Here is a 144,179-nt window from a genome sequence, read left to right on the forward strand (position 1 = left end):
CATAAAATACCTTGATCAAGGTATTTGTAATACCTTGATATACCTTTATCGGGGTATAGTGCTGGACCTGTTAAACTAGAGATTGAGCTACATAGGGTAGAATTTTAAAGTAGAAGGTAAACTGCGGTAATCGTCGACTTATTCTTCTTTTTATAAAAAACACTTTATAAAAGAACAATGGACGAACGTGACCACCCATACTTTTAACAAAAGTAAGATTTGATACCAAAATTTACGAAGAAAATAACAACCACGTAATAAAATCATCCTTACCTTTGAGCAGACACTTGATAACGCGTGTTTAGAAGGGTCGTTCTTTGTTTCTGCTATCCCACAATACATGGATACTTCCGCGAACGGTCCTACTTGTTTTAAAGCAGAATAACGCTTGAGTAATATTTAGGGCGCGTTAGTTATACATAAAATAATGACATATTGTTGAGTACTTTGTGGATGTTTTACACCATAATTACCAATCTTACAATGAAACTTTTAATATTCATTTAAAAAAAAAAAGGTCAATTTATCGTTTACATCTTTTTCCGATCCCGATCTAATTTATTTGGATTTAAGGGGGGGGGGGGGGGGGGGTTATTAGACTTTTCCACTTTTTACTGTTGGAATTGACCTCTTGTATAATTAAAAAAGTTTTTTGTTTGTTTCAAAGTTCTTTATTTTTTTCGTGAATTTACGATTCATTCACTGGAAAGAAAAGATTCATGACCCCATGATCCCTTTTAAGAGTTAATGCCCCGGTAAAAGTTTCACTGTTTAAGTTAACTCCATAAATTTTAAAACTGGGACCACCTGCAATGGGACCAATCTTTAAATAATGTACTCCATAATGAATGGCAGATTTCAGAGAGGGATGGGAGGGGGGGGGTCCCCTTTTGTAACTAAAAATATACATGTGTATTAAGATTAAGTATTCAAAATGAATATTTTATTGTAATCAAATGTCCCCCAGACTCTAAACCTTCTGGATGATCCACCTGACTGCCAATAGATACAATGAACCTACTGACGGAATACCTTGAAATGGTGTTAAGGTCATAGGTCAAGGTCATTCTGAATTTAAGAATTCTTTTCCCTGTCTCAAACACCTTTTGCACATACATACATGTATGTATAGCTCCTGTGAAACCACAGAAACACAGAAACTTCACTGTCTATTATTCAACTGAAGGCAAACCTTTGATTTATTTATAGGATCTAATGACCCCTCATGGGATTAACTGACCCTTGCTTTATGTGCTCTTTTTGTTTTTGTTTTTATAAAATAAAAGAGTCTTTTACTGAGTACATTGTAATTGCTGGAATTTCAGCATCATGCAGACCTTTTCCATTAAATTGTGACCCTTTATTTCCAACCTTGAACATCTAGTCAACTAGTGGTCAAGTCATTTCAAAATTTGTAGCATTTAGTTTGTTTGTTTGTTTGTTTGTTTGTTTTTTTTTTTTTTTTTTTTTTTTTTTTTTTTTTTTTTTTTTTTTTAGCCCTGAATCTATCAACACATTCTAGCTGCTGAAAATCAAAGATATTGAAGCATAAAACTTAAAAGGTTGAAAGTGGATTTCTATATTGCAGTGTTGAATTAGTCTTTGTTTATTTAATTTAATTAAAATAACTTTAGTTGTACTTAATAACTTAAACTTAATAATCCCATTCCATTTTATGTGTCATCACTGTGCTACAAAAAGTATTATTTAAATGAAATTCTTTCTTAAACTGTACCAACTTAGATAAATTACAATAGAACTGTTCATTATCATTTTGATTAATAAACTAGCTAATCTGAATCATAATTGATGAAGCAGATATTCAACAGATAGTAAATAGGCACATTCTTATAAGATTCTTAACTTAAATTCTAAAACTAAGCATAATTATAATTATAGAGGCATTGTGAAGTTTGATTTTTGTCTCCATTCTGGCATAAACATTTACATCAGGAGATTCTCTACATCCTGAACTTGATCTATAGATGAATGCACAGGTCCCATGACTCCATATTTGGTACATTGTATGTCACACAGCTTTTTTTGCCCCCCGATCAAAAGATCCCGGGGGTACATGTGTATATTGTTTTTGTCCTGTCTGTCTGTCTGTCTGTTGTCAACTTTAACCTTAAGCCCATAACTATTGCACTGTCAAGGGTTAAGGCTTTAATATTTGACATGAGTGTTCATTATGACAAGACCTTTCCTTGGGTACCACCATATATGACCTTTTGACCTTCACCTTGGAGTTTTACCCAGTTTTGCAAAATTTTACCCAACTTTTAACCTTGACCATAACTTTTAAACAGTTGGTGCTAGGGCTTTCATACTTCACATGTGTAATCCTTGTGACAAGACCTTCCTTTGGATACCAACAGCTTTGACCCTTTGACCTTGACCTAGGAGTTTGACCTACTTTTGGAAAACTTTAACCTTGGCCATAACTTTTGAATGATTGGTGCTTCGGCTTTCATATTTCACCTGTTTATTTCTTGGGAGAAGGCCTTTCCTTTGGCACCATTAATTTTGACCATTTGACCTTGATGTTTGACATACTTGGAAAAAATCTTTAACCTTTTCCATATCTATTCAATGGTTGCTGCTAGGCCTTTCATATTTCACAGGTTTATTCCTTGAGACATGACCTTACTTTGGGTTTCAACATATTTGATTTGCATTTGAGAAAGTTTAACCTTTGCTATAAGTTGCCATATGGGGGCATCAGTGTTTCACAAACACATCTTGTTTGACACAGGTTTCTAAAAATACTTGTCTCTATGTATGGAAAATGACATATATATAGCAGCAGGCTTCTGACATGATCGAGTTTTCAGAATCCGTGAGTCCGCATAAGGAAATTTGCATAGATTTCTTGCACATTATAATGGGAAATTTTGTAAAACTGTAATCTCAGTTAAATAATTTGGCCAATATCATGTGCCTTGTCCCTGCCTCGATCATGTTTTGGCATGGTTTTCCATACATATCTTACACAGGAGCAGGAATGCTACAGTCAAGGGTTTCTAGAAGTGGAATCCGTGCTTGTGCCACTCTAGCTGCAGATCTGTAGCTACATAGCTGGTCTGAAAAAAACTGGATTTAAGGACGACCAGAGAGCTACAGTGCCACCTATTGAAAAAAGTGTATATTTATTGCGCACAAAAAAGTGTGCTGTTTTCTCGGTTTATTTCTCCATTTATTTATGCTGCCATCTCAAAATTTTCCTAACCATGTGTTCCTATTAGCATATTCTTTTACTACTTCCACAACTAAACATTTCCAAAAACCATTGTTTATAGCCCCAATGGACCTGAAATTAAGACCATCGAAAATTTCGCCTATTATACTGCCATAATCAGGTATGACACAATCTCTTGATTTAGCTATATAGCTTTATAAAGCTATTCAGAATAGCTTGATTTAGCTATTTTACCACACTTTTTTCTTAAATCTGTTATTTTCTCAGCTTGCAAAAAAAGTCGCACCTTGGTGCACTGATAATATTCAACCTTGAACTCTTCTGAAAATAATGCATGTAAAAATCACTCATCAATTTGTCTCCTTAAAAGACTTTGTACTCAAAGTTCCAAACGTTTTGGGGCTATATAAAGCAATTGATACAGTTACTTCTGCGACGAAATTATAAAGGAGGCTAATTATGGTCAACAAGATAATTGATCAGTAATAATTCAGTACAATGAGAAGCAATCATACTTATCCACTCCTCAACGCACACAATTAAGGTAGTGTACAGTTACTCAAACAATGGAAATACATCTTTTGCTTAAAAGTATTCAAATGCTGCAATGTTAGAACTATCTTTGATTTTGGTTTTTCTTTTGATAGCCCATAGTACATATATGAAAAGTCAAATACTTGCGACTTTCTGTCTATTTCTTACAAAAAAACCTTTTACTGAAAAACTGCATATAAATAGCTTTATCAAGCTATTTTGAATGGCTTAATAAAGCTATATAGCTATTTCAAGCTATATAGCTAAATCAAGAGATTGTGCTAGACCTGATAATAGGTGGCAAGATAATTCGGTCTAATGCGCTATGTGTATGACTTGTACATGCAGTTTTGTTGTGGAAGTAGTAAAAGAGTATGTTAGAGACACACAGTTAGTAATATTTTGAAATAAATGGTGAAAAAAAAATCGAGAAACAGCGCACTTTTTTGTGAGATTTGCAACTAGTGCCACTCAGACTCTTTCGTATGGGACGAATACATTAAATAAAGAATTACTAAATATAAGATTAATTGCAATATTTTATTTTTTCTGACATGTACAAATCAAGCAGCAACTCAAAAAATGTTTTAAACAGTAAAAGCCTAAAATTAACTCACGTCAGTGGTTATTTTTCATAAGAAAACGGCGTCCATCCAGTCCTCACTTCAGTTTGCGGATATATACATTGTGTAAAAACATTTCTCAAAATCTTGTGGGCGATGTATGTGGTAGACCTAATTATTATCTCTCTATTAAAAACGATAATTCCTCTAAAAATTGATATCTTCTACAACTTTTTAAAGAAAATACAGAAAAATGATGTTACAATTAGCATTTAGGAGGTCACATGCAAAAAACAATATGATTGATCTTCAATGATTTAAAAAAGCATGCCAGTTGTAATTTCCTATATAACTTTCATATTGTAGAAAAGATGGGGCTAGATTTGTGTTGAAACCGAACCCACATTTAATTGTTCTTTAATTAATTTCTATTTCTATACATCTGGAGGAAATCAAGTGAATATACTTTTACCCTAGCTATGCTTTAGTTATAACACTATATTCTTCATGATTTAAAAGCAAGATCTGTATACATAACAAGAGGACCATGGGGCACAAAACTCACCTGAGGAACTTTGGCCCTACTGTTCTGAATCAGACCCCCCCCCCTCCCACCCACCCAAATACATGCATTCTTCTGTATTTTTGTATGGGCTATGCTGTTGACAGTGAATAAAATTTTTATCTTATTGGAAGTAAGTTGAATGCAAAAACAATTTATTTTGCCTGCAGCCGCCCGTATCTAAAAAATATATTTGCACCATTACGGAGATGCTGTGGAATTGTAGCCCTCTCCATAAAATATCAGATTAAAAAATCGGAGAGGACTACATTATTGCAGCTATTTAAAAATAAGCTTATGTAAAGGACAACAACAACAGTTGGAACACAGAAAAAGCAGTAGTCTTTGGCTCAGGTTAGGTAATGAGATATATTGTCTAAATAACAATACCGTTCGGACACTCAAGGCCGTGGGTCCCCCAATTTGCAGGATAAAAGACTGACATCTTTTTTTGTGTTACTATGGAATCACCTTTGATGGTGAAGGGATATTGTTCATGGATTTTGTGTGTCACCCTTATGTTCATAAATTATTATTCTTATGGATGATAACTTGTCAAGTACATTAAATATTTCTTGAATAAATAAGTTACCCATGGAATTCCATATTCTACAAGAACCAGTATAATCCTTTGTTGCCTACAAACATTGACCCCCAGAAGTTGTAATGATTCCAAATTATCAGGAACAAAAAGGGCTAAATACTCACCTGAATTCATGCAGTCTCATTTCTAAATGTATTAATATTATCTTGAACAGTTTAATCCTTTTTGAAAAAAAAATCTCATCCCATGTAATGCTTCAACATTTCTTTTCCTTCAGCCTTGTTAATTACAAAGAAATCATTATAATAGATTTACTAAGGACAATGTATGGTAGCTGCCCAATCTGGCCCCTTATTTGATGTAAAAATCAGAACACATGCAGTTAAAATTGTGATAGTTTGTAGTTAAGAACTTAAAATGATGCTTGTTTTAAAACCAGCACTAATTTTGATTCAAAGCTTACACGGAGGCCACAAGAGGGTGCAAAAGTGGGACATTTTCCCGAATTTCCTCAATTCTGGTAAAATTTCGTCAAATTTGAGATACATTTCACTTCGGGAAACATAGAGCACAACGAAGCTTACCTATCTGAGACTTTTATACATAAGATGCATCTGATGCTAGTATATGAAATATATAAATTTGGTAGATAGGCAAGGTTGTGCTCTATGTTTTCTGAACCAAAATGTGCTGTAAAATCGATGAAAATTTGCATAAAAATGAGAAAATTCGGAAATTGACATATTTTCTGACCTTCCTGTGACCTCTATGTATCCCATAACTTAGAACCAGTACTCATTTTGTGGCAGGGGTGACAACAGGTTTTTAACTTTTAAACTGTTGCATCATTCTAAAAGACACCCGGAACCAGGGGCCAAAAAGGGGTCCTAGCCTATCTTGTCCTTTCTACTTAAATAAGAGGCCCAAGGGCCTTGAATTGCTCTTCTGATAAACTGTACAACCTATCACTTCTATTTGAAGCCTCTTAGTATTCTATATATTTAGATATAACCTTGAAATTCCAAAAGTACAGTACCAACCAGACCCAAACTGACACAAAGCAGTCCCAGAGCAGTCCCGAGGACTGCTTTCTGGGACTGCTAAAGCAGTCCCACAGCAGTCCCAGAAAGCAGTCCCAGCAGTCCCAGTGGGCGGGGTTAATTAATTTAATGGGCGGAGCTTAGTCAGAATGAGATTACAAAAAAACAAAGTAACTATAAAAGGCAGTTGAAATCGATGATCATTTCTTTTTGAGTAGTATCAACAAATATTTACAATTCTTATGCACAGTCATTTCTGAACTGTTAAGAAAATCACAGTATGCATGTAGAAACAAATAATAATTACTGAACGAAGAAGATCTTCACATCTATTAAAAACATGAATATTTAAAGACAATTATTCAGTATATTTATTTTTCACCAAAATAAATCAGTTTCTTTATTTTCTGTGATTGATATTGGTTTTCATATTTATTTTTTATATAGAAAATTAAATTTGAATTGTTTATTTTCTACCAGAATTAGCTTTAAATAGAAATAAGTCGCAATTCCCGATATTTTCAAATGTTTATTTTTTAAATATATATAAATGTACTCTTTTAATAACTTGTTTGTAAATTAAAAACTAATTCATAAAGAAATCCCCCAATAATTGTTCACATTGTTTATGTGACAGAAGAATGGTAGAATAATTTTATTTTATGGTCATTTAATAAATTATTAGGTTTTTTTGAGGGCAGTAAAAAAAATAGCATGGAGTGCTCTTTTTTAAGCATGGTATTAGCTTTTTCAATTAAGGAAAAAATCCAATACGTACGTCCCTCTTAATATCTTACTGAAATGACAAGTTTGTGTTTTTGTTTGTTTGTTTTAAATAGCACTAATGCAAACTTTGAATACATAATTTGACAGCATTAGTTTATTAAATTGGCCTACTAGATAATTTTTTTTTTCAAACACCTGTACTGAAGTTTAATTTAAGGGTTAAAAATCATCCCCTTACTTCCCTTTTTAACTATACTTTCATTTTCAAAAATTAATTCTAAACTACAATTGTGTAAATTTACAGCCCCTGAAGACATTTAGTAATTACATGTATAACTATCTCTACTTATTAAATTTTTGTAAGAAATACTTTTTTATCTTAAACACTAGGGATGTCAGTTTTGTCAATAATTCATATTCGAATATTCAATGCAAGTATTTGAATATATTCGAATATTCGATAAAATAAATAAAATCTGTTTAATTTATATAATGCATCATCCTACTCTCATGAAAGGTTTAGTGTAGGTATACTTATATTGGAAGTAAAATTGTATGAAGACTTTTGTAGGTGTACAATAAGGAATTCCATTTGATATTTGTCAATGTTTGAAATAAATGATTGATTTCAATGTAGAAAAGTATAATTTTAACAAAGGAAACATGTGTATTTATAGTGGCTCCAACTGAGGAACCAGTCGTCTTACCAAAGGCGAGATGTAGGCGTAACGGTGTACTTTTCAGATTTCAATACATGTAATGAATTACAATTATCTGCCTAATAAGAGATATTATTATAATCTTTGATACAATGTAAACAAATATTTCCATAGACAATTTTCCTAGGTAATTAACTAATTTCCCGATAATGAATATAAAATTTAGAATTATGTACAACCCGAGATAATCATTGACAAGTAATTTACACATTTATTCTGAAATTCAGCAATATTGAATACAGACTTGTCTAATTCTATCGGACATTCATTCAATGATCAATTAAATTTATTTTGAAAAGTATACTCCTCGCGTCTTTGAGACATTCTAAGAAGGTTTTCATTTTGTTGTCCTTGATTCTAGATCCGATAGTATCTAACTAATAAAAACTATGAAAGTACGTTTTGTATTATACATAAAGCATTATTGTACAATTCATTAACACCTTGCTCAAAACAAAATACATGTAATTTAGTAGATCTATAAGATAAGAAAGTAGTGAAAGAAATCAGGCGATCGAAATTGATCGTTAGTAAATTAAACAGGGATAATTCCAGCACTGCATGTTCTAATCAAAATTTATTAATCACAGTACTTCTTTTTACGAAATCTGAAAAACACCGAATATTCGAATCTTAAATTCATATTCGAATATCAACTCATTGAATGAATATTCGAATGTTCGAATATTCGTTGCCATCCCTATTAAACACCTCTCTGCAGAAAGTAAACAAAACAACAACAGGGAGCTGCAAATTCAGAATACACAAGGGGCGGAGCAATCATGTCACTCAGAACCTTTTTCATGCATGAATGAACAAAGCAGTCCTAGAAAGCAGTCCTAGGGACTGCTGGGTCTGCTTTCTAGAGCAGTCCCAGACCAGTTCCATAGCGGTCCCAGAGCAGTCCCACAGCGGTCCCAGAGCAGTCCCACAGCGGTCCCAAAGCAGTCCCGGGGACTGCTTTCTGGGACTGCTTAGATGTCAGGTTGGGTCTGGTTGGTACTCTAGGTCATTGTGACTTACATTTTGGTAAACACTCTGAGAACCCATGATACACCAACTGACAAAGTTTGATGATTCTTAGCCAATTGGTAACTGAAATATTAAATTATAGCCATGAAATTCAAAAAGTAAGTTACGGTGATCTACTCTTTACAATTGTAGTTGACACACTCTGAGAACCCAAGATACATAAAGTGATAAAATTTTATGATTCTAAGCCAGTTAGTATCTGATATATTAAAATATAGCCATAAAATTCCAAAAGTAGGTCCCTTTGAATAACCTTTTAGTTGATACACTCTGAGAACTCAAGATTAATCAAATGACAAAGTTTGAGGATTCTAAGCCAATTAGTATCTGAAATATCAAATATAGCCATAAAATTCAAAAAGTAGGTCATGGTGACCTACTTTCTGATTGAAATACTCTAAGGATCCAAAATGCATCAACTGACAAAGTTTGATGCTTCTATGCCAATTAGTATCTGCAATATATAAATATAGCCATAAAATTCAAAAAAGTAGTTCACTGTGACCTTCTTTTTGATAAATATGTTTGTCCTAAAGATGCATCAACTTACAAGGTTTGATGATTCTAAACCTCTCATTATCCGATTGATCGATTGATTGTATGTTGTTTTACATCCCATTGAGAATTTTTCACTCATATAGAGATGTCACATCCAAAATAATGACCTTAAATGTTTTGAAAATGATTAGCAAAAAAATTCACAAAGTAGGACATGGTGACCTACTTTTTGGTTGACACACTTCAAGGCGCCATGATGCATAAACTGACAAGTTGTGATGATCAAAGGCTTCAAAGTGTCCAAGATATGCATCAAAATCAAATTGAAAATGATTACCTGCAAAATTCAAAAAGTAGGTCACTATGACCTACTTTTGAGTCAATATGAGGTCCTTAGATGCATCAAATGACAACATTTGATGATCTTAGTCCTTATACATGTAGTAAGCACAATATCAAAGTTTTAAAAAAAACATAATTTTGGTCAATTTTGAAGTGACCTTGAGACCGCGCCCTTTGCCCCAGGGTAACGCCTTGAACATTTTTTAATCTACTCATCCTGTATGTAAGTTTGGTGATAATCTGCCCAGTGGTTCTTCAGAAGATTTTTTTAGCAACCACTACTTTTGTTTTTATTTCCCTAATTATCTCCCCTTGTTTAAGGGTCACATCCCTGTTTTTAGTATAAACAAGAGCACTTGGGCCAAAGATACTCTGTGACAAATTTGACAAAAGTTGGCCAAGCGGATCTTGAGATATGGTCCATATTCCAAAAAGTTTATGCACACCACACAAATGGCAAAAGCATTAGTTCTTTGAGTCCTCGGCCCAGAAGAGTTAAAAACTGGAAGCATATTTAGAACTTTAACTTGAATATCTGTTTGCTTGCCGTTTAACATCCCTTTGAGAAATTTTCACTCATATTGCGATGCCACCACTTGCCAGTGGAAGACTGCAAATTAAGACCTGTACTTGGCACTTCAGCAGCGAAGGATTTTTTTGTGCCAGCACCAGCTGTTATATGGAAATTCGGTTTATATGGTCTCAACCAAAGGACCGGTCTCCACATCCCGCATTGGTATTCAAACCCATGACGTAAAGATTAACTGGATCTTACTCTGTGACTCTAGAGCAAATGCTCTAACCACTGCATCATGCGGGTGACCTAACTTGAATATATTCCCTGCCTAAAGAGGCTGATGGATGATTGATTCATGAATTGTTACTGAAGTTTTTAGAACATTTTTTCATCCGATGCAAAAATTTATATATCCAAGTTTATTTTTCTCATCTTGTTCCTGATGAAAAACAAGACTAGCTGTTATATTACTATCACTAGTAATACCCCCACTTTGATGTGAACATACCCTCTGATGTGAATATACATGTCAAGTTCAATTACGACAGGCGCAAGGATAAACAGGAAGTTGACATCAGATTCGTACAAAAATGAACTACACCATATGGCATGCCTAAATAAAACATGTGCTAAAATTTCAAGCATCTGCGATGAGTAGTTGCTGAGAAAACTGCGCCGAAAATTTGTTATGAATGGTACGGAAACACGCACGGAGAAACAGGAAGTTGAAATCGGATTTGTACAAAAATGAATTACACCATATTGCATGCCTAAATAAAAAGTGTTCTAAAATTTCAAGCAAATGCGGTTAGACGGACAGACACATACACAAGACTAAAACAGTACACCCCCCTCTCCTTCGGAGCAGGGGCATAAAAATGAGTTTAGTTACACTATAGTTCTCATTATATCTCGATATAATGTGAAGAATGATAATTTTGATAATTCCTTTACTTCATGTGCTGTTCAAATTGTCTACTGAAGTATCCTAGTAAGTTTTTGTTTGTTTGTTGTTTAACGTCCCTCTCGAGAATTTTTCACTCATATGGAGACGCCACCACTTGCCGGTGGAGAGCTGCAAATTTTGTCCTATGCTCGGCCATTGAGCAGTGAGGGGTCTTTTTCATGCCAACACCTACTGCGACACGGGACCTCGGTTTATATGGTCTCATCTGAAGGACCGGACTCCACGTTCCACAGTGGGATTCGAACCCGCGACATAAGGATCAACTCCTTACCTCACGACTCTAGAGCAGATGCTCTAACCACTGCGCCACGTGGGCGACTCCTAGTAAGTTAAGTTGATCTTAAGAAAAAATGCTGTGCAATTGTTGCTTGTGGCTAGTGGAAATCGCCGTATTAGACTTGATAAAGTGTTCAAGAATGTTGAAAACAATCTTGATTGACCAAATATTATAGAATAATATGCACTAAAAATATTCAAATAAATTAGTTCATAAAATTTTATCTAAATCAATATATTTATGTTTCTTTATAACCCCCCCTCTCTCTCTAATGTAAAAAAAAACATAATTATTAAGTGGGCGACTTCTAAAAAGTAATATTTTATTTAAATGTACCCCGATCATTTGCTATCGTCATAATGCATGACGTTATGTTGCTCATTTAAAAATACAGAACATAATTTCTTTTCCACATCATATAGAGTTCTTTTATGGTCAATGTTAAATGTACTAATATTATTCACTTTTTCACATACTTGTATTGCCTATCATGCTTTTTTTTAAGAATTATATCATAGTAGTTTTTACATACTATGAATTTCAGATTCTTATACTTCATTTTTCTTAAGTTTTACAAGCATTTTCTAAAATATTAATAGGAAATATTGCCGCTATATATTCATATAGTATTACTATGATTTATTTCATTTACATCATTAGTATATTAAGGGTCTAACCCCCCATCCCCCCCCCCCTTTCACAAAAAGTTATATAAAGATTTATTGTAAATCATGTTATTAAAATATTTCCAACATTTAATTTCAATAAATTTCTGTTAGGGTAGTGTAAATAGTAATCCTGTGAAGTTTACCATTCACATTTTCGTTTAATTTTCTTTTAATGCAAGAATCAAATAGATATCAATTCAATAAACAATATTATCTAGACACATTGTACATAGAGTTTTCAGGTTTTATTCAGTGAAATAAAGTTTTTATTTTTCTGGGTGTCCATTTTTAAATTTATGTCGGACTATTTTGCACTCACTTAAGACGTCTTAGTTAAGGACGATTTACATGCCTAAGTTTGTCTTAGGATCATCTTAAAATTTTCTTAAGATTATTCTTAGGATCTTTCTTATGACAATTCTTGGGGAAGGTTTTAAACATGCCTGCTGATGTCTAACCATCACACTGCAAGTGAATTTTCTGAATTTTTTTTTTTCATTTTGTTGTTAAATGATACTTTTTATATACCAAGGGACTATGAATAACAAGTTAAATATGATCTATATTCTAATAATTACAAATATGATTTAACAAACTAAAAGAAATTATTGATGTACCTATTTTATAACGAAAATTATAAACTGAGTCTTGTGAGCCCAATATTAATTAAAAAGCAATGCCTACAGCACTCATCATCTTATCCTTTAATATATGGTATATATTGTTATCCTAAGGCAACCCAATAAATTTGTCAAATCTTACCTAAGTACACCTTTTTTCTTAAAGAAAGCTACATACAAAGATATCAGTTCAAGTTATCCATTAATTGTAATATCTGCTCAAAGGCAGGGGTATCGTTCAGTGCCACTGAACTCATTGTAGCCCACTTCACAGTGTCCATGTAATTCTAAATTTCCTTTTTACATGAATCCAAAAGAAATGAGTGTATTTGAACTGTACATAAAAACAAATTATAAATTGAGCTCATTTTCACAAAATCTTGTGTCACTTAATCTTAGTTTTGTAGTGAATTTTTTTTTTTGCTTTTAACTCAATAATGGTATATTTAATGAAGGCTATACAGACTAATGGATGTGTTTAGCTATCATAAAACTATGCAGACTCTTTCTTTTCCATTTTTTTATACAGTTGACATATAGTTATAATTCTATTCTACAAACAATAACTATACACTATCAATTTAAAACTAATTTTTTGATACATGGTTCTTAATTGATTAATAAATTAAACATGCAATGAATACCAACAATCTTCATTCAGTCTTCTCTTTTGAAATCTTTGTACAATTTTTGGTTCCTGTCTGTTTGTTGAATACTGCCAATGACAACAAATACGAGGGTTGATCCAAAAGTTCGTGGAATTCCTATATATTTGTTTTATTTCCTAATGGAGGTAATTGAAAATTACAGGTGAAAGTATAAATAGTAACTCTGGCAGTTACCATAGAAACGGATGATTGAAAACGCAAGGGAGACATTTATTTGTTCACTATCATTTCAGTTCTATTAAAATGCTCACCGAAAAAAATGTGCTAAATGTCATATGCAACGAAAAATTCATCATAATTGATATTGCTGGAACTCTTATAAACAGCTGTGTGAAAGCTTTATTGATTTTACTGGATATTTAGTTATTCTATTGATGATTTATTGTTTATCATAATGTCGTAAGCCTACGTCAGACTTGGGTCAGTTAAGAAGTTTGGGGAAAATCACGGGAATACTCCGACTAAGACGCATAAATAAATGATACAGACAGGACAAAAGTGCAGTATGCCACTGTTTTTTCATGTGGAATACAAGATTTATAATTTAAGCTGGGTAGAAATTCCATGAAAGATGACGAAAGGTTTGGCCACACAGTGAAAGGTTGTTCTCTCCTTGCGGAGAAAGTGAGAGCGTAAAGGGACATAGTCCGCCGACGCACTGTGTGAAGCTCGGCTCATCATATGAAATGACAGAGCACTTTTTTGAAATTTTTTTTTATCTTAATATGAACAAAGTGAGTGGAAGGCAGAAATGAGAGGACGGTGTAGTCTTCCATAGAATTTCTAAGAATTTGAACGTGAGTGAGAGATGCTCCTACATCAATTCATACGTGACGTAACATACCTAACTTGACGTTACATCAGTCTCTCCGAGTTTTACAACTCTCCATTTTAATAAAGCTTGTGTGACTTAAAAAATAATTGGAACAAGGTTAAGGTTAAATTTTCCAGTTTTATTGCATAATGTCTTTATTTTATAGATATGACTATTGTTTGTCTTTGTCACATCAGAATAAAATTTTAGAAAATTCCACGAACTTTTGGATCAACCCTCATAATTCAAAAGAAGTTAAAGAAAATTGCTTCACAGTCCCATATACAATGTTTACACTAAAATAATAAATATCAGTTCAAGTAACAAACAATTGTATTATCTTTTCAAAGGCAGGGGTATCCTTTCTCAAAATTGTGTATTTATCAATACCGTTTGTATCGTTTTTTTTTTAAACTTCAATGCCATTTTCTTTTTTTCTTTCTTAATGAAAGCCTAATGTTCCTTTTTACCATACAAGCAGTTTATTGTCAAGATGTACAGGAGAACTGAAATTTTTTAAGATAAAACATTTTTAAAATACAGCTATTTTGACCCCCATCCAACACGCGGAACATCTGCCTAAAGGAGTTATGAAAAACATTATTTTTGTATGTGAGAGCCTATGCTCTCCCAGATCATGCATTTAGTAAATGGTAAGATATGCAGGAATAGAGAACAAGAGGCCCATGGGCCACAACACTCACCTGAGTCACTTTGGCCCTGCTGTTTTTCATAAGATTTTTCCCTTTGTAATACTTTGATTCCTTAATGAGGCCCCATCAAACCCCAGAGGGTTATGATTTGAACAATTAAGAATCTACAATAGTTCAGGAAGATTCTATGTAAGTTTTAGCTTTTCCGGCTCTGGTTCTCGATAAGAAGATTTATACTAAAATCTGCATCCCTATTCTGGCCCAACCCTATCCCCAGGGGCCATGATTTTGTAATTTGAACAATTTAGAATCTACACTACCTCAGAAAGCTTCCACATACGTTTCAGCTTTTCTGTTCATGTGGTTCTTGAGAAAAAAAATTTGAAGGTTTTTCTTAAAGGTGCTTGGACACAGATTTGAAGTTAATATTTTCTCAAATTTTCTGTATAATTTCATACTAAAATATAATAAAAATCTTATTTCATCTCGAAGTTATTGAAACTTCAAATTTCTGGATGCGTTTGATTGACACATCCTTGCACTTTAACAAATTTTAATTTTGTTCTTAATACTTAAGAAAAGTGGCAATGTTGTTGTGTATTAATGAAAAATATTAAAACTATAATCCAGAAAATTCAGAGTAGAAATGTTCGAAAGCAAAACCCACTCACAGTATTGTCAGTCCGTGCTCAGTGGTGTGTGCAGACTTTAACAATTGAACACACCCGGTGAATTGAAAACATTAACAATAACAGAGCTCGTGCCCTGTTTACAAAAACAGTTTACGTTTCACGGGTGTATTCAATTTGTTAAACTCTGTACTCAACACTGAGCACGGGCTGACGATATGAGTGAGGGGGTTTGCTTTCGCACATTTCTACTCTGAATTTTCTGGATTATAGATGTAATGTTTTTCATTAATACACAATAAAATCGCTTCTTTTCTTAAATGTTAAGGATAAAGATAAAACTTGTGAAAGTGCAAGGATGTGTTAATCAAACGCGTCCAGGAATTCGTAGTTCAAATAATTTCCAGATAAAATAAGTTTTTAATTATATTTTCGTGTGAAATGCTATTGAAATATATAAGTCATGATATTATACAGAAAATTTGAGAAAATATTAACTTCAAATCTGTGTCCAAGCACCTTTAATACATTTTATGTTTCGATGTGAGACTTTGATTCCCTATAGTTGTCCCACTCTAGCCCCGGGGGCCATGATTTGAACAATTTAGAATCTACAGGAATAAAAAAAAGTTTACAGACAGACAACGGGTGATCAGAAAAGCTCGATTGAGCTTTCAGCTCAGATGAGCTAAAAAGTCTTTCCAAGATTCAGTACATTTTCACTATATAGCCATTTTGGCCCATCCTAGAGCCAGTAGTATTCAAAATATTCAATTGTTAATGGATGATACCTGAGTGACTCTAGTGACTTAATAATTCCTTACAGACAAACAGGCAGACAAACAAATGGATGGACAGACAAGGGACAATAAGATCCCTATATAGCTCTAGCACTTCATGCATGGTCCTAATAAAACAGAACTTAAATTGCCAAAGGGTACAACAAAAGAATTATAACAATGTAGATGAATAGACATTGTTCTATTAGAATCAGTCATAAGTCATTATAGACGTACTCTAATAAGCTTAATGTACTATTGCTTGTCAGTATTTACATGTAATAACTGAATGCATGTAGACATTGACACTCTTGGCAAGAGTCCCCCAGCAGCAGGAGACAAGAAACTGACACTATGGAAGGGGGGTATATAAAATTACAGCAATATCTGATGTACACATAAATGTTGTTTCTGTTTTGCTTTCTGACACAATCATAATGTCAAATTATTTAAATGAATATATTGCCTTGCACTGCAATCTTTGCTAAGTCCTTTCCTTCTTTTAAGGAAAATACAAAGCAAGTGTCAGTTCAAGTTTCCATCAACTGTATTATCTGCTCAAAGGCAGGGGTGTCATCTGGCGCCACCAGACTTATTGTCACTCCTTTCAGTGTCCATGTATCCCTAACAGATTTTTCATACATGAATACATTCAATGTGAGTGAAAATATCTGCACTGTACTAAAATGGAAATGTTTGCTTCCCTGAAATTTATTTTTTCTACCATGGAATTAAGAAAAAAATGCATTACATACTTGTAATCAAATTATTTAAAACATCTTAAGCAAGAGCCAAATATGTAAGTACAAATTCATGCTTATAACCCCCCCCCCCCCCCCCAACACAAAGCAACAACCTTAAAATATGTTTAACAAGAAGCATAAAAGAACATAATAAATGTTTGCTTGTTCTCTGTGGAATAAAGTGTTTTTTTTTCACATTTTAATACAGAGCAGACATCTTTAAACTACCAGACTGTACCTCTACTAGGTTCTACTAACAATAAAGGAAAAACTAGTACCAGGACTTGAACCACTTTAGTTTTATATTCATATAATTATGCTCATGAAATTTTATACACTTCTACAAAGTTATCTTTTTAATTTGACAGTTAATTAGACCGAGCTTAAAAAATTTTTTGTTTGCAGTTGCCAACCTGTAATTTATGATATTTATGCTTATTAAACACCAATGAATAAAATAATAAAAAACTCAAAATCAGGTATCGCTGTGTAGTCAATACGTCTAATTGAAAGCAAACCAAAACACTAGAAGTAAGGCCATTCCAAGTTTTTTCTATGTTTAGCGTCCACCCATCTTTCATAAACCTTCGCCAAATAATAAAACACAGACTACATGTAGATAGTCTTTAAAATGATGTCTTTCAAAGCATTTGATTTCATTACTCTATTTTCCTCATAGAAAGATCTATGCATTAGCAAAAACAAGATTTTTAATGCTTAAGATACACCTAATATAACATTTTGTAGACAAATACTCAGAGAAATTAACAGAATTCAAAGATTTTGACCAGAATAATCAATTTCAGGACTCCTGATTTTGTTTGTTTTTTCCGATATGGGGTGTCAAAAACCAAGGCGCCAGTGGACGCTAAACATAGAAAAAAAACTTGGAATGGCCTAACGTTTCAAAAAACATTATTTCTATCAACTTTTAAAAAACCATTCATTGAATTCAAAAGAGATAAGGCCAAAATAAAAATACCTTTGTTTCCCCTAACGCGACCGACCCACTTAAATCGTGCCAACTGAAAAGTTTTTATAATAAGATTATTCAAATATTTTTTTTATTGTTTATCAACTTTATAAAATACAATTTCATCCAAATCCGGTTTTTTTCCAAAACGGCGGCTTCTATTTTACTCTCATTTGCCGCCCACAATTAACATGTGGCCGCAGATGGTTAGTTCATGTTATAAAACAAAGGCGCGGAGTATCAATCTTAATATGTATCTTTAACTTATCAGAATCCCACACTCTTGAAACATTTCGTGAATTAAATATACTAAGACTAAGGTGTGTTAAGTTGGTATTTACAAATGTGTCTTCCAAAATTAACCTACGTGGTAAGCATGGCAAAGCCTGCCTCATGGGCAGAAGAGGGGCTCACCTTGTGTATGCATATCAATAAATTTCACTGCATTTCATTCGTTTCGAACTAATAAACACTTCATGTATGATTCGATTTTTACTATATAGGACCATAGGATTTGTAAATATGTCTTTGTATAATTATTTCATCTATACAAATATAATTCAGATGTCGTAATGGTTTCTTCCTTCCTCTTATTTATGAGGTAAACTTTGCGACTATAACATTAGATTTATGAAACTTAAATCATTTTAGATATGGTTTGCTTGAATTAAATAGTTTATACAAGTACACTCTTTTCAAATAGTGTTGAAATCTTTAAAATTGGCTTATGGTGTGGCTTCCTGAGACGTCCAGTATTTTTCTTTAGGTAGGTCCTTGAGAATAGGTTGTTTCTTTGCTTTAAAATACCTTTTTAAATTGTTAGGTCGACAACATTTGAACACCTACCTGGTGGAGGGTTCCTAATTTAGACTTTTTCTCGGCACTTATATCCATTGACCACAAAGCATCAGTAAGGGATTTTTTTCGTGCCGGCATCTACATGTATACTGCGAAACTGCATGGGCCGACGTTTTTTACGGTCTCATTCGACTGACCAGTCTCCACGTCCCACGTCGGGACCTGCGACTTACAATAAGCTCCTGAATTGCGTCGTTACTCCAAACGAAACACTAGAATTACTGTGCCACCTGAGGCCCTTGACATTTTGTCTGTGTAAGCACTCAAAGATGATAATAGGTTTGAAAAAAAATATACTCGGATGGCCAGTGGTTGAGTATTCGCGAATCTTGTCTTTTTGTAAACATTCGATAAATTTACACTGGCCTGAGATATTTCACAAGTTCAAATGAATAATATTTGTGAATTAATTAACCACACATGCTGCTTTTAAATTTCATTTGTATGATATTCGGTTTAAAAATCGGTTTCTTTTGTTCTTTCTTATTTATAAAGCTATTATTCAATTTTTTCAGAATGTATTTTCAAAACTGCCGTCAAAAAAAAATAATTTACCTACCTACTTACCCGATTTGAAATTTTAGAGTCAGGTTAGGGGAAACAAAGATATTTTTAATGATGGCCTAAAGAAAGGAATATTATTTTGTATATTAAACTGGTGTAAAGTCTAATTGAATTCGGGCAAAACTGTAAAAAAAAAAAAAGAGTAGCATTTTGAAAAATTATAGACAGACAACCCTTTGTGTGACAGACTTCTTACCAATGCATAAGTTTTTTTCTGATCTTTGACCAGTAAAACTAAAATGTTCTAGAAGCAGTAAGCAATTTTATATGCAAAAAAATTAACATACAAGAAAAGCTTTGAATACCGACAATTTTCAATTTCCTTCCTTTTATGTCCATGGATTTAGGAATGGAGACTATCTTCTGTTTTCACTTACAATAGGGCTGAAATGATACATTCATACATGTACAACAGGTCAAAGTATTTTATGACTTATCCAAATCCATTTCAGGAACTAAACTAAAGAACACAGGAGATCTAACCATATTGTATTTCGACAACTATGAAAAAGAAAAGACTGTCAGAAATGATGTGTACCTAAAATGACCTCAAAGCCTCCAGATTGTGGGTTGGCGAAAGTTCCACGCTCTGTTGCAAAGGGCCTTTCTTTCTCATGCAGTCAAGCAGGGCAGTTTAACAAGTCTCAATTGATAACAACAGCAGTACATCACTTCATGGGACTTAAATCAAGAATAACATACATTTTAATAACTTACAAAGACATTGATGTCTTTCAATTCTATGATCGAAACTACATGGTATTCCAACAACATCCAAAAAAAAAATCTTACGCAGCTCTGTTAAGGCTGCATAAAGGGGGCGGGGCCTAATTTATACGGGAAAAGTTTACTGTGACATCACACAAATATAGCAATTCTTCACAATATCAGAAAATGAAATAATTTGCGAATCTAAACTGCATAAGAGTAATGAACTACATCAAAACTTACCACTGCATTCATTTTTGTCACTAGTTAAATCCCACACAGCAAGATATAAACAAGTCACTGATTGCAATGCACTTGTCGACATGACGTCATCACAGTAAAGTTTGACACATTTTATGTGCAGTGAGAGGCGGATCAAGTCATTTTTTCACAGTGAAAAATGCATTTTATTATTAAACAGAATATTATTTGAAAATCTTAGGTAGACCATTAATACAAATCTGAAGTGTTTGTTTAGTGCCATTATTTAAAAAATATCGAGAGAATGTATTGAATTAATTCTAACGTGTTTTTGTCTACGGGATGTGCATGTTTCACGCCGAGGTGCCTCGTTAAATCGCCTTTTCGCAAGGGCATGCACTTAACAGATCTTGTCCATTTTTTGAATACACATAATGGACATATTCCTTAACTTGAAAAGTGCTGCTGCTTTCCCGAAATCGATAGCATAACTTAATAAATACATAAAATACTCGGTAAAGGTCACACATATTTCGACATTAGCAAGATAACTTGAAATTTAAACTAATAAAATGCGAATTCTATTTAAATCAGCAGCACTTTCCATAAACTACAAGTTATGTAGAAACAGTCTATTACTTTAATTTTTAATCTTAACTAGGGTATGCCCTTGCGATATTGAAATTTGTTTGTGACCTACATACAGTACACAATACATGCATTTATCACGTGACTATCAAATACCGTGACCAAACCAAATTCAGTACAGAGCGGGGTATACAATGTTATTTCAGAGAATGTTAAAGTCATAAGATAATATAGTACCTTTACAAAATTAAAATTCATTTTAAAAAGGTATGTATTTATGCACGTTTATATTCCGTTGATTTCTTCGAAGTACGCCTTAACAGTGCTGCGTACTGCGGGAAATGATGTCCTTCAAATGACCTCAAAGCCTCCAGATTGTGGGTTGGCGAAAGTTCCACACTCTGTTGCAAAGGGCCTCATCTCTCATCATCAAGTCAAGCAAGGCAGTTTAACAAGTCTCAATTGATAACTACAGCAGTACATCACTTCATGGGACTTAAATCAAGAATAACGTACATTTTTATAATTAACAAAAACATTGATGTCTTTGAATTCTTTGAACCAAACTAAATGGTATTCCAACAACAACACAAGAGGCCCATGGGCCACATCGCTCACCTGAGCACAATGGCAAGGCAAAAGCACAAATCAGTTCAGTATTGAAAAGATTATGGGGGGGGGGGGCTTGAATTTTAAACTACCTGATGATGCTTCCATGTCAAAATATAATTTGTTTTAACAAATGGCTTTGTTGTACTTGAGAAGATTTTTTTAAAAAAATTCCCATATATTCCTTTGTAAAAATTTGATCCCCCATTGTGGCTCCTCCCTATCCCAGGGGTCATCATTTGAACAAACTTGAATCTACACTACCTGAGGATGCTTCCATACCAATATGACTAAACATAGCTTTTCTGTTCTGGAGAAGAAATTTTTTTCTATATGTTCCTATGTAAAACTTTTGATCCCCTTATTGGGCCCCACCCTACCCTCGGGGGTCATTATTTGATCAAAATTGAATTTACACTACCTGAGGATGCTTCCATATCAAAATGACTAAACATAATTTTCAGTTCTTGAGAAGAAGATATTTTCCTATATGTTCCTATGTAAATTTTTCGATCCCCCATTATGGCCCATCCCTATCCCCTGGGGTCATCGTTTTAACAAACTTGAATCTACACTACCTGAGGATACTTCCACATAAATATGATCAATCAGGGCTTTGCTGTTCCTGAGAAGAAGATTTTTACAGATTTTTCCTATATATTTCTATGTAAAACTTTGATCCTCCATTGTGGCCCCGCCCTACCCCCGGGGGGTCAGGATTTGAACAAACTTGAATCTACACTACCTGAGGATGCTTTCATATAAATATGAACAATTAGGGCTTTGCTGTTATTGAGAAGAAGATTTTTAAAGATTTTTCCTATATATTTCTATATAAAACTTTGATCCTCCATTGTGGCCCCGCCCTACCCCCACGGGTCATGATTAGGACAAACTTGAATCTACACTACCTGAGGATGCTTCCATATAAATATGACCAATTAGGGCTTTGCTGTTATTGAGAAGAAGATTTTTCCTATATATTTCTATGTAAAACTTTGATCCTCCATTGTGGCCCCGCCCTACCCCCGGGGGCCATGATTTGAACAAACTTGAATCTACACTACCTGAGGATGCTTCCATATAAATATGACTCATCATGGCTTTGCTGTTATTGAGAAGAAGATTTTTAAAGATTTTTCCTATATATTTCTGTGTAAAACTTTGATCCTCCATGTGGCCCCGCCCTACCCCTGGGGGTCATGATTTGAACAAACTTGAATCTACACTACCTGAGGATGCTTCCATATAAATATGACTCATCATGGCTTTGCTGTTCTTGAGAAGAAGATTTTTTAAGATTTTTCCTATATATTTCTATGTAAAAATTTGATTCTCCACTGTGGCCCCGCCCTACCCCCGGGGGTCATGATTTGTACAAACTTGAATCTACACTACCTGAGGATGCTTCCACATGAGTTTCATCTTCCCTGGCTTTGCGGTTCTTGAGAAGAAGATTTTTAAAAGATGCTTCTAATTTTTCACTAATTCTTCATTATCTTCCCTTGAAAGAGGGCGTGGCCCTTCATTTGAAAAAACTTGAATCCCCTTCACCCAAGGATACTTTGTGGCAAGTTTGGTTGAAATTGGCCCAGTGGTTCTTGAGAAGAAGTCGAAAATGTGAAAAGTTTACAGATGGACGGACGGACAGCTAGACAGACAGACGGCCAGACGGACTACAGACAAAATGTGATCAGAAAAGCTCACTTGAGCCTTCGGCTCAGGTGAGCTAAAAAAAGAAATCCTACTGTGGGAAATGATGTGTCCTTCAAATGAACTCAAAGCCTCCAGATTGTGGGTTGGCGAAAGTTCCACGCTCTATTGCAAAGGGCCTTTCTCTCTCATGCAGTCGATCAAGCAAGGCAGTTTAACAAGTCTCAATTGATAACAACAGCAGTACATCACTTCATGGGTCTGAAATCAAACAGAACATACATTTTACTAAATAATAAAGACACTAATGTCTTTGAATTCTTTCATCAAAACTAAATGGTATTCCAAGAACAACAAAAAAGAAATCCTACTGTGGGAAATGATGTGTCCTTCAAATGACCTCAAAGCCTCCAGGTTGTGGGTTGGCGAAAGTTCCACGCTCTGTCGCAAAGGGCCTTTCTCTCTCATGCAGTCAAGCAAGGCAGTTTAACAAGTCTCAATTGATAACAACAGCAGTACATCACTTCATAGGTCTGAAATCAAACAGAACATACATTTTACTAAATAACAAAACATTTGTGCCTTTGAATTCTGTCATCAAAACTACATGGTAATACAACAACATCAGAAAAGAAATCTTACTGCGGGAAATGATGTGTCCTTCAAATGATCTCAAAGCCTCTAGATTGTGGGTTGGCGAAAGTTCCACGCTCTGTCGCAAAGGGCCTTTCTCTCTCAAGCAGTCAAGCAAGGCAGTTTAACAAGTCTCAATTGATAACAACAGCAGTACATCACTTCATGGGTCTGAAATCAAACAGAACATACATTTTACTAAATAACAAAACATTTGTGCCTTTGAATTCTGTCATCAAAACTACATGGTATTCCAACAACATCAGAAAAGAAATCTTACTGCGGGAAATGATGTGTCCTTCAAATGACCTCAAAGCCTCCAGATTGTGGGTTGGCGAAAGTTCCACGCTCTGTCGCAAAGGGCCTTTCTCTCTCATGCAGTCAAGCAGGGCAGTTGAACAAGTCTCAACTGATAACAACAGCAGTACATCACTTCATGGGTCTGAAATTAAGCATAACATACATTCAACTGTATAGCAAACTTATAACTGTTTTTTTATTTCAATATAAGATTTAAACTGTAGAATTTTCCAACAGCAGTTAAAAACAATAATCTTACTGCGGGAAATGATGCGTCCTTCAAATGACCTCAAAGCCTCCAGATTGTGGGTTGGCGAAAGTTCCACGCTCTGTCGCAAAGGGCCTTTCTCTCTCATGCAGTCAAGCAGGGCAGTTGAACAAGTCTCAACTGATAACAACAGCAGTACATCATTTCATGGGTCTGAAATTAAGCATAACATACATTCAACTGTCCAGCAAACTTATAACTGTTTTTTTTTTTTCAATATAAGATTAAAACTGTAAAATTTTCCAACAGCAGTTAAAAACAATAATCTTACTGGGGGAAATGATGTGTCCTTCAAATGACCTCAAAGCCTCCAGATTGTGGGTTGGCGAAAGTTCCACATTCTGTCGCAAAGGGCCTTTCTCTCTCATACAGTCAAGCAGGGCAGTTTAACAAGTCTCAATTGATAACAACAGCAGAACATCACTTCATGGGTCTGAAATAAAGCAAAACATACATTCAACTGTACAGCAAATATATAACTAGTTTATTTTCAATATGTCATCTAAACTGTAGGATTTTCCTATAACAGTTAAAAACAACAATCTTACTGCGGGAAATGATGTGTCCTTCAAATGACCTCAAAGCCTCCAGATTGTGGGTTGGCGAAAGTTCTACGCTCTGTCGCAAAGGGCCTTTCTCTCTCATGCAGTCAAGCAGGGCAGTTGAACAAGTCTCAACTGATAACAACAGCAGTACATCATTTCATGGGTCTGAAATTAAGCATAACATACATTCAACTGTCCAGCAAACTTATAACTGTTTTTTTTTTCAATATAAGATTAAAACTGTAAAATTTTCCAACAGCAGTTAAAAACAATAATCTTACTGCGGGAAATGATGTGTCCTTCAAATGACCTCAAAGCCTCCAGATTGTGGGTTGGCGAAAGTTCCACGCTCTGTCGCAAAGGGCCTTTCTCTCTCATGCAGTCAAGCAGGGCAGTTGAACAAGTCCCACCTGATAACAACAGCAGTACATCATTTCATGGGTCTGAAATTAAGCATAACATACATTCAACTGTATAGCAAACTTATAACTGTTTTTTTTTTTTTCAATATAAGATTTAAACTGTAGAATTTTCCAACAGCAGTTAAAAACAATAATCTTACTGCGGGAAATGATGCGTCCTTCAAATGACCTCAAAGCCTCCAGATTGTGGGTTGGCGAAAGTTCCACACTCTATTGCAAAGGGCCTTTCTCTCTCATACAGTCAAGCAGGGCAGTTTAACAAGTCTCAACTGATAACAACAGCAGTACATCATTTCTTGGGCCTGAAATTAAACATAACATGCATTCAACTGTATAGCAAATTTATAACTGTTTTCTTAATTTTAATATAAGATTTAAACTGTGGGATTTTCCGACATCATTTAAGAACAGAAATCTTACTTCGGGAAATGATGTGTCCTTCAAATGACCTTGAAGCCTCCAGATTATGGTTTGGCGAATGTTTCACACTCTGTCGCAAAGGGTCTTTCTCTCTCATACAGTCAAGCAGGGCAGTTTAACAAGTCTCAATTGATAACAACAGCAGTACATCACTTCATGGGTCTGAAATCAAACAAAACATACATTTTACTAAATAACAAAAACATTGATGTCTTTGAATTCTTTTATCAAAACTACATGGTAATACAACAACATCAGAAAAGAAATCTTACTGCGGGAAATGATGTGTCCTTCAAATGATCTCAAATCCTCCAGATTGTGGGTTGGCGAAAGTTCCACGCTCTGTCGCAAAGGGTCTTTCTCTCTCATGCAGTCAAGCAAGGCAGTTTAACAAGTCTCAATTGATAACAACAGCAGTACATCATTTCATGGGTCTGAAATCAATAAGAACATACATTTTACTTAATAACAAAAACATTGATGTCTTTGAATTCTTTCATCAAAACTACATGGTAATACAACAACATCAGAAAAGAAATCTTACTGCAGGAAATGATGCGTCCTTCAAATGATCTCAAAGCCTCTAGATTGTGGGTTGGCGAAAGTTCCACGCTCTGTCGCAAAGGGCCTTTCTCTCTCATGCAGTCGATCAAGCAAGGCAGTTTAACAAGTCTCAATTGATAACAACAGCAGTACATCACTTCATGGGTCTGAAATCAAGCAGAACATACATTTTAATAAATAACAAAGACATTGATGTCATTGAATTCTTTCATCAAAACTAAATGGTATTCCAACAACATCAGAAAGGAAATCTTACTGCGGGAAATGATGTGTTCTTCAAATGACCTCAAAGCCTCCAGATTGTGGGTTGGCGAAAATTCCACGCTCTGTCGCAAAGGGCCTTTCTCTCTCATACAGTCAAGCAGGGCAGTTTAGAAGTCTCAACTGATAACAACAGCAGTACATCATTTCATGGGTCTGAAATTAAGCAGAACATACATTCAACTGTACAGCAAATATATAACTGTTTTTTTTTTCAATATAAGATTTAAACTGTAGAATTTTCCAACAACATTTAAGAACAGAAATCTTACTTCGGGAAATGATGTTTTCTTCAAATGACCTCAAAGCCTCCAGATTGTGGGTTGGCGAAAGTTCCACGCTCTGTCGCAAAGGGCCTTTCTCTCTCATGCAGTCAAGCAGGGCAGTTGAACAAGTCTCACCTGATAACAACAGCAGTACATCATTTCATGGGTCTGAAATTAAGCATAACAAACATTCAACTGTATAGCAAACTTATAACTGTTTTTTTTTTCAATATAAGATTTAAACTGTAGAATTTTCCAACAGCAGTTAAAAACAATAATCTTACTGCGGGAAATGATGCGTCCTTCAAATGACCTCAAAGCCTCCAGATTGTGGGTTGGCGAAAGTTCCACGCTCTGTCGCAAAGGGCCTTTCTCTCTCATGCAGTCAAGCAGGGCAGTTGAACAAGTCTCACCTGATAACAACAGCAGTACATCATTTCATGGGTCTGAAATTAAGCATAACAAACATTCAACTGTATAGCAAACTTATAACTGTTTTTTTTTTTCAATATAAGATTTAAACTGTAGAATTTTCCAACAGCAGTTAAAAACAATAATCTTACTGCGGGAAATGATGCGTCCTTCAAATGACCTCAAAGCCTCCAGATTGTGGGTTGGCGAAAATTCCACGCTCTGTTGCAAAGGGCCTTTCTCTCTCATACACTCAAGCAGGGCAGTTTAGAAGTCTCAACTGATAACAACAGCAGTACATCATTTCATGGGTCTGAAATTAAGCATAACATACATTCAACTGTCCAGCAAACTTATAACTGTTTTTTTTTTTTTCAATATAAGATTAAAACTGTAAAATTTTCCAACAGCAGTTAAAAACAATAATCTTACTGCGGGAAATGATGTGTCCTTCAAATGACCTCAAAGCCTCCAGATTTTGGGTTGGCGAAAGTTCCACACTCTGTCGCAAAGGGCCTTTCTCTCTCATACAGTCAAGCAGGGCAGTTTAGAAGTCTCAACTGATAACAACAGCAGTACATCATTTCATGGGTCTGAAATTAAGCATAACATACATTCAACTGTACAGCAAATATATAACTGTTTTTTTTTTCAATATAAGATTTAAACTGTAGAATTTTCCAACAGCAGTTAAAAACAATAATCTTACTGCGGGAAATGATGCGTCCTTCAAATGACATCAAAGCCTCCAGATTGTGGGTTGGCGAAAGTTCCACGCTCGGTCGCTAAGGGCCTTTCTCTCTCATACAGTCAAGCAGGGCAGTTTAACAAGTCTCAACTGATAACAACAGCAGTACATCATTTCTTGGGCCTGAAATTAAGCATAACATACATTCAACTGTCCAGCAAACTTATAACTGTTTTTTTTTTCAATATAAGATTTAAACTGTAGAATTTTCCAACAGCAGTTAAAAACAATAATCTTACTGCGGGAAATGATGTGTCCTTCAAATGACCTCAAAGCCTCCAGATTGTGGGTTGGCGAAAGTTCCACGCTCTGTCGCAAAGGGCCTTTCTCTCTCATACAGTCAAGCAGGGCAGTTGAACAAGTCTCAACTGATAACAACAGCAATACATCATTTCATGGGTCTGAAATTAAGCATAACATACATTCAACTGTATAGCAAATTTATAACTGTTTTCTTAATTTTAATATAAGATTTAAACTGTGGGATTTTCCGACATCATTTAAGAACAGAAATCTTACTTCGGGAAATGATGTGTCCTTCAAATGACCTTGAAGCCTCCAGATTATGGTTTGGCGAATGTTTCACACTCTGTCGCAAAGGGCCTTTCTCTCTCATACAGTCAAGCAGGGCAGTTGAACAAGTCTCAACTGATAACAACAGCAATACATCATTTCATGGGTCTGAAATTAAGCATAACATACATTCAACTGTATAGCAAATTTATAACTGTTTTCTTAATTTTAATATAAGATTTAAACTGTGGGATTTTCCGACATCATTTAAGAACAGAAATCTTACTTCGGGAAATGATGTGTCCTTCAAATGACCTTGAAGCCTCCAGATTATGGTTTAGCGAATGTTTCACACTCTGTCGCAAAGGGCCTTTCTCTCTCATACAGTCAAGCAGTACAGTTTAACAAGTCTCAACTGATAACAACAGCAGTACATCATTTCATGGGTCTGAAATTAAGCATAACATACATTCAACTGTACAGTAAATTTATAACTGTTTTTTATTTTCAATAAAAGATTTAAACTGTAGAATTTTCAACAACATTTAAGAACAGAAATCTTACTGAGGGAAATGATATGTCCTTCAAATGACCTCAAATCCTCCAGATTGTGGGGTTGGCAAAAGTTCCACACTCTGTCGCAAAGGGTCTTTCTCTTATGCAGTCAAGCAGGGCAGATTAACAAGTCACAAGTGATAACAACAGCAATACATCACTTATTTGGTCTGAAATCAAGAATGATATACATTTTACTAAATTACAGATACACTGATTGCTTTTTATGGCATGTTCAAAACAAAATGATATTCCAATTATGTTAAAATAGAAATCTTACTTCTGGACATGATGTGTCCATCAAATGAACTGAAAGCTCAAAGAAATTTCTTCATGTGTTTTTGATACCGTTCCCTTGACTGCCTTCTGAGATTCATTATTTTTGTTCTGATCAAATGGATTTTTTTCTGTCTGGGAAAATCATTTAGGATTTCTGGATATTTCTGGATGAAGCTGCATATATCACTTGTAACTGTGACGAATGAACAAATAAGGGTATTATGTAAAGAAAAGCAAGTCATGTTAAATTTATTTACTGCACTTTTAAAGAGGCTATAGATCATGGATTTGACAATTTATATATTAAAAGATAGCAAATTAACTTTGAAAAGAAGGTATCTTTCTCAACTTTATACAGTTCTACAATTTAAAAACAGTTGTTGAGGCTCAATTTTTTATCAAAAACAAAGTACCATGTAATTTTCCTTTGTTTCCAGATTCAGACACATCATCAATATAAGTACGGAAAAATCTTTTAACAGCAGCATCCTCGTTTGATGACCAGATATGCTTTTTGCCTTTGGCTATTGTGTCCTCTACAAAAGCCAAAAAATCATATTGACTATTTTTTTACCCTTCATTTTTGAAAAGTGTTTTAAGAGTGACTCTCTTGAAATAATTTAAAAATTTATTTCATTCCGTATGAATTTAGATTTTTCTACACAGGTGAGTTAAGTCTAGGTATAGGCGTTTCTATGCAAATGAGCTAATAAAAAAAGCATAAGAGGTATATTTATTATTCAGAGAAAGTGTTGATTTATTTTCTTTTGCATACTTAGTACCCATGATATGTTATAGCCAATACACATTATGACGTCATATTATGACGTCACTGATCTTACCTACTGGAGGTAATAAAACACATCAACAAAACAGCTTCGGCGCAAGGAATTAGCCTATTTCTTTTTAAATAAAAATTGTATAATGCTAAGAAGAATATTCTATAGATTAATAAAACTGCTGCACAAATCCTAGGCATTTTTTCATTTGATCAGAATTTGAGGAAACTTATACCAGACTGTACATTTTTACCCTTATTCAACTTAAAACTTTTCAAATAGAAATTATACAACCAAGCTGTTGATATTTGTGCAGCAATGCCGGCAAACCTTTGAATATTTTGCTTCTAAATATACCTTGTTTCAGTTAAATAAAATAGAGCATGCCCTTGCACCGAAGCATTTTTGTTGATATCCATTATAATCTTGTGTTGTAAAGAACAATGACGTCATAATATGACATCATAATGTGTACTGGCTATGTCACGTCGTGGGTACCTAGTATGTATTAGACAATAAGTTTTAACTTTCTCTGTATAATAGATATAGTCCTTAGGCATTTTAATTAGATAATTTGGATAGAAACGCCTATACTTAGCCTTAACTCACCTGCGTAAGATTTATAAACCATGTGTTCTGAGTAAATGTAATAAATAGTAACTATGTACAGTTGAACTTCGGTATCTCGAACACGGATATCTCGAATACCATGGATATGTCGAAGTGATTTTGAAGTCCTAAGCACTTATTTCTTAAGTATTTTACCCTGGATATTTCGAATTCTTGGATATCTCAAAGTATTTCCTTGGTCCCTTGAAGTTCGAGATAACGAGGTTTGACTGTATATACACATTTACTTAAACATTTATCAAGTCTAACTATGTTTTTACCATCTGTGGATACTTTATCATCCTTGTCTGATGGTTCATCAGATGAGGAACTATCCTCACAAATGTAAGAAACGACATTCCTGGAACGTTTTATCACACTAGGGCCAGGAATCTAGAATATATTATAGTTGAAAACTTGCAGATTTGACGCAAAAATATATACTGTCAATCACCTTTATTCTCAAGACAGTGTGCTTGCAAAAATTTCATTTACACATATATTACTATTCCATTGAAATGATTATAGAGAGCAGTAACTCCAGTTTGTGAAAACTTTGTCTTGCTAATTAAGAATTAATGATTATCTTGTGAAAATAGGTGTCACAAACATTAAGTGATCTATGGTAGTTTTGTTTAGTACATTTATAATAAATACCTCATTTTCGGAAATGTCATCATCCTTTCTAGTTCTCTTCAACCCTGTAAACAATGATACCTATATTATTATTCATGTCATCTTCTACATAAAGATTCAACATTTTTAATTTCAAACTGTTGATTACTTCTACTCACCAGTATACAGTCAAACCGTATTACCTCTAACTCAGAAGTATCTATTATTTAATTATTGAAATATTGGTTTAAAAAAACCCATAAAGAATGGGTCGGTACTTCTGACTCACTTTGAAAAATTAAAATGTTTACCTGATGTATTTTCTCTGTTTTTTCCTTGCATTTTGTATTCTATAGAAAAAAAGGTTATGTAATACCAACACTAGTACATCTTGAAGAATTTTTTCTCTTTGCTACATAATTTAAATATAATACATGTATTCACATCATAGCTTTAAATCTTTCATAATAGATTTTAAATTTCTTGAAAATTTTGATTTTTTAAAAGAATTAATTGCTCAATCATCTTCAGGTTTTACATCGAAAGGAATAAAACAAGAGGCCCATGGGCCATAATGGTCACCTGACTCGGTTTGACCCTTTTGTTCTTAATCAAATTTTTTTTCTATTGCATACTGAAAGGAAAGAAACACAGGGTAAATTTTTGAAGTGAATTTATGCTTATTTTTTTAAACATATTTTCCAGTAATGTTATCTTTCATTTAAAGTCAACTTTAATCAATAAGATACCAAAATTTCATTTTATTTTGACTATTATTGAGTTACTGAAATTCATATGATGCAACTCCAAAAAGGTGGGCTAATATGCTTTAAAGAATTTTCAAATTTAATTTACCTTTTTTTCATGCTTTGTAAACATTTAGTACATAAAACTTTTCACAATATATCACATGCAAATTTATTCAGATAAAAAAAATTAAATATCATCAGGCTTACCATCATTTGCAGCAAGCACTGTCAATGTATTCATTACGCAAAGCCAGGCATCCTCTGTAAAGAATTTCTTTGCGTGACTTTGTACATTTTTATCTAAAACTAGACTGCTTCTGTTTCTCAACTCCTCCGGATTAATAGTCACATGTTCTTCATCAATTTTTGTATAGAAGTTAAGAATGTCAGACAAAGACATATCTGCTGCCATTAATTCAATGAATTCTGCAAAATACAAAAAAGACAAATATTATGTCATTAATCCTAATGAATTTTAAAGAAATTAAAATTTTTTTTGTAACAAAAGCATTTCATATTTCTTGAAAAAAAAAACCCATTGGTAATCAGAAATTACAGAGAACACCTCATTAAAAACAATATTGTTTTTAAAAAGACAAAGCCCTATATTAAAATAATAATCTAGTAGGGTACAGCCCAAGATGTAAAATTTTGGCAATTTTGATCCGATAGGGCTTGCAGTTACTTCGGAATAGACTTACTAGTATCCAAAAACTTCGAACTAGTCACTTATCCAGAAAATGTAATTCAAATGCGGAATCTGAAGCAAGTTTGAGAATGTTCATCCCTTGATGCATCATCCATGCAAATTTGATTCAAATAGACCTTATGGTTTTTAGTAAAATACCTGACCCAAAACTTTAACTTTAAAACTTTAGGGAACAGCAGTATTTAAAAATAGGCCCAAAGGCCTCATAGAGGCCACCTGAGTATCAAGCAACAACAAAATGAAATTCACAATTTTGAAATAGGCACAATTGCTAATCATAACTGCTTACTTTGATTACTTAATACCCGGAGGTAGATCAGAGGAGCAAAAAAAAAAAACAAAAACATTTCCATTATACAATCCATAGTGCTCCACCCAACAGGAGCCCCTGGCCCTGGGGCCACAAATTTCACAATTTTCAAAAAGGCACCTTGGTTCACCATAAATGGTTAATTAATACCAAAGAGCAGATTTCAATGCATTAATTCATTTTTCAGAATATGTACCCCCTCCCCACGGTACCCCTGACGAGGGTCCATGACATTCATCATAATTTTAGAAGAAGCACCTTTCTTCATCATAAAAATATACATAGATCATTGGTGTTATATCCAGGAGCAAAGGGGAAAAAAATCCAAGAATTCAAGCATTTTCACTATATAATCAATAGGGCCCACCCTAGAGTGAGTGACTCAGGTAACTTAAAAAGATAACTGCACCAAAAACTTAAACCTAGAATGCCGACACTGATGCTTAGAGTATCACATAAGCTCTCCCCAACTTTGTTAATGCGAGCTGAAAATACTAGGTAATCAAGGAGTACAAAGATCATCTCAACAAATGATGCATACATAAAGTACATATAATGATATGCTTATGCAATTAATTTTAGCTAGACACGAAACAGCATACAATCAATCAATACTGTAAACATATTATATTTAGCGGTGTATTCTATTTAGCGACTTTGGTGGAAAGCTTGAGTCCGTTAAATCAAGTACATTGCTAAATGTCTTCTAAATCATACATTTATATCTAGCACATTCAGATAGCGCTAAATCAAATCTATGCTAACTTGTTGGAAACTTAATTTCCGCCAAATATTGTACACGCCAAATATAATACTTTTACAGTTTTTCAACTTTGTTCCTTTTTTTCCATTCAAGATATTCCTCATACACATGGATTACTAAACTATCAAACATACCAGAGAGAGTTTCAACTTGAACTTCTTTGGCACTTGACTTCTTTGAGTTGGATAGGGCTGTAAGAATAACTCTTTACATTTATCATCATCTTACATGTATTATACCAGTATCATCATAATTTTCTTCATGATTATTGAAACAACTTTGGTAGAATTGTATTTCAGTGTAATAGTTTTAATAGGATATAAATTTGTTTGATTAAAGAATGCATGCATAAACTTACATGTATCAATGTTGCCTTCCAACTGATTTAAAAATTTTCCAACTTTTGTAATTGTTCTCATAGCTGGAGGGCATTGATAAACGTTTTCATTCATTTGCTTTGAATGCCCAAGGTGTTTGTAAAACATTTCTCTATCACTTGGTGACACATCTAGCAGAGCATAAGAAGTGGCAACATAATGTCTCATATCTGTTGCACTTATATTATGCTCCAACCCTGCTTTTTTGCATAAATTACTAACTGCATACCACCCTGAAGCATGATTCTTTGAATGCTTCATGTTTGGGAAAGCATATTTATTCTTCTCATTAATTTGAGCAGCTCTGCGTACCTCACAATCTGTTAAAATTTTCATAGGTTGCCAACAGTCCTTGGGTATAAGAAGTGGCACCAACTTGGATACCTTAGAGGCATGTATGTAGGCTATTTTATTTTCACACAGTAACTTTTTTTCTATGTCATCTTCAACATGCTCAACTTTTTCTTGGTCAATCCATACGTCTTGGAGGGCATCTTCCCAGTCTTTAATGGTCATTCTGCTGGGTTCTCCACCTCTCCTGGCATTAAAGAGTGTTAATCTGCATACTACAGCATCTCGTAGCTGGCTAAATTTTGTATAATCTAAAGTTTCAAACATATCTGCGGAAAGTCTCTCAATGATATCTTTTGTACAGTCCCTTAACTGCTCTATTTCTTTTTCACTTGGTAGTCTGACTGGCCTTCTTAAATCTGACTGTCTCTTTTTAACCACTGACTCCTCAGCACTGGCAAAAAAGGAAGGCCAAATCAGCTGTAAAACTGAAATGAATTTTGCCATTTCTTCTGCTTTTTCATCTTGTTTCAGCAAAAGGTAATTTGCCCTCATTACCTTGCAAACATCAGATATCAGATAACGCAGAGAAACTTTCAAGCCATTTTTTACTGCTTTTGTTTCTTTGTCTGTTGTCATTGAACAAATAGCATCTTGAATATAGAGAATGAAATCTCTATCGAACATCTGGCTGCATGAATTCAATTTTATACATGGGTTATCTTTTGAAACTATCTGTTTAAACTCCATGAAAAGATGAGCTAGGCGTCTAAGGTTTGACATTAAAGATGACCTTTTTTCTGTTCTTTTTTCAGTGCCCTCAAAATTTTGGAAGCAGAGATAACCATATCTTTTGATCCAGTCATCAGATCGAATCAAAGCTCCAACTTCATTATCATGAAAGCAATTCAGAATCTCTTGTATATATGAATCTGAAAAGATTGGCTGGGTACCTAACAGTTTAATGCTAAATGTTGTTGGGTAGTCAGTTGTACCTTCTGCAGAGGAACACCTTTTCTTGTGTCTGTTTATGATCTTTTTGTGATAGAACCCTTTACAAAGGGAACACATAGCCAAAGAATCATTCTCTTGTCTTCGCTGATTCATAAGCTTGCTGTAGTCTGGATTTTCTTTCATAAGAACATCAGTATTGGCTTTGAAAATCCCCTCTTTTTTCATTTTTTCAAACTCTTTGTCTCTCAGATCCTTAGGTAATGCTAATGCAGCTTTAACACTTTCTTCAAACTTGTGTCTTCTTTTTATGTGATCCGTGAGTCGAGAAGCCATTGTTCCGCAAAATGGGCATGGTCTTCTTGGTCTGGATGTTTTAGATTTGTCTTTGTTTCCTTTAAATAATTTATAGACTATATAGCTTATCAAAGAATTATAAACAGTAAGCATGCTTCTTTCTAAGATATACAATAAAATCTTTTATCTGAAATGTGAATATAATAGTACTGTGGAGTTAATGAAGTTCATGCACACATTAAACAGTATTCTTTTAATGTCGGGGTCACTCCTTGAATACAATGACGTCATTTTTTTTTTATCAATTAATTCATGTAATTCATGTATATATCCAAGATTTATCAATTTCCTTTCAGAAGATATAGCTTATATCTGTAAATAAACTGACTCTTATTAAGATCTTAATTCTTAATTAAAGAACAAGGTATGGATTCAATACAAATCTGGCCCTGTATTTTCTTAAGGACATATGCAACGTAGTTTGAATTTTATTGGCCTTTTTCCTGGAGTTGAAGAGTTCCACTACATGAAGGACCTGTGTGCAATGCTTTTAATGTCTATATATGGTGTTATACACCTCTTTTAAAACAAATTTGAAGAAAAAAATCTGGAATTTAAGTTAATATATTTTTTTTAATATATATATTTTTCCTTGCATATTGCAAGAATTTTCATTATTTGATATCTGTTCAAACCCCCTGGAAACGCATGCTGATTTTTTGTCTAAGAACATGTAATGGTACTATAATTTTAAATTTAAAATATCTTGAAAAATTAGCAGTAGGTAAGGTACATAGCGTATGTCCTTAAATTAAGAAAAGTAACGTAAGAAATTAAAATCATGAATGTGTGCATTTTCCCATATATACTTTTAAAATGCAGAAGACATCAATTTTCAGTAGAATTTTCTTTCAGAAAACATACAACGCATGCATCGCCTAGGAAGATTTGGGGAAATCTGATTTTTCAAAGCATTTTACACAATATATCCAACAAGAGGCCCATGGGCCTTATAGGCAACCTGAGCATCTTGCAACAACTTTCTAACCATTGAATTTGGTTCACGTTTTAAACCAGAGTCCATGACATTCACAATTGCCCATCTTAACTATACACTTAGCATGCTTAGTTTTGTTACTTAATCCCCATAGGCAGAGTAAGGAAACAAAAAAATGCATTTCAACTAATCAATTATATCAGCAATAATCAGCATTGCCCCGACCCCACAGGAATCCCTGACCCTGGAGCCAAACATTTCATAATTTTGGAAAAGGCACCCTTGCTTAACATGAATGTTAGATTAATACTAAGGAGCAGATTTTAAAGCATTAATGCATTTTCAATAAATAATCAATAGAGCCCTGCCCTTACACCAGAACCCCTGACCCTGGGGCAATGAAGTTCATAATTTTAAAAGAGGCACACCTCCTTACCATAACTTTACATTAGATTTGTTTGTTTAATAACAAGGAGCAGAGATGAAGATTTTCAAAGAAATAATGCATCTTCACTATATAATCAATAGAGTTCCGCCCTAACACCAGAACCCCTGACCCTGGGGCCATGAAATTCACAACTTCGGAAAAGGCATCCTTCCTTATCACTACAGTACTATACATTATATTTCTTTCTTATATACCAAGGAGCAGGGACGAAGATTTTCAAAGAAATAATGCATCTTAACTATATAATCTATATAATCCCACCTTATCACTAGAACCTCTGATACTGGGGCCATGAATTTCACAAATTTGATAGAGGACTTTATGCTTATTACATTCATGACTACAGTTTGACTGCTTGATGTCTAGGAGTAAAGTAAAGAAGAAGATATTTTAAAGATTGCATTAATTGAAGTGGTTTTTGTCCCACCCCTCAGGCCCCATGGGGACAGGGACCATGAAATTCACAATTTTTGTTCCCCATCACTCATAGATGGTATATGCCAAAATTGCCTGAAATTGGTTGAGCGGTTGCAGACAAGAAGCTGAAAATGTTCAAATGTTAAAACAGGACGCACCATGCACAACGTACAACAACAGACCGAAACGGATAGCAATAGGTCTTTACTTAGGTGATAGCAACAGGAGTTTATTTAGGTGACTTAAAAGAACAAGGTACGGTTTCAATACAAATCTTGCCCTGTGTTTTTCTTAAAAATGAAAATGATGTAAAAAAATTAAAACTCATGCTTTCTGAATTATTGAAATTCCATGCAGAAAGATCATACAAATTTTTTTTCTCACATGACCTTCTAAATGCTAATTGTGATGTCATAAACTTGTGCATTTTCCTGTAATTTCTTAAAAAGTTGCAGAAGACACCAATTTTCAATGGAATTTTCTTTCAGAAAATATTGTCCACAGGCATTGCCCACAAAGATTTTGAGATATGTGATTTTTCGAAGAATTTTACACAACATATCCGAAAACTAATCTGGGCGACGGCTGTGGACACTATTTTCTTAAGGAAAATAACCCTTAAAATGGGTCATTTTGAGGCTTTTTCTGTTTAAAATAGAGAAATGCATCAAATTAATGACATCATATATCCAGAATGGTACTCCATCATGCCATATTCTTTCCTGTTTTTTCACAGTCATATGCTCAACTAATATTTAAGCCAGTTTCAAAACTTTTTGAAAACATTAAATTTTTAGGGCACAATAAAGATAAAACCATACCTTCTTCTTTGAAATGGGCGACAACTGCAGACACTATTTTCTAAAGGAGAATAACTACAAAATTTAGTCATTTTGAGGCTTTTCTACATAAAACTTAGAAATATACCAAATTATATTAATGACATCATTTTTCCAGAATGGGCCTCCTTCATGCCACATTCTTTAACGAATTATCATAATCTTCTACTCAATTCATATTATAGCCTATTTCATAACTTTCTAAGAAATTTTTAGGGTACAGTAAAGCATAAACCGTACCTTCCTCTTTACACGCCAAAGAGTTAAACTAAATGGACCAGAAGTGAAAACAATTGCCATAGGTTTCTAATAACTTACTAAACTACCTGTCCATGTATATAAGCATTTGAATTTAATTTGTCAATTCGATAGAAATAATTCGTGTTTTCAAGATATACTGTACTTTTGTTAGCATACATGCCAACTTTCCTGATTTTTTAAAGGACCCTACTGCCTTTACCACCAACGCCCTCCCAACCCCCATTGCAATTCTTTTTTCTGAGGTAGGCAAACAACTTTACAATGAAATTTGGAGAGAAAAAAAATTCTTTTAATTTTTTTTACCACATTTCTTTTTTAATTGCAGATTTTCTGTTTTCATTCTTCTACAAAAAGACTTTTAACAAAAAAATATTTCCTATTCTTTTTAACCTTTAGTCATGATAATTGCATTGCATACCTGCTGAGTTGGGACAATCTGTATCTTGTTTTCCTTCAGTTGTACCATTCTCACCACTGTTTTGAGAATATGGATTAGATGTTGTAAAATTGCTGCTGAGATTTATCTGAAATTAAAAGTGTTCATAATGTTTAAATTATTGGTACATGTGTACTAGCAATCTGAAAATATTTTAGTCATATGTTAAGGACAAGTTTACTTAGCCTCTGACAAGTATATAAACAATATTCTCACACAGTAATAATATAAGTTGCAGTATTGTTCTCAAAAAGAAAATTTGAAAAGATTTTACACAATAAGAAAATGCAAAATAATTATTTTGTATTCCTCATGAAGTCTAGGGGTTATGGTGTGAACAAACTGGAAACTATTTCATGATGCTTGCATGGTTGTATCTCAAATTTTAGAATTTTCATATAAATTGTTAGGCCATGCTTTTATTTCGTGTTGACAGATTTTCATATAACATGATTATGACAATTAGTACATGGTGGGTGAAATTTTTTTTGCAATTTTTGCATATGCCCTGCATTGGCAAAATATCTTTAAAAAAATAAAAAGAAATGATGCACATTAAGTTATTTTACTCCTAAGTGAACCCTATTACTTTTACCTCATGCCCAATGCCCTCTTGCACCGAGTCTTGTCCAATCTCCTCTGGCACTAAGTCTTGTTCAATCTCTGGCATTGAGACTTGCCCAATATCTTGTGACACAGAGTCTTGTCCAATCTCCTCTGGCATTGAGTTGTGCCCAATCTCCTCTGGCACTAAGTCTTGTCCAATCTCCCCTGGCACTGAGTCTTGCCCAATCTCCTCTGGCATTGAGTTTTGCCCAATTTCCTCTTGCACTGAGTCTTGTCCAATATCCTCTGGCACTGAGTATTGCCCAATCTCCTCTGGTACTGAGTCATGCCCAATCTCCTCTGTTACTAAGTCTTGCCCAATTTCCTCTGGCACAGAGTTCTGTCCAATCTCCTCTGGCACCGAGCCTTGCCCAATCTCCTCTGGTACTGAGTTTTGCTCTATCTTCTTTTGCATTGAGTCTTGCTCAATATCCTCTGGCACTGGGTTTTGCCCAATTTCCTTTGGCACTGAGTTCTGTCCAATATCCTCTGGCACTGAGTCTTGCCCAATCTCCTCTGGGACTGAGTCATGCCAAATTTCCTCTGGCACTGAGTTTTGTCCAATATCCTCTGGCACTGAGTCTTGAACAATCTTCTCTTGCAGTGATTCTTTAACAATTACCCCCTGTAGTGGCTCTTGAACTATCACCTCCTGTAGTGGCTCTTGAACTATCACCTCTTGTAGTGGCTCTTGAACTATCACCTCTTGTAGTGGCTCTTGGACTATCACCTCCTGCAGTGGCTCTTGCACTATCACCTCCTGTAGTGGCTCTTGAACTATCACCTCCTGTAGTGGCTCTTCAACTATCACCTCCTGTAGTGTATCCAATGGTAATTTTTTAAGCAGCACTCTGCATTCTTTTTTCTACAAAAAAAGTCATAAAATAATGCTGATAATCTAGATAATAAGGCCAGTCTTTTTAATTTCTTGGATTAAAGATTTTTTTGTAAATCTTTTATAGAACTGTGTGATGCCACACTACAGTAGGTGGTCGTGGTTTGAACCAACTTGAAAATGCGCTATCGAGGATGCTTCCATATAATATGAGTGATCTTGGCTGATCTTGGCTTTGCTGTTCTTGAGAAGATTTTACAGTTTTCCTATTTATTTCTATGTAAAACTTTAATTGTCCATACTACCCCTTGGGGTATGATTTGAACAAATTTTAATCAACACTACCTATGGATTCTTAGATATAATTATGACTCATTATGGCTCTGCTGTTCTTTACCAGAAGATTTTTTTTTTTAGATTTCTCCTATGTATTCCTAAAGAAAACTGACCTAATTGTTGCCCTACCCTACCCCAAGGGTGTCATAATTAAAAAAGATTCTAAATTATTTCAGTGATTCTGCTATATAAACATAATTAATCATCGCATCCTGCAAATAATATTAAAGATTCTTCCTATTTATAACCATGTAAAACTTTGCTTACCCATAATTGCCCAAACCTACACCCAGGTGTCATGATTTGCACAAATTTGAATCCTAACTATCTGAAGTTACTTCCTTATCAACATGACTAATCATGGCTTAACTTGATAAAAGTTTCAAAGAGGGATTCTTCTCCTATTTATTGTTTTTAACAAAAAGTGTTTGTAAAACACTGATGCTCTCATATGGCAGCTTGTGGTTAAGGTTTAATTTTCTCAACTGCAAGTCAGATTCCAAATGTCAAGATCAATAGGTCAAAATTTTTAGCATTAAGGGAAAGGTCTTTTCACAAGGAATACACCTGTGAAATATGAAAGCGCTAGAACTAACTATTCAAAAGTTTTGATCAAGGTTAATGTTTTTTTACAAAGTGGGTCTAACTCTAAGTTCAAGATCAAAATGTCGAAAATATTCATACTAATTGAAAGGTCTTGTCAAAATGAATAAAAATATAAAGTATAAAAATAAAAATATGAAGCATGAGAGCCCTAGCACAAACTGTTCAAAAGTTATTCATCAGTATGTATCAGCATATGAAGTTTGTTAAAAATATCTTGAATGGTTTCATTAAAACTGAGCTAAGCACTAATTTAAGAAAAGTGAGGTCAAGGTCAAAAGAAAGGTAAAGGTCAAAAAATATTGCTACAGTTGAATAGTTGACGGTAGGACAGAAGGACAGAAGGACAGAAGACGGTCATGACAAACACTATATGCCCTGGCCATATTCATGGCGGGGCATAAAAAGTCAAATTTGGTGGTTCTTAAAGAAAGGTCTTGTCACAAGGAATACACTTGTGAAATATGAAAGCCATAGCCCCTTTCAAAAGTTATTGGCAAGGTTAAAATTTTTGCGGACATTCAGACAAACAGCTAGACAGACGGACAGACAGGAAAAAAACTATAATCCCCCGAATCTTCTGGCAAAAAAACTGATGAAATTTTAATAACATATTCAAGAGGACAATATCACTAAATGATGGTACAAATGGAGTTCAAAATGATAGTACAAAATAAAGGCAGAGCTTTCTAATTTAAGAAAAAGATGAAATACAAAACTTCTCCTAACCACCTATAACAAACATTAAAAGCCCAGAACATGTGGATCAAAATCTATTGTGTAAATTTCTTACTTGCAAGTCCTTTATGATTCTGGCAGTTTCATCTTGTCTTTCTTGTCTGTTATGACCCTATATACAAAAAATTGAACATATTACATCAAAAAGATTGCTATCATTAACAGCTGCTTTTTCAATAAAAATGGAACTCGTAAATATACTTACCTTGTCATTGGTCATTTGCAAAATTATTTTGTTAAAAAACATTCTGGTTGTACACACAAGTACTCTGAAGTTGATATTAAAAAGATGTTTGAGTTTCTGAATGACAGTATCTATGTTGTTTTTGGAGACTAGGTCTTCCAACAATCAATTGGAATTCCCATGGGTACCAATTGTGCCCCATTATTAGCAGATCTATTTTTGTATTCTTATGAAGCAGAATTTGTCTAAAATCTTATGCGTGAAAAGAAGAAAACACTTACTGTGGCCTTCAACTCGACATTTAGATATATCGATGACATATTGTCAATTAACAATGGTAATTTCCATTCTTATGTCGATACGATATTTTCTGGTGAGCTTGAGATAAAAGATACCACAGAGTCTGACACATCTGTTTCATATTTGGATATTTTACTTGAAAAAGACATTAATGGTAATCTTACAACCAAGCTCTATGATAAACGGGATGACTTTATCTTTTCAATCGTCAACTTCCCTTACTTATGCAGCAATATACCTTCATCACCTGCATACAGTCAGTTTATACGAGGGGTTATCAAAAAGTTCGTGGACTGAGGCTATAAAATAAGTACTATGTAGTCTGTGTTTTCAAAATTTAATAAGAACATAAAACAACAAAAAATAAAGAAATGTTGAAAATTTTTGCTTAATACATTCATTATTTGCCAAATTATTATACTGTCATATCACACATTTTCATGGGGTCAAATTTTTGTGGTTTGCGGAAAAACTCTTGGTTCGTGGGGATTTTATTTCGTGGATAAAGAATTGTTGAGTAGTTATGTATGTAACATTTTACATTTTGTGGTGGACATGAATTCATGGGTCTCACTGTAAAATAAAAACCACATTATATGATCAACTGGTGCCGTCGCCGTTTAGTTTTTTGACGTCCGTCAACGTCATTGTTTTTCAATGTCAGCTTCTTCTACCTCATACACTTATTTTGATGAAGTTCCCTTGAACTGAGTAAGGACTTAAACCTGTCTTGTTTATATGACTTTACAATGTCATAAACAGCAGCTTTCAATGCATTTAATATTGCAAATGGATTTATACATTGGGAGAGATCTCTCTTGATTGTGCCAGCATATTTTTCTTTTTGGAGTTTCATATCTACAACACATGATCGACGTCATTTTTGATGTGATTGATTTTTCACACCTTGACTACAAATCGACATTAACTGTGCATCCCTTTTCTCTCTGAATCTCTTTTGGCATTAAAAAACAAGTACTCTGGATGCATTTTATTTCTCTGTAGCTAAACATTTCCTAGGTCTATACCAGTTTTTTCAGGGGCCAAACTTTATAGAATGTTCGAAAAGGAAACCCCTCCCCTCTTTTGATGTCATTTTCAAGGCCTTATTTGTTTAGACACTACATGTAAAATTTACGATAAATTTTCATAGAACTTCCAGAATGAGGTAAAAATTCCATATTTCATGGAACAATATTGTACTAACACATACCTGAATTAACGGGATTTTTGGATATCAAATGTTCATATCCAAAGAGTTTTTCTCAGTTATACTTAGGTCAAAAAAAACGTCGTCTTCGAGGTTGCACCGCCTTGACATGTCATTGCTTACAAAAACATTACTAATTTATTAAAAAATAAAATGTATGGCTTGTGGTTTATTCTGTAGATAGAAAAGATGATGCTAACTAGATATTTTAAAATTCATTGATCTACCTAAAGCGGTTTACATTTTATGGCGCTAGTCCACGAACTTTTTGATACCCCCTCGTATATCTCAGTTGATTCGATACGCAAGATCATACTCTACGTATGAACAATTTCTAAAACGAGGTAAATTATTGACAAACATGTTGTTGAAACAAGAATATCAGCAGTCTCGTTTAAAGTCATCATTTCGTAAGTTCTATGGTCAATACAATGACCTTGTAAGCAAATACAATTTATCATTGAGTCAAATGCTGACTGACGTTTTTCATACTAATTGTTAGTCCATTATTTATACAATGAATTGACGACGGATTTTTCCGTTATTTCCCGATCATGACAAGGAGCACACAGTGGGTGTGACCGGTCAGCAGGGGATACTCACTCCTCCATGGCACCTGATCACACCTGCTGTTTTGGAGGTCCGTGTTTGTTCTGCTCTTATTTTGTATTGTTTTATGGACTTTTGATCTTGAATACTGTTTGTTATCTCCATATATTTCATGAATATCATTTCATGTTTTTCAGAAAATAATCACAAAACTTCCATATTTAATATAATTAATTTTATTCTTTAATATATCTCCTATGACATATATAGACATTGTAACAGCCTAGAGATATGACCAATTGGTTTATACAGTTATTGAACCTGATTTGTCCTGAATATTGTCCAAATTTGTAGGAACGTTAAAATAAGCTTGAAATGTTTATGTGTATTTACTTAACATTGCAGAAATATGCATAATTTACCTTTTTCGTGTAGTTAACAAGTGATTATTGACAATTTTAAGTGATTTGTATCTGTTTAAATAAGATATGCATGTAAATCTTCTGTGTCCGTCTTTGTGTTTTACGTTAGTGGGTGGGGACTATTGAAATTGACATGCGAGGCCTTGTGTAATTTAAATCTATTGTATAACATTTTTTAAATCCTTCAAAGCCCTCAACAATGGCCTGCCTTCTAGAATATAATCATATCACCCATCATACTCAAACAATTCTATTCAAAAATAAATTGTGCTATTTAAATGTTACTGAGAAACAGACTCTGGAAAAGGTTTTAATTGATTCCTCTACAATTAATTTGAATGCTTCAGATTCAAACAAAAAAGAAAGGTTAACAAAGAGAGTGCTAACATTTCAAACATCTTGATGAGTAGTTGCTGAGAAAACTGTGACAAAATTCGTTAATGATAAACACACAGTTAAACAGACAGACAGACACACAAAGGTAAAACAGTAAACCCCCTCTTCTTCAGAGCTTGGGTATATAATAATAAAAAGTGCTTTACTTTTTTCCCTGTTTCTAAAGTTGACATATATAAAAATAATTACAGCTGCATTCAGTTGCAAGAAGTGGAGGAAAAAATACCTGCTTCCTCCAAGGAAGATCTGGTACACCATAATCATATCTTATCTCTTCTCCAATTTTTATTTTTCTTTTTGCAAAAAGAGCTAGATGAGGTTTTCCTTTACTGGATACACATTTCATTGTGGCATTTTGATGAACATCATCAGGCCCTGCATCATTGGCAAATCTGCCTCTTCTAGATGATTCTGTTGCATCCAAACTGTTAATTAAAAACAGTCATTTTATTAAAAATAATATCACTAATATGTACATTTAATGACAATACAAACTACTGTTAATTGTACAGGGACCATTACAGATGTTCCCCAAACGCTCCCCAAATCCCTTTTTTGTGCCATTTTCCTGTAAGATTTTTTTTAATATGCTTAGTCTCGAAGGATTTCATAAAAGAATTATAAAAGTTACAATGATATCAACTATATGTCTTTTAACGTATTGCATGCGCACACACGAGCATGCATATGCAAGATGGTCATGGCAAGTTGTCTTAACGATTAACATATATCTTTATATCCTGAGAATTAAAAAAATCATAAAAATATGTTACCATTTTTCAAGTATATTGGTCATTTTACGCATTGCAAGTGCACACTTGAATGCATGTCCTTGCAATCACTTTTGATAGTAGCAATTTATGTAGGCATTCATTATACCTATTCACATTCTAAATTTCATCCTGTTCCATTGAGAAGCAATTAAGTTATAGGCATTTAAAGTTTAAGCCAATCAGATTGCAGCTCACGTGCATGTGCATGCTTTCTTGATAAATCTTCTATATGATGCTGTAGAACCTGCTAATGTATGACTATGTTTAAAATTTCAAAGTATTTTGTCAAAAAACAAGAAAGATATTGAGACTTGTTTCAGTCAATCAGAGCATGTGTGCGAGTTCAGGCTATTCAGACAATGTCATTGTCTATATTACTAATATATCCTTTATATATTACGAGTTTCAAAGCATTTCATCATAAAATAAAAAAGTTACGGCTATAATAATTATATTGGTCATTTTACGCATTTCACGCACATGCATGCATGTGCGTAGCTGCAGAACTGTAGCTCTCTGCTTGAGAAAATTCGGACAGATTAAGCAGAGAGCTACAGATCCATGCATTGTAATAACCTTTGACTTACGCCGCCGATTTTTTGTCTTATTTTTGTATTATTTCTTATATTTTATGTTTTCCTCAGCTTTATAAACAATATCAGATAATCAACCATATATTTAACTCCTATTCCTTAATGTAGCTAGCACGTGCGCGCAAAATGGCCTTGATTCCGCAAATCTACATAACATGCCTACTGACCCTAAAAAGGTTTCACCACAATTGGATGGGTAGTTCTATAGATCTATAACGGAAAAATAAGTAACCAGGAAGAACAAGCAAATTCAAAGAATTGTGGTCCCCCGCTTTCGGTGTCTTTGTGGGTGAGATTTCATCTTTAATGGCATATTGTGTCAAATATGAACGCCCTATCATATGCCATTCAGAAGTTATCACCGAAGTTGATTTTTTTTTAAAATTAGGTCAATCGTGAAGTCAAGGTGAAAGGGTCAGAAATCATAACATGCTCAAAAATATCTTGTCACAGGTAATGCACTTGTCTAATATGAAAGCCCTAGGCTATGTCTTTTCAATCTAAAGTTTGGGGTCAAAAATCATAGTGTAATTAGAAAGGTCTTGTCACAGGTAATAATACCAATATCAAATATCAAAGCCATATCTCTTCTCATTCAAAAGATATAACCAAGGTTAAAGTTTTGTGACGGACGGACAGACTGACGGACTAACAGACGGACAGATGAATGAGATTTGATGTCCTCTCACAGCGATTTTTTTCTACCCATTGGGAAAGGGTCCGGTACCGGTTCAATTGGGAAAAATAGCATCGAAGTAAAACGAAGGAGAATTTTCTGTCATTGAAACAAATGAAACGCATTTTGTGTTAATTCCAATCTCATTACCTATTACTCCATGTTTTAAAGAATAAACAACAATTATTTATTGTTTTTATATCAATATCCGTTTTTTTTTTTTTTTTTTTTTGCTCTTTCATGCTTTTAATTTGTGTATGACACCACGCTGTTTACACAACAGGTCCCGCCATATTTATTTACTGATCTCTACTTTCGATTTAAGCGGAAGTGAAACAATTAGTCAACTTGTACACTGTTTCATATGAAAATAAATACGATATCATCATAGTCAGTTGCTTGACAGTTGAATTGGGAATTTTTAGTCTTAAAATTGGGAAAAATTAACGTTTTTTGGCATTGGGAATGGTACCGTTTATCGGTACCAGTTATATAAGGAAAAAAACGCTGCCTCGCTTTCGCGAAAGCGGGGGACAAAAAAAGAACTAGATGTGTTCTTGTTGGTAGAGCGACAAATGGTCTTCCGATTGACTTATGCTACATCATCCCATTGAATACATGTAGATTACATCTTCTAATGTTTTTTGTCCCCCGCTTTCGGGTTGTCCCCCGCTTTTGCGAAAGCAAGGGGGACATTATATCTCTATCGTCCGTCAGACTAGCTGTCTGTCCGTCCATCACAAAACTTTATCCTTGGTCATATCTTTTGAATGAGAAGAGATAGGGCTTTCATATTATACACGTGTATTACCTGTGACAAGACCTTTTTACATGCACTATGATTTTTGACCCGATGAAGTTTGACCTACTTTTAAAAAAATAAACATTACATTGAATTGGCCATAACTTTTAATGAGAGGAGATAGGGGTTTCATATTAAAGAAGTGTATTACCTGTTTCAAGACCTTTCTAAATACACCATGATTTTTTACCCCATGACCTTGACCTAGAAGGTTGACCTACTTTTTAAAAAATTTTAACCTTGGTCATGACATTTGAATGAGAAGAGATATGGCTTTCATATAAGACCTGTGTATTGCCTGTGACAAGACCTTTCTAAATGCACTATGATTTTTGACCCCATGACCTTGACCTTGAAGTCTGACCTACTTAAAAAAAATAAAGATTTAAAATTGGCCATATCTTTTGAATGAGAAGAGATAGGGCTTTCATATTATACATGTGTATTATCTGTGACAAGACATTTTGATATTTAGAGAAATGAGGAATCTCTTTAGTGCTAGCATGCACCTACTGCAACATGGGAACCTCAATATATCATGGTCCATTTACCAGTTAGTATAGCTGAAGTATTGTAAATTGAACACCGATACTGTAGACCACTGTATTTTTGCAACACCTTATTTTCACGAGATAGCTATTTGGTATTTAAAAGCAAGACGAAATGTTCGCAATGTAAGATTTTTGTTATTTTAACAATCCTTACTAATACAAATGATGACTGCACTTAACGCCTGTTTTGGGGTCTTTTTCGGTTGCTTCTCTTGCTCTTATATCTAAACCTTATTTCACTTTTGTATGTTTATGAAAGAATCCTGTCAATTTTGAACCAAACTTAAATCTTAAAATGATTTTAGACACATTAAAAAAAATTCTATGTTTTTGTCTGTACTGTTTTCCAAATAATTATAGTGAATTTACACTTACCTGCCCTTGATTGAACATTAGATATGCATGAGAGGTGGAGCTAACGTTGTAAGAATGGGTCTAAAATTAGACTTGATAAATAACAATGAGATGTTTGAAAAAAAGAATGTGATCACTCTTTCCAATCTCCCTCTCCATTCTGTATGGCACAAATGCACTTCTGACAAAGGTTTCAAAACGAAATTAACAATATGAGCACGTCAATGTAAGTAAAGCAGATTTTATATCAAATCCAGATGACTTAACATGTTCGAACACAATGTCCTAGTTAGCACAAAACATACTACCTTACAAGTTACGCGACAGAATTTAGTATTCACAAAGTTACCTGAGGCAAGAAATCACGTGGTGAATTATAATACTCAACTAGAAACTCATTGCGAGCACTGAGAGGTCTTCTGTACGATTTTGAAAATAAAAATGTAAATTCAAGCTGAAAAAGTGACACTCTGGATATTTAACCCTGGTCGTCAGCGTGAGAATCCAATGTGCTAACCATTACCCCATTTCAACTCCCACTTCAAAGTGAAATTGACAAATATCAAAAGTTTGGATTTATCAATTCGAAAGCAAATTATATATTTAGTATTTTGAAAGGAGGCTCTCTTAACCCTACAAATAATATAGAAAAATACTGAAGTTGAAAAAATCGATTTTTTAAATTCACTTCCGGAAGCAACCCGAACTAACGACGACGCATAGAGATTCCTTCACCAATCTAGAAATCATGTTCTATCAAAAAAACAAAAAAAATAACAACAAAAAACAACACTCAGCATCAATTAATAAGTTGAAAACGTAAATTTAAGCAAACAAATTCGGGATTAAATCCAGACTGCCTTCGTGAAAATTTAATATGGAAGCCACTACAGGTTAAAAGTTTTTTTATATACTATGGAATTATAGAATGAGAGCTAGCTAGCCAAATTTTGTGCAAGCAGATTCACATCGGAATTCGTTACTTGAGTTTAAACAATAACAAATAATCCAGAGCTCCAGATAATTTTTTACCTCAAAGTGTATTTACTCCCTGATTTTGAAATCAATGCAGATTTTGCTTTTCAGCAAAATAATCAAAGAGTATAATGTTAATCAATTGCTCTTTTGACATCTAATGTTGGACAGTGATCAGAAATGGCGGCGGGAATGTTTGAGTAACCGCCGTATTATGTTTTCAACAAGATTTTTAGCTTGTTATCGATGTAAGTGTTTTTGAAAGAGGAATGTAAAAGAAATGTTAGTTTCTGCATTTATCAATTAGGTTAATGAAATTTTAAAAATTTTGTCAGCTTTTAGTTATAACCGAGAAACATTTCGGTTTTTTTTTCAGGAGAAAGACCACACGATAGGCAAAGTTACCACAGGCACACTGAATTTCATTTAAGATTAGGCCTATATCAATCATAGCAAGAGTTACTGAGACCTTTGGCCAAATAAAATTAATCTTTAGATTCTAATCCCCACCTGCCCCTCTCAAAATATCCACCTCCGTTGTTTCCCATGTTGTTTGTTTGTTTGTTTTTTTAATCAGAAATATATATACTAGGTTTTGCTATATAAATTGTTGGCATCGATAGAGGTATAAGTTTTAGAGTTACTCCCCATTTGCATTAAAAGTCGTGTGGTGCTATTTATAGCACAAGAGCATGTGAAAAGCAAAAACGCAATATTATTTTCATACAATTAATAAAAGTTGTCAGCGGACTATAGATGATAATGTTGCTACAGAAAATGGTTAATATATAAGAACTGTTTAATAAACAGTGATAAAGAATAAATTACACACAGCGCATGTTCAATTTTGCCCAATTTTGACAATATCACCTGTACGTGTCAAAAACGAAAATTTGGATGTTATATGAACAGTGGAAATCTGTGATATTTTCAGACAAAGTACGAGTATCTAATATTCAAATCTTTCTCTCGAACTGGAAATCAGTCTAGGTTATTCCAAATATATGCTAAATCAAAATTTCCTTTTGATAAAAATTCAAACACTGAGCTGACTTCAATTCACATAATGAGTTAAAATCCAATCCAATCCATTGTATGCAGTACTTTCTTAGTGTAATGCTTATTTATGATTGCTAATGCGTAAATGATTGCTAATGCGTAAATGTACGCCCTGTTTTAAATTTTAATGCATATTTCTGAAAAATTCAATGCATTTTCTGCAAATACGAGGGTTGTCCGTAAAGTTCATGGACAAGCTAAAATTTAAATAAAAGTTGCGTCATAGATATTTATCATTAGCATATTTATAATCCTTTACTATATGTGAATTACAAAATGAAAAATTTTATTCAATTTTAAGTGTATAATTACAATTATTGCTCCATTATTAGACTTGGGATGGTGACCCGGAGCACAACAAAGTTTTAATTAAAAACTTATGTATCACTTTATACATTTCATTTGTATTTTGTAAAATTCCTTGGAAATTTGGATGGCTTAAACATTATAAGGTTGATAAACGTTATAACGTCAAATCTGTAAAATTTGAACGTTCAAAGTTTCGAAATGGCAGAGAAATCGAGGTCAGAGTTTATTAAGACAGGATCGTCATTGTTCGAAAAAGGGACGTTTTCGGAAAAGATGGAACAGAGAGTAGTGATAAAATTTTGTGTAGACATCGGAAAAACACCAACAGAGATCCATAAATTCCTTAAACAGTCGGGAAATCATGGTAAAGTAATCTATTCTTTATGTGAAATAATATTTAACACACTTCCTATCTCAGATCCTGCAAATCATCAAACCTCTGTCCGCGTAAAACGACTTCATGTACGGAAATATGGCAAAGTCACGTTACGAACTTCATTTTTTACAACACTACAATCTCGGAAAGATGGTCTTCCTTCACGCATGTCATCTAGTAAACTGTCTCTTCCGTCCGAATATCTTCTGTGCCACTTAAACACAATGAAATCAGAACAGTTTGTGCACATTTTTGATCACTGGTTGAAGCGACATAAGAAATGTGTTGAGTTAAACGGTGACTACGTTAAGAAAACTTAAATGTATTTAGCTTTTGACGTTGAGTAACGTCAAGGATTTTTGTTTTAGTGCTCCGGGTATGAGTGTGTATCTTTTTTGTATCTGATAAAATATAACTATTTGTGCTTTGTTTGTAATTAAAACTTGCATATTAATAAACTGAAACACGAATTTAATGAAAATAATAATTTCATGTATTTTATCAATGTTCGTCAATAATTATAAATGTTGTCCACGAACTTTACGGACAACCCTCGTACACACCTTATCTGGAGCTCTGATAATCTATTACTGATGAACTGATGATACTGGAAGACCTTAACAAGTCACAGTCCTTGGTTACAACACAGAGAGCGAATGTACGAAGAAGCAGTTTTTTTTCTCTTTTTAACCATGAGTGCATGTTTGTATATTAATCTCCTTTTGACACATTATCATTTATGCAAATATACAACTACTGTAAAACGTAGAACAATTATAGACAAACATGCACCGACTATGTATAAAGTCAGTAAAAAAGTGGGCGTCCTCATTATTGAACGGAGATTTAAGAAATTGTGATGACCCCTGCCTTTGAAAACAGATTCAAAATTTGTAAATACATACTTTTATTAAGCGTAATTACATAAAGTTGTAGTTTGGATGTCGACCATTCTTGCAATGAAAAGAAAAATGCTTGTTTTGAAAGTTTATTTTGTCGCAAATTTCGCATGTCCTTAAGTGCAGTCAGCCTTTGAGGGTTGATCCAAAAGTTCGTGAAATTTCTCTCTAAAATTTTATTGTGTTGAATAGCTCTCATCAGTATGTATCATTATAAATATGAAGTTGATAACACTATCCTGAATGGTTTCCTTAAAACTGAGCTAAACACTACTTTAAGAATAGTGAGGTCAAGGTCAAAGAAAAGGTCAAGGTCCAAAAAGGTTGATGCAGTTGAACAGCTCTCATCAGTATATATCAGAATATGAAGTTTGATAAAATACTTATGAATGGTTTCCTTAAACTGAGCTAAACAGTGAGGTCAAGGTCAAAGGAAAGGTCAAGGTAAAAAATTTTGAAGCACTTGCATATCTCATTAATATCTATCAGCATATTAAGTTTTGTTAGAAATATCTTGGATAGTTTCTTTGAAACTGAGCTTTGAACAGAGCTAAACGCAAAGCGGGATGGAAGGACAGACGGATGGACAGAAGGATGGAAAACAGTCATGAAAACACTATATGCCCCTGCCATATTTGTGGCGGGGCATAATAAAACCATGACATTAATGTATATGATTTTTAGATAAACATTAAATTATAAAATAAAAATGCACCCAAATGTCTTAATAATACAAAAATCATTTTTTTTTTTAGATCGAAGTTTCTAAGCCCTTCCCTTATTTGTTTTTTTTGATATTGAGGGGTGCAAAAATTAGAATTGAAGATGTTCACTCTAAGATTATTACTCAAGAAAAATTTGATTATTATAATATAAAAAGAAAACACTCATAATGCTTTAGCTTAATACTATAGTACTTACCAGTACTTCTTGCTGTCCCAGACAAAAAAGTATATATAACTTCCTTTACTGGCAGGGTAAGTATTCTCACGCCTGATCCCCTCTTTGCGACTGATGAGGTCCCCCGCATATTCCACAATAAATTCTCCTTGCAGATAAGCCTTCTCAGCATATAAACCCTTTCCTAAAAAAAAAAAATTAACAACACCTTTCAGTGAACTTGGCATTAAGAATTGCAATTGCACTGCTGACAAATCCCATGATAGCATCACAGGCACCCGACAATGGATAGTGTAAACCCCCCCCCCCCCCCCCCCTCTTTTGAGAATATTTATTCGACAAAAAAAAATCAAAATAACATGAATTCATAGTCTATCATTCCTACACTATATTTCAAAATCTTGCCCTTTACAGTATTAAAAAAAAGTATATATTAAAGTATATAAAAATACTGAAAGTAAGAAACAAAATCTTGTAAACTACAGGATGTCCTGTTTCGAGGGAGATTTTCAATATTAATATAACATAACCCTTGCCAATGCAATTTATGCAAGACGTAATTCAGGGAGATGTTTTACAAGCCTCTTTCAGTCACACCCGGTCCAAATAAGTTATTTGTTCACTGGCAGGGAAACAGGTTTTGATTGTAGGTTGTGGAAAACATCCAAGGAGTTTCGATTAGCTAAATCTGGATTGTTTATTAATATGCTAAACAAAGTAGTGCTTGATGATTTTCTGTTTCGCTGCAATTTTTTTAAATTTATACCATATAAGGTCAATCTTTAAAACTTTACAAAAGCAGAAATGATATCAGATATTGAAATATAGAAGTGATAGCCTAGGAATTCTTTTAAGAAATTCAGAAGCTGGGGGTGGGGTGTTTACACCATCCATTCATCAGGTGCCCATGTCAGCACCTCATGGTATAAAGCCAGCAGAGCAAATGCAATTCATAATGCCAAGTTCACTGAAAGGTGTTGTTAAATTAAAACATTTCTTTTTTTTTTTTTAACATTTATTTAGAAAACAAAAGCTACACATACATGAATAATAAATAATAACTACAATAGCAGTACAGTTGATTTTTTGTGAATACAATACATGACTACAAGTTTTTACAATTATAAATGTCATTTGAATTCATTGGTAAAAGCAGCAGTTTTTTGACAGGTAATATTTTATCAATTCTTGTAGATGCACATTTATGGGGAAAATCATATACCTAACAAAATAATCAATGAATAAGTTTATAAATTAATTCTCCATAAACTTAACCATGTACATTGATGAATGATGATTCTACATTAAGTTTGTAGATCTACCCTTTAGCTCCCTTATACGAATAAAATGTTATGCATAGCTGTATAATGTTAAGCAACTCCAAGTTTTTTTCTTTGTTTAGCATCCACTCTAAATTTGAAAACCTATCTTTCTATTTGAAAAAAAAAAACCAAAAGGAAAAAACACATATTTTATGCATATAAATGGAATACTCTCCTTGCATTGTGAATAAGTTAATTTAAACTACAAGTTCATTGAAACAAAAAAGTTTGGTACACCACATAAAAAAAAAGAGATGTCGATCTCTAAAGAGTAAACTGCATTTCGAAGAGTTGTTTTTGTCAATATTAATTTGTGTTCGTTTATAATTTTATAAATCTCCAAGCCAATCTATCAATGGATGCTTAACATAAAAAAAAAATTGAAATGGCCTTAATATATAGCTGCATAAAGTCAATAAAAATGTTATCTAATTATTATGTCGTTCAATGAATAATAAGTACAGATCATATGGTTTTAGATCTGGGACCTTAATTGGTAATTTGGAGTGATAAGATTTTCAAACATGAAATATAGGTTTCTTTGAACTGAATGAGCCAAAAATTTTAATATACAGAAAAAATTTCAATTTTAGGCCACCTTTAATTAAAAATAATGTTTGCTTGCCCTCTCCCAACTCAGGGTAAAATTATTGGGTTAGTAGGTAGGTATGAAAATCTTTTTTCCAGAAAATTTCAACAAATTTGTTGACGGGATGAGAGGAATAATCAGAAAAAATATTGTGTCCTTGAATGTAAAAATAAAAAGGTTTTAAGTCGGGCCATTTTTAGTCAGGGCAATCAAACAATTTTTTAAAGGTGGCCTTATATTAACTCTTTGTAAAACATAATAATTGAGGAAAAACTTGTCACATTGTTGTCAATAATTGTCATCTTTTTAGCATCCACAGTTTCTTTGTACAAGAATTTATTTCAAAACACACCTCTGTGTCTTTTCATTGACATGAAATGAATACAGTAGATATCCAATCATCCACATTTTTCTCATAAAATTGCATGAAGACATTTTGTAAATCTTATTGATAAAAAATTCTGGTAGCAATTCACTTTGTTTGTGCAAACTGAAGCTTAGCATTCTGCCACTTCCATAAACGCCTATCTGTCATTTTGTGTTTTTGTTTGTAGTGCTTAAATGACAGAATGAGAATGAAGAGTTCATTTTGGTCTACATGTTTTGTATCCATAATGGTGATAAGCATGCTGTGTAAGAAGGAATATGATATCAGAAAATAATCCTCCAATGACAAGCAATGTGTAGAATATGGTCCATTGTCCTTGTTATCTGATGGAACAGTGTATGATTATCGGATATAAAATGTAACAACTTGTTCCGAACTAAGTAAACAAAAAAATCACACCAATTGTAAGTAAATATATCAACTTGAAACTTAATGAGAAAATGTTCATTCATCATCATGTGAAAAATATAATAAGTTTCTTCTGTTGGTTGTCTTGCAGTTCAAAGTGCTATTCAAGATTCATCAGGGCAGATCCAACTTCAGATGCATCATAGTGGATAAGGTAAAAGGGTTCATGTAGACATTTAACATTGTCCACAAATAAGGTAGATGTCTACTGAAAGTCAATAGTACTTCAACACATGCCTGCCTACTTAATCTTAGTCTGTCCCACTGCTCATCTCTATCGAGTTTCAGTAATCAATCTCCACCCTCTGTTCAGAAAGGCTGCACAAGTTTTTGGGGAAAAGTCCACCTCTGCTACCTCCAATGAGCCACGTACGATGTTCACATTTAAACACTAGTGTATCCTCAAAAATACTTCAGCTTCTGATAGCCCTCGATTTCAAGTACTTCAAGTTTTCTATCAAGCTTCTAGAGTTTTTCAAATTTCATAGACAGGATTGCATGCCGAAACCCTTTTTTCACACTCAAGATATTACTTTGAGGATCCTTAAAAGTATTATAGAGTGACGTCATCTACTGTGTGAAGTCTAAATTGATGTAAAAATACACTCACTTTCACAGTGACCATATCAATAATCTACTCCACTAAAGAAATATCACTTGCAAGTATATATATATATGCCATATTGAACACTCAAGAGTCTATTTTCTTCGTGATCGTTTTCTGCCAGAGCTTTATCATGTTTATGTTTACAGAACTCTCCCTGGGTTGGTATACTACAGCTTTGTCTATCCCTGGGCTTAACTTGATGTGCTATTTGTTCTAGGGAATTCTCTGAGTCCCGATTTGCTCTGGGTCTTGTCCAATCTCCTCTTTCACTGAGTTTTGTCAAATATCCTCTTCCACTGAGTTTTGTCCAATCTCTGGCACTGAGACTTGACCAATATTTTGTGACACTGAGTCTTGTTCAATCTCCTCTGGCACTGAGTCTTGTCAAATATCCTCTGGCACTGAGTCTTGCCCAATCTTTGGCACTGAGTCTTGTCCAATATCCTCTGGCACTCAGTTAAAAGATTTTATTGTATATCCTAGGAAGATGCATGCTTACTGTTTATCAATTCTTTGATAAGCTACATAGTCTATATTTTTTTTTAAAGGAAACAAAGACAAATCTTAAACATCCAGACCAAGAAGACCATGTCCATTTTGCAGAACAATGGCTTCTCGACTCACAGATCACATAAAAAGTTATTTGTTCTAGTGAATTCTCTGAGTCCCAATTTGCTCTTCTTGGATGGAATTTGTTCCCACTCTTCATCAACTGCAAGTCCACCACAAACAAGTTCCTCACAAGCACCAACAGACAACATTAATTGAATAAACTACTGGGTATGATCGAAATACAGTAATACATGGCCTTGGTGAACACATTTATCATAAATTCAAACGGATTGTCACTCCTGCACTTTTAAAACATACACCAACTACATAATATGAACTTAAAAAAATACATGATATACAATAAAATATAATAAATTCAAATTGTTACTTTGCATTAGGTGCTGTTGTTTATTTTCTCCATGACATATTGCTCTATGTTAAATTTCAAATATTATTTGAATTTTCAAAACCATGTTCAACAGTGTTATTACACTAAAAGTGTCATAAGCAAACTACTGATTCATATTTTAACCTACTATTAGATGTACATGTAGTACATAATTATGTTCCCCAAACGAAGTTTGGGAACATATTGTTTTTACTCTGTTTCTTATTATTATTATTATTATTATTATTATTTTTCTTCCTGGGTACTTTTTTGTCCGTGAGTGATCTCGTAAACTACTCATCCAATTGAGGTGAAACCTTTTTAGGGTAACTAGGCATGTTATGTAGATTTGCGGAACGAAGGTCATTTTGCGCGCACGTGCATGCACGTGCGTGCGCGTGCATTGCGTAAAATGACCAATATATTTGATATAGCTGTAACTTTTATATTTTTTGATGAAATGCTTTGATATTCAGAATATAAGGATGTATTAAAATTGTAAACAAGATGACATGGTCAACATGCGCATGCATGCACGTGCGCGCACGCGCAAAGCGTAAAATGACCAATATACTTGATATAGTCGTAACTTTTATACTTTTTGATGAAATGTTTTGATACTCAAAATATTTATATATATTAGAAGTGTAGACAAGATGACATGGTCATCATGCACATGCATGCATATGCATGCACGTGCGCGCGCGTGCAATGTGTTAAATGACAAATATACTTAATATAGCCGTAATTTTTATATTTTTTGATGAAAAGCTTTGATATTAAGAATAAACAGACAAATTATAAGTGTAGACAAGATGGCATGGTCATTATGAACATGCTTGCAGGTGCGCGTGCGCACAATGCTAAGATGACCAATATACTTGATATAGCCGGAACCTATATATTTTTGATGAAATGTTTAAATTTGATACTGAGAATATAAAGATGCATTAACAGTACAGACGAGATGACATGGTCATCCTGCACATGCACGCACGTGCGCGCTCGTGAAATGCAAAAAACGACCAATATACTTCATTGCCTTTTTTAATGAAGCTTACAGGAAATAAGACACCAAAAGGGTGTTGGGGAGCGTTTGGGGAACATCTGTAACGGTCCCCGTTACAATTATAACTAGTTTAACATAGGGATGGGTATCACCAAAAATTTTGTACTTTAATTGATATAATCATGATTTTTTAAAACATATCATGATAAAAACATTTTATTTTTACACATAATATTTTATTAGTACTATTGAAATAATATTTTAGAGAATTTCCATGATTTTTTTTAACAAATAAAGTGTGTAAACATAACTTCACTTTTTCTTTAGTCTCCATTTCATTGATATGTATCACGCAAGCAAAATATCACAATATACCGGTATATGTATACTGATGAAACAGGCACTCCTAATTTAACATTAATTCATTGGATTCAAACAAAAATCAATAAAAATTAAACAAGAGGCCCATGGGCCACATCGCTCACCTGGGCACTGTGGTTAGAAAAAAAGTATTGAAAAGGCTTGAATGCTTAAGTGATCCCGACCTACCCCTAAATGGGGGGGGGGGGGGGGGGGGGGTATGATTTGAATTAACTTGAATCTACACTAAGAATGCTTACATATTTCTTTGACTTACACTCTTTGGCCCTTCACTTGAACAAAGATGCTTTGTGGCAAGTTTGGTTGAAATTACCTGTGGTGTGAAAAGCTTGTAATACAGACAGACAGACTGACGGACAAACAGAGGCCGGACAAAATGTGATCAGAAAAGCTCACTTGAGCTTTCAGCTCAGGTGAGCAAAAAATCAAAAGAGGAACTTTGCAAATCAAAGAATGAAATCGAACATTGGATTGTGAAATGCATAAAAAAACAGAGTATTGCATAGCATTATACCCACTTGTAAACCTGTAAATTACTATTTTACTTGGAATGCATGATCTCTATTTTCATATGAATATGCAAGACTGTATCATGCTTTATTCCTTTCTCATGTAATTCATTAAAATTTTGTCTTGTTTGTAAATCACTTTAAATATCAAATAGCAATCTCATAATTGTATGCAAGACTGTATATGCTTGTAAAAATTTCATACTCCTGTTAAATAAATGTTAGTATTATTAAAGATAATTACAGCATGTATGACCAAAATTCAGGAAATTTTTGTCTTCCTTACAATTATTGGTACCAAAGAAAAATGTTGTAAAAATAATATTCTTTTCATTGACAATCAATATACTTTACATAAACACAATGCATAGAGAGTTTTGTTGAAGTAGCTGTATATGACAATATATGATATATATAACAGGGTATTATTTTAACTCGGAATAATTATTTCATTCAGAATATAAAGAATTGAAAAAAATAAGCAACTAAGTCTCCTTACATGTACTTGTAGCTCAGAAGAAAAAAAAATGTTGCCTTAATTCTCTGCATTTTGTGTCTAATACAGTATTGGGGTAAAGATTTTGTTTATCTCTCTATAAATAATTTATTTTTTATTTCTTGTAATATTGTTTTTTTTTCTTTTTAATTTATTTGTTTGTTTGTTTATTGTTGTGTTTGTTTATTTATTTGTGTAAACAAGGTTGCTTGTATTGGCAGGGGTTAGATGAAAATTTTATGGGGTTAGTTGGCGCATGCCTAAAGGGGTTAGTCGCCGCTGAGCGGCGACTAACCCCTTTGAGCATGCGCCAGTTGAGTAAGTTAAAAATCCTGTAGTTAATCCATATACAATGTGTATTCAGTCTGTATTGTTAATCAGTCCACGCGATGTACAAATTAAACGGTAATTAACACGGTAGAAGTATTTGTACTGTCACGCTGCGCTAAAATCCCAAGTATCTTTCATTCTATAAGTATCCATGAATGAAGACTATACAAGCCGATATCCTAAAGAAATAACTCGCAGAGAACGAAAATACATACCAATGCATATTCATTACGATAACCGAAAACACTAACAAGTATTTTTACAGTCGTAACAACGATTAAATCCAACAAATAACCAGAGAAATGCGACGATGTCAACACTCCCAATACACTGCAGACAACTCCTGTTCGACGTCACTTTTCGAAGTGCGACGTCACACGTACACTGTTTTCCCGAACTTTCTGTGGCAAAATGGCGTATAGGCATTGTATGTAATATAAGGTATTCTGTCATCGTAGTACAACACACAAACTTTATTCCTTTAGATTAAAGTTTTCCTTTACTTAGGTAATCAAATATCAGAAGAGGAGACGAAAGCGAGCAGTGTTTAGTACAGAAAACAGGTTACAAAAATTTGAAGATCCATGATCCGCCCACTTGTTTCACCCCAGCTAAGAGGTGCATATTTAGTGTGCACATCTCGAGTTTTCAAGTCGATGTGACGTCACAGTCAAGAGCAGCTATATAGTATGACAAGAGCATGATAATGCAGGGAACAGATTCTGTTAAAAAAATAAATTATTTGTATCTTTCGATTGATTTTAAATAAAAAGATCAAAATTTAAAAAAAATGATTTACAGTGAAAGCTTAAAGAACGTTAATCATCAATTATCAATACATTTTGATCCTACCGGGGGGGGGGGGGGGGGGGGGGGCTTTTGGAACCAAATAAGGGGACGACCATTTGATTGCGAGGGGAGGGGGGTAATAAATAATCTGTCCTCTAAAATGTTGGTCTTGGAAATTAATAATCCGTTCTTGACTGGCAAGAAAATAAAGAATTTGTCTTTGACTGATGCTATGAAAATAAATAGTCCTTCACCGACATAAAAAATAAATTGGACTCGGAAAAATTTCCAGCCACCCCCTTTCAAAATCAAATGATCGTCCCCTAATCTGTCTTGCATACACTGGGACAAATAGGGAGGAATGTAACCCAACCCCCAACCCCAATTTTCTCAGATGATTATTATTTTTTTTTTGTTTGTCAGATTTTTCAAGGAGAAGTAAGAAGTAAATTAAGCTTGATTCTCTCTCTCAACTTTGATTAGAATCGAAAAAATATTGCCAGCCCCTAAATTATAGCCATATCCTAAATTATTTTGTAATTAAGTAAAACCCGTGAAATAACAGATCGATATATTAAAAACAATCAACCAGATGATTCAAGTTGACCATTACTTAGAGAGTCTAAATCGATATCCAAATCCGATACCCCCACCCCGATTCTAATAATCACATACAGCACAGTTGAAATATTTAATTTCTTTTAATTTTCTTCTTGAATCTTAAAACTTCAGACAAACCGTGTAGACCAAGGAAACAATTTATAAACGAAATACTAAACAGCTTCACAGAAACCCGATTCTTAAATCAGGGGGCAATGGTTAGATTTTATTCCCACCCCATTTCCGGCAGAAAAAAAATGGCAGGTTTGATCACAATGTAATATCAAAAAATGGGGTAGAGGTCGGCTTTTCAATAAAAAAAAATCCAGACAAGGCTCTCTGAAAAAAAAAAGTCAATACATCGAAGGGTTTTAATCTATATGCACTTTCTAAATGTACCTTGTATTCAATATCTCTTTCTCCCCTAATGGAGGTTTTTCCTCCGCTGATGATGGTCACAGGATACACGTATTTGGTATTTGGCAGTACTGGAAGTTTCCGAATCACACTCAGCCAATCGCGAAAGAAGTAGACCTTGCAATCATATTTTATGCCAATAATAAATAAATGAACACACACACACACACACACACAATATTTTAGTTTTTCTTTTATTAACAGCGATAAATTCCTCCTTCCTGAACAAAGTGTGACTTGTAAAACTTTGAATTATGTTTTAAATCCTCTTTTACTTTTTTTTTTTTTTTTTTTTTTGATAAATCCATGCACTAAAATGGAGATGAAGATTATCGCAAGATGTATAGCGATAACCTAATATTGTTGTTTGCCGTACACACCTCGTAAAACACAAATGTTGAGATGATGCAAGTTTATGCTTGTGATCAATACATATTCATCTAAACTACAGTTCAAAATTCATTCAGATACTGTACATGTATTAATTTTTTTCGTAGACAGCAAGAATGAAGGGCAGACAGGACAAAAAACATGCGTCCGATCTTCGATCTTTGAATTTAGACATAAAATTTACTACTAAATTCTGTTTCATTGATACAGTGTAATGTTTTCGCACATTTACGCAAATATCCTTTCTATATAATTGTGCAGTGAAGTATATTTATTTAGATGAGTATTTTTCGTAATTTTATATTTTTGGCATATACTTATGTACATATTTTCTTTCTAAATGTTCTATTGCTTAACTCGAGTTATCTTTTTCATTTAAATTAAAAAAAAAATAATGTAACTACAACTCACGCATGCTGTAGAAGACATCAATACATATCTGATTTCATTGTCAAACCCAGAAAGAATATTATGTTCTCCTTATGTTCATACAACGGAGACTTTAAGTTTACAGGGGGAAAAAATCACTAAATTAAAAAAATTATAATGAACTATTTATGAGGAGCCGACAAAACTATTGCGGGGGGGGGGGTGTTGTTATCACTTTCCTTAGTCAATTTCTCCAGATACCTAAATTTCTTTACCAATTCACAACGGATCTGTGTTTCCTGGTGTAATTGATATTGGTTAAATTACTGCATGATGAAATTAATGGAAGAGTCTTATGTGACGACCATTTACACGGATAACTGCTCGACATTTTCTCAAATGAAAAATAATCGATGTTACCCGACGTCTGGACTGTCGACGAAAGTCAGCAGGTACAACGCATTTATCAGGCATGTAGTATCGGGGGGGGGGGGGGGGGGGGCTGCCCCCACTTTTTTGCCAGTTATAACCTTTAACTGTTGAAAAATGTTCATTGGTGGTGAATAAAATTTGGCTAGGTAAGTTGTAAAAATTCCCCCCCCCCCAACTTTCAAAAACGATACTAAGTGCCTGTTTATAGAAAATTGAGTCGCTGCCACTTGATGTTATTTTTCTTTTAATGAAAAAATATACCCCCTACCTAATTATTGGGTAGGGGGTATATTTTTTTTATTGAAAGAAAAATAAGTAACGTCAGGTGCCTGTGGTTGCATCCTATTTCTTAAAGATTAGGTAGGGGGTCTATATAATATTTTTTAAATTTTTTATACTAAAAGAAAAATAAGTAACGTCAGGTGCCCGTGGTCGCTTCCTTTATTAAAGTATCGGATAGACAGAATTGATTGTCCCTTCTGTAGTATGTTTTAGATACAGGTCAGATCTTAAAATTCAAAAAAGTTAAGCTCCAGACTATATATAATTATATATGGATAAGAAGTCTCCATATTTTCATGGACGCCTACTCAACACATTCTAGGTAGTACATGTACATGTATTTCCGCTTCTCGGAAAGGTCCGAGAAGTTGCGATTGTTGATCTGAAAGAGACAAACCAAAGCGCATTATGTACAAGCACAATAAAAAAGGGTCCAGAAAACAGAGATTTGTTAGGAATTTTCAAAGTCCAAGGGCTGGGGCATGTATATACTAGTATATATGTCCCTGCTAAGGGCCATAAGCCCATAATTTTCGTAAAGATGGGTAAGTCAACACGAAACTCATACTTGATCTGTAAGACATCAATATCAAAAGACATACTAAAAATCAGCTCATTATATACCAGTAGTATCTTCAAGTATAGACATAAAAATCTGGAAAATGAAGGACGGACAGGGGGTAACACTACACAAGACAAAATTGCTAACGCACCACCAAATAAAATTACATTGCTAATTTTCTAAAATTGTTTATGATGTTTTTGAGAAACAAATATGTTATCAAAGTAAAAAATGAAACATTTAATGTCGTAACTTATCAATAACTACGATGTTAACTGAAGCGTGACCATTTGTAGAAATAATGAAAATCGTGCTCATACTCTTTGGAGGAAGAAATTTTTATATTTTTTTTCTTTGTGTTTGTATTCTTTATGTTTGTACTAACTAAAAACCCAGAAAAAATTACAACTATGCCACGTTTGACCTTGGAAAAGCGTGCCTAAGCAGTTAGCTAGTATGGCGTGTGCAGGGGGTTGCTTTGGAGAAATTTGTATATAAAAAAAATTAAAACAATTCATACATCATTCTTTCTTCTAGTGAAGATTAGTTACAATTAGATTAAAAAATATATAAATTGTTTACTTTAGATAGCCATGGCATTTAATAAGCACCACAGGACAATTTCAAGATTCTTCCACAAAACTGGGGCAACCGGAAGTTAGGTAGACTAGGTATGGACACCAAGGCACTGGATGAATACTAGGCAATATGATAGTCAATCGCTGTATATTATTTGATTTTTCACTCGGAGACTGCTTTTGTTGCAACCTCACGGACCACAATTTGTAATCACCAACTTCATATATTTGAAAGAAACGATGCGCAGTGCATGTCGGGAAAATGGTTTTCGGGCAAGAAGGTCACAAAGTTTTTTGTCATGACACTGAGACATTTGTCAATTCCACTGTATTGGGAAAGATGGTATATTAAATATACAAGTACCGATTATGTAAATGTTCAATTCACAAACAAGAATAACAAGTGGTGCGTTAGCAATTTTGTCTAGTGTATATGTTCCGGCCATTGAAAATGCAGAAAATTCAAAAGTAAACGTGGAAACAATGGAAACAGTGGCTAACTATCATTACTAGGCATTTTCTGTAGCTTGCCGAAATGCAAAAACAGTGACTCTAGCTAGTCATGTTTGATCTGCAGATTACACTCGGATGGATCACTGAAAATAAAGACTACTCCCTTGGATGCAAAAAAGTCGTGTCATACCGGATTGTTTCAAGTTGAATTGTACTGTATGAAATCTGAAGCAAAAATGATTGAGAAATGATAAAATTGAAATGTTTTAATGATTTTGTTTTCTTACAAAACAAGTGAAGATTAAAGTGAAGTGGATGCGCTCATATGGAACAGACAGTCATATTGAGACATTACCAGCTTTTTATTAAAATACATGTGCGTGATTCTGTAAATGTTAAACTGAAAAAAGATGCACGCGTGTTTCAAACTTCCTTCATGCCTCTCTTAGCATAAACATTATAGAGCTTCAGTCTTATCATGCAGTCATTTTGGTTTTCAGTGTACAATGTAGATGGAATTACATGTATTAGTATTGAGATCGATCGGAAGTACATGTATACACGTCACCTTAGATTTTTGTAAACATGATCTAAATTGTACATAATTAAATAATTTATCAGGAAGAAATGCATTTTAAAGTCCAGTTAACTTCTTTTTGCAGATACACAGAGACTATACGTATCCATGACTTGCATTTTTTTTTTTTTTTTTTTTTTTTTTTTGTTTGTTTGTTTGTTCGTTTATTTTTTTTTTTTTGGATTTTATTAAATTAAGAGATTGAGAAGAAATATTTCAATTGATCGTTTGGTTTTGCACACATATATATATATGTTTCTTCAACTCTTCAGGGTCAAATGTTCTTCCTGACAGGTTGCTGAAGTCTTCATCCGGGAAAAAAATTGCTGTCACAATAATTCATTTAGTACATTGTTTTGAAAATAAGAAATGGGTGTCCTTAATATGTTAACTGCATCGGATACAATCGTGTGCTGCTGCTGCTGTCTGCTATAGATAAGAAAAATCCTCATTCAATACGTGTGTTCTGCAAGGATAAACACCGAGGTCTACAAGTATACGGTTATGAAGGTAATATAAGCGAAGACAATTTTTCTTTATTTTTTGTACTGTTTCACAGGAAGGTTGGAATTTATTCAAAAACTTCTACACGAGAAGAAAACACTTGCTGTGGCCTTCAACTCGACATTTCGATATATCGACGACGTATTATCAATTAACAACAATTACTTTCATTCATATGTTGACTCGATATATCCCAGTGAAGATACCACAGAGTCTGACACATCTGTTTCATATTTAGATATTTTACTAGAAAAAGACGTTAATGGTAACCTAACAACAAAGCTTCATGATAAACGTGATGACTTCAACTTTTCAATCGTCACCTTCCTTACTTATGTAGCAATATACCCTTATCACCTGCATCTCTCGATACACAAGAGCATGCTCTACCTATGAACAATTTCTAAAACGAGGCAAGCAATTGACAAACAAGTTGATGAAACAAGGATATCAACAGTCTCGTTTGATGTCATCTTTTCGCAAGTTTTACGGTCGATACAATGATCTTGTCAGCACGTACAACTTATCATTGAGTCAAATGCTGACTGATGTTTTTCATACTAATTGTTAGGCCATTATTTATACACTGAACTGTCTATGGGTTTTTCCGCTTTTTCCCGATCATGTCAAGGAGCACACGGCGGGGCAGGGGATGCTCACTCCTCCACTGGCACCTGATCCCACCTCTAAATTTTGAGGTCCATGTTTGCTCTGCTCCAAATTTGTATCTTTTCATTGGACTTTCCAGATTGAATACTGTTCGTTATCTTCATCTTTTTATACAGATGACAATTAAGAGAAAAACAAATTCCTGAAATACAAGTATACATGTATTCTAATTTTGATAAAACATTATAGTTTTTGGAATGAATTAAGATAAAGAGCTACAAAATATTTTCCTCGTCTCTATTTATAAACAGGCATGTAGTATTCGGGGGGGGGGGGGGGGGGGGGGGGGGGGGGGGGGGGGTCTGCCCTCCTTTTCCAAACATACCCCCCCCCTAAAAAAAACCCCACACATACGTTCGAAAAACGTTACTACGTGCCTGATATATATACACAAAGATGTTCACTGCAGGACTTGAACTCATCATGAACAACAAGAACACTCACGGCTAGCTTGTTAATCAATAAAAATAATTTTTGGTGATCGAGTTTTAGATGAAATATTTTTCAAGCTACAAAAATAATGTATTCAGATGTCCGCACTTTACAAAATGCAGTATAAATTTTGGTCAATAGTGCCGCATTTTTTAAAAAATTATAGTCACAAATGAAGAATCAGTGTATTAAATCCAAGATGCTCTCCTTAATTATTACCACTTCGGATTACATTGTACATTATACCAAAGGTTTTTTTTTTAATTTTATTTTATCCAGAATCTAACATCTAGCGGCTTGACAAGCTTTCCGTTAAATACAGTTACATGCAATATCTATCACCTGGCTGCTAAGTTAAGCTTACAATCAACTCTCTACCATCGACTTATCAGTGATAGAAATAAGCAACAGTTCTGCAAAGGAGACCTGCTACAATCTTGAACACAACCATCAAATAACCTACTTTCACGTAAAAGTAACGGCACATACAGAGAGAGATTTCATATTTACGAAATTTTGATTAATCTACATGTATAAAATAGTATCAAATACAGATATTAAAAAATTTTACTAATCCTTTGTATAGGCATTTTATGTTAAAAATCTGTTGCAGCTTGCAAGGGCAGATCCAGGAATTTTTTCCCAAGGGGAAGGGGGGGGGGCTTTCACACAAACTAACACCTATCTTAAGGGCAGCTCACTCTAACTGCATAAAACTACCCTATTCGGCAAACCTCGGCTGATTCCGTCACCTTCATCACAGAGGTACGAATCGGCCGAGATGTGCCGAGTGAAAATTACCCAACAAGTAGAACTCTTTAGTATGCAGTGTTTAGAGCTTCTTTAAGAATTCTTGAAATTAAATAGTCGCAATTATAAAGTTAAAAATTTATAAGAGATATGTGTACCAGAAGTAAACATCTACATGTCGATCTGTAGAAGCCGATACAGAAGATCCCAACGCCAAAGGGTAAAGTGGCACCCGCACCCCATCCCCGCAAGTCGGGAAAAGGTGGCTTCTTCTTTAAACTGTTCAAAGTTTTGTGCTTAACCGAGAAAAACACCATGTGTGTAGCATACACTGTAAACTATTATATTTTTTTCTGCACGTTAATATTTCTTAAGTAGGATAACCCGTAAATGTTATGAAATCTTGAAGATCGTTAGTACTAAATAATAAATACTCAACATAATTTGTGGTTCATTAAACTTCCCATTCAAACAATACATAAGAACTACTGAAAATTTTCAGTTGATGAAATAAAAATAAAATCTGTATGTTAAAAATTTTCAAATTAATTGGTTAGTAATAAAATGATAGAACGTTGGATCACGTTGTCGTTTTCCGTAGCATGCTAAAAACGGAAAAGAACATGCATGATCCGAACAATTTGAGGTTAAAGATATACCTTCTTGTATTATCTATCGTGCCTGAAAAAGAAATGTATGGTTAAAGCTGAAAATTAACTGTAGCCCATGTACCGGTATATGCCTATAGATTAATATTGCCCACCTGCCACCAAGTTTTAAAAAAAAAAGTGTTGAACATCTCATAAATCGTTCAAGTATAAAATTATTGTATAAGCTAAATGCACAACAACCCAAATCTTCTATTGGATTTGACAATATATTATTGGCTTGAAGACATCTAATGTTTGCAAGAAATGTTATAATTGCTCTAATTTAAACCAAAAAAATAAAATCAAGCGTAGCAATGGATTGACAGATACAACACATTGAACATGGGGGGGGGGGGGGGGGTTCTTCCATAAGTATTAGCGATTTTTTTTTAATTTTATATTTTATACATGTAATTCAATGAGAGTCATTAAATTTTACACAACTACAGGATATAAATTTTGCATGTATGGTGATTAAATGTAAAAAAAAAAAATATTTTTTTTTAAAATGACCACGAAACACAGAATTTGGTAGAGGATTACACAAATCGGTCGCATATATACCATATACAGTATATTTTTTGTTCTGTCTGTGTTTCATTCTATTACATTTAGTTGTCTGTCTGCGTAAACTCTAATATTTCACCTAGGCCTAACTTAAATTTGAACCGTAGTAGGTAAAATTTTCAATCACCTGCAATGTATAAATTACTTATGCTTTTTGAAGTGTATTTAGAACAAAGACTCTGTTTCTGCTTAACCGCAATCTAAACATATACAGTAATATACTTGTATGTACATCCATAAATTGATCTGGGCTATCCCTAATTTTCAGGCCCGTAGGAAGCAATTTCAGTGTGTGTGTGTGGGGGGGGGGGGGGGGGGAACTACCAAAATTCCTTGACAAGCACAATTTTTTTTTTAAAAATCCATCAGACGCCTTTTTTTTTTTTATAGAGGTACAAGCATCAAATAGCTATTTTTCTATATTATAAAGCATACTGGCAAAATTATTGGGTGTTGGGGTGGCACGGCCCCTGGCACTTTTTTTTTATTACACTGAATCGAGCCTTCCAATGTTCTGCAAGAATTGGTAATTGTTTCTTAGCGGCAATAGCCAGTAGTCACTACACTCTTTTTTTGGATAATTCCTTCAGGGTAGATCTGATTTTAATCAATAAATAATAAAATCAAAATATTTCATATGTGCTTTATGATATTATTGCTTCCGTGTAATAAAAACCATCACTGAATTGAAAATGATTGAAAAGGGGGGTGGGGTGGGGTATAAGGCTTGGAAATGGAAAGACTATGTAAATAATGTCCAATATGATATATATATATATATATATATATTTTTTTTTTTTTTGATTATTGAGATATTCCATGTCTTTTTTTTTCAGGGATGATTTTTAAAAATAATTTGCGACTAAGTAAACGACCATTTGATTCTGACGGAGCAGGGGGGGGGGGGGGGGTATTCATTTCGAACATGTCCAGGGACAGATAATCAATTTTAAGTTAAGAAAAGAAAATTAACCTCTCAAACAAAACTTTATTTCATGTATGTTTGGGAGGAGGCAAAAAACGGTCAGATTATTTATTTCTCCCTTATTTTTAACATTTATTCCCAGAATCTGCCACCACCCCCTCCCCTTTCAAAATCAACTGATCTCGTCTCTTAAGGTTAAAATGTAATTATTGTCGATTTTTCTTTTCTTTAAATTAATTTCAAAATGGTATTTATCTTCTTTCTATTAATACAAGCAATGTTCAGCACAGTCTGTTCCCCGTTAGATGTAAGCCTACATATTTATGGTTGTGAGTGTGACGTCACATCGACTTTGAAACTCGAGATTTGCACACTAAATATGCACCTCTTAGCTGAGGTGAAACAAGTGGGCGGATCATGGATCTTCAAATTTTTGTAACCTGTTTTCTGTACTAAATACTCCCCACTTTCGTCTCCTCTTCTGATATTTGATTACCTAAGTAAAGGAAAACTTTAATCTAAAGGAATAAAGTTTGTGTGTTGTACTACGATGACAGAATACCTTATATTACATACAATGCCTATTCGCCATTTTGACACAGAAAGTTCGGGAAAACAGTGTACTGTGACGTCGGACTTCGAAAAGTGACGTCGAACAGGAATTGTCTGCAGTGTATTGGCAGTGTTTACATCGTCGCATTTCTCTGGTTATTTGTTGGATTTAATCGTTGTTACGACTGTAAAAATACTTGTTAGTGTTTTCGGTTATCGTAATGAATATGCATTGGTATGTATTTTCGTTCTCTGCGTGTTATTTCTTTAGGATATCGGCATGTATAGTCTTCATTCATGGATACTTGTAGAACGGAATACTTGGGATTTTAAGCGCAGCATGACAGTACAAATATTTCTACCGTGTTAATTACCGTTTAATTTGTACATCGCGTGGACTGATTAACAATACAGACTGAATACACATTGTATATGGATTAACTACAGGATTTTTACCTATCTCAACTGGCGCATGCTCAAAGGGGTTAGTCGCCGCTCAGCGGCGACTAACCCCTTTAGGCATGCGCCAACTAACCCCATAAAATTTTCATCTAACCCCTGCCATTACAAGCAACCTTGTTTACACAAATAAATAAACAAACACAACAATAAACAAACAAACAAATAAAAAGAAAAAATAATTACAAGAAATAAAATAAATTATTTATAGAGAGATAAACAAAATCTTTACTCAATACTGTATTACACACAAAATGCAGAGAATTAAGGCAACATTTTTTTTGTTCTTTTGAGCTACAAGACTTAGTTGCTTATTTTTTTCAATTCTTTATATTCCGAATGAAATAATTATTCCGAGTTAAAATAATACCCTGTTATATGTACATATGTAAGAAAGAATACTTGCAATGAGGTCACGTGCATTCCAGCTACCTGAGTACCATTCTGCTCTCTACATTTTTGTTACTATATACTGACTTAACTATAATGTGACAGCAGTTGTACTGTGTTTAAACTTATGAAATTATGACATTTTAATCAGAGCAAATATAGTATTTCCACAAAAAAGTACGCTGCGAAAATTTATTAACTTGAAAGTTCATTTTTACAACAACCTTCAACTATTATAAGTTTCACATATTTACATACACTTAATTAACAGTACCTTCTAAAGTATGTCTTGGAGACATCAATTGATATACACCAATTTCAGTGAAAGCAGGGGAAAATGCAAAATATCAGTATCTGTCCCGTAAGCATTCAATTTTAGGCCATAGAAAGTTATGATCATCCACTGAAATTGAATTTTCTTTCTTTTTTTTTAAGAATGACATTATTGTTCATCAGCCAGTAAATCCCACTTAGCACACCACCTGTATAGATTTCTTGTCATAATGATCAGTGACTTTTCCATTGATGAAACAAACAATGCATGATGTACATACATGTATCATAAATAAATATTTAAGCTTCTTAATCATACTTTACATGATTGTTATTACTTATCTTAATATAAATATAAACAATAAATGTCTCTCTTTGTTTGTTAGTATGGGAATAAACATTGCAGCTTTTGTAGAATAAAGTGCCCCACCACAGCATGATACGCACATCAAATATTGTTCAATTATCATAAACAGTTTAGGGTGCAAGAAAATCATGCCAATCTTAATTCAAAGATTTCTACAATTTTTCTATTCCTTATAATATTTGATGTTTATACATTTCCTGTAGTGCAGGCACTAATTATAATAAATTTCTCAACTGATTGTGTTAGACCTTGACAAATGCCCATCTTCAGCCCCCTCCCTCCATCCCCCCCCCCCCCCATCCCATCTTTCATATTTATTTGATATTTTCAAAACATTAAATAAAAATTTCATATTAAACAATATCAAAATAGTCTTACCAATTTATTCTATACCAAATTAATTTTGAAAATAAAAGGCTGGCCATAAAAATGACATATGCTATGAACTGACAAGCAGTTTTTCTGTCTAATTCTCAAAGGATACAGATAAGAGCTGCTTGATCAGAGATGCTCTAACAGAAATGATTGATACAGCTAGCCTTCTTATACATTGAACTCATTAATTATAATCTTTAACTGGATGCATCAGCATGTTGGGTTGTCTGTTTGTCAATATGAACTGCAGCTTAAAACCAGTCTGACATTAAATCTCAAAGAAATCATCAAGAACGTAGTTTAAAAAAAAATGTTTTATGGTAGATAGTTCCTACAAATCTAAGAGTTATGCAGTAACCTTATTAAAAATATTGCAAAGTTTACACAAGTTTTTGTTTCTTTTTATAAATCTTTGTAACAAGTTAAAAAAAATCTCTGTTTTCAACGGAATGACATAAATATGCATTTTTAAAGTATATAATGAAAATAAATAAGTATTTTCTTGATTTAACAATTTTTTAATAAGGATACTGCAACATTCTTACATTTTTTGGGATTGTGTAATTTAATAGTATAGAGACACAGTTTTTTTTTTAAAAATTTCACTAAATTAAAGGTCACAGTGACCTTGAAATAGGTCTCGACACACCTTCTACCTAAGATGCATAAATTGGCCAAGTTTGATGATTCTAAGTCTAATAGTTTTCTAGTTATCAGCCGGACAGGATTTTTCCATATTTGGCCATAGCATCTTAGATCTAATTAAAGGTACAGAGTGACCTACTTTTAATGCGCGACACACCTTCTACCCAAGACTTATCAGTTGACAAAGTTTGATAATTCTAGGCCTAATAGTATTAAAGTTATGAGCCGGACAGGAAGAAGCTAACAGACGGATGGACGGACGGACATGAAGGCTATAACATAATACGTCCCGTCTTAAGACAGGTGTATAAAAATAAACATAACCCAGCTTACTTGAGTTATGTATTTTTTCTGCAACAGCTGCAACATTAAATCCTACACTAACAAACAAAGAAAGTATTTCATTATTTAAAAATTTGAATGCAAAAGCTCCATTTTTTTTCATTATACATTTATAAGACATGGCCATGCAATGAAAGGGTTAAACACACAGAATGTATGAACTTATGTTCATGACCTTTTGACCTAAAAATCTACATAGGTCTTAGGCCATCAAGATTTGTGACATAAAATTTCACTGTAAAAGGCTTTTTGAGATTACAGTAAAACTTGATTAATTTGGACACCACTGTTCCCAAGAAAACACCTGGATAAGACATTACATTCTGCATGTTCTGGATAAAACAATCTTTTAAATAACATTTACTGAAAGGGTCTGAAAGTTTTCATTGTATGAGACAAGATTTCAGAATACACAATATCTGGATTATTTTTCCAAGATTCACGGTAGCATCTGGAAACAAAAGTGTTTTCACACAGATGGAATGATAGACAAACATTAAGATGGGCCAGGCCTTTCATACCACCTTTTAGGACTGCATGGTGCCAGCTAGAGCACCACATATTAATTGGGAAAAATTTAGACCTTTAGCAATTTTGGGAATATCATTATACACTAAAATAATAATATTGTTTTCTGATGTTCTTTATCACATTAACTTCTATTTTGTAATAAAGAGTAACATGAGTAGCAGCTTTAGTTATTATACATCCAGTAATATGTTGTTTTTTTTTTGGGGGGGGGGGGAGAGAAATTACTCTTTGGAAAATATACATGATATATGCTCATTCCAATGAAAAAAAATGCCTCCTTTGAATTGGGAAAGGTGGAGAGGTCTTTGATGTGCCTTAAATACAGGTAATCTAGAGCCCTGCAGAATTTAGGTTGATAGTCCTTATTTCTGTGAAAGGGGGGCTAAAATGAATTTTTTTCAGTAGAATTGTATTCAATTTTATGACTTTCCAACAAGTAACTTTACCAAGCATTATCATGATTATGATTTTCTTATTCTGGGTATTGGACATTTGTGAAATAGCATACTAAATCTAAGAGTGGTTATATAGCTATTTCTATGCTACTAGCATATACAGTATTTCATCCAAAAAAATCTAGCATGATATATGTAGCTCATAAATGCACAAAAAACATCCCACATAGTTTAAGACTGCGAGAGTTTGTCAATCAAAATGATGATTCCCAACCCTCAAATGAATAATTAAGTTGAAATCATTATAAATAATAATTTATCATTTTACATCTACACGATCCATTGTGGGATCCCGATCCCAATGTATTTTCATAATATTTAAATATCAGTTTGTGTGGTTACTGAATATCATACAGTTTCAAAGAACAGTATTATGAGCTCATAAACATGCATAAATATTGATTATCAACAGATGCCACTCAAAATTCAAAAGTCTTAAGTTAAATTAAATTGTCCAGGGTATTCTTTGTAAAGTAGGTCAAAGTTCAAGGTCAAGTGAATTGTAACGCTGGTGTTTTATGACAATCAGTGCACATGCTAAATAGCATAGAATTACCCCTTAAATGTCAAAAATTTGCTGTATATAGGCACTTTTAACTTTTTAGTAAATGAGGTCAAAGGACAAGGTCAAGGGTCACAAGGTCAGTAACCATGACAATTTACAAATGCCATAATGACAAGCAATAAATGTGCAAAATATCAAGTCCATATCTCTTACAGTTCTTGAGATACAAGGTGTGACAGACGGACAGACAGACGGATGGACAGACAGACAGAGAAACGCCGGGTAAAGTGATCCCTTAGTGCCACTCTAGTCCACAAGTGACACAAAAAGGCTATCAAGATCAATATTCATATGTTCAAAGAACATTAGCTGCAAATATGCACCTTTATTGTGTTGCCTGCGGAGCAGAGCAGCACTAAGGGATCACTTTACCCAGCGTCTGTCTGTCTGTCTGTCTGTCTGTCTGTCTGTCCGTCCGTCCGTCTGTCACACCTTGTATCTCAAGAACTGTAAGAGATATGGACTTGATATTTTGCACATTTATTGCTTGGCACTATGGCATTTGTAAATTGCCATGGTTACCAACCTCGTGACCCTTGACTTTGTCCTTTGACCTACTTTACTAAAAAGTTAAAAGTGCCAATATACATCATACAGTGTATTTTTGACATTTATTTTAAGGGGTAATTCTATGCTATTTAGCATGTGCACTGATTGTCATAAACCATTTTCAAAAATACCAGCGTTACAATTCACTTGACCTTGACCTTTGACCTACTTTACAAAGAATACCCTGGACAATTTAATTTAACAATTGGTGTAAAGACTTTGAAACACATATTTAAACACATGTTAAATGATAAATAATTATTTATAACAAGTTGCTGTCCTTTAAAAAAGGACTGCAATACGTGGACCATATGCATGTGTTTCTAAACAAAATTCAAAGAAAATTTCTAGACTTAGTGATTTTACAAAGGTGTAATTAAATTAAATTTTTTACATGTATCTTGTAATTTTCATCGTTATATATTTAAGTCTGCTTAACTGGGCTGTAATGATAAAAAAAAAAAAAAAATCATGACCTTGAAATGATATGAATATGAAATGTTGATCTAGGTATCTATCACAATTGTAATGTAGCCTTTAAAATTAACAACAGAATTAAAAGAGGCTTAAGCGTGCAGGTATCGTAATCTCCATTGGCGGATCCAGGGAGGGGGGTTGGGTGTTGGAACCCCCTTTATTTTGCAGAAAGAGGAAAAGAGAGAGAATGTTTTTTTCTTTTAATTTGCATTGGAAGCTCCCCCGCACTCTTTGTTGCGGGAAGGTTCAAAATACAGAAAATCAAACATTTAAAAGAAATCAAAATGTACCGAAAAGTTAGTTGAAGTCCGCCCCCCCACCAAAAAAATAAGATTTAACAGGGTGGTGCACAGGTTGTGATTTTAATTAATTTATTTATTTTTGCTTGTCATCTCTTTTTGAAGGTTGCCCCCTTTGAAAACCATTGCCACGGGCTTGAATGTAAGTGCCTGCGGTGTGACCTAGAACCCCCCCATGGTCAATTTAGTGTGAACTCACGCCCATGCACGTGCGCTCTTCTCTGATTGGCTGATACAAATATCTCAATAATTTCCTTGTTTTTTGACAAAATACTTTGAAATTTAGAATAAAAGTATATATTATGAAGTTAAGAATATAAGTATATATTATAAAGTGCTACAACATGTTAAATAGGAATTTTTTTTTGAAAGCACGCGCATGCATGTGTGCTGCAATCTGATTGGTTGAAACTTTAAATGTCTATAACTCCCTTGGTTTTCAACAAAACAGGATGAAATTTACGACATGGATAGGCACATAGAGCTCCTACATTATGATACCATCAAAACTGAATGCAAGGCCATGCATGCACAAATGCTGAATTCTGATTGGCTAATAGTTAAAGGGTTACATCTCTCTTATTTTTTAATAAAATTCTTTTTAATAACTAACACAAATGTATGTATTGTGAGACCCTATAAGAAAATTAATGTGAAAAATGTAGAAAACATGTGCAAGCACATGTGCTGAAATTTGATTGGCTAATACCCATATGGCTATATCGGAGTAGTTTTCCAATGAAATACCCTTAAAAATAAAGTGTTCATCTATATTACAAAAGTATTGTCTAATTTATTGAAGCTTGTAGGGAATGGGGCATCATAAGGGATTGGGGAGCCATTTGGGGAACATCTGTAACGGTTCCCGTTACAATTAGCACTAGTTTATTTTAATTTTAATGAATGTATACAGATATATTTATATAACGATATATAAAAAAAAAATATGGGAAATACACCATCCTAGCTGCATGAAATCTATAGCACCTATGTGCATGTAGATAACCACTAAATAAAATAATGCATGCCAGTGCAAGGCCAACACGGCAAACAAATGGCCTCATCAAAAAAGGTATTCTTATCCTACACTATAAAATACATGTCACAGTGTATAATTTCTTAGTGTAGATGTTGTAAAGTATTCTCTATTGAGAAGTTGATAGCTCGTTTTAATACTCCCCCTCAACTTCTCTACGAAAGGCCTAATAAAAGCAGTTCAGAAATTGACTAAATGAAGAACCAAAACTGGGTCCCACTTCGATCGGTGTTTTAGGACTGATGCATTATCATAGGCATATTTTGGATGCACAGTTGTTGTTTTGCAATGGAAATGCGATTAAAAATGCCGATTCTGCTGACTTAAAAAACATTCATCACGGTAGAACACTTACTTGGGATATCTGTGTCACCGGATTCGTTCATTCATTCAAAACTGCGTTTGACCTCTAAAAACTAAAAACAATTTCTCCGGATAACTATTTTACACTGAAACATTTAATACAATTTATCCGGATAAAAAGTTTTAGACTTTCTTACAGGTCAACAGGGTTCAAACGCAGTTTTGAATGAATGAACGAATCCGGTGACACAGATATCGCAAGTAAGTGTTCTACCATGATGAATGTTTTTTAAGTCAGCAGAATCGGCAATTTTAATCGCATTTCCATTGCAAAACAACTGTGCACCCAAAATATGCCTATGATAATGCATCAATCCTAAAACACCGATCGAAGTGGGACCCGGTTTTGGTTCTTCATTTAGTCAATTTCTGAACTGCTTTTATTAGGCCTTTCGTAGAGAAGTTGAGGGGGAGTATTAAAATGAGCCGTCAACTTCTCAATAGAGAATAGTTGTAAAGAAGACAAGCCATCATGAACAAATGCAACTCGAGTCAGGGTTAGAAGATCGATTCCATCGATTTACAGTCAACTCGTACCCAAACCGACTCATACCCAAACCGAATCGTACCCAAGGAGTCAACTCGTACCCAAAACTGTTACTTGCATATACAGTGATATACTATATACAAAGACATATAGTATAGATTATTTAGTATACACATAATTTGTCTGTGCTGTTGGTAATTGCATAAATCATGCTTGTTGTTGTCAATTTCTGAACTGCTTTTATTAGGCCTTTCGTAGAGAAGTTGAGGGGGAGTATTAAAATGAGCCGTCAACTTCTCAATAGAGAATAGTTGTAAAGAAGACAAGCCATCATGAACAAATGCAACTCGAGTCAGGGTTAGAAGATCGATTCCATCGATTTACAGTCAACTCGTACCCAAACCGACTCATACCCAAACCGAATCGTACCCAAGGAGTCAACTCGTACCCAAAACTGTTACTTGCATATACAGTGATATACTATATACAAAGACATATAGTATAGATTATTTAGTATACACATAATTTGTCTGTGCTGTTGGTAATTGCATAAATCATGCTTGTTGTTTGTGATGCCTGAAAGGGCCCTGATTTGCAAATAAAGAATCTATCTAGGCCCTATGTATTATCTATATTATATGCCAACTGAAGTTGAATTTTTCAAACAAATTTAATTGTCAATATTTTATAACATATAAGTAGTGTAACTAAATTGGAATAATAAATCAGATATCTTTATGAAAATATATCGAGAAGTGAAATATTTTCATTATTTATTTTACGACTTCAGTTTTGGGTATGAGTTGACCCTTTGGGTACGACTCGGTGGAACACTTCTAGTATACCGGTCGCTATAAATATGGCACTTAAATAGGTGCCGCCGAAGGCGGTGTACAATATAATATGATCGCGTGAGCGATCGACAAAATCGATAAAAAAGGCCACAAATCGCAAAATTGAGCCAAAAATCGTGTTCCTTGTGAAAAATTTGGTTTAAAAAACTGGTTTTTAAACAGTTTTTTAAATGAGAATTAAAAGGTTTCGTAAAATAACGTACTTGTTTAGTAGATAAAACTCCATTTTGCATTGTTTAGGAATGTGGTCACATGATCAGTTTTGACGTAATCTCATAAATATTCATGACATGCGTCACTTGTGTTTTGACGTAGTGAAGACTGATGAAGAAGTAGCTGATAGGACTCAAAGTGAAATGCTACTAAAATTGCGAGATTTTTGTGAGAAATGCAGGGATTTAACAAGTGATAACTAATTACTAGTAATTGGTTGATTGAATTGTACATCACCATTGATTTGAAAGAAAAAAATATTCTGAATATGGACATTAGGAGGTTAGGATATCGAGCTTAAGTAAACGGTAAGTCGCTTTTACCAATTACTTGCCAAAACTTAGCGCACAATATCGGGCATGTTTCAACATTAGACCAAGGATAATTCATCCAAGTTTTGCAAAACTTTCCTGTTCTTTGTAAGCAAAAATTGCAAGAATAAGCCCAAAGTGGTATAGATGCGAGCATGGGTGAATATAAAACAGTTACAATATCCGAGCTATATATACACTAACCCTAATTCGTAGATCGCATACAATGCCATATTTAATTAACGGTCTGTTTAAGTTTTGCATGTTTCATGCTTTACTCCTATAAGATGGTATATCGGCACGGTTCAACATTAGGCTGATTCATGCAAGTTTTTGGTCACAAAAGGCATTTGGCAGTGCCTTTTGTAAGCAAAAATTAGATCTACATGAATTAGCCCAAAGTCAGGAAGATTTAAGAGTGGATTTATAAAACAGTTCCAACCTTAAAACAATATACCCTAACCCTAATCACTCGATCGAATGCGTTTTGTTGAAGCGAGGGGAAAATGGCGGTTTGTTTACATTCTGCATAGCAACGGCAAGGGAAATAACTGCTCATGCGCAATCGCGTGATTCTGGGGACCGGCATACTAGAAACTTCCCGACTCGGTTTGGGTACGAGTCGGAATGGGTACGAGTTGACTGGATATGTAGATAAATTTGTTATCAATTTTTTGTCGTCATGAAAACGAAAGTAACTCATCCCCCTACGATTAATGCCACGAGTAAATTTTGCTTAAAATTGGAGTTGTAGCGATGTTTACTACCCATTCTATGATGAAACGCCATACTGTTGATAGTTTCTATGCCTCCCGGTGAGGGCGCTGCAAAAATCGGAACATCATTTTCCATTCGGAATTAAAGGACCCAACGTAAAGTGAAAAAGTCTAGAAACGTCCCGAATGAGTCAGCGGTCCCTCTATTTATGTATAATCGTAGTGTTACCCGAATTTCCTCTGTCACAACATTTGAATCATGCACATAATTAAATGTGCTATACCCGTTAACTCCAACCCTTACCTTTATTATCTATGGCATCAATTCCTAAGTCTTTTCCTTACAGTCCCCTACCATTATCCCCTTATAACACAACCGTTTTACGTTTAATCCCAAAGCTAGGCCGAGCGTTCGTCTCCTCCAAATATGGCGCTAAACTGAGCGGTACTGCTCAATTCGCGCGAGGAAACATTCGGCCCTAGTGATCAAAAGGTATATATACAGCGGTTTTAGACCCTACGGTCACTTTTCATCCCCAGCCCATAACGAAAAGTCACTTGGCCTTATTACCTAATCTCTATTATTTATTACTGGATTTACTGGGATTTACAAACTATGGATAACCCGGATCCAGAGAGAATGGTAAATTTTATTTAAGACTTTTAGACCCATTTTATTTGAATTTGATGCCAATCCCCGGCAGACCCATACCCATTTGATTATTGTTTACAAATTCATACGGGTGACCCGTTAGACCCGGATACCCTTTTTATTTTCGGGTGACCCATAAGTTATTATTGCTTAATTGATAATTGTCTAATTGTTCATTGTTATTCATTGTTTTCATCATAATAAATTTTATATATTTACAACCTGACTTTTTATTTAGAGTTAAAGGGCAAAATTCAGAAACAGGAGACCCACAATAATTTATTTTCATTGTAACAAACCCTAGAACGGGTGTAAACGTTACACATAGAAGAAACTATTGAAATTTCTTTACAAAAATTAAGGAGGACTGCATTATTTTTTTATATCAATAAATTAAAAAAAGATATATATTTAAAGTAAAAGACACCAATCAAATAACATTAAATCCAGTCTAACATTACAGGAAATCCCTATGAGGGATCTAATTTTTAAAAAAAAAATTATTATATTTTATCTATTTTTTTCTTTACACTTTATTCATGTATACTTATTACTCAAAGGATAACAACCAAATAAGAAACCACTAATTTTTATTGATTCTATTATCAATATAACGACATTGACTGTCATTTATTTCATAATTTATTATTTCATTTTTAATTTTTTTAACAAAATCTTTATACACGTTTATAGCAATATAAAAATCATCAAAAAGAGGCATGCTTTGATTTAAGTAGTAGTGTAATTTGCTACTGCACGCATTTTTGATTAATGCCAGGATGTTTTCATTAGAACCAGAATGAAGATTTACAATCTCTACAACGTCCAAAGAAAATTACAATGAACGGGAGTGATAGACGTAGGTACACGATGCTGTGAAAAGCGAGTATACATACTAATTTATATTTATATTGACCGATATTTTGACTTTTATCTCAAGTGTTTTTTTTTTTAAATGGAAGACACCAACCAAATGAGATTCAACACAGTGTACCATTGCAGGAATTGTTCCCATCGGAGCTCTAATTTTTAAAATTTAGTTATTATATCTATTTATTTTTTTCTTTATATTTTATTCATGTATATTTATTATTTCAAAGACACCAATCAAATTAAGAGGTACGTAATTTTTATATTGAAACAATTTTTGAAAGATGTCAGAATTTGAAGTCCTTGAAAATGCATGAATTAAGATGTGAAGATAAGAAGACACACTGCCAAATTTAACATTGACTTCACTTGAAGAATTTTATCTTGACCTTGAAATAAGATGCAAGATTTAGAAGAAATACTACCAAATGCAATATTGCCTTCCCCTGAGTTATTTAATCTTTTAACTTTGACATAGAACCACAAGATTATAAAAACACATAAACCAGATCTTAAACTAGCTGTGCACTCTTCTGAAAAGATTTGTTGGAAAAGAAAAGGAACATTTTTATAGAAAAATATTGAGCGGAAATCAGTACTTTTACTGAACATTGGAAAACATTTGTAAACATATTTTTCGGCTTATAGAATATCCAGAAACAAAGAATTGGGGACTTGGGTGAGTCATCTGAAATCCAGGCTCTTGCTCACGGATGCACCCAACTAAAAATTGTAAACCTTGAAGGATGTCTTGGAATAACAGAACTAGACACCAATCAAATACAATTAAATCCAGTCTAACATTGCAGGAAATCCCTATGACGGATCTACTTTTTAAAAAATTATTTATATTTAATGTATTTAATTTTTGCTTTACAATTTCTTCATGTATACTTATATACTCCTGAGATACCAGCCATGTAAGAAACCACTAATTTTGATTGATTTCTTTATCACCATGACTACACAGACTGTCATTTATTTCATAATTTATTATTTCATTTTTAATTTTTTTAACAAAATCTTTATACACGTTTATAGCAATATAAAAATCATCAAAAAGGGACATGCTTTGATTTAAGTAGTAGTGTAATTTGCTACTGCACGCATTTTTGATTAATGCCAGGATGTTTTCATTAGAACCAGAATGAAGATTTACAATCTCTACAACGTCCAAAGAAAATTACAATGAACGGGAGTGATAGACGTAGGTACACGATGCTGTGAAAAGCGAGTATACATACTAATTTATATTTATGTTGACCGATATTTTGACTTTTATCTCAAGTGTTTTTTTTTAAATGGAAGACACCAACCAAATGATTTCCAACACAGTGTAACATTGCAGGAATTGTTCCCATCAGAGCTCTGATTTTTAAAAATTAAATATTATATCTATTTATTTTTCTTTTTATTTTGTTCATGTATATTTGTTATTTAAAAGACACCAATCAAATTAAGAGGTAATTAATTTTTATTAAAACAATTTTTGAGAGATGTCTTAATTTAAGGTCCTTGAAAACGCGCGAATTAAGATGTGAGGATTAGAAGAAATATTACCAAATGCAACATTGCCTTCACCTGAGTTATAAAATCTTTTAACTTTTACATAGAACCACAAGATTATAAAAATATTCTTACTGCTTCAAATGTGGGTATGGAGTTAAAGTAGTTGATCCTTTTAAACTGTACAAACATTTCAGAAGACATAAACCAGATCATAAACTAGCTGTGCTTTCTTCTAAAAGGATTTGTTGCAAAAGAAAAGGAATATTTTTATAAAAGCAGAAATCAATACTTTTACTGAATATTGGAAAGAAACACATTTGTAAACATATTTGTCGCCTTACAGAATATCCAGAATCTAAGTATTGGAGACTGGAGTGAGTCATCTGTTAATGACGAAGGAATCCAGGCTTTTGCTCACGGATGTACTTAACTAAAAATTCTAAACCGTTGAAATTCTGTGGAAGGGGGGGGGGGGGCTTGACATTCGTTTTAAAAGGCCCATATGTTCAATGGAATTCAGATCCGGGGATTTTGCAGGCCAGTGCATGAATTAGATCCTTTTTGGTCAACATTTAGAATCTCCTAGGGCGTCTGGCACGTAAGTGTACCTCTCTATGAATGATTCAGACTGTTTGAGATGATACTGAACTGCTATGAGCACCAATTGAAGATTCTGATTGAAATGTTTCTAAAGTGGTTTAGGACCATGTATAGCAATCTTTTAAGCTGGTTTTGACGCAAAACATTGACCTCAGACGAAGATCTCGATCACTTCCGGTTTGGTTAAATTTTGTCCAAAGCTTTCAAATTGTGATAATTTGACGATAAAAAATGACGCAAACCCTATAGAAAAATGTGTTTAAATGGATTTTTATACTTGTTGTTTATTTTTAAAAGTAATATCAAGGACAAATAAACGCTAAAATAAAAGTGAATAAAACGTGTCGTAAGGATGATCCAGATATCAACATTCCAACGGCTCTCCCTCCTCCCTCAATGGACATTTTGCCCATGTTTTGTGTTTTTTAGTTATGCCAGTTGTTAAAAATTGATAATGGTCACAAAAAGAAGCTGATTACACAAAACACGTGCCACAAAGTACAGATTTATTGTTTTTAAGTTTCGTCACGGGTTATTGGTTTTCATCTGTGATAATTGATTTTCTTTCAACAATTGTTGAGAAGACTAATTGGTTATAATATTTTGAAAATATCATACCATTCTATCGTGTAGTTTTTAAATAAATACATTTATTAGAGTGAACACTTAGAAGTTTTGTTAAGTGTATATATATATATATATATTAATTTAATTATTTCTCAGATTTAATTTTTGGCACATTCTATGTTGAAAATGTTGATACTTTGGGAATCAATTGCTCGTTTGTGTTTTTAAGAGAGGACATAAAGTGCTTTCATCTAAAAGCTCGCTGTTTCGTCTATTCTGATGTTTTTTGTCAAACTTCATGAAACTTCTAAAAACATTCAAATGTTACAGAAGTTACGATTGACAGAAAACATTTTCTGACTTGAGCAACCCTGAAAAATATATTACCAAAAACTAAAACATCTTACAATGAAGTGCCATGAAACTCAGGACTTTGAGATTGGTGAAGAGGGAATACGGAAAAACCAAGAAAAGAATATCTCAGGGAAAAAACATAGTCTTAAACAATCAAAGCCATGGCTTTTGATTGAAGTTGGTCAAGGCTGGGTATTGCAAGATGACAGTTGTTGACTTAAGAAAGCTTTCATTTAAGCACACTCTGACATATCGTAAAATCACCCTAAGAAATGAATGAATTAAAATAATAATATACCTTCTTGTTGTTGCAGGTATTTCTTGTTTTTAAAAATTTCATTCATACCAGATTTTTTTTTAATAATTCAAGAATGAAGATTTATCATCGCTACAGGACCAAAAAATATAACTATGAATGACACTTATGGACGTAAGTACACAATGCTGTGCAAACCTAGGGTAGACCAAACATTGCAGGAAATGTCCCCATCAGGGATTAAAAAAAATTAATTATAATATCTATTTTTTCTTTACATTTTGTTCATGTATACTTATTATTGAAAAGACACCTATCAAATAAGAAACGACAAATTTTCAATGATTTCTTTATCACTATGACTACACTGACTGTCATTTATTTCATAAGTTATTATTTCATTTTAAAGATATTTTCAACATTATATAAATGGTATTAAATGGCACCTGATCCCACCTCTGATGTTTGGAGGTCCGTGTTTAATTGTTCTTCTCCTATTTTGTATTGTTTAATGGACTTTTGAGCTTGAATACTGTTCGTTATCTCCATATATTTCATGTAGATAAAACAAAATGTATGCTAATGGGAACACAGCAAACAGAACAAAACTAGTTAATTTAAATTTACAACTTTATGCCTCAGACAAAACAATTGAAATGGTTGAAACTGAAAAAATTCTTGGTGTACATATTGATGATAAGTTACAGTGTGCGAATCATATTGATTCAGTTTGTAAAACCTTAAATTATAAGTTATTTACTTTTCGTAGGATTAAGAAATTTCTCCCTCTACATACCAGAAAACTATATTACAATGCTTATATTTTACCATCTATTAACTATTGTTTGACTATTTTGGGTAATGCCCCCCACAAGCCCATAGGAGGCAATTTCAGTTTGGGGGGGGGGGGCACAGCTATACATTTTCAGTTGAGGGGGCGCTATGAACCAAAAATTCCTTGACAAGCAAAAAAAAAAAAAAAAAAACGGTCATCAGACGTTTTTATTGAGGGGGCACAAACATATAGTAGCTCTGTTTTCTATAGTAATCTATATATCGGCAAAATTATTGGGGGGGGGGGAGGGGCACGGCCCCCCGTGCCCCCGGTTCCTACGGCCATGCCCCCAAGCAGGACATGGACAGACTATTTAAATTACAAAAAAAGGGCAGCCAGGATTATTTTTGACGCAAGTCCTGATTAGAAGTTCTTCTAAACCACTGTTTGAGAAACTTGGATGGTTAACAGTTTCTGAGCTAGTTGATCTATACAAATACATATTATTATACAAAATTTTCGGTAGAATGACTCCCGAATATCTTCGTAATTTACTTGAATTTCACTCTTCAACTTCTTATAACGTGCGATCTGAAACTAATTATGATCTTAGATTACCAAAATTTCGTACAAACTTATTCAAGAACTCTTTTCAGTACTCAGGTGTACATCTATGGAATAAACTTCCCCAACAAATTAGACTCTCTCAATCTCTACGAGCATTTAAGTGTAATGTAGAAAATTACATCGTTAGCTGTCGCACAATAATTTGAGCATAATACGATTTTGATATTGTATCTACAATGTGTGTGATTGTTAACTGTCTGTACATGGACACTCTATTCATAATTTTGTGATTGTACAGAGAGTACTTCCTTGAGCCGATTACTGTTATATATGTTGAATTGTATCTTGTATATCTTTGTAACTGATATATATATATAGAGGGTCCTGGGGAAGAATACTGTATGCACTAACCAGGTTACCTTCTTTAAATAAAGTTTTATTATTATTATTATTATTATTATTATTATTTTAGCAAGATAAAAATCACCAAAAAGAGACGTTTTGATTAAAATAGTAGTGTAATTGTATTGTAGGCATTTTTGATTAAGATCAGGAGTTTTTCATTAGTACCAGAATGGAGATTTACAATCAATACAACATTCCAAAAAGATCACAATGAACGGAAGTGATGGGCGTATGTCTACAATGATTTGTAAACCAAAGATTGATACTATACATCGTGAAAAGTACTGATCTTTTTTCATTTGTAAAGAGAGTTTACATACTTAATTATATTTATATTCACCTACCTATATTTTGACTTTTATCTTGTTTCTTTTTACTAGAGGACAACAACCAAATGAGATTCAACACAGTGTTACATTTCAGGAATACTAGTAGTTCCATTCAGAGCTCTAATTTTTAAGAATTGATTATTGTATCTACTTATTTCTTCTTTATATTTTGTTCATGTATATTTATTTAAAAAAGTAACCAATCAAATTAAATGGTAACTATTAATTATCTGAAACAATTTTTGAAAGATGTCAGAATTTAAGGTCCTTGAAAAAGCTCGAATTAAGATGTGAGGATAAGAAGACACACTGCCAAATTCAACATTGACCTCACTTGAAGAATTTTATCTTGACCTTGAAATAAGATGCAAGATTTAGAAGAAATACTACCAAATGCAATATTGCCTTCCCCTGAGTTATTTAATCTTTTAACTTTGACATAGAACCACAAGATTATAAAAACACATAAACCAGATCTTAAACTAGCTGTGCACTCTTCTGAAAAGATTTGTTGGAAAAGAAAAGGAACATTTTTATAGAAAAATATTGAGCGGAAATCAGTACTTTTACTGAACATTGGAAAACATTTGTAAACATATTTTTCGGCTTATAGAATATCCAGAAACAAAGAATTGGGGACTTGGGTGAGTCATCTGAAATCCAGGCTCTTGCTCACGGATGCACCCAACTAAAAATTGTAAACCTTGAAGGATGTCTTGGAATAACAGAACTAGACACCAATCAAATACAATTAAATCCAGTCTAACATTGCAGGAAATCCCTATGACGGATCTACTTTTTAAAAAATTATTTATATTTAATGTATTTAATTTTTGCTTTACAATTTCTTCATGTATACTTATATACTCCTGAGATACCAGCCATGTAAGAAACCACTAATTTTGATTGATTTCTTTATCACCATGACTACACAGACTGTCATTTATTTCATAATTTATTATTTCATTTTTAATTTTTTTAACAAAATCTTTATACACGTTTATAGCAATATAAAAATCATCAAAAAGGGACATGCTTTGATTTAAGTAGTAGTGTAATTTGCTACTGCACGCATTTTTGATTAATGCCATTATGTTTTAATTAATACCAGAATAAAGATTTACAATCCCTACAACGTCCCCAAAAAAATAACAATGAATGGGAGAGATAGACATATGTACACGATGCTGTGAAAAGGGGGTATACATACTTATTTATATTTATATTGACCGATTTTTTTGACTTTTATCTAAAGTGCTTATTTTTTACAGGAAGACACCAACCAAATGAGATTCAACAGTGTAACATTGCAGGAATTGTTCCCATCGGAGCTCTAATTTTTAAAATTTAATTATTAGATCTATTTATTTTTCTTTCTAATTTGTTCATGTATATTTGTTATTTAAAAGACACCAATCAAATTAAGAGGTAACTAATTTTTATTTGAAACAATTTTTGAAAGATGTCATAATTTGAGGTCCTTGAAAATGCACGAATTAAGATGTGAGGATAAGAAGACACACTGCCAAATTCAACATTGACTTCACTTGAAGAATTTAATCTTGACCTTGAAATAAGATGCAAGGATTAAAAGAAATACAATTAAAACTGTTTAATCCGACACCTGTGCAATCCGTCACACTTTGAATTTCGAAATATAATTTCTTTCCCATTTTTCTAATTTTCATGTTTTTTTACACTGTACAATCCGACACCCTGTCTATTACAACACAAAATTCGTCTCCCAGTGCATGTCGATTTGACAGATTTTACTGTACTACGAAATGCATCATTGCCTTCAACTGAATTATTAAATCTTTTTAACTTTTACATAGAACCACAAGATTATAAAAATATTCTTACTGCTGCAATGTGGGTATGGAGTTAAAGAAGTTGATCCTTTTAAACTGTCCAAACTTTTCAGAGGACATAAACCAGATCATCAACTAGCTGTGCCCTCTTCTGAAAAGATTTGTTGGAAAAGAAAAGGAAGGAATATTTTCATAAGATCAGAAATCAGTACCTTTACTGAACATTGGAAAACACATTTGTAAACATATTTGTCGGCTTACAGAATATCCAGAAACTAAGTATTGCAGACTGGAGTGAGTCATCTGTTAATGACGGAGGAATCCAGGCTCTTGCTCATGGATGTACCCAACTAAAAATTGTCAACTCTGATGGATGTTTTTGGAATAACAAAACTTGGTATTATGGAACTAGCTCCTCATTGTCGTTGACTACGCTTTGTGGATCTCAGGCAATGTCGTAACATCACAGAGTTTGGACTCAGTTGACTAGTGATGAACTGTCGAAGGTTCAAGAGATTCCAATTTGCGGTTGTCACTCTCTAAAGGGACTTGCTTTGAGCAAAGAAAAAAGATTTCCAGAAATTCCATTCGCATCATCGAACCAAAGTACATCCGAGGAAACAAACTTGACTGAAAATTATTTCACCACAACTGAGTTCATTATCTCCAACACTGATATCTCAAAAAAAAAGTTGTTAAATAAACTTCTCCCCAACATGGGTATGCATAAGATATAATTTCAAATGTAATTTATTTTCTGGGTATGAGTTACAGTGCCTTAAATCCAAAAATACTTAATAAATCATAAAAGTTTGAGAAGAACGGAATATACGCTGCATGATAGGTTTCTTGTTGTTAAGGATCAGAAGATGAGGATTGTGTTCTGGATGCTACATCATAGAATGCTGATCCAGCTACATACATATGTGATTTCCTGTCCTCTGCTAATACGTGGAGAGGGGAAGAAAGTGTTTGAGGAATTGTGTAGGCCATCAGACATGCCTAACGTACTCGATGAGGAAAGTAAGGTACTGCACCAATTAGTTTATCTCATTCTATCCAAGAAGAAGGCTCATTGCTGACGAATCTTTATACGCATTTTGTCTCCCCACGCTTTTCATATATATATTTTTAAATTTAATTACTTCTGAGATTTAATCTTCGGCACATTTTATTTTGAGAATGTTGATACTTTGGGATTTAATGGCTCATTTGTGTTTTTTAAAGAGAGGACATAAACTGCTTTCATCTAAAAGCTCTGTTTCGTCTATTCTGATGCTTCATTGTCAAATTTCATGAAACTTCTAAAACATTCACAAGGAACAGGAGATACGACTGATAGAAAACATTCTCTGACTTGAGCAACCCTGAAAAATATATTCCAGCATAAAAATTACCAAAACTAAAACATCTTACTATGAAGTGCCATGAAACTCACGACTTTCATATAGTGAAAGAGGAATTGGGAGTAATAAACAATCAAAGGTAATGGCTTTTGGTTGAAGTTGGTCAAGGCTGGGTATAGCAAGTTTTCTCCTCTTTTTAATGACAGGTTTTGCACTATTGACTTAAGAAAGTATTCATTTAAGCACAATTTTTATATCGTAAAAATCACCTTAAGAATTGAATAAATTAAAATAATATAAAATTCCCGCTGCTGGAACTATTTCTCATTTTTCGAAATTTCAGTAATACAAGATTTTTTTTTCATTAATTCAAGAATGACGATTCATCATCGCTACAACGGCCTAAAAAGATGACCATGAATACATGTAACACTAATGGACTTTTGCAAGAAGCGCTGACTTATACAATCGATGGCTTACTTTTACACCAGGAAAATATACGGAAGCTCTTTTGCGGTTTAAATATTTAGCTTAACAATTAATGGGCCATTTCAAAGCGCATATTAGGTTGTTTAGGAAGGAAACAAACTGCAACAAGTCGCCCGCGTGGCGCAGTGGTTAGAGCGTCTGCTCTAGAGTCGCGAAGTAAGGAGTTGATCCTTACATCGCAGGTTCGAATCCCACTGTGGGACGTGGAGACCAGTCCTTCAGATGAGACCGTATAAACCGAGGTCCCGTGTCGCAGTAGGTGCTGGCACGAAAAAGATCCCTCACTGCTCAATGGCTGTAAGTGCCGAGCATAGGACACAATTTGCAGCTCTCCACCGGCAAGTGGTGGCGTCTCCGTATGAGTGAAAAATTCTCGAGAGGGACGTTAAACAACATTTAAACAAACAAATAAACTGCAACAATCCTACCATCAACCCCCTTCCAACCTTGACCAGTCCCTGTCAAGTTTTCCTTCCAAATGTTTTTACTTCTTTCATTCCTTTAAAAAATGAAAATAAAAGAGATACTATCTCTCATGAATAAGATATTTTAAGTAATTTTATTCTACCTCCAATCATGTCTTGCATTGGTAAATATTATTAATGTCCCTAAAATCATAACTATGACCACGATTAATGCTTTTTCTTATCTATTATCAATTCTGTACATTACACAGATTTAAATGTCACAGTAAGCCGTCAACTGTAAAAATCAGTGCTTCTCGCAAAAGTCCTATGGACGTGTGTGTGTACACAATGCTGTGCAAACCTAATTAAGGTAGATAGCATACATAGAAGAAACTATTGAAATTTCTTTGCAAAAAAGGAGGGCTGCATTATTTTTTAAATCAATAAATAAAATAAGATATATATTTAAAGTTAAAGACACTAATCAAATAACATTAAATCCAGTCTTACATTGCAGGAAATGTGCCCATCAGGGATCTATTTTTTTTTTTAAGTTTAATTATATTATCTATTTATTTTTTCTTTACATTTCACTCATGTATACTTATTATTTAAAAGATACTAACCAAATAAGAAACACTAATTCTTATTGATTTCTTTATCTCTACGTCTACACAAGCTTTCATTTATTTCATTATTTATTATTTTATTTTCAATTTTTTTAACATAATCTTTGTATAGCAATATAAAAATAACCAAAAAGGGGCATGCTTTGATTTAAGTATTTGTTTAATTTTTTTACTGCATTACTGCACGCATTTTTGATTAATACCGGGATTTTTTCATTAGTACAAGAATGAAGATGTCCAATCCATACAACGTCCAAAGAAAATAACGATGAATGGAAGTGAAAGATATATGTACACGAAGCTGTGAAAAGGGGGTATACATACTTATTGTGGGGGTATACATACTTATTTTGACCGATATTTTGATTTTTACCGAAAGGTTTTTTTTATTAGAAGACACCAACCAAATGAGATTCAACACAGTGTAACATTGCAGGAATTGTTCCCATCAGAGAATTTATTTTTAAAATTATATCTATCCAATTTTTTCTTTTTATTTTGTTCATGTACTCGTATATTTATTATTTAAAAGACACCAATCAAATTAAGAGCTACGTAATTTTTATTTGAAACAATTTTTGAAAGATGTCAGAATTTAAGGTTACTGCTGCAAATGTGGGTATGGAGTTAAAGAAGTTGATCCTTTTCAACTGTACGTACAAACATTTCAGAGGACATAAACCAGATCATCAACTAGCTGTGCCCTCTTCTGAAAGGATTTTTCTCGGAAAAGAAAAGGAATACTTTTATAAAAGCAGAGATCAGTACTTTTACTGAACATTGGAAAACATATTTGTAAACATATTTGTCACCTTACAGTATATCCAGAAACTAAGTAATGGAGACTGGAGTGAGTCATCTGTTAATGACGGAGGAATCCAGACTCTTGCTCACGGATGTACCCAACTAAAAGTTGTCAACTCTGATAGATATCTTGGAATAACAGAACTAGACACCAATCAAATAAAATCAAATCCAGTCTAACATTGCAGGAAATCCCTATGAGGGATCTACTTTTGAAAAAAATTATTTATGTTTCATCTGTTTATTTTTTTCTTTACACTTTGTTCATGTATACTTATATACTCCAAAGATACCAACCATGTACACGATTCTGTGAAAGGGGGTATACATACTTATTCATATTTATATTGACCGATATTTTGACTTTTATCTCAAGCGCTTTTTTACTGGAAGACACCAACCAAATGAGATTCAACACAGTGTACCATTGCAGGAATTGTTCCCATCGGAGCTCTAATTTTTAAAATTTAGTTATTATATCTATTTATTTTTTTCTTTATATTTTATTCATGTATATTTATTATTTCAAAGACACCAATCAAATTAAGAGGTACGTAATTTTAATTTGAAACAATTTTTGAAAGATGTCAGAATTTGAAGTCCTTGAAAATGCATGAATTAAGATGTGAAGATAAGAAGACACACTGCCAAATTTAACATTGACTTCACTTGAAGAATTTTATCTTGACCTTGAAATAAGATGCAAGATTTAGAAGAAATACTACCAAATGCAATATTGCCTTCCCCTGAGTTATTTAATCTTTTAACTTTGACATAGAACCACAAGATTATAAAAACACATAAACCAGATCTTAAACTAGCTGTGCACTCTTCTGAAAAGATTTGTTGGAAAAGAAAAGGAACATTTTTATAGAAAAATATTGAGCGGAAATCAGTACTTTTACTGAACATTGGAAAACATTTGTAAACATATTTTTCGGCTTATAGAATATCCAGAAACAAAGAATTGGGGACTTGGGTGAGTCATCTGAAATCCAGGCTCTTGCTCACGGATGCACCCAACTAAAAATTGTAAACCTTGAAGGATGTCTTGGAATAACAGAACTAGACACCAATCAAATACAATTAAATCCAGTCTAACATTGCAGGAAATCCCTATGACGGATCTACTTTTTAAAAAATTATTTATATTTAATGTATTTAATTTTTGCTTTACAATTTCTTCATGTATACTTATATACTCCTGAGATACCAGCCATGTAAGAAACCACTAATTTTGATTGATTTCTTTATCACCATGACTACACAGACTGTCATTTATTTCATAATTTATTATTTCATTTTTAATTTTTTTAACAAAATCTTTATACACGTTTATAGCAATATAAAAATCATCAAAAAGGGACATGCTTTGATTTAAGTAGTAGTGTAATTTGCTACTGCACGCATTTTTGATTAATGCCATTATGTTTTAATTAATACCAGAATAAAGATTTACAATCCCTACAACGTCCCCAAAAAAATAACAATGAATGGGAGAGATAGACATATGTACACGATGCTGTGAAAAGGGGGTATACATACTTATTTATATTTATATTGACCGATTTTTTTGACTTTTATCTAAAGTGCTTATTTTTTACAGGAAGACACCAACCAAATGAGATTCAACAGTGTAACATTGCAGGAATTGTTCCCATCGGAGCTCTAATTTTTAAAATTTAATTATTAGATCTATTTATTTTTCTTTCTAATTTGTTCATGTATATTTGTTATTTAAAAGACACCAATCAAATTAAGAGGTAACTAATTTTTATTTGAAACAATTTTTGAAAGATGTCATAATTTGAGGTCCTTGAAAATGCACGAATTAAGATGTGAGGATAAGAAGACACACTGCCAAATTCAACATTGACTTCACTTGAAGAATTTAATCTTGACCTTGAAATAAGATGCAAGGATTAAAAGAAATACAATTAAAACTGTTTAATCCGACACCTGTGCAATCCGTCACACTTTGAATTTCGAAATATAATTTCTTTCCCATTTTTCTAATTTTCATGTTTTTTTACACTGTACAATCCGACACCCTGTCTATTACAACACAAAATTCGTCTCCCAGTGCATGTCGATTTGACAGATTTTACTGTACTACGAAATGCATCATTGCCTTCAACTGAATTATTAAATCTTTTTAACTTTTACATAGAACCACAAGATTATAAAAATATTCTTACTGCTGCAATGTGGGTATGGAGTTAAAGAAGTTGATCCTTTTAAACTGTCCAAACTTTTCAGAGGACATAAACCAGATCATCAACTAGCTGTGCCCTCTTCTGAAAAGATTTGTTGGAAAAGAAAAGGAAGGAATATTTTCATAAGATCAGAAATCAGTACCTTTACTGAACATTGGAAAACACATTTGTAAACATATTTGTCGGCTTACAGAATATCCAGAAACTAAGTATTGCAGACTGGAGTGAGTCATCTGTTAATGACGGAGGAATCCAGGCTCTTGCTCATGGATGTACCCAACTAAAAATTGTCAACTCTGATGGATGTTTTTGGAATAACAAAACTTGGTATTATGGAACTAGCTCCTCATTGTCGTTGACTACGCTTTGTGGATCTCAGGCAATGTCGTAACATCACAGAGTTTGGACTCAGTTGACTAGTGATGAACTGTCGAAGGTTCAAGAGATTCCAATTTGCGGTTGTCACTCTCTAAAGGGACTTGCTTTGAGCAAAGAAAAAAGATTTCCAGAAATTCCATTCGCATCATCGAACCAAAGTACATCCGAGGAAACAAACTTGACTGAAAATTATTTCACCACAACTGAGTTCATTATCTCCAACACTGATATCTCAAAAAAAAAGTTGTTAAATAAACTTCTCCCCAACATGGGTATGCATAAGATATAATTTCAAATGTAATTTATTTTCTGGGTATGAGTTACAGTGCCTTAAATCCAAAAATACTTAATAAATCATAAAAGTTTGAGAAGAACGGAATATACGCTGCATGATAGGTTTCTTGTTGTTAAGGATCAGAAGATGAGGATTGTGTTCTGGATGCTACATCATAGAATGCTGATCCAGCTACATACATATGTGATTTCCTGTCCTCTGCTAATACGTGGAGAGGGGAAGAAAGTGTTTGAGGAATTGTGTAGGCCATCAGACATGCCTAACGTACTCGATGAGGAAAGTAAGGTACTGCACCAATTAGTTTATCTCATTCTATCCAAGAAGAAGGCTCATTGCTGACGAATCTTTATACGCATTTTGTCTCCCCACGCTTTTCATATATATATTTTTAAATTTAATTACTTCTGAGATTTAATCTTCGGCACATTTTATTTTGAGAATGTTGATACTTTGGGATTTAATGGCTCATTTGTGTTTTTTAAAGAGAGGACATAAACTGCTTTCATCTAAAAGCTCTGTTTCGTCTATTCTGATGCTTCATTGTCAAATTTCATGAAACTTCTAAAACATTCACAAGGAACAGGAGATACGACTGATAGAAAACATTCTCTGACTTGAGCAACCCTGAAAAATATATTCCAGCATAAAAATTACCAAAACTAAAACATCTTACTATGAAGTGCCATGAAACTCACGACTTTCATATAGTGAAAGAGGAATTGGGAGTAATAAACAATCAAAGGTAATGGCTTTTGGTTGAAGTTGGTCAAGGCTGGGTATAGCAAGTTTTCTCCTCTTTTTAATGACAGGTTTTGCACTATTGACTTAAGAAAGTATTCATTTAAGCACAATTTTTATATCGTAAAAATCACCTTAAGAATTGAATAAATTAAAATAATATAAAATTCCCGCTGCTGGAACTATTTCTCATTTTTCGAAATTTCAGTAATACAAGATTTTTTTTTCATTAATTCAAGAATGACGATTCATCATCGCTACAACGGCCTAAAAAGATGACCATGAATACATGTAACACTAATGGACTTTTGCAAGAAGCGCTGACTTATACAATCGATGGCTTACTTTTACACCAGGAAAATATACGGAAGCTCTTTTGCGGTTTAAATATTTAGCTTAACAATTAATGGGCCATTTCAAAGCGCATATTAGGTTGTTTAGGAAGGAAACAAACTGCAACAAGTCGCCCGCGTGGCGCAGTGGTTAGAGCGTCTGCTCTAGAGTCGCGAAGTAAGGAGTTGATCCTTACATCGCAGGTTCGAATCCCACTGTGGGACGTGGAGACCAGTCCTTCAGATGAGACCGTATAAACCGAGGTCCCGTGTCGCAGTAGGTGCTGGCACGAAAAAGATCCCTCACTGCTCAATGGCTGTAAGTGCCGAGCATAGGACACAATTTGCAGCTCTCCACCGGCAAGTGGTGGCGTCTCCGTATGAGTGAAAAATTCTCGAGAGGGACGTTAAACAACATTTAAACAAACAAATAAACTGCAACAATCCTACCATCAACCCCCTTCCAACCTTGACCAGTCCCTGTCAAGTTTTCCTTCCAAATGTTTTTACTTCTTTCATTCCTTTAAAAAATGAAAATAAAAGAGATACTATCTCTCATGAATAAGATATTTTAAGTAATTTTATTCTACCTCCAATCATGTCTTGCATTGGTAAATATTATTAATGTCCCTAAAATCATAACTATGACCACGATTAATGCTTTTTCTTATCTATTATCAATTCTGTACATTACACAGATTTAAATGTCACAGTAAGCCGTCAACTGTAAAAATCAGTGCTTCTCGCAAAAGTCCTATGGACGTGTGTGTGTACACAATGCTGTGCAAACCTAATTAAGGTAGATAGCATACATAGAAGAAACTATTGAAATTTCTTTGCAAAAAAGGAGGGCTGCATTATTTTTTAAATCAATAAATAAAATAAGATATATATTTAAAGTTAAAGACACTAATCAAATAACATTAAATCCAGTCTTACATTGCAGGAAATGTGCCCATCAGGGATCTATTTTTTTTTTTTAAGTTTAATTATATTATCTATTTATTTTTTCTTTACATTTCACTCATGTATACTTATTATTTAAAAGATACTAACCAAATAAGAAACACTAATTCTTATTGATTTCTTTATCTCTACGTCTACACAAGCTTTCATTTATTTCATTATTTATTATTTTATTTTCAATTTTTTTAACATAATCTTTGTATAGCAATATAAAAATAACCAAAAAGGGGCATGCTTTGATTTAAGTATTTGTTTAATTTTTTTACTGCATTACTGCACGCATTTTTGATTAATACCGGGATTTTTTCATTAGTACAAGAATGAAGATGTCCAATCCATACAACGTCCAAAGAAAATAACGATGAATGGAAGTGAAAGATATATGTACACGAAGCTGTGAAAAGGGGGTATACATACTTATTGTGGGGGTATACATACTTATTTTGACCGATATTTTGATTTTACCGAAAGGTTTTTTTTATTAGAAGACACCAACCAAATGAGATTCAACACAGTGTAACATTGCAGGAATTGTTCCCATCAGAGAATTTATTTTTAAAATTATATCTATCCAATTTTTTCTTTTTATTTTGTTCATGTACTCGTATATTTATTATTTAAAAGACACCAATCAAATTAAGAGCTACGTAATTTTTATTTGAAACAATTTTTGAAAGATGTCAGAATTTAAGGTTACTGCTGCAAATGTGGGTATGGAGTTAAAGAAGTTGATCCTTTTCAACTGTACGTACAAACATTTCAGAGGACATAAACCAGATCATCAACTAGCTGTGCCCTCTTCTGAAAGGATTTTTCTCGGAAAAGAAAAGGAATACTTTTATAAAAGCAGAGATCAGTACTTTTACTGAACATTGGAAAACATATTTGTAAACATATTTGTCACCTTACAGTATATCCAGAAACTAAGTAATGGAGACTGGAGTGAGTCATCTGTTAATGACGGAGGAATCCAGACTCTTGCTCACGGATGTACCCAACTAAAAGTTGTCAACTCTGATAGATATCTTGGAATAACAGAACTAGACACCAATCAAATAAAATCAAATCCAGTCTAACATTGCAGGAAATCCCTATGAGGGATCTACTTTTGAAAAAAATTATTTATGTTTCATCTGTTTATTTTTTTCTTTACACTTTGTTCATGTATACTTATATACTCCAAAGATACCAACCATGTACACGATTCTGTGAAAGGGGGTATACATACTTATTCATATTTATATTGACCGATATTTTGACTTTTATCTCAAGCGCTTTTTTACTGGAAGACACCAACCAAATGAGATTCAACACAGTGTACCATTGCAGGAATTGTTCCCATCGGAGCTCTAATTTTTAAAATTTAGTTATTATATCTATTTATTTTTTTCTTTATATTTTATTCATGTATATTTATTATTTCAAAGACACCAATCAAATTAAGAGGTACGTAATTTTAATTTGAAACAATTTTTGAAAGATGTCAGAATTTGAAGTCCTTGAAAATGCATGAATTAAGATGTGAAGATAAGAAGACACACTGCCAAATTTAACATTGACTTCACTTGAAGAATTTTATCTTGACCTTGAAATAAGATGCAAGATTTAGAAGAAATACTACCAAATGCAATATTGCCTTCCCCTGAGTTATTTAATCTTTTAACTTTGACATAGAACCACAAGATTATAAAAACACATAAACCAGATCTTAAACTAGCTGTGCACTCTTCTGAAAAGATTTGTTGGAAAAGAAAAGGAACATTTTTATAGAAAAATATTGAGCGGAAATCAGTACTTTTACTGAACATTGGAAAACATTTGTAAACATATTTTTCGGCTTATAGAATATCCAGAAACAAAGAATTGGGGACTTGGGTGAGTCATCTGAAATCCAGGCTCTTGCTCACGGATGCACCCAACTAAAAATTGTAAACCTTGAAGGATGTCTTGGAATAACAGAACTAGACACCAATCAAATACAATTAAATCCAGTCTAACATTGCAGGAAATCCCTATGACGGATCTACTTTTTAAAAAATTATTTATATTTAATGTATTTAATTTTTGCTTTACAATTTCTTCATGTATACTTATATACTCCTGAGATACCAGCCATGTAAGAAACCACTAATTTTGATTGATTTCTTTATCACCATGACTACACAGACTGTCATTTATTTCATAATTTATTATTTCATTTTTAATTTTTTTAACAAAATCTTTATACACGTTTATAGCAATATAAAAATCATCAAAAAGGGACATGCTTTGATTTAAGTAGTAGTGTAATTTGCTACTGCACGCATTTTTGATTAATGCCATTATGTTTTAATTAATACCAGAATAAAGATTTACAATCCCTACAACGTCCCCAAAAAAATAACAATGAATGGGAGAGATAGACATATGTACACGATGCTGTGAAAAGGGGGTATACATACTTATTTATATTTATATTGACCGATTTTTTTGACTTTTATCTAAAGTGCTTATTTTTTACAGGAAGACACCAACCAAATGAGATTCAACAGTGTAACATTGCAGGAATTGTTCCCATCGGAGCTCTAATTTTTAAAATTTAATTATTAGATCTATTTATTTTTCTTTCTAATTTGTTCATGTATATTTGTTATTTAAAAGACACCAATCAAATTAAGAGGTAACTAATTTTTATTTGAAACAATTTTTGAAAGATGTCATAATTTGAGGTCCTTGAAAATGCACGAATTAAGATGTGAGGATAAGAAGACACACTGCCAAATTCAACATTGACTTCACTTGAAGAATTTAATCTTGACCTTGAAATAAGATGCAAGGATTAAAAGAAATACAATTAAAACTGTTTAATCCGACACCTGTGCAATCCGTCACACTTTGAATTTCGAAATATAATTTCTTTCCCATTTTTCTAATTTTCATGTTTTTTTACACTGTACAATCCGACACCCTGTCTATTACAACACAAAATTCGTCTCCCAGTGCATGTCGATTTGACAGATTTTACTGTACTACGAAATGCATCATTGCCTTCAACTGAATTATTAAATCTTTTTAACTTTTACATAGAACCACAAGATTATAAAAATATTCTTACTGCTGCAATGTGGGTATGGAGTTAAAGAAGTTGATCCTTTTAAACTGTCCAAACTTTTCAGAGGACATAAACCAGATCATCAACTAGCTGTGCCCTCTTCTGAAAAGATTTGTTGGAAAAGAAAAGGAAGGAATATTTTCATAAGATCAGAAATCAGTACCTTTACTGAACATTGGAAAACACATTTGTAAACATATTTGTCGGCTTACAGAATATCCAGAAACTAAGTATTGCAGACTGGAGTGAGTCATCTGTTAATGACGGAGGAATCCAGGCTCTTGCTCATGGATGTACCCAACTAAAAATTGTCAACTCTGATGGATGTTTTTGGAATAACAAAACTTGGTATTATGGAACTAGCTCCTCATTGTCGTTGACTACGCTTTGTGGATCTCAGGCAATGTCGTAACATCACAGAGTTTGGGCTCAGTTGACTAGTGATGAACTGTCGAAGGTTCAAGAGATTCCAATTTGCGGTTGTCACTCTCTAAAGGGACTTGCTTTGAGCAAAGAAAAAAGATTTCCAGAAATTCCATTCGCATCATCGAACCAAAGTACATCCGAGGAAACAAACTTGACTGAAAATTATTTCACCACAACTGAGTTCATTATCTCCAACACTGATATCTCAAAAAAAAAGTTGTTAAATAAACTTCTCCCCAACATGGGTATGCATAAGATATAATTTCAAATGTAATTTATTTTCTGGGTATGAGTTACAGTGCCTTAAATCCAAAAATACTTAATAAATCATAAAAGTTTGAGAAGAACGGAATATACGCTTCATGATAGGTTTCTTGTTGTTAAGGATCAGAAGATGAGGATTGTGTTCTGGATGCTACATCATAGAATGCTGATCCAGCTACATACATATGTGATTTCCTGTCCTCTGCTAATACGTGGAGAGGGGAAGAAAGTGTTTGAGGAATTGTGTAGGCCATCAGACATGCCTAACGTACTCGATGAGGAAAGTAAGGTACTGCACCAATTAGTTTATCTCATTCTATCCAAGAAGAAGGCTCATTGCTGACGAATCTTTATACGCATTTTGTCTCCCCACGCTTTTCATATATATATTTTTAAATTTAATTACTTCTGAGATTTAATCTTCGGCACATTTTATTTTGAGAATGTTGATACTTTGGGATTTAATGGCTCATTTGTGTTTTTTAAAGAGAGGACATAAACTGCTTTCATCTAAAAGCTCTGTTTCGTCTATTCTGATGCTTCATTGTCAAATTTCATGAAACTTCTAAAACATTCACAAGGAACAGGAGATACGACTGATAGAAAACACTCTCTGACTTGAGCAACCCTGAAAAATATATTCCAGCATAAAAATTACCAAAACTAAAACATCTTACTATGAAGTGCCATGAAACTCACGACTTTCATATAGTGAAAGAGGAATTGGGAGTAATAAACAATCAAAGGTAATGGCTTTTGGTTGAAGTTGGTCAAGGCTGGGTATAGCAAGTTTTCTCCTCTTTTTAATGACAGGTTTTGCACTATTGACTTAAGAAAGTATTCATTTAAGCACAATTTTTATATCGTAAAAATCACCTTAAGAATTGAATAAATTAAAATAATATAAAATTCCCGCTGCTGGAACTATTTCTCATTTTTCGAAATTTCAGTAATACAAGATTTTTTTTTCATTAATTCAAGAATGACGATTCATCATCGCTACAACGGCCTAAAAAGATGACCATGAATACATGTAACACTAATGGACTTTTGCAAGAAGCGCTGACTTATACAATCGATGGCTTACTTTTACACCAGGAAAATATACGGAAGCTCTTTTGCGGTTTAAATATTTAGCTTAACAATTAATGGGCCATTTCAAAGCGCATATTAGGTTGTTTAGGAAGGAAACAAACTGCAACAAGTCGCCCGCGTGGCGCAGTGGTTAGAGCGTCTGCTCTAGAGTCGCGAAGTAAGGAGTTGATCCTTACATCGCAGGTTCGAATCCCACTGTGGGACGTGGAGACCAGTCCTTCAGATGAGACCGTATAAACCGAGGTCCCGTGTCGCAGTAGGTGCTGGCACGAAAAAGATCCCTCACTGCTCAATGGCTGTAAGTGCCGAGCATAGGACACAATTTGCAGCTCTCCACCGGCAAGTGGTGGCGTCTCCGTATGAGTGAAAAATTCTCGAGAGGGACGTTAAACAACATTTAAACAAACAAATAAACTGCAACAATCCTACCATCAACCCCCTTCCAACCTTGACCAGTCCCTGTCAAGTTTTCCTTCCAAATGTTTTTACTTCTTTCATTCCTTTAAAAAATGAAAATAAAAGAGATACTATCTCTCATGAATAAGATATTTTAAGTAATTTTATTCTACCTCCAATCATGTCTTGCATTGGTAAATATTATTAATGTCCCTAAAATCATAACTATGACCACGATTAATGCTTTTTCTTATCTATTATCAATTCTGTACATTACACAGATTTAAATGTCACAGTAAGCCGTCAACTGTAAAAATCAGTGCTTCTCGCAAAAGTCCTATGGACGTGTGTGTGTACACAATGCTGTGCAAACCTAATTAAGGTAGATAGCATACATAGAAGAAACTATTGAAATTTCTTTGCAAAAAAGGAGGGCTGCATTATTTTTTAAATCAATAAATAAAATAAGATATATATTTAAAGTTAAAGACACTAATCAAATAACATTAAATCCAGTCTTACATTGCAGGAAATGTGCCCATCAGGGATCTATTTTTTTTTTTTAAGTTTAATTATATTATCTATTTATTTTTTCTTTACATTTCACTCATGTATACTTATTATTTAAAAGATACTAACCAAATAAGAAACACTAATTCTTATTGATTTCTTTATCTCTACGTCTACACAAGCTTTCATTTATTTCATTATTTATTATTTTATTTTCAATTTTTTTAACATAATCTTTGTATAGCAATATAAAAATAACCAAAAAGGGGCATGCTTTGATTTAAGTATTTGTTTAATTTTTTTACTGCATTACTGCACGCATTTTTGATTAATACCGGGATTTTTTCATTAGTACAAGAATGAAGATGTCCAATCCATACAACGTCCAAAGAAAATAACGATGAATGGAAGTGAAAGATATATGTACACGAAGCTGTGAAAAGGGGGTATACATACTTATTGTGGGGGTATACATACTTATTTTGACCGATATTTTGATTTTACCGAAAGGTTTTTTTTATTAGAAGACACCAACCAAATGAGATTCAACACAGTGTAACATTGCAGGAATTGTTCCCATCAGAGAATTTATTTTTAAAATTATATCTATCCAATTTTTTCTTTTTATTTTGTTCATGTACTCGTATATTTATTATTTAAAAGACACCAATCAAATTAAGAGCTACGTAATTTTTATTTGAAACAATTTTTGAAAGATGTCAGAATTTAAGGTTACTGCTGCAAATGTGGGTATGGAGTTAAAGAAGTTGATCCTTTTCAACTGTACGTACAAACATTTCAGAGGACATAAACCAGATCATCAACTAGCTGTGCCCTCTTCTGAAAGGATTTTTCTCGGAAAAGAAAAGGAATACTTTTATAAAAGCAGAGATCAGTACTTTTACTGAACATTGGAAAACATATTTGTAAACATATTTGTCACCTTACAGTATATCCAGAAACTAAGTAATGGAGACTGGAGTGAGTCATCTGTTAATGACGGAGGAATCCAGACTCTTGCTCACGGATGTACCCAACTAAAAGTTGTCAACTCTGATAGATATCTTGGAATAACAGAACTAGACACCAATCAAATAAAATCAAATCCAGTCTAACATTGCAGGAAATCCCTATGAGGGATCTACTTTTGAAAAAAATTATTTATGTTTCATCTGTTTATTTTTTTCTTTACACTTTGTTCATGTATACTTATATACTCCAAAGATACCAACCATGTACACGATTCTGTGAAAGGGGGTATACATACTTATTCATATTTATATTGACCGATATTTTGACTTTTATCTCAAGCGCTTTTTTACTGGAAGACACCAACCAAATGAGATTCAACACAGTGTACCATTGCAGGAATTGTTCCCATCGGAGCTCTAATTTTTAAAATCTAGTTATTATATCTATTTATTTTTTTCTTTATATTTTATTCATGTATATTTATTATTTCAAAGACACCAATCAAATTAAGAGGTACGTAATTTTAATTTGAAACAATTTTTGAAAGATGTCAGAATTTGAAGTCCTTGAAAATGCATGAATTAAGATGTGAAGATAAGAAGACACACTGCCAAATTTAACATTGACTTCACTTGAAGAATTTTATCTTGACCTTGAAATAAGATGCAAGATTTAGAAGAAATACTACCAAATGCAATATTGCCTTCCCCTGAGTTATTTAATCTTTTAACTTTGACATAGAACCACAAGATTATAAAAACACATAAACCAGATCTTAAACTAGCTGTGCACTCTTCTGAAAAGATTTGTTGGAAAAGAAAAGGAACATTTTTATAGAAAAATATTGAGCGGAAATCAGTACTTTTACTGAACATTGGAAAACATTTGTAAACATATTTTTCGGCTTATAGAATATCCAGAAACAAAGAATTGGGGACTTTGGTGAGTCATCTGAAATCCAGGCTCTTGCTCACGGATGCACCCAACTAAAAATTGTAAACCTTGAAGGATGTCTTGGAATAACAGAACTAGACACCAATCAAATACAATTAAATCCAGTCTAACATTGCAGGAAATCCCTATGACGGATCTACTTTTTAAAAAATTATTTATATTTTATCTATTTAATTTTTGCTTTACAATTTCTTCATGTATACTTATATACTCCTGAGATACCAGCCATGTAAGAAACCACTAATTTTGATTGATTTCTTTATCACCATGACTACACAGACTGTCATTTATTTCATAATTTATTATTTCATTTTTAATTTTTTTAACAAAATCTTTATACACGTTTATAGCAATATAAAAATCATCAAAAAGGGACATGCTTTGATTTAAGTAGTAGTGTAATTTGCTACTGCACGCATTTTTGATTAATGCCATTATGTTTTAATTAATACCAGAATAAAGATTTACAATCCCTACAACGTCCCCAAAAAAATAACAATGAATGGGAGAGATAGACATATGTACACGATGCTGTGAAAAGGGGGTATACATACTTATTTATATTTATATTGACCGATTTTTTTGACTTTTATCTAAAGTGCTTATTTTTTACAGGAAGACACCAACCAAATGAGATTCAACAGTGTAACATTGCAGGAATTGTTCCCATCGGAGCTCTAATTTTTAAAATTTAATTATTAGATCTATTTATTTTTCTTTCTAATTTGTTCATGTATATTTGTTATTTAAAAGACACCAAGAAATTAAGAGGTAACTAATTTTTATTTGAAACAATTTTTGAAAGATGTCATAATTTGAGGTCCTTGAAAATGCACGAATTAAGATATGAGGATAAGAAGACACACTGCCAAATTCAACATTGACTTCACTTGAAGAATTTAATCTTGACCTTGAAATAAGATGCAAGGATTAAAAGAAATACAATTAAAACTGTTTAATCCGACACCTGTGCAATCCGTCACACTTTGAATTTCGAAATATAATTTCTTTCCCATTTTTCTAATTTTCATGTTTTTTTACACTGTACAATCCGACACCCTGTCTATTACAACACAAAATTCGTCTCCCAGTGCATGTCGATTTGACAGATTTTACTGTACTACGAAATGCATCATTGCCTTCAACTGAATTATTAAATCTTTTTAACTTTTACATAGAACCACAAGATTATAAAAATATTCTTACTGCTGCAATGTGGGTATGGAGTTAAAGAAGTTGATCCTTTTCAACTGTCCAAACTTTTCAGAGGACATAAACCAGATCATCAACTAGCTGTGCCCTCTTCTGAAAAGATTTGTTGGAAAAGAAAAGGAAGGAATATTTTCATAAGATCAGAAATCAGTACCTTTACTGAACATTGGAAAACACATTTGTAAACATATTTGTCGGCTTACAGAATATCCAGAAACTAAGTATTGCAGACTGGAGTGAGTCATCTGTTAATGACGGAGGAATCCAGGCTCTTGCTCATGGATGTACCCAACTAAAAATTGTCAACTCTGATGGATGTTTTGGAATAACAAAACTTGGTATTATGGAACTAGCTCCTCATTGTCGTTGACTACGCTTTGTGGATCTCAGGCAATGTCGTAACATCACAGAGTTTGGGCTCAGTTGACTAGTGATGAACTGTCGAAGGTTCAAGAGATTCCAATTTGCGGTTGTCACTCTCTAAAGGGACTTGCTTTGAGCAAAGAAAAAAGATTTCCAGAAATTCCATTCGCATCATCGAACCAAAGTACATCCGAGGAAACAAACTTGACTGAAAATTATTTCACCACAACTGAGTTCATTATCTCCAACACTGATATCTCAAAAAAAAAGTTGTTAAATAAACTTCTCCCCAACATGGGTATGCATAAGATATAATTTCAAATGTAATTTATTTTCTGGGTATGAGTTACAGTGCCTTAAATCCAAAAATACTTAATAAATCATAAAAGTTTGAGAAGAACGGAATATACGCTGCATGATAGGTTTCTTGTTGTTAAGGATCAGAAGATGAGGATTGTGTTCTGGATGCTACATCATAGAATGCTGATCCAGCTACATACATATGTGATTTCCTGTCCTCTGCTAATACGTGGAGAGGGGAAGAAAGTGTTTGAGGAATTGTGTAGGCCATCAGACATGCCTAACGTACTCGATGAGGAAAGTAAGGTACTGCACCAATTAGTTTATCTCATTCTATCCAAGAAGAAGGCTCATTGCTGACGAATCTTTATACGCATTTTGTCTCCCCACGCTTTTCATATATATATTTTTAAATTTAATTACTTCTGAGATTTAATCTTCGGCACATTTTATTTTGAGAATGTTGATACTTTGGGATTTAATGGCTCATTTGTGTTTTTTAAAGAGAGGACATAAACTGCTTTCATCTAAAAGCTCTGTTTCGTCTATTCTGATGCTTCATTGTCAAATTTCATGAAACTTCTAAAACATTCACAAGGAACAGGAGATACGACTGATAGAAAACATTCTCTGACTTGAGCAACCCTGAAAAATATATTCCAGCATAAAAATTACCAAAACTAAAACATCTTACTATGAAGTGCCATGAAACTCACGACTTTCATATAGTGAAAGAGGAATTGGGAGTAATAAACAATCAAAGGTAATGGCTTTTGGTTGAAGTTGGTCAAGGCTGGGTATAGCAAGTTTTCTCCTCTTTTTAATGACAGGTTTTGCACTATTGACTTAAGAAAGTATTCATTTAAGCACAATTTTTATATCGTAAAAATCACCTTAAGAATTGAATAAATTAAAATAATATAAAATTCCCGCTGCTGGAACTATTTCTCATTTTTCGAAATTTCAGTAATACAAGATTTTTTTTTCATTAATTCAAGAATGACGATTCATCATCGCTACAACGGCCTAAAAAGATGACCATGAATACATGTAACACTAATGGACTTTTGCAAGAAGCGCTGACTTATACAATCGATGGCTTACTTTTACACCAGGAAAATATACGGAAGCTCTTTTGCGGTTTAAATATTTAGCTTAACAATTAATGGGCCATTTCAAAGCGCATATTAGGTTGTTTAGGAAGGAAACAAACTGCAACAAGTCGCCCGCGTGGCGCAGTGGTTAGAGCGTCTGCTCTAGAGTCGCGAAGTAAGGAGTTGATCCTTACATCGCAGGTTCGAATCCCACTGTGGGACGTGGAGACCAGTCCTTCAGATGAGACCGTATAAACCGAGGTCCCGTGTCGCAGTAGGTGCTGGCACGAAAAAGATCCCTCACTGCTCAATGGCTGTAAGTGCCGAGCATAGGACACAATTTGCAGCTCTCCACCGGCAAGTGGTGGCGTCTCCGTATGAGTGAAAAATTCTCGAGAGGGACGTTAAACAACATTTAAACAAACAAATAAACTGCAACAATCCTACCATCAACCCCCTTCCAACCTTGACCAGTCCCTGTCAAGTTTTCCTTCCAAATGTTTTTACTTCTTTCATTCCTTTAAAAAATGAAAATAAAAGAGATACTATCTCTCATGAATAAGATATTTTAAGTAATTTTATTCTACCTCCAATCATGTCTTGCATTGGTAAATATTATTAATGTCCCTAAAATCATAACTATGACCACGATTAATGCTTTTTCTTATCTATTATCAATTCTGTACATTACACAGATTTAAATGTCACAGTAAGCCGTCAACTGTAAAAATCAGTGCTTCTCGCAAAAGTCCTATGGACGTGTGTGTGTACACAATGCTGTGCAAACCTAATTAAGGTAGATAGCATACATAGAAGAAACTATTGAAATTTCTTTGCAAAAAAGGAGGGCTGCATTATTTTTTAAATCAATAAATAAAATAAGATATATATTTAAAGTTAAAGACACTAATCAAATAACATTAAATCCAGTCTTACATTGCAGGAAATGTGCCCATCAGGGATCTATTTTTTTTTTTAAGTTTAATTATATTATCTATTTATTTTTTCTTTACATTTCACTCATGTATACTTATTATTTAAAAGATACTAACCAAATAAGAAACACTAATTCTTATTGATTTCTTTATCTCTACGTCTACACAAGCTTTCATTTATTTCATTATTTATTATTTTATTTTCAATTTTTTTAACATAATCTTTGTATAGCAATATAAAAATAACCAAAAAGGGGCATGCTTTGATTTAAGTATTTGTTTAATTTTTTTACTGCATTACTGCACGCATTTTTGATTAATACCGGGATTTTTTCATTAGTACAAGAATGAAGATGTCCAATCCATACAACGTCCAAAGAAAATAACGATGAATGGAAGTGAAAGATATATGTACACGAAGCTGTGAAAAGGGGGTATACATACTTATTGTGGGGGTATACATACTTATTTTGACCGATATTTTGATTTTTACCGAAAGGTTTTTTTTTATTAGAAGACACCAACCAAATGAGATTCAACACAGTGTAACATTGCAGGAATTGTTCCCATCAGAGAATTTATTTTTAAAATTATATCTATCCAATTTTTTCTTTTTATTTTGTTCATGTACTCGTATATTTATTATTTAAAAGACACCAATCAAATTAAGAGCTACGTAATTTTTATTTGAAACAATTTTTGAAAATGTCAGAATTTAAGGTTACTGCTGCAAATGTGGGTATGGAGTTAAAGAAGTTGATCCTTTTCAACTGTACGTACAAACATTTCAGAGGACATAAACCAGATCATCAACTAGCTGTGCCCTCTTCTGAAAGGATTTTTCTCGGAAAAGAAAAGGAATACTTTTATAAAAGCAGAGATCAGTACTTTTACTGAACATTGGAAAACATATTTGTAAACATATTTGTCACCTTACAGTATATCCAGAAACTAAGTAATGGAGACTGGAGTGAGTCATCTGTTAATGACGGAGGAATCCAGACTCTTGCTCACGGATGTACCCAACTAAAAATTGTCAACTCTGATAGATATCTTGGAATAAAAGAACTAGACACCAATCAAATAAAATCAAATCCAGTCTAACATTGCAGGAAATCCCTATGAGGGATCTACTTTTGAAAAAAATTATTTATGTTTCATCTGTTTATTTTTTTCTTTACACTTTGTTCATGTATACTTATATACTCCAAAGATACCAACCATGTACACGATTCTGTGAAAGGGGGTATACATAATTATTCATATTTATATTGACCGATATTTTGACTTTTATCTCAAGCGCTTTTTTACTGGAAGACACCAACCAAATGAGATTCAACACAGTGTACCATTGCAGGAATTGTTCCCATCGGAGCTCTAATTTTTAAAATCTAGTTATTATATCTATTTATTTTTTTCTTTATATTTTATTCATGTATATTTATTATTTCAAAGACACCAATCAAATTAAGAGGTACGTAATTTTAATTTGAAACAATTTTTGAAAGATGTCAGAATTTGAAGTCCTTGAAAATGCATGAATTAAGATGTGAAGATAAGAAGACACACTGCCAAATTTAACATTGACTTCACTTGAAGAATTTTATCTTGACCTTGAAATAAGATGCAAGATTTAGAAGAAATACTACCAAATGCAATATTGCCTTCCCCTGAGTTATTTAATCTTTTAACTTTGACATAGAACCACAAGATTATAAAAACACATAAACCAGATCTTAAACTAGCTGTGTACTCTTCTGAAAAGATTTGTTGGAAAAGAAAAGGAACATTTTTATAGAAAAATATTGAGCGGAAATCAGTACTTTTACTGAACATTGGAAAACATTTGTAAACATATTTTTCGGCTTATAGAATATCCAGAAACAAAGTATTGGGGACTTGGGTGAGTCATCTGTTAATGACGAAGAAATCCAGGCTCTTGCTCACGGATGCACCCAACTAAAAATTGTAAACCTTGAAGGATGTCTTGGAATAACAGAACTAGACACCAATCAAATACAATTAAATCCAGTCTAACATTGCAGGAAATCCCTATGACGGATCTACTTTTTAAAAAATTATTTATATTTTATCTATTTAATTTTTGCTTTACAATTTCTTCATGTATACTTATATACTCCTGAGATACCAGCCATGTAAGAAACCACTAATTTTGATTGATTTCTTTATCACCATGACTACACAGACTGTCATTTATTTCATAATTTATTATTTCATTTTTAATTTTTTTAACAAAATCTTTATACACGTTTATAGCAATATAAAAATCATCAAAAAGAGGCATGCTTTGATTTAAGTAGTAGTGTAATTTGCTACTGCACGCATTTTTGATTAATGCCATTATGTTTTAATTAGTACCAGAATAAAGATTTACAATCCCTACAACGTCCCCAAAAAAATAACAATGAATGGGAGAGATAGACATATGTACACGATGCTGTGAAAAGGGGGTATACATACTTATTTATATTTATATTGGCCGATTTTTTTTGATTTTTATCTAAAGTGCTTATTTTTTACAGGAAGACACCAACCAAATGAGATTCAACACATTGTAACATTGCAGGAATTGTTCCCATCGGAGCTCTAATTTTTAAAATTTAATTATTAGATCTATTTATTTTTCTTTCTAATTTGTTCATGTATATTTATTATTCAAAAGACACCAAGAAATTAAGAGGTAACTAATTTTTATTTGAAACCTTAATTATTAAATCTTTTTAATTTTAATAACAAGATTATGTAATCACTCTTTTTGCTGCAAAAGTGGGTACGGAGTAAAAGAAGTTGATCCTTTTAAACTGTACAAACATTTCAGAGGACATAAACCAGATCATCAACTAGCTGTGCCCTCTTCTGAAAAGATTGTTTGAAAAGAAAAGGGATATTTTTACAAGATCAGAAATCAGTACTTTTACTGAACATTGGTAAACACATTTTGTTGGCTTACAGAATATCCAAAAACTAAGTATTGGAGACTAAATTGAGTCAACTGTTTATTACGAAGAAATCCATGCTCTTGCTCATGGATGTTCCCAACTAAAAATTGTCAACATTGATGGATGTCTTGGAAATACAGAACTAGGTATAATGGAACTAGCCCGTCATTGTCGTGGACTACGAATTGTGGATCTCAGGCAATGTCGTCAGATCACAGAGTTTAGGTGGAAACTATTTCAATTTTCACAGAGTTTGGGTGGAAACTATTTCAACTTCTTTGCAAAAATGAGGGCTGCATTATTTTCTTTATATTTGTTTCAATAAATAAAGATATATATTAAAAGTTGAACTGATAACTTCCCTTAATGTCATTTATTTTTTCATTCTTGCACACTTGTTGATCATATACACTATTTCAGCTATGTCAAGTCTCCGTACACATAGCCACTTTGAGATATCAAAGGCAAATTTAGTCAGACAATTCAATTAGGGACTGTAATTTGATTTTGAGAGATTAAGACCTTTGACAAATAGAGAGTTGGAGAAATCAAAAATTTTCCTTGTTATTAATGAAGGAGAATTAATCCTTATTAAAGACTAACTTTCAGCTGAAGCTAAATATATAAAGAGTGGAAGTTTGAGCCATCAAGTCACCTGTGTCAGTCATATCGCAGTTGTGTAAACTCCTCAAACGTTTTTATCTTTAGATGAACAATATCTATCCGGGGGGGGGGGGGGGGTCAAAACAAGTAACAAAGCTAGAAATTTTCTAAAAAGGACATTGGATTTACAATTCCATTATTCATTATCAAAAATATTTTATTTACATACTTTTAACATTACTTTCTTATAACTTTACTATTTTATTACTGCCGAGCTTTGTATTATCACTTCAAAATACGACCGGAGTCGTAGAATGAAAAAAGGCAATGGATTTCCATTGAATATGATAAAGGAGGAGATAAGAAGTTTTTTTTCCATTCTTGAAACACAGAAAATTTTGCATAAATCAATTTAGAAAGGTGGCATTTCAGAATATTCCATAGCGTAACCATGAGATTAACGGTCTGGAATCTAACGCAACAACTGCCATTATAATCATTTCGATTATTAAATTTAAAAGATTATTTCCAGTCCTCAGATAATTCATGTTGATGATGCTGGGTTAAAATATTTAAATTTTCGAGTCTTTTTTTCACATCAGACAAGCTTTTAAGGAAAGCTTACAGTTGTGTGAGACTAAATGTGTGACACACCCACCACGCGTGCGTTTGAATAGACAACAATTTTTTAGACAATGATGAAAACATTCACTCCCTTGCAATATGCATTTATAAGCATGTCAAGCAACAGACCACGTTAGATGGGTGCGATATTAATCATATTATATTAGTATTAAAAAAAATGAAAGAAGAATTAATCACAGATGACAATTATGTTGAGATAAAAAGTTAAAAATATCAAACAAATGATCTGGAGTAAGCCGGATAAATCAAATGTTGGTAATGTAATGCGATATCCACATACTGAGTTTATATCTATCAGTGTTATACAGAGATGATAGAAAAGTGTTTTTCCTGAGTCATAAAAAAACCCTTTTGGTGCTTTTAATAATGTTTGGCCCAAAAATATTTTTGAACTCCTTATATATAGGTGTAATTAGGTCATATGAATTTTTCTCGTTGTGTCACAAATGTGATATTTTCATCAATTTGCCCTGGGAAACTGCTGTGTCATTCCGGATATCTTTATATAACACCGGAAACATTTATATTGCCTTCCGAAAACAATTATATTTCCTTGCGTGCAAGCATTCTGCATATTAATTAAGTCAGATTCGAAATTAACAGAGACGGTTGCAAAGCAAATGTAAACATTTCGCAAAAAAAATCCGAACAACGACTGCGTTTTTGTTAATTTAAATTTAGAGGAACTAAGCAGACAATTTTTTTGTAAACACACATAAATGTAAAAATAATATTTTTATAACTTACAGGTGAAAACAAATATAACTGAAAGTCTTGTTATTTCTAATGAATGAGAATAGATAGCTCAACCTGGTAGAATTAAACAAAAGTTAAAAAAGCGATTGATATTAGACTAATATACTTTCAGAATAGACTTTGTACTACACAGACCTGTGTTTTTTATCTTTCCTCATGAGATCCTAACGTCTTATAAAACAATGACTGATTCATTTAACTTTTATCATATATTTCATTTTCCATACATTTAAAAAAAAATAAAGAAATACACTGTAAAAACTGGGTAATCTTGAAATTCTTTCTCTAGCCTTTATCTGTTTTTGATAAATTCATTTGCTTTATTTAAAATATCTTTGACTGTTAAATGTAATAAGTGTTCTTAAGGATGATAAATATAGACAATGCAATATAGAAATATAACAGTAACGAATAGTAATCAAGCTTAACTGGCCATCAGAAAACTCATCGATCGATCTATAGGGAGAGGGTAAAATAGGCTTTGCTTGTTGCCCAATCCCATTCACTTTTATTTGTGGATAAAAAAATTTGGATAAATAAAAATCAATCGATCTATCAATAAAAAGAACCACATGCAATCATTTCAAAGGCTGAAAGGTTACAGCTTTGCTGATGCTCCCAAGTACGAAAAGATGTTTATTTCTCAACAAATACAGTCTTTATTACTATTTTGACACATGCATAGGCAGTTATTGTATGATAAGTGCAATTAACCTTTCATTCTAAAAACAATTTCTCCATAAATCGAAAGCAAGTCTTGGTTAATGAACAGATGCTTTTTATCATCTGCTTGTACAAAGTGGAAAATCCGAACTTCAGATTTTTTTTCTTCAGAATTTATGTGACACATAGACGTGTTGAGCCAAACACTCAGATTAGCTGACCTATTTCACGTTTAACAAAGGTTACTGACTACGTTGAACGTTAGAGTGGAAATCGAAATCGCATGGCAATCATGTACACGAGTAATTTTTTTTGTCATATTGATTCAAAGAATATTTACAAAACAGTGAAAAAAAATAATAAAATGAAAATCAAGTCTTTTAACAATAATCATTCGAAGAATATGTACATTAGATCAATCTCATTTTTTCATGAAAGTTTTTTAAATTTCTTTTTTCTAAATACAAATCATGGAATATTAACAGCGATATACTATTCATTGTCACTTTTATATAATGTTAGATATAGTTGTTTGATTTATAGGTAAGATTTTTTTAAAAAAGATTTACCGATACTTGTTTAATGCCTCTATAATTCACTGTTACCAATTCAAAATCCTCAATTAATTGGTAATTAAAAAAAATAATTGAAGATCATGCTAGCATATATTTTTTGTTGTAATAAATCAAAATCTTTGTTTATCTACGAAAACACAAATATGTACTAAAGTTGAAAACACAAAATATGCTTAACTGTACTTGTTTTTTAAGTAAAACTACTAATTTTTCGGAGTAGAAATATGTGTGGCAGCCTGACCTTAATTAAAATGAATCCTCTCTCTCTCTCTCTCTCTCTCTCTCTCTCTCTCTCTCTCTCTCTCTCTCTCTCTCTCTCTCTCACCTATAATTGGGTCTACATCTTTCTCAGCACACCCTGGTTTGTCTTCTTTTCGGAGAATAAAGCTGAGTGCATCAACTCTCGCAACGTCAAATGGAATTACCTAGTTGGAATAGAAACTGAGTTAAAATCAATTAAGTATAACCACAATAATCAATCAAATCACTAGCTTCTCTTTTGAACAAAGCAAAGGAGATTAAAACTTACATCTTGTTGAGCCCTCCTTCTGTTCCCAGCCATCTAAAATAATGAAATTTTTAATGTGTTATTATTGTCAATCGGTATGTTTTGCGAAAGAGAGAAAGAAAGAGAGAAATAGAAAATGAATTAGAGAATTACCTTATAAAATTCCTTGAGTGAATACCACACTGAAAATATCCAACGAAAGAAAACAAAGTTCTATCCAAGAATCACAAAGCAAAGCCAAAAAAAAGCATATAAAATGAAGCGGAATAAAATATATTAATTCAAGCAAAGCTAAATAGAGTATATGATTTGCTAAAATTTTTATAAAAAGCTTATATGAAGGTTATATGCTAAAAACAAATCGAAAAAATCGTCCAAAAATTCTCGTTTCGAAAATGGCGTGCTTTTAGTTCTCTTCCAAAGTCAGAGAGGACACATGTAGAAAAAAGTACGCATGTGCAAATTCAGCAAATGGCCTTTAAAGGGGAACCGAGAAAAAAGGTTCTTATTAGAATTACTAAAATTGTGTAACAATAGTTCAAATTATAAACACTGACATATGTAGAACTTATATGTAAAAATAATTGTAAAATATATATATGATCCGAAATAAATTAATCAATCACCCATTTGGTTCCCCATCCTTTGAGATAGAGTGCTGAGTCATTAAAAGGCTGCTTAAAAATAACTAGAAATGCAAACTGAAGAAAAAAAATATAGTCTCGAAAATAAATTGAAAATGAGAAATCAAAATGGACTTAGTTTTTTCACCCAAAGTCCCTCATACACAGGAGCACAAGCTAATTGGTTTGAGAGAGGGAAATAATGAAAGTATTTTGTTTCTTGATGTCCATGAAGGCCAATTAGGGAATATTTCATATGTCTGTTTCTGACAGAATATGAGAACATTGATGATAAATGCTTTTCATTATGGAAGAATCAGGGACTCTAGTACTTTTATATCATTATATTCATTTCATATCAATCAGATTTTCATGCTACTTGGCAGTTATTTAGAGTCCACAAGGTATACATGCTTTAAAAAGGGAAATATCAGCTATTTACTTTTAGTCGCAGTGTATAATATGATGTTTTATGATATATTTTGATGATGTACAATGATAATTGATTATTTAGTGACATTCTTATCATGGTGCCAATGAAATCATCATATTCATTTCATATCTATCAGATTTTCATGCTACTTGGCAGTTTATTTAGAGTCCACAAGGTATACATGCTTTAACAAGGGAAATATCAGCTATTTACTTTTAGTCGCAGTGTATAATATGATGTTTTATGAAATATTTTGATGATGTGCAATGATTTTTGATTATTTAGTGACATTCTTATCATGGTGCAAATGCCAATTAAAGGTTTATGAAAGATTTCATCAAATCTCTTTGATGATCGTAAGAAACCTGAAAATGAGAAATCAAAATGGACTTAGTATTTTTCACCCAAAGTCCTTCATACACATGAGCACAAGGTAATTGGTTTGAAAGAGGGAATAAATGAATGTATTTTCTTCTTATATTGATTGAGTGTGGCAATCCCTACAAATCCAATTGCATGAAAATGATTTATAATGTCCATGAAGGCCAATTAGGGAATATTTCATATCTCTATTTGTGACCGAATATAGCAAATTGATGATCAATGCTTATCATTATGGAAAAATCAAAGACTTTAGTACTATAAAATCATCATATTTATTTCATATCTATCAGATTTTCATGCTACTTGGCAGTTATTTAGAGTCCACAAGGTATACATGCTTTAACAAGGGAAATATCAGCTAATTACTGTTAGGCGCAGTGTATAATATGATGTTTTATGATATATTTTGATGATGTACAATGATTATTGATTATTTAGTGACATTCTTATCATGGTGCCAATGCCAATTAAAGGTTGATGAAAGATTTCATCAAATCTTTTTGGAATTCTTAAGAAACCTGAAGATGAGAAATCAAAATGGACTTAGTATTTTTCACCCAAAGTCCCTCATAAACATGAGCACAAGGTAATTGGTTTGAAAGAGGGAATAAATGAAAGTATTTTCTTTTTAATTGTTTGAGTGTTGGAAACCCTACATATCCAATTGCATGAAAATGATTAATAATGTCCATGAAGGCCAATTAGGGAATTTTTCATATGTCAGTTTGACACAGAATATGAGAACATTGATGATCAATGCTTTTCATTATGGAAAAATCAGGGACTTTAGTACTATAAAATCATCATATTTATTTCATATCTATCAGATTTTCATGCCATTTGACAATTATTTAGAGTCCACAAGGTATACATGCTTTAACAAGGGAAATATCAGCTAATTACTGTTAGGCGCAGTGTATAATATGATGTTTTATGATATATTTTGATGATGTACAATGATTATTGATTATTTAGTGACATTCTTATCATGGTGTCAATCCTAGTAAAGATTTATGAAAGATTTCATCAAATTTCTTTGGAATTCTTAAGAAACCTGAAAATGAGAAATCAAAATGGACTTAGTATTTTTCACCCAAAGTCCCTGATACACATGAGCACAAGGTAATTGGTTTGAAAGAGGGATTAAATGAATGTATTTTCTTTTTATATTGATTGAGTGTGGCATACCCTACAAATCCAATTGCATGAAAATGACTCATAATGTCCATGAAGGCCAATAAGGGAATTTTTCATATGTCAGTTTGACACAGAATATGTAAAATTGATGATCAATGCTTTTCATTATGGAAAAATCAGGGACTTTGGTACTTTTAAATCATCATATTCATTTCATATCTATCAGATTTTCATGCTACTTGGCAGTTATTTAGAGTCCACAAGGTATACATGCTTTAACAAGGGAAATATCAGCTAATTACTATTAGTCGCAGTGTACAATATGATGTTTTATGATATATTTTGATGATGTACAATGATTATTGATTATTTAGTGACATTCTTATCATGGTGCCAATGCCAATTAAAGGTTGATGAAAGATTCCATCAAATCTTTTTGGAATTCTTAAGAAACCTGAAGATGAGAAATCAAAATGGACTTAGTATTTTTCACCCAAAGTGCCTCATACACATGAGCACAAGGTAATTGGTTTGAAAGAGGGAATAAATGAATGTATTTTCTTTTTATATTGATTGAGTGTTGGAAACCCTACATATCCAATTGCATGAAAATGATTAATAATGTCCATGAAGGCCAATAAGGGAATTTTTCATATGTCAGTTTGACACAGAATATGAGAACATTGATGATCAATGCTTTTCATTATGGAAAAATCAGGGACTTTGGTACTTTTAAATCATCATATTCATTTCATATCTATCAGATTTTCATGCTACTTGGCAGTTATTTAGAGTCCACAAGGTATACATGCTTTAACAAGGGAAATATCAGCTAATTACTTTTAGTCGCAGTGTATAATATGATGTTTTATGATATATTTTGATGATGTACAATGATTATTGATTATTTAGTGACATTCTTATCATGGTGCCAATGCCAATTAAAGGTTGATGAAAGATTCCATCAAATCTTTTTGGAATTCTTAAGAAACCTGAAGATGAGAAATCAAAATGGACTTAGTATTTTTCACCCAAAGTGCCTCACACACATGAGCACAAGGTAATTGGTTTGAAAGAGGGAATAAATTAATGTATTTTCTTTTTATATTGATTGAGTGTTGGAAACCCTACATATCCAATTGCATGAAAATGATTAATAATGTCCATGAAGGCCAATAAGGGAATTTTTCATATGTCAGTTTGACACAGAATATGAGAACATTGATGATCAATGCTTGTCATTATGGAAAAATCAAAGACTTTAGTACTATAAAATCATCATATTTATTTCATATCTATCAGATTTTCATGCCATTTGACAATTATTTAGAGTCCACAAGGTATACATGCTTTAACAAGGGAAATATCAGCTAATTACTGTTAGGCGCAGTGTATAATATGATGTTTTATGATATATTTTGATGATGTACAATGATTATTGATTATTTAGTGACATTCTTATCATGGTGTCAATCCTAGTAAAGATTTATGAAAGATTTCATCAAATTTCTTTGGAATTCTTAAGAAACCTGAAAATGAGAAATCAAAATGGACTTAGTATTTTTCACCCAAAGTCCCTGATACACGAGCACAAGGTAATTGGTTTGAAAGAGGGATTAAATGAATTTATTTTCTTTTTATATTGATTGAGTGTGGCATACCCTACAAATCCAATTGCATGAAAATGATTAATAATGTCCATGAAGGCCAATAAGGGAATTTTTCATATGTCAGTTTGACACAGAATATGTAAAATTGATGATCAATGCTTTTCATTATGGAAAAATCAGGGACTTTGGTACTTTTAAATCATCATATTCATTTCATATCTATCAGATTTTCATGCTACTTGGCAGTTATTTAGAGTCCACAAGGTATACATGCTTTAACAAGGGAAATATCAGCTAATTACTATTAGTTGCAGTGTATAATATGATGTTTTATGATATATTTTGATGATGTACAATGATTATTGATTATTTAGTGACATTCTTATCATGGTGCTAATGCCAATTAAAGGTTGATGAAAGATTCCATCAAATCTTTTTGGAATTCTTAAGAAACCTGAAGATGAGAAATCAAAATGGACTTAGTATTTTTCACCCAAAGTGCCTCATACACATGAGCACAAGGTAATTGGTTTGAAAGAGAGAATAAATGAAAGTATTTTCTTTTTATATTGATTGAGTGTTGGAAACCCTACATATCCAATTGCATGAAAATGATTAATAATGTCCATGAAGGCCAATAAGGGAATTTTTCATATGTCAGTTTGACAAAGAATATGAGAACATTGATGATCAATGCTTGTCATTATGGAAAAATCAAAGACTTTAGTACTATAAAATCATTATATTTATTTCATATCTATCAGATTATCATGCCATTTGACAATTATTTAGAGTCCACAAGGTATACATGCTTTAACAAGGGAAATATCAGCTAATTACTGTTAGGCGCAGTGTATAATATGATGTTTTATGATATATTTTGATGATGTACAATGATTATTGATTATTTAGTGACATTCTTATCATGGTGCCAATGCTAATTAAAGGTTGATGAAAGATTTCATCAAATCTTTTTGGAATTCTTAAGAAACCTGAAGATGAGAAATCAAAATGGACTTAGTATTTTTCACCCAAAGTGCCTCATACACATGAGCACAAGGTAATTGGTTTGAAAGAGGGAATAAATGAAAGTATTTTCTTTTTATATTGATTGAGTGTTGGAAACCCTACATATCCAATTGCATGAAAATGATTAATAATGTCCATGAAGGCCAATTAGAGAAGTTTTCATATGTCAGTTTGACACAGAATATGAGAACATTGATGATCAATGCTTTTCATTATGGAAAAATCAAAGACTTTACTACTATAAAATCATCATATTTATTTCATATCTATCAGATTTTTATGCCATTTGACAATTAATTAGAGTCCACAAGGTATACATGCTTTAACAAGGGAAATATCAGCTAATTACTCTAATGCGCTGTGTATAGTATGATGTTTTATGATATATTTTGATGATGTACAATGATTATTGATTATTTAGTGACATTCTTATCATGGTGTCAATCCTAGTAAAGATTTATGAAAGATTTCATCAAATTTCTTTGGAATTCTGAAGAAACCTGAAGATGAGAAATCAAAATGGACTTAGTATTTTTCACCTAAAGTCCCTCATACACATGAGCACAAGGTAATTGGTTTGAAAGAGGGAATAAATGAATGTATTTTCTTCTTATATTGATTGAGTGTGGCATACCCTACAAATCCAATTGCATGAAAATGATTAATAATGTCCATGAAGGCCAATAAGGGAATTTTTCATATGTCAGTTTGACACAGAATATGAGAACATTGATGATCAATGCTTTTCATTATGGAAAAATCAGGGACTTTGGTACTTTTAAATCATCATATTCATTTCATATCTATCAGATTTTCATGCTACTTGGCAGTTATTTAGAGTCCACAAGGTATACATGCTTTAACAAGGGAAATATCAGCTAATTAATGTTAGGCGCTGTGTATAATATGATGTTTTATGATATATTTTGATGATGTACAATGATTATTGATTATTTAGTGACATTCTTATCATGGTGCCAATGCCAATTAAAGATTTATGAAAGATTTCATCAAATCTCTTTGGAATTCTTAAGAAACCTGAAGATGAGAAATCAAAATGGACAGTATTTTTCACCCAAAGTGCCTCATACACATGAGCACAAGGTAATTGGTTTGAAAGAGGGAATAAATGAAAGTATTTTCTTTTTAATTGATTGAGTGTTGGAAACCCTACATATCCAATTGCATGAAAATGATTAATAATGTCCATGAAGGCCAATTAGGGAATTTTTCATATGTCAGTTTGACACAGAATATGAGAACATTGATGATCAATGCTTTTCATTATGGAAAAATCAGGGACTTTGGTACTATAAAATCATCATATTTATTTCATATCTATCAGATTTTCATGCCATTTGACAATTATTTAGAGTCCACAAGGTATACATGCTTTAACAAGGGAAATATCAACTAATTACTGTTAGGCGCAGTGTATAATATGATGTTTTATGATATATTTTGATGATGTACAATGATTATTGATTATTTAGTGACATTCTTATCATGGTGTCAATCTTAGTAAAGATTTATGAAAGATTTCATCAAATTTCTTTGGAATTCTTAAGAAACCTGAAAATGAGAAATCAAAATGGACTTAGTATTTTTCACGCAAAGTCCCTCATACACATGAGCACAAGGTAATTGGTTTGAAAGAGGGAATAAATGAAAGTATTTTCTTTTTATATTGATTGAGTGTTGGAAACCCTACATATCCAATTGCACGAAAATGATTAATAATGTCCATGAAGGCCAGTTAGGGAATTTTTCATATGTCAGTTTGACACAGAATATGAGAACATTGATGATCAATGCTTTTCATTATGGAAAAATCAGGGACTTTGGTACTATAAAATCATCATATTTATTTCATATCTATCAGATTTTCATGCCATTTGACAATTATTTAGAGTCCACAAGGTATACATGCTTTAACAAGGGAAATATCAGCTAATTACTGTTAGGCGCAGTGTATAATATGATGTTTTATGATATATTTTGATGATGTACAATGATTATTGATTATTTAGTGACATTCTTATCATGGTGTCAATCCTAGTAAAGATTTATGAAAGATTTCATCAAATTTCTTTGGAATTCTTAAGAAACCTGAAGATGAGAAATCAAAATGGACTTAGTATTTTTCACCCAAAGTCCCTCATACACATGAGCACAAGGTAATTGGTTTGAAAGAGGGAATAAATGAAAGTATTTTCTTTTTATATTGATTGAGTGTTGGAAACCCTACATATCCAATTGCATGAAAATGATTAATAATGTCCATGAAGGCCAATTAGGGAATTTTTCATATGTCAGTTTGACACAGAATATGTAAAATTGATGATCAATGCTTTTCATTATGGAAAAATCAGGGACTTTGGTACTATAAAATCATCATATTTATTTCATATCTATCAGATTTTCATGCCATTTGACAATTATTTAGAGTCCACAAGGTATACATGCTTTAACAAGGGAAATATCAGCTAATTACTGTTAGGCGCAGTGTATAATATGATGTTTTATGATATATTTTGATGATGTACAATGATTATTGATTATTTAGTGACATTCTTATCATGGTGTCAATCCTAGTAAAGATTTATGAAAGATTTCATCAAATTTCTTTGGAATTCTTAAGAAACCTGAAAATGAGAAATCAAAATGGACTTAGTATTTTTCACCCAAAGTCCCTGATACACATGAGCACAAGGTAATTGGTTTGAAAGAGGGATTAAATGAATGTATTTTCTTTTTATATTGATTGAGTGTGGCATACCCTGCAAATCCAATTGCATGAAAATGATTAATAATGTCCATGAAGGCCAATAAGGGAATTTTTCATATGTCAGTTTGACACAGAATATGTAAAATTGATGATCAATGCTTTTCATTATGGAAAAATCAGGGACTTTGGTACTTTTAAATCATCATATTCATTTCATATCTATCAGATTTTCATGCCATTTGACAATTATTTAGAGTCCACAAGGTATACATGCTTTAACAAGGGAAATATCAGCTAATTACTGTTAGGCGCAGTGTATAATATGATGTTTTATGATATATTTTGATGATGTACAATGATTATTGATTATTTAGTGACATTCTTATCATGGTGTCAATCTTAGTAAAGATTTATGAAAGATTTCATCAAATTTCTTTGGAATTCTTAAGAAACCTGAAAATGAGAAATCAAAATGGACTTAGTATTTTTCACGCAAAGTCCCTCATACACATGAGCACAAGGTAATTGGTTTGAAAGAGGGAATAAATGAAAGTATTTTCTTTTTATATTGATTGAGTGTTGGAAACCCTACATATCCAATTGCACGAAAATGATTAATAATGTCCATGAAGGCCAGTTAGGGAATTTTTCATATGTCAGTTTGACACAGAATATGAGAACATTGATGATCAATGCTTTTCATTATGGAAAAATCAGGGACTTTGGTACTATAAAATCATCATATTTATTTCATATCTATCAGATTTTCATGCCATTTGACAATTATTTAGAGTCCACAAGGTATACATGCTTTAACAAGGGAAATATCAGCTAATTACTGTTAGGCGCAGTGTATAATATGATGTTTTATGATATATTTTGATGATGTACAATGATTATTGATTATTTAGTGACATTCTTATCATGGTGTCAATCCTAGTAAAGATTTATGAAAGATTTCATCAAATTTCTTTGGAATTCTTAAGAAACCTGAAGATGAGAAATCAAAATGGACTTAGTATTTTTCACCCAAAGTCCCTCATACACATGAGCACAAGGTAATTGGTTTGAAAGAGGGAATAAATGAAAGTATTTTCTTTTTATATTGATTGAGTGTTGGAAACCCTACATATCCAATTGCATGAAAATGATTAATAATGTCCATGAAGGCCAATTAGGGAATTTTTCATATGTCAGTTTGACACAGAATATGTAAAATTGATGATCAATGCTTTTCATTATGGAAAAATCAGGGACTTTGGTACTATAAAATCATCATATTTATTTCATATCTATCAGATTTTCATGCCATTTGACAATTATTTAGAGTCCACAAGGTATACATGCTTTAACAAGGGAAATATCAGCTAATTACTGTTAGGCGCAGTGTATAATATGATGTTTTATGATATATTTTGATGATGTACAATGATTATTGATTATTTAGTGACATTCTTATCATGGTGTCAATCCTAGTAAAGATTTATGAAAGATTTCATCAAATTTCTTTGGAATTCTTAAGAAACCTGAAAATGAGAAATCAAAATGGACTTAGTATTTTTCACCCAAAGTCCCTGATACACATGAGCACAAGGTAATTGGTTTGAAAGAGGGATTAAATGAATGTATTTTCTTTTTATATTGATTGAGTGTGGCATACCCTGCAAATCCAATTGCATGAAAATGATTAATAATGTCCATGAAGGCCAATAAGGGAATTTTTCATATGTCAGTTTGACACAGAATATGTAAAATTGATGATCAATGCTTTTCATTATGGAAAAATCAGGAACTTTGGTACTTTTAAATCATCATATTCATTTCATATCTATCAGATTTTCATGCCATTTGACAATTATTTAGAGTCCACAAGGTATACATGCTTTAACAAGGGAAATATCAACTAATTACTGTTAGGCGCAGTGTATAATATGATGTTTTATGATATATTTTGATGATGTGCAATGATTATTGATTATTTAGTGACATTCTTATCATGGTGCCAATGCCAATTAAAGGTTTATGAAAGATTTCATCAAATCTTTTTGGAATTCTTAAGAAACCTGAAGATGAGAAATCAAAATGGACTTAGTATTTTTCACGCAAAGTCCCTCATACACATGAGCACAAGGTAATTGGTTTGAAAGAGGGAATAAATGAAAGTATTTTCTTTTTATATTGATTGAGTGTTGGAAACCCTACATATCCAATTGCATGAAAATGATTAATAATGTCCATGAAGGCCTATTAGGGAATTTTTCATATGTCAGTTTGACACAGAATATGAGAACATTGATGATCAATGCTTTTCATTATGGAAAAATCAGGGACTTTGGTACTATAAAATCATCATATTTATTTCATATCTATCAGATTTTCATGCCATTTGACAATTATTTAGAGTCCACAAGGTATACATGCTTTAACAAGGGAAATATCAGCTAATTACTGTTAGGCGCAGTGTATAATATGATGTTTTATGATATATTTTGATGATGTACAATGATTATTGATTATTTAGTGACATTCTTATCATGGTGTCAATCCTAGTAAAGATTTATGAAAGATTTCATCAAATTTCTTTGGAATTCTTAAGAAACCTGAAAATGAGAAATCAAAATGGACTTGGTATTTTTCACCCAAAGTCCCTCATACACATGAGCACAAGGTAATTGGTTTGAAAGAGGGATTAAATGAATGTATTTTCTTTTTATATTGATTGAGTGTGGCATACCCTACAAATCCAATTGCATGAAAATGATTAATAATGTCCATGAAGGCCAATAAGGGAATTTTTCATATGTCAGTTTGACACAGAATATGTAAAATTGATGATCAATGCTTTTCATTATGGAAAAATCAGGGACTTTGGTACTTTTAAATCATCATATTCATTTCATATCTATCAGATTTTCATGCCATTTGACAATTATTTAGAGTCCACAAGGTATACATGCTTTAACAAGGGAAATATCAGCTAATTACTGTTAGGCGCAGTGTATAATATGATGTTTTATGATATATTTTGATGATGTACAATGATTATTGATTATTTAGTGACATTCTTATCATGGTGCCAATGCCAATTAATGGTTGATGAAAGATTTCATCAAATCTTTTTGGAATTCTTAAGAAACCTGAAGATGCGAAATCAAAATGGACTTAGTATTTTTCACCCAAAGTCCCTCATACACATGAGCACAAGGTAATTGGTTTGAAAGAGGGAATAAATGAAAGTATTTTCTTTTTATATTGATTGAGTGTTGGAAACCCTACATATCCAATTGCATGAAAATGATTAATAATGTCCATGAAGGCCAATTAGGGAATTTTTCATATGTCAGTTTGACACAGAATATGAGAACATTGATGATCAATGCTTTTCATTATGGAAAAATCAGGGACTTTGGTACTTTTAAATCATCATATTCATTTCATATCTATCAGATTTTCATGCTACTTGGCAGTTATTTAGAGTCCACAAGGTATACATGCTTTAACAAGGGAAATATCAGCTAATTACTTTTAGTCGCAGTGTATAATATGATGTTTTATGATATATTTTGATGATGTACAATGATTATTGATTATTTAGTGACATTCTTATCATGGTGCCAATGCCAATTAAAGGTTGATGAAAGATTCCATCAAATCTTTTTGGAATTCTTAAGAAACCTGAAGATGAGAAATCAAAATGGACTTAGTATTTTTCACCCAAAGTGCCTCATACACATGAGCACAAGGTAATTGGTTTGAAAGAGGGAATAAATGAATGTATTTTCTTTTTATATTGATTGAGTGTTGGAAACCCTACATATCCAATTGCATGAAAATGATTAATAATGTCCATGAAGGCCAATAAGGGAATTTTTCATATGTCAGTTTGACACAGAATATGAGAACATTGATGATCAATGCTTGTCATTATGGAAAAATCAAAGACTTTAGTACTATAAAATCATCATATTTATTTCATATCTATCAGATTTTCATGCTACTTGGCAGTTATTTAGAGTCCACAAGGTATACATGCTTTAACAAGGGAAATATCAGCTAATTACTGTTAGGCGCAGTGTATAATATGATGTTTTATGATATATTTTGATGATGTACAATGATTATTGATTATTTAGTGACATTCTTATCATGGTGCCAATGCCAATTAAAGATTTATGAAAGATTTCATCAAATCTCTTTGGAATTCTTAAGAAACCTGAAGATGAGAAATCAAAATGGACAGTATTTTTCACCCAAAGTCCCTCATACACATGAGCACAAGGTAATTGGTTTGAAAGAGGGAATAAATGAAAGTATTTTCTTTTTAATTGATTGAGTGTTGGAAACCCTACATATCCAATTGCATGAAAATGATTAATCAATAATGTCCATGAAGGCCAATTAGGGAATTTTTCATATGTCAGTTTGACACAGAATATGAGAACATTGATGATCAATGCTTTTCATTATGGAAAAATCAGGGACTTTGGTACTATAAAATCATCATATTTATTTCATATCTATCAGATTTTCATGCCATTTGACAATTATTTAGAGTCCACAAGGTATACATGCTTTAACAAGGGAAATATCAACTAATTACTGTTAGGCGCAGTGTATAATATGATGTTTTATGATATATTTTGATGATGTACAATGATTATTGATTATTTAGTGACATTCTTATCATGGTGTCAATCTTAGTAAAGATTTATGAAAGATTTCATCAAATTTCTTTGGAATTCTTAAGAAACCTGAAAATGAGAAATCAAAATGGACTTAGTATTTTTCACCTAAAGTCCCTCATACACATGAGCACAAGGTAATTGGTTTGAAAGAGGGATTAAATGAATGTATTTTCTTTTTATATTGATTGAGTGTGGCATACCCTACAAATCCAATTGCATGAAAATGATTAATAATGTCAATGAAGGCCAATAAGGGAATTTTTCATATGTCAGTTTGACACAGAATATGCAAAATTGATGATCAATGCTTTTCATTATGGAAAAATCAAAGACTTTAGTACTATAAAATCATCATATTTATTTCATATCTATCAGATTTTCATGCCATTTGACAATTATTTAGAGTCCACAAGGTATACATGCTTTAACAAGGGAAATATCAGCTAATTACTGTTAGGCGCAGTGTATAATATGATGTTTTATGATATATTTTGATGATGTACAATGATTATTGATTATTTAGTGACATTCTTATCATGGTGCCAATGCCAATTAAAGGTTGATGAAAGATTCCATCAAATCTTTTTGGAATTCTTAAGAAACCTGAAGATGAGAAATCAAAATGGACTTAGTATTTTTCACCCAAAGTGCCTCATACACATGAGCACAAGGTAATTGGTTTGAAAGAGGGAATAAATGAATGTATTTTCTTTTTATATTGATTGAGTGTTGGAAACCCTACATATCCAATTGCATGAAAATGATTAATAATGTCCATGAAGGCCAATTAGAGAAGTTTTCATATGTCAGTTTTAACACAGAATATGAGAACATTGATGATCAATGCTTGTCATTATGGAAAAATCAGGGACTTTGGTACTATAAAATCATCATATTTATTTAATATCTATCAGATTTTTATGCCATTTGACAATTAATTAGAGTCCACAAGGTATACATGCTTTAACAAGGGAAATATCAGCTAATTACTTTTATGCGCTGTGTATAGTATGATGTTTTATGATATATTTTGATGATGTACAATGATTATTGATTATTTAGTGACATTCTTATCATGGTGTCAATTCTAGTAAAGATTTATGAAAGATTTCATCAAATTTCTTTGGAATTCTTAAGAAACCTGAAAATGAGAAATCAAAATGGACTTAGTATTTTTCACCCAAAGTGTCTCATACACATGAGCACAAGGTAATTGGTTTGAAAGAGGGAATAAATGAATGTATTTTCTTTTTATATTGATTGAGTGTGGCATACCCTACAAATCCAATTGCATGAAAATGATTAATAATGTCCATGAAGGCCAATAAGGGAATTTTTCATATGTCAGTTTGACACAGAATATGAGAACATTGATGATCAATGCTTTTCATTATGGAAAAATCAGGGACTTTGGTACTTTTAAATCATCATATTCATTTCATATCTATCAGATTTTCATGCTACTTGGCAGTTATTTAGAGTCCACAAGGTATACATGCTTTAACAAGGGAAATATCAGCTAATTACTGTTAGGCGCTGTGTATAATATGTTGTTTTATGATATATTTTGATGATGTACAATGATTATTGATTATTTAGTGACATTCTTATCATGGTGCCAATGCCAATTAAAGATTTATGAAAGATTTCATCAAATCTCTTTGGAATTCTTAAGAAACCTGAAGATGAGAAATCAAAATGGACAGTATTTTTCACCCAAAGTCCCTCATACACATGAGCACAAGGTAATTGGTTTGAAAGAGGGAATAAATGAAAGTATTTTCTTTTTAATTGATTGAGTGTTGGAAACCCTACATATCCAATTGCATGAAAATGATTAATAATGTCCATAAAGGCCAATAAGGGAATTTTTCATATGTCAGTTTGACACAGAATATGTGAAATTGATGATCAATGCTTTTCATTATGGAAAAATCAAAGACTTTAGTACTATAAAATCATCATATTTATTTCATATCTATCAGATTTTCATACCATTTGACAATTATTTAGAGTCCACAAGGTATACATGCTTTAACAAGGGAAATATCAGCTATTTACTGTTAGGCGCAGTGTATAATATGATGTTTTATGATATATTTTGATGATGTACAATGATTATTGATTATTTAGAGACATTCTTATCATGGTGTCAATCCTAGTAAAGATTTATGAAAGATTTCATCAAATTTCTTTGGAATTCTTAAGAAACCTGAAAATGAGAAATCAAAATGGACTTAGTATTTTTCACCCAAAGTGCCTCATACACATGAGCACAAGGTAATTGGTTTGAAAGAGGGAATAAATGAATGTATTTTCTTTTTATATTGATTGAGTGTGGCATACCCTACAAATCCAATTGCATGAAAATGATTAATAATGTCCATGAAGGCCAATAAGGGAATTTTTCATATGTCAGTTTGACACAGAATATGTGAAATTGATGATCAATGCTTTTCATTATGGAAAAATCAGGGACTTTGGTACTTTTAAATCATCATATTCATTTCATATCTATCAGATTTTCATGCTACTTGGCAGTTATTTAGAGTCCACAAGGTATACATGCTTTAACAAGGGAAATATCAGCTAATTACTGTTAGGCGCTGTGTATAATATGATGTTTTATGATATATTTTGATGATGTACAATGATTATTGATTATTTAGTGACATTCTTATCATGGTGCCAATGCCAATTAAAGATTTATGAAAGATTTCATCAAATCTCTTTGGAATTCTTAAGAAACCTGAAGATGAGAAATCAAAATGGACTTAGTATTTTTCACCCAAAGTGCCTCATACACATGAGCACAAGGTAATTGGTTTGAAAGAGGGAATAAATGAATGTATTTTCTTTTTATATTGATTGAGTGTTGGAAACTCTACATATCCAATTGCATGAAAATGATTAATAATGTCCATGATGGCTAATAAGGGAATTTTTCATATGTCAGTTTGACACAGAATATGAGAACATTGATGATCAATGCTTGTCATTATGGAAAAATCAAAGACTTTAGTACTATAAAATCATCATATTTATTTCATATCTATCAGATTTTCATGCCATTTGACAATTATTTAGAGTCCACAAGGTATACATGCTTTAACAAGGGAAATATCAGCTAATTACTGTTAGGCGCAGTGTATAATATGATGTTTTATGATATATTTTGATGATGTACAATGATTATTGATTATTTAGTGACATTCTTATCATGGTGCTAATGCCAATTAAAGGTTTATGAAAGATTTCATAAAATCTCTTTGTAATTTTTAAGAAATCTGAAAGTGAGAAATAAAAATGGAATTATTTTTTTTTTCACCCAAAGTCATTCATACACATGAGCACAAGCTAACTGGTTTGAAAGAGGGAATAAATGAAAGTATTTTCTTTTTATATTGATTGAGTGTGGCAAACCCTACAAATCCAATTGCATAAAAATGATTAATAATGTCCATGAAGGCCAATTAGAGAATTTTTCATATTTCTGTTTCTGACAGAATATGAGAAATTGATGATCAATGCTTATCATTATAGAAGAATCAGGGACTTTAGTACTTTATATCATTATATTCATTTCATATCTATCAGATTTTCATGCTACCTGGCAATTATTTAGAGTCCACAAGGTGAACATGCTTTAGCAAGGGAAATATCAGCTATTTACTTTTAGTCGCAGTGTATAATATGATGTTTTATGATATATTTTGATGATGAACAATGATTATTGATTATTTAGTGACATTCTTTATAATCATGGTGCCAATTTAATCATCATATTCATTTCATATCTATCAGATTTTCATGCTACTTGGCAGTTATTTAGAGTCCACAAGGTATACATGCTTTAAAAAGGGAAATATCAGCTATTTACTTTGAGTCGCAGTGTATAATGTGATGTTCTATGATATATTTTGATGATGTACAATGATGATTATTTAGTGACATTCTTTATAATCATGGTGCCAATTTAATCATCATACTCATTTCATATCTATCAGATTTTCATGCTACTTGGCAGTTATTTAGAGTCCACAAGGTATACATGCTTTAACAAGGGAAATATCAACTATTTAATTTTAGTCGCAGTGTATAATATGATGTTTTATGATATATATTGATGATGTACAATGATTATTGATTATTTAGTGACATTCTTATCATGGTGCCAATGCCAATTAAAGGTTTATTAAAGATTTCATCAAATCTTTTTGGAATTCTTAAGAAACCTGAAGATGAGAAATCAAAATGGACTTAGTATTTTTCACCCAAAGTCCCTCATACACATGAGCACTGTCTAATTGGTTTGAAGGAGGGAATAAATGAACATATTTTCTTTTAAAATTGATTGAGTGTGGCATACCCTACAAATCCAATTGCATGAAAATGATTAATAATGTCCATGAAGGCCAATTAGGGAATTTTTCATATGTCAGTTTGACACAGAAATGAGAAATTGATTATCAATGCTTATCATTATGGAAGAATCAGGGACTCTAGTACTTTTATTTCATTATATTCATTTCATATCCATCTGATTTTCATGCTACGTGGCAATTATTTAGAGTCCACAAGGTATACATGCTTTAACAAGGGAAATATCAGCTAATTACTGTTAGTCGCAGTGTATAATATGATGTTCTATGATATATTTTGATGATGTACAGTGATTATTGATTATTTAGTGACATTCTTATCATGGTGCCAATTTAATCATCATATTCATTTCATATCTATCAGATTTTCATGCTACTTGGCAGTTATTTAGAGTCCACAAGGTCGCAGTGTATAATATGATGTTTAATGATATATTTTGATGATGTACAATGATTATTGATTATTTATTGACATTCTTATCATGGTGCCAATGCCAATTAAAGGTTTATGAAAGATTTCATCAAATCTCTTTGGAATTTTTAAGAAATCTGAAAGTGAGAAATCAAAATGGACTTAGTTTTTTTACCCAAAGTCCGGTCCTCTAATAGTCGTTTTCAAGCAAATGATAAAGAATAGAAAATTATTTTCATTCAATCAAACAATATGTTTCATCAAACAATATATATACACTGTCAAATATATCAGAGATTTTAATGCCATTTGTATAGCAACTAAATGTGTAGTTTAAACATATTCAATAAAGATATGGAAACAAGCAACGCCGATATATACCCTCGTCTTGAATACATGATGTATGACATAAAGACAGAAACAAGAAATGATACTTGTTTGTGATAAAGTATACTGATAATTAAAAATAAAGATTCATAATCAAGTACCACTCATTAGTATTACATGAAACCGATTTAAATTATGACCCCCTAATTGCATAAAAATATGTACAAAATGTTCATCTTAAATTTGATTTTAAAAAATATGAAAATGTAATAATAAAATTACTTTTTTTAAATCTTTTTTTAGATTTGATAAATTTACGAACAAATGAACAAAATATTTGATAATAGACATGTTGTAAATGTGTAGATATTTTGCTCTCAACAGTGTTGAACTTAATTTAAAGACACTTATTTCATTAATATGGACCGGATGCATGACTGAAAATCATGCTTTTAAATAAGCATTAAGATAACTAATATTTTATGCAACTGATTATGTAAAATAGTTTCTTTTCTACCACAAAAATTAAAGTACCTACATGATGTAATTGTTAATCCTAAACTTTTAACCTTTGCTTTAAAGATTGATAATGATGGAAAAATTCAATACCCTCATTAAGGTGTTTAAAAATAGTTTATTGTTTCTAAGTTAGGTATAAAACTATAATAATTAAACTGGTATACACAAGATATTAGATTAAGATCTTAGGTTGTATGTAGGTTGAACTCGGAAAAAAATAATTCTAGTTATCAATTAAGTCATACAAATACTAGGGTGCAAAACAATTAATTATACATCAATTGAATTTTTTGATTTTCTCTTTAAAGATTTAAAGTTCCTATACAAGTTCACTATACAGATAAGAACTTAAAGAATTAACTCTAAGATCTGAAATTATTCTTGCAGCTTCTACTTGTATTGTTTTCAAGCAATTCTGCTTTTAATTAAATATATTTAAATTTCCCACATAATGCCTGAATATTTTAAGATTAGTCACAATTATTTTTTATGAGCGAATTTCTGTCTATATTTTGTTTCAATAACCTAATATATGTGTACATGTTAATTTATTCCGTACAAACTGTTGGACACGTATAAGTCTTAAGTTATATTTTATGTAGGGAGAGAACGATTTAAGTTTTTAGAATTTTTGTCCAATCCCATTGTATATATTTATTGCAATAAAATGTGTTCAAACAAAAGAACAATAACCTAATTATATTCAATCTTTTACATATCTTATCATATACATAAGATAATATTATAAGATTACTCCATGAACCATCTGTCTGAAAATGTTATCTTATTTTGATTTTTTAAAAAAGTAATCATCGCCATATCCAAAAAGAATGTAGGGATACCTTAACTGAAATGTATACATGTACTTCTTATGCTCATTTCCATGGTCAAAGAGGAGGTAACTCCACAGATGTCGTGGAGTACAGATGTGGAATGTAAACAAAGGGAAAATAGAGGAGCATTAACGAGAATTCTCACAAAATAAAACAGGTTTTTATGATCCAGTATGCTTTTAAATTTTGTCTGAAACAATGTAAATTAAAATGAACAAGATGAACTATTTTATGGATTAGTTATGTTATTGTTTTACTAAAGGATGTGGAGTAAAATTTGGCTGAAAAATAGTGATTGATTTTAATCACTTGATGAAATAAAATTACATTAATATCTCAGATAAAAATAATTTTAATGGATTCCAATGATATAAATATAAGTAAAATATCTATTTTTTTTCTATAAATAACTAAACATGATAAAATGTATAACAAAAATATATTTTAGATACCTAAAATAAAAGAAATAAAACAAGTATGAGTATAATTAAGGCTATTTGGTTTGGGAATATTTCAGTGCTTTTTAGACACAGTTGAAATAAAAGCTGTAAAGTGTTGAACATATTATCAGACTGAGATCAAATATTACAGGACATAGTATGCAGACTATTCTTATATGTTAGAACAATAGAGAATTCTGGAGTATGACTAGAAAAAAGCCAAATGATTTTCTTGTGGATAATATTATTCCAATGTTACATTTAAAATTCATTTCGTTGGACTCGGCAAGTTCTTCAATTTATCCAGGCCAGGATTTGAACCTAGATATACCATAATAAATCATGGTCGCTTTGCTTTAAGCTACCTGGATTTGAAAATGAAAGAAACTTTACCAAATGCCTTTTTTATCCTTAAACAATTTAATCTTAGAGACTTGATATGAAAAAATATTTTGAAAAATCAAAAGAGAGAAAAAAAAAACTAAGTATGTTGGTTAAAATCAGCATTGAAATCACTCTACACACTTTTTTACATACACATGTATTTAATATTAGATTTCTATTTAAAATAAATGATGAAGAAATTATATCCTTTACGCACATGAAAAGTCGGATTTATAATTATTTTAAAAATATCTAATTTCCAACAATGATTCACATTCATAGCAATTAATGTTAAAAAACTGCGATTTGTGGTCGTTAGCTCAGACGTAGTGCAGCTTATATCAATATTAACATAGTTTATGTTAAATTCAAAAGAATTTCTTTAATATCAATTGATTTAATTGCATGGATTTCATGTAAGTAAATAGTTATTGTCACACACGAAAAATCATACGGTCATTTTGAAATATATATAATTAATATATTTCACCGTTTATTCCCTTCTGATCACTGTCAATGTCTAGTATATTCTAGTATATCCTTTGTTTCTCAGGTCAGACAAGATGTTAAAATTACTCCCTGAGGTCATGAAGTACAGAAAGTGGAATGTAAACACATTAGGGAATTCCCAGCAGAATCATTAGACAATTCAAGTACACAATTTCGGCAAGAAGGGAATAAGAAACTCAGAATTTTGGCTTGGTGGGAATAAACCACCCTTTTAAATATTTCAACTTGAAATCGATTGTTTATGATTAATGGATTATAAATTGTTAATTACCTTTATTTCAGTTCACACATAAAACATTGCATTGTGTCATTTCAAAAATTATTTAGGGAGGCTAGATCAGTAGAATAAAGAAAAATTAATACAGATAATTTGTTCATTAAACATTGTTAAAATGCCGACTATGTTTATAAATTTGAAAGATGTATATCGGCAAGAAAAATCATGGTGAATTTATACTTCACAGTAAGGCTAACGTTTTCAAACCAGACACATTTCAAACATGTGTTTATCATTTATCAGTAATCATTTCTGGCATGGATGGAGGTTTACATTCACTGATCACTCTAAAATTTAGTCAATGTGCAGTGTATTTACAAAATAAATTTACATTAACATGATTAAAAATCTTGTTTGGAAGTTTGGCACTGTTCACTTATAATTATAGAATGTTGCATCTCGAACCCCCACGGATTAAATTGTTGTAAATAATGTAAAACATAATATGTTTCCTTAAGATTCTGTCCATAAAAACCGTTTCGATCAATTATTATTTTACCTACCTCAGACTTGTTACGCATGTTATCCGTTTTGTAATCCAATACAAGCCAGAACCGTAAAGAATAAAGCCGTTGATCGGAATTCCGCCTCACAGGTCACTCACAGGTCATACATTCAATGCATCCCTTGAATATATCACATCAAATCCAAGATAATCAAAATCCCAAGCATCCCAACATTTCAGTCGCCATTTCTGTATTTGATTGTGATTTTAGTAGGTCAAGCATGCGTAGTTGTGTAAACTATATATATCAGTAAAACGGCCAAAATTGTGCACTATATTTTGGAAAAACGGCTATATCTTTATTAAATTACATATATATCCGAGAATGATGAACATAGATAAAAGGAACATTACCTAATCCATCTTTACTGAACTTTTTGTTCACATATGTATTTCATCTAAGAAAGAATATCCCTAAAAACCGACGTTTGCCACGAAGTGTTGTTGCAGACGAAACCCATCGGGCGATCATATATATCAAAAAATGGGGTACCCTCAAAAACATGCCCGAATCTCCATCAATCTACATCAAAATAAAACTTCAAAACGAGAATTCACATGTGAGATAAACTATCTTTATAATGATATATAATTATCTTCTTTAAATAAAAGATAAATGGAGTTGTAGCGATTTAAAAACCAGGTGAGGACATAGTGGCAAACGATTTTTTGCCACTATGTAGCGTATGCCACTATGTGACATTTCTAACGGTTCGGTTTGCCATGATGTGACGACTTCCGTTAATATATATATATATATATATATATATATATATATATATATATATATATATATATATATATATATATATATAATATATATATACATATGATATCAACTGTGTGAAATTGTGAAAGAGGGTACAAAATGATAAATCTTGCTGCAATTCTCTTTCACATTTAATTGCTGCACCCGATGTTTCTCCCAAAGTTATCCTAATCAAGGATTTTTAAATTCTAAATCAGACCCAATTGTCTAATCATGCTAATTGGTAGAAGTTATACAGGGAACCAAGACAACCACAATTGTCTCCCACACGTTTAAGGGTAAGAGAGGGGACAAGTTGTTAGACAGAGGGACACACATGCATGCAGACAGAAACTTAATAACTGTGATTTTCAGAAAGCATAATCCACATTTTGATACTAGCCCTAAATAATAAGAACAAAATTAATTCTAAAAATCTGTAAAACAATGATTCCTAAGAGTCCTTTGTCCTTTACACTGAATTATGAATACTTTTACTTATTATGTTTATTACTGACTGTCTACAGAAATATATCGGTCTGACCAATCTCATAGAAGGCGAGGCAGAGGTATGTGATTTATTTTTTCTAAGGTCATAGTATGAGAGAAATAAACAAATCTGGATAAAAAAAAAATTATACCCCTATTCTTGTATTTCATATGTTTTAAAAATCTATTATATTTGTCAACAGTAAACACCCAGCTATTGCTCTATTAAACAACATTTCAATCACTGTTTATGGCCAAGGCTCTTCCACACTGCGGATCTGAGAGATGCTGTTAAAACTTATCTTGCTATTATCATTCAGTTTTGATTGTCATGAATATTTACAGAATAATGTATTTTATAATTGTAATGGTTTTAAAGTTCATTTTAATGTTTTTAATTCCTATAATATAAATGTTCAGGTCTTGATATCTGACCCGACTCATTTGCCGCGTTTCATTGAACCTATCAACTGGCCACAGCTGTTGACCCTGACGTATGTGTGGAAAAATGACGTATTTAATAGAATATAGTTCTCAGAAATAAATTTGCAAGTTAAGTCTGAGCTAGTAGTTTTTATGGCCAGGGTAGGTTACAATTATGGTTAGTAACCTGCCTGGTCTAGTACGCAATAAAAGTCAATGTCTCAAAAGTCCTTTGAAACAAAACAAGTTTAAAGCAGAGAAACACGGACCTCTAACACATCAGAGGTGGGATCAGGTGTCAAGAAGTTCAGAACCCTCACCCTCTCCCGAGTTAGGGGAGTCAAGAAAATTACTTGAAGAGGTAATCATGATCTTTTAAGGTTCTAAAAATCAAATAAAATTACATTACAAGACCGGACGTCGTAGACATTGGCTACAGAGATTTACCGAACATTCTCAGGAATCTGCAAAATGAAATGGTGATCAATAATTTATTGAGAGACCAAAAGGAATAATTAATTAAATATTGAATAGCAACTTACTTATCTTGCCAGAAAAGTTACATCGCTTCACACGACTTACACATCTGTATCTGTAAGACATACATTGTAGATCTATACCAAACTTTTACTAGTTGTGCATGCATGGGTAGACAGACATCTCGGCCCAACGACACCTCGGCCCGTCACGCTTGACATCTCGGCCCTAACAGGTCAGCACAAGATTGTTGACACGTCGGCCCATATAAAAGACACCTCGGCCGAAGCAAAATTTTATGATGGAAAAAAATTAACAGCGTTTGAATTGATATTATTGGTGTAATTATTCTTTCTGACGATTAAACAATTTTTTTAAATTAAAAAATAGGGGTCTTTGATAAATAATCGTTTTATTTTTCCAAATTATTTAGATCAGTCTTTCATTTACATCTATGTCTTGTGGAAAATGCCATTTTTTTTCCTGCGATATCACGGTTGCGACTGTTAATTTTGTTTAAAAACAGAAAAAATGAAAGACATTTTATTGTTTATATAGATCGATCTATAAGTATATATCTAAATTATCGTATAAAGATATTTGTTTTAACACTTAAAATAATTGCATTATTGGTCTGTACTTCATTGTATGTTTCTTTTTCTTTTTTTTTTTTTCTTTTTTTTGAAAAGCATACATACTTGATTTTATACAAGTAGCCTGGAAAAAAGAAAAAAAAGGGACTCGAACAATAGCGACGATAATGTATTTATAACTGGAAGTGTTTTTCTTACGAAATAATGTGAAAATATTCAATGGATGTAAATGTCTTTAATGACCATCTCCCAATTTAGTCTGCTCGTAATTAACCCCCAATATTGTCACCAATACCAAAGGATGCGCCGCAGCATTTTGTTTTTCATCATTCAGCACTTTAATTAATAGCATTGTCTTCTCATTCCTGGAATATCGTCAATGTGCTCAAGGAAGGTCTTTTTTTTTTAAATCTTGATAGTTTATTCATGTACTTTTTTCGGTAAATATTTAACTCTTGTTCCATAATTGGAAATATATATTTCATAGTATAACTGCTTGGGCCGAGATGTCTTACGTATGGGCCGACCCGTCTTAAATCTTTGGCCGACCCGTCTGAGCCGAGATGTCATTGGGCCGAAATGTCAATGGGCTGAGGTGTCGTTGGGCCGAGGTGTCTGACATTCCATACATGCAGGGATCTATCAGGGACCATAGTATATAGGTCCCTGAATACATTTCTCTATCCTTTTTTGTCACATTTCCTATGGGCGTCAACCATGCTGCTTAAAAATAACACTTAGCAATTTACCTTCGTTCAGCATTGCTAGGAAAGTCGTCTGTTCATAGACGAAATAGTCTTCCGGTCAAGACTGATTGTAGACCGAGCCCGACGTATCCTAACATTCACAGTTTTCGTATTCTGTTCGGCTTTACACCACATCCATAAAAAACAAACCCTTAATCTTCTTCTCATAAGTCCTGTTCAAGCAGATCTTTTCCCCTATTTTGTTTTATCTTTATCGTGAGAACTATCCCTTTGTTAATTAAGCACTTAGAGTCAAGCAATGAAGTGGGGGGTATGAAGGGGGGGGGGGGGAGTCCCTCCAGCTGTTTTCCAAACATAATATCTTAATGTTAATTTAATATGAAAATGTTGGGATATTGAAAAACCAATCTCTCCCTCTCAAATACACACACTTTAATTAGTCAAATCTGCCCATATTAATGAATTGAAAAAAGAGCCCCCCTTTTTGGACAATTATCTCATTTTTTTTTTATTTCTCGAGAAAATTGTCAATTATTTTTCTGCCCTTCCCCCTCCCTCCATTTCTCTTTCGAAAACGATCATCATGTGCCTGTTCCTCATTACATATGTATTATGCCAAAATAAGTATAGTTCATTAATCAGTCATTCTACAAAAACATGCCCAATTAAGATTTTTTTTATGTCGCTTAAAAATTTACCGTTGTAATATCTTAACTACAAATTTTAAGATCGATTTCAACTCCTAAACTTAACATACACACATGGTTTTGTAAATATTTACCGATATATATGCAGTTAAAGTTTCGATATGAACATTATGTAATGTTGAAAAAACGTATTCCACTGCAAATCTTAATGTCGCTTCAATTATTTACACATTTCAAGATGGAATTATCAGCCGTAAAAGAGTTCCAAACAGACTGCAAATAATGTTAAAAAAGTTTTTTATCCTATATAAAGAGAAATCAAACCACTTCTCGCAAAGAAATGCTTGGATCTTCTTTCATGCAAAATCAGAGCATGTCGCAAAAAATCGATTAACTTCCGTAACGATTTTTTTTTAAATTTCACGGACAGAATGCAGATTTCAAAAAGAACTGAAACTTATCTGAAAGTGACCACGGAACCTTATATCATTGATTCTAGTTGCGAGTCAGCTATTTTAGACGATTATATTTTCGACATAACAAAATGAATTAGAGAAAAAAAGTTGTCTCTCAAAAATTTAACGTCCGTAAACGGTAATTCAGGAAAGTTTTTTCATTAAAGGTATAAAAAAAATATTATTTTGGGAGCGAAATGCTTCATACTTTTGTTTAATATCCTAAAACAAGCTTTAATTTTAACTATTGCCGAGAATTTTAACTTTTATTGCTTGGGAATTAACTTCCGTAACGATATTTTTTACCGAAATTTTAACTTAATTTCGCATTCATGCGAGACTTCATGAATCATTCTTGAGTGTTCTATACTGAACATCAGAAAGGAAGAATTGGTCAAATTCAGCTTTATTTAAAAATAATAAGACTTGATCAAGCATTAACTTCCGTAACATTACCTTAAAATCAATGGAATATTAAAATTGTTGTAAAAAGTTAACGTGCCAGATTTGTGGACATTTTTTTTTTCAAGTTCATTGATAAGTCCTTTAGAGAATTATGATGTTCAATTTGCTTTTTGAAACAATTATTATGCCCCCGTATCGAAGATTCGGGGGTATATAGTTTTTGACCTTTGAGTTTGACTCAGTTTTGCAAAATTTTTCCGAACTTTAACCTTGGCCATAACTTTTGAACAATTGGTGCTAGGGCTTTCATACTTCAAATGTGTAATCCTTGTGACAAGGCCTTCCTTTGGATATCAACAACTTTGACCTTTTGACCGTGACCTTGGAGTTTGATCTACTTTTGGAAAACTTTAACATTGGCCATAACTTTTGAACGGTTGGTGCTAATGCTTTCATACTTCGCATATGTAATCCTTGTGACAAGACCTTCCTTTGGATATCAACAACTTTGACCCTTTGACCTTGACCTTGGAGTTTGACCTACTTTTGGAAAACTTTAACCTTGGCCATAACTTACTTTTGAACCGTTGGTGCCAGGGCTTTCATACTTCACATATATAATCCTTGTGACAAGACCTTCCGTTGGATACCAACAATTGTAATCCATTGACCTTGACCTTGGAGTTTGACCTACTTTTGAAAAACTTTAACCTTGGTCATAACCTTTGAATGATTGGTGCTTCAGCTTTCATATTTCACCTGTATATTTCTTGTGAGAAGGCCTTTCCTTAGGCACCATTAATTTTGACCATTTGACCTTGACCTTGATGTCTGACTTCCTTTTGAAAAACTTTTAATTAACCTTTTCCATATCTATCCAATGGTTGCTGCTGGTATGGGGCTTTCATATTTCACAGGTATATTCCTCGAGACAACATCTTACTTTGGGTACCAACATATTTGTTTTGCATTTAAGAAAGTTTAATCTTTGCTATAAGTTGCCATACGGGGGCATCTGTGTTTCCAAACACATCTTGTTTTTTCTTTTCATGTTTTATACCACGAATTGGTCCATTTATCGTAGAATGACTGTAATGTTGTTTTTAAAATAAATTATGCAATTATCATTGTATATATCATTCCTTACTTGATTTAAAGATTTTACAGTTTAATGGGAAATTATTATTTTTCCTATCTATTTATATAATGATAACTACGAATCATGCATATAGTTTGGGTATACAAGGTTTCCATTGGCAAATCGTCCGATACGGTTCTAGTATGCGGTCATCCCTGTTTATTACTCTCAGAGTGATTGGTCATCCCTGCTTTCATCCTCGCAATGCCAGGGGACCCGAGTCAATACGTTGTCTAGGACAACGTATTGACTCCGGACTCCTGGCATTGCGAGGATATGACCTAGCTGATTTAGACGCTTTAGAAAAACGTCAGACAGCTTTTAATGATAGGTTGTATTTACCGACAAGGT

The 144,179-nt window shown here is 32.9% G+C and overlaps 1 protein-coding gene across 1 annotated transcript; it reads right to left on the minus strand.

The window, feature by feature from the left end:
* Positions 1-28,479: 28,479 nt before the first annotated feature.
* LOC133180800 (uncharacterized) lies at positions 28,480-116,582 on the minus strand. The gene is made up of 18 exons (XM_061315267.1): positions 116,550-116,582; positions 116,346-116,445; positions 53,749-53,911; positions 45,687-45,885; positions 42,455-42,511; positions 39,877-40,752; positions 39,264-39,369; positions 34,326-35,981; positions 34,102-34,158; positions 32,393-32,611; positions 31,748-31,786; positions 31,479-31,522; positions 31,103-31,214; positions 29,847-29,969; positions 29,503-29,626; positions 29,164-29,234; positions 28,606-28,734; positions 28,480-28,487 (listed from the first exon to the last, which is right to left on the minus strand). Exons 1-18 carry the CDS (start codon positions 116,580-116,582, stop codon positions 28,480-28,482), a joined length of 4,116 nt encoding a protein of 1,371 aa, XP_061171251.1.
* Between the last annotated feature and the right edge of the window lie 27,597 nt (positions 116,583-144,179).

This window comes from Saccostrea echinata, unplaced genomic scaffold (assembly GCF_033153115.1).
Source record: "Saccostrea echinata isolate AGI-Se365-2 ecotype Australia unplaced genomic scaffold, CSIRO_AGI_Sech_v1 ptg000007l, whole genome shotgun sequence".
Taxonomy (NCBI): Eukaryota; Metazoa; Mollusca; class Bivalvia; order Ostreida; family Ostreidae; genus Saccostrea; species Saccostrea echinata.

Coding starts and splice junctions, on each gene's coding strand:
- LOC133180800 (XM_061315267.1), bottom strand. CDS start 116,582: ATGGCTGGGAACAGAAGGAGGGCTCAACAAGAT. Junction 29,627..29,846: donor AAACAAAGGAAAATTACATG/GTACTTTGTTTT, acceptor CATTCGTCACAG/TTACAAGTGATATATGCAGC. Junction 29,235..29,502: donor AGAAGGCAGTCAAGGGAACG/GTATCAAAAACA, acceptor CCTTTGCGACAG/AGTGTGGAACTTTTGCCAAC.